General features: G+C 41.3%; 4 protein-coding genes across 9 annotated transcripts; 2 read left to right on the forward strand and 2 right to left on the reverse strand.

Moving 5' to 3' along the window:
- The first annotated feature begins 371 nt into the window (after positions 1–371).
- On the forward strand, positions 372–87,666 carry igf1ra (insulin-like growth factor 1a receptor). The gene is made up of 21 exons (XM_034685051.1): positions 372–1,408; positions 12,808–13,371; positions 62,879–63,179; positions 65,072–65,208; positions 65,649–65,793; positions 66,438–66,646; positions 66,738–66,864; positions 67,517–67,752; positions 68,184–68,351; positions 68,638–68,845; positions 74,586–74,872; positions 74,995–75,137; positions 75,445–75,610; positions 75,805–75,907; positions 76,144–76,214; positions 76,327–76,556; positions 78,105–78,209; positions 78,354–78,513; positions 78,760–78,889; positions 81,657–81,791; positions 86,158–87,666. The coding sequence occupies exons 1-21, from the start codon at positions 1,315–1,317 to the stop codon at positions 86,681–86,683; spliced, it is 4,245 nt and encodes a 1,414-aa protein (XP_034540942.1). The 5' UTR covers positions 372–1,314; the 3' UTR covers positions 86,684–87,666.
- A 3,081-nt stretch (positions 87,667–90,747) lies between these two features.
- Positions 90,748–93,577, reverse strand: pgpep1l (pyroglutamyl-peptidase I like). Its single transcript, XM_034685052.1, has 5 exons — positions 93,462–93,577; positions 93,324–93,376; positions 93,130–93,246; positions 92,480–92,706; positions 90,748–92,407 (listed from the first exon to the last, which is right to left on the reverse strand). Exons 1-5 carry the CDS (start codon positions 93,490–93,492, stop codon positions 92,179–92,181), a joined length of 657 nt encoding a protein of 218 aa, XP_034540943.1. The 5' UTR covers positions 93,493–93,577; the 3' UTR covers positions 90,748–92,178.
- Positions 93,578–95,565: 1,988 nt separating this feature from the next.
- synm (synemin, intermediate filament protein) lies at positions 95,566–105,173 on the forward strand. The gene is made up of 4 exons (XM_034685054.1): positions 95,566–96,564; positions 98,223–98,347; positions 100,409–100,488; positions 100,932–105,173. Exons 1-4 carry the CDS (start codon positions 95,767–95,769, stop codon positions 102,932–102,934), a joined length of 3,006 nt encoding a protein of 1,001 aa, XP_034540945.1. The 5' UTR covers positions 95,566–95,766; the 3' UTR covers positions 102,935–105,173.
- On the reverse strand, positions 104,985–118,058 carry ttc23 (tetratricopeptide repeat domain 23). Of its 6 annotated transcripts, none has more exons than XM_034685056.1 (12): positions 117,611–118,049; positions 117,372–117,475; positions 116,105–116,270; positions 115,733–115,856; positions 115,470–115,626; positions 115,249–115,374; positions 108,469–108,640; positions 108,203–108,305; positions 107,698–107,825; positions 107,450–107,599; positions 105,670–105,752; positions 104,985–105,519 (listed from the first exon to the last, which is right to left on the reverse strand). In XM_034685056.1, the coding sequence occupies exons 2-12, from the start codon at positions 117,428–117,430 to the stop codon at positions 105,384–105,386; spliced, it is 1,404 nt and encodes a 467-aa protein (XP_034540947.1). In that variant the 5' UTR covers positions 117,431–117,475; positions 117,611–118,049; the 3' UTR covers positions 104,985–105,383. The 6 variants fall into 6 exon arrangements, 4 of the variants coding, with proteins under 4 accessions (XP_034540947.1, XP_034540948.1, XP_034540946.1 ...); XM_034685057.1 differs by adding an exon at positions 116,976–117,108 and having other exon boundaries at positions 117,372–118,048; XR_004631498.1 differs by adding an exon at positions 116,976–117,108 and having other exon boundaries at positions 105,670–107,599; positions 117,372–118,058.
- Between the last annotated feature and the right edge of the window lie 26,121 nt (positions 118,059–144,179).

Raw genomic sequence — 144,179 nt, forward strand, 5'->3', positions numbered from 1 at the left:
AAATCCCTTGTGTGTGAAAGCTCACTTGGCAATAAAGCTTTCTTGAATCTTGAATAAAATACTTTAAATCAAATCACTTGCTGTTTTAACAGCTCGAAAAGAAACACATATGGGCCCAAAACGGGACTTGTAAGTATTTCCCAAACGGAATAAATATATTCGATTGAGAGGATTTCACATTATTGAGGATTATTCAACTGGATCAGTTCACAGCATCATAGGCACCCAGAGACATTTCGTTTATGTGCGCCTTCGATTTGGGGTGTTGATTTTGGGAATCCTCATACTATACTCCACTCCAGTTTTTCCTCCCAGCTCCCGGCCACCTTATCCTATCACTATGTGTTTCTGAGTGAGAGAAGCCGACTCTTGTTTACAGCAGAGATTCCACGGAGGAGCGGAGACCCACAGCCTGCTGCTTCCACCGAAGGCGAACCGCTTGGATTTCAGCCTCTGGATATACACGCCACGGGAGTTTTGTTCTCTCTATTTTTATGAGGATAAAAGCAAAACAACAAACACTCGTAAAAAAGGACAACTCCTTGGGTTTATTCTCCCTCCCACCCCGGCCGAGGTCGTCTAGCTGGAGCGAGCTGGAGACCCATTCTCCTGCGTGGCACAAGTCTAGTGTTTTCTTTCAGCTGCAAATCCCGACTGACGGCGGAGATAAGTCCAAGCTGGGGAGCTGGAAAATCGGTTTAAAAACGTCTTCTCAACGCCGGGGATCGAGAGCCTGTGCTGGCTGAATGGCATAAGCAAAAAGAGGGGGTTTCATTCATTTTCAGCCTCCCAGCCACCACCCCTGTGGACCTGGACGTGTTTTCAGCCCCTCTCCTCCCCTCATGCACAGGCGAGCGACACTGGCGTTACTTTAAAATGCTGATACAGGCTTCTATTAACACATTTTAATTCTTACATTTTTCAACACACCGGGCCTGGTCGCACTGAACGCGCACTGCTGTTTTCTAGAGATGGAGACTGAAGATGGGGATTACCATCATTTATCCACTAAAATCACTGGCTTGTGTGCCATACAATCCGACGTCAAAGTATCTTTTGATTGGAAAAAATAGCAGACTGTTTTAGCATTTTTTTTTTGTTCACCAGAGGAATTCCCTTTTCTTACAATCCATACATTAAATTATACGGTTATTTTCTCAGAGCAAATAATCGTATAACGAGAACCAAGCATTTGCAAGTTACCACAGGGTAGCCCTTCGGGCTACACATTTACTTTAACCTGTGTCCATTTCAAGGATTGTTTTTAAAGAGGATATTACAATTTGGATCATAAGGATTTTTAGGAGGCAAATAATGTCGAGGAACATGAGATCTGACACACCGACCTTGTTTTGGGGACTGATGCTGTCTGTCTCCACCATCTGCATCTGGTCCACACATGGAGAGAGTAAGTATCCTATTCTTTCTTTAAATAACAAATAGTGTGTTGTTGTTATATATGTAGCAGGTGCATTAAAATATGGAAATGCTTTACTTGAGAACACAGTGTGCTCTCTGTAACCCAGTTTATCCTCTTGTAAAGCAGTGTTTTCCAGACTTTTGGCATAAAAAAATGTACCAAAATGATTATTCAATTTTATTTCAGTTGGTCAACATTCATAATAGGACTTACATTAGAAAGAGGAAAATCTGGACTTAAATCTCCCCGATAAGAACCTTTTACTTCTACATTAGCCGAGGACCATGTGGTAGCTACAGCTGCCCGTCACTGGCTGAACACAATGACACAAAATCAGCTTTATTCAGCTCAAAAATCCCCACATCCGATGAAGTACTGTAGGTTTTCTGGACACAGCAAGACATACTCGGCACATGTTGCCTTAATCTTAACGTTGGGCATGCAGAGCAGAGGATGAATCCAGGGACCAGAGCTGAAGGTTACTACAACCATGTGGCCATTTTGCATTTCGTGGTGAGGCGTCGCTGCGCATGAACAACCAGAATCAGAGTATTTGTTTCTTAAAAGGACATACGGCCGTTATTATAATGAAAAAATCATCAAAAATGAAAGTACCTCAACTAAAGAAAATCCCCACAAAGAACAAATTACATGCTACACCGCTTTATCCCACAAGACTGCAAATGTATCTCTTGTGAGCCTCAATTTTAGTACACCTACTACTAGTGCTGTCCTTAAAATACCCTTACATTTCCGCCAATTCTCAGTCTATGCATTATGCTTTGTTTATTCTTTATATTAAAATAGTAATAGCTTAAATGTTGAAAATATAATATAGGCATACGATATATGTGTAGTTATTTGTTTTTGATTTCATATTTCCCCCTGTTTGCTTCTTCTTCCCTGTGTTAGCTTATTTAGCTAAAATATGTCATGGAGTTTCTTCAAATGTAAAGACTCTTACAGTAAAAACTGCATCTTTATGTGAAAAATCTGAAGTGTCCAATAACTGTGTTTTCTACAGTAATGTCTTTTATGCTTTTCAATTTCAAGGCTAAAAATGCAACATTTTTAAAGAGTCTCAGGTCCAAAGTAGCCTAACAAATGGAGCTAAAGCTCCCTTTTGCCATTTTTTTTAAACAACTAGGATCTAATGAGGGTAACAAAGGGCTGTTTTTATTTTTGATTGATTGGTCAGTTTATAAAGACGTTTATTCTATCACTGTCTGATCAATGAACAGTAGTAAAAGGCCAATCAAGTATCTCTTACTAACTCAACTGTCAAATATGGAGAATAAAAGTAAAAAGAGTTATAGCAAGGTTTTTAGTCTAAACAGGGACAAAATATAATGAAAACCAATTTTTTAAAATCTCCTGGGTGTATGTAGTCTGAGAATGACACATTGAATGACTCTCTGCTTTGTATGACAAAGATGTGGTCTTTAAAATTATGACATTCTCAATGTGTTCATTTGGACAGTCACACATGCAACGTGTATCATTTTCCCTGCTGGTCAGTGAGTTCTTTCCTGTTGAATCTTCCACACTCAAGCACAGAGGTTGTAATTGTGTACCTGTCTGTATAACTTGGGTGGCACAGCATTATTTGTTTGTGTTTTGTGTGTATTCAAGGTGTTGTGTCACTTCTGTTCAACCTAATTTGCCTGTTTCAGACAGTGTGAAGGTGCAGACAACATGACATGGGAAGGAGACAAACTCACTGACCTCTTTTAGCATTCAAATAGAAGTAAAAAAAAAACACAGTTTTTACTTCTATTGAGCAGTGGTGCAAACACAGCCATGTAGGGGGTGCATTTCTTTACACCCTCCTGAGCCGGTGTGACACCCATGAACGCCACAGGGGGCTGGGAGACAAGTGGCTGTTCCTTAGATCTTGACGCTCTGTGGTGTAAAAAATCACAACAAAGAGCTCAGAGACAAAGATGGTGAAGAGGAAGAAGAAGACAGGGATGGGTGTCATGGGTTTATCACTCAGAAGATAATGTGTACTTCAGTGACCTGTGGAGAGGGTTAGAATTTCCAGCTTTTATCACCACTTAGTGGAAAATCACAAAAATCTAAGAGCTCCATTAGGGGGTGAAAACTTTTTTCTTTCTTTTTTTTTTTTTGCTCTTTTTGTTTTGATAATCCATCCACACATATAAAATGTAATTATGCTCCCTTTTAACTCTCACCACAGTAAACTTTCCGTGCAAAGGCTTCCAAGTATGGTGCACACAAGTCTCAAAAAGTTACAGAGAACGAGAGGGAGATACAGACTCTGTGTTTGGAAATAGATTGAGCAAAAATACACTTTCGAGAGACAGACATGGTTTTGTTGATTGGAAGAGTAGAGAGTTTGTTGACTGTTTTATTGGCTTTTGCTGTCCACACAGAGGAGCACCATCCCTCATGGACTGATGCACTTTTTTACTTCATCACTTGGCATCAATACAATTGGAGTTATAAATAGATTTGTCACAAGCAATGTCGGTTCAGGGGTTGTGTGAGTACAGGCACCCTCTGTCCCGTTCCAGGAGGGCACTCCAGTGTTCCTGCTCAGTTATTTATGAAGGGACGTGTTGCTCCAGGAAACCTGAATGGCAGCTTGAATAATCAAACATCAGTGAGCATTGTGTTTGACAGGCAGCCCCTCCTAACTTCACCCTTTGGGCTCCAGTGAGGTGCAGTTCAGATCTTCTTATCATGATGGGGCAAGTGGCTCATATATGTCTGCTGTCACTCTACACCAAGGTGCACTATTCCCATCTTGTGACTGGGGCTACATGGTTACACACACATACCTCCCTCCACTATGCATCCCCCTCAACACACACACATGGCTGGATGCAGGAATACCTTGCCTTAACCCAAACAACAAAGTGTAGCGAGTGCTCATAGCAGTGTGTATGAGATTGTGTGTGTTTACAGTTGCATTGCAGCTCCATGTGTGTTTTTGCAGCAGAACTCAGCGTGACAGCCTGAGTCAGTGGCATGCCCCTGTGTGAGGATGTGAAAGTGTGTCACTGGGCTAGTTTGTGAGAGTGTATTCGAATGCCGTCCTGCAGCTCTTGCAGGCTGCCAGCTGAGTTTTACAATGCTTAATTAAACACTTTATTTCAAGTGGCCCGTCATTGGATTGGCTTAAATGAAGACTCTGGCCAACCGCACATACATCACTGTGGGCTCCTGGTTTAATGGCCCTTGGAGTATTGAACATTTTGTGGGATGATTGCAAATGTGAGCTCCTTTAATAGAAGATGGTTGATATATTTGAGTGAAAAGCTGGTCATCAGGTAGTGAATGTAAATCTGTCTCAAGTAAAGAGTTCATCATATTATTAAAAAAAAACTTTTGATATTCTTGCACTGAACTTCTCTGTCTTAAATGTCTGTTTTATTCATCATCACTAGTTTTTACTAGTTATTGTAAGACTGCTGTAAACAAAGAGGTGAAACCTTTAAATACATTTATACTGTTATTCAAGGCAGCTGTGTCTAGCTCCTATTAGGTCTGACGATAGCAATACAAATGTGTGCCATTATATTGATAAATATTGCAATAATGAAATGTAGTGTGATAAATAGAAATATTGGATATTGCTTATTGGCTACAACTCATAGTTTGTCAATCTGCTGTTTGTGATGTTTGACACATTACTAGATTAAACTTTTTTTGTCATCATTAAAATAACATTTATAAATTTTTGGGTTGCTGAAAGCTAGTTCTGTCTTTGTCATTGCATTAAATTGGTGTGACTTGTTTAAATTGAACTATATTTACTTATTAATTTTGATTCTGACTTTTGTCATCTGTTTATTGCAAATATTCATATTGTGATAATGATAAAATGCCATTTTATTATGCAACCCTACTTCAGATTCCTGCTGACTTGTCTGCTAGTGTAGTAAATAATAGTATTTTATTACTCTCTTAACTGTATTTAATTCATTAATACATATGTCTAACAGGCTGTGATGTGAAGCTGCTATAACCTTGTGTATTGTACACAAACAGCTGCAACAGGATTTTTTTTCAGGTGACACATTAGAGGTAAAACTAATTGTAAGAAAAAGGATCGATTCAAAATTCCTCACATTTCAAATTGAAACCATTTGTAAAGTTCTGTGTTTACTTCTGCACGTCAATTCAGAGATTTACCCTCTGAAAATACAATCAGCCTTTATTTAAACCTCAAAGAGTTAAAGGGCAAAGTCCTTTTTTTATAAGACGTCATGTGTACAAATACTACAGGGAAAATGCAAACACAACAATTAAATTATAATAATTAGTTATAAGACCAAAAACTAGCAGAGCACAGTTAAAATCAGCTTGATGTAAAAGTGTATGAGTTAAAACACTGTGAGATAAAAAAAACACCTTAAATTAGTGTTTTTGTATGCAGGACCTCAAGCAGTAGCCATCAAAACATGTCTGTCCCATTTTGCTCAGAGAAACACCAACAATCAAGCTTCTTGTAACCCCATTAAACTCTTACCGAACAGTACAGTTTGATATGGTTGTTCCCAGTGATCAGGTTGTCGTGTGCCTGACCCTTTCCCTCTTTCTGGTGAGGGGGAGTCTTTTTGTGTGGCTGTAGTTGTTTTGGTTGGCAGTGTAGTGTTACTGTTTGGGGTTTTACTGATATTTGAGCCACAGTGTTTGAAGTCAGGTCCACTGAGGGGAAGTGGCCCACCAGACCGCTGGTCAGATGACTTCCAGTATGCCACGGATTAGGGCCAGTTGATGTGGCAGGTGTGAGGGGATGTGACCGCTCGGTTACCAACTCCCTCGCTGCTTCGAAACCAAATGGACTTCAGTGGAAAATTTAATGCTGATACTCGCTATTATTGTTTAATATGAATACCACTTGTGTCTGCGGTTACTGTTCTTGATTTCAGGAGTTAATAATCTACTTTATAAAGTGTTTTTTTTATTGTGCACACCTCATCCAAATTTCACACTCATACAAATGATTATTATTATTTTGATTAAGAGCTAAAATATAAGATGTAATAGATGTTTATGTGTTTGAAACACTACACATTTTCAGCCCCCAATGTGTTAATTTATTATTTTATTTTTTGGGCTTTTACACCTTTATTGACAGAAGGAGAGGACAGTGGATAGTGTAGGAAGCTGGGAGAGAGTGGGGGAATGACAGGTGGGAAAGGAGCCAATGGCTGGATTCGAACCCGGGCCACCCGCTATATGGGCGCGCAACTTAACCAGTAGGCCAAGTCTGCGCCCTCAATGTGCTTATTAAGTGTTTGCTACATTTCATAGTATAATGGAGGATAAATTGAAAATACATATTTAAAAGTCATCATTGTGTTAGCGAAAACTTTTCTGGATGTAGCATTATTATTATTATTATTTTGAATCCTGTAAGTTCAATTAATCAGCAGCTATTAGTTGTGGCTTAATTTTCTGATCTAACGTCAGGCCGTGTTTGCGTATATGTGCGTGCCTGCTCAGGTGTGCATGTGTCTTTGCTATGACATTTCCATGGAGGGCCAGGGCAGGGTTTATCAATCATAAACATGAGCCTATGGATCCCATTACGCTATGGAGATATGTGTGTTTACTCAGCAGTGTGAAGAGCAAAGAGAAAGAGAGAGAGAGAGAGGGAGGGGGGAGAGAAGCACACACATGTATGTAGGCGTCCCCTTCAGTGGAGGACCCAGACTCCTAAATATCCACATCATTCTCAGGTCACTGTTGTCAGCACTTACATTTTCTCCCCCTCACCTCTTCCTGTTTATGTAACAATGAATACAGAGGTTTGGTATCTAAATCTTATTCAAGCTTTTTTGTCTTCAAAACAAGTGGATTGCCAGAAAGAATGAGAGAAGCCTGGAGGCTTAGTTTTAGACAACATCCTACTCAATCTTTTTCCAAGGAAATGATTGGAATTCCTGGTACTTAACATGCCTAATGAGAAGAACAAGGGCGTCACAAAGAGGGTTTTTTTCTTTTATTCCTCATTCTTTTCACTCTTTTCTTCTGTCTTCTTTTTCAAGACTTTTTCAAGTGTTAATCAATTTAAAGTAATGAGGTATGCGGCAGAAATGTCTGACATTTATAGCATGCAAGAACACATTGTCAGCATTTCAAGGTTTATGTTTTTCTTGGTATAACACTGGTAGGGTCTTTGGCAGAAACCTTATCTCTCCCTCGACACAGTATCTCTCTTTGCTCCCCCTCTCCATTCACTGGCCAGACGCCCCCGCATTTATTAATGCCCTCATCAGGAAGTGGGGCCTAGAGTTTCTCTTTACTAACAAACAAATTAGTCTTTGTATTGGAGTGGCTCCACCCCTCCTCCCTCCCTCTCCGGCTGCTGGAGAAGCTGGAAGAAAATTCTCAATGAAACAAAGAAGACATGCAGCTCGATGGCTCACAAGTGGAGCCCAGGGGCATTGGTGTTGATTGGAGAAAGCAAATACTATTTTCTAGTGGAGTAATCGTTTCCGTTCTAAATTTGGAGGAGTGAAACAGCCTGACAGGAGCAAATATAGCCCATTCATCCACATAAACAATGCAGCTTCTATTTTTGGCAGAATGGTTTCAACAGAAAAACATCAAACATGGCCTTTTTTGTCTCCACTGAAGTGGAGTTAATTTACTCACATTGACATTTTGAGAGCACACACACATAATATGATCGGATGTAAGCCTTGTAGAACACTTTTACTATTTTACAAACGCATATTTGTTTTCAAAAATGACTTTGAGCCTTGAAACTGTTAATCTCTTTGCTTTTATCCTGGAGCCATGGTTAGTGTGTTGACTGTGATCAAAGGCTGTGATTAAAAACATGCCTGTGTGTCTCGTTGGAAAGGCGTTGTGACAGTGTCGCTCACTGCTACAGCATCTTAAGCCTCTTTAAGAACTTAACAGGTTTAACCAAGGAGCTCATATGTCAAAGCATTTCCTGTGCTGACCTCCTTTTAGATAGTTCACAGTGATGTTCAACCTGTTAGCTGTGGCATTAGTCCGTAATGTAATTATACATTTTATTTGTCATAACAGCTATGACAAATACAGTGTTTTTAATCTTTTATGCTAGCTTAACTTTAAAAAAAAGTGAAATAGGGTGCACAAAAAATATCTGAGAAAGTCCTCTGTAACACAACAGCCAAGTCTATCCAGTTAGCTTATGTTCACAGATACATATTTGAAATAGGAAGTCAAAATTATTGGACTAATGTTACGAGTAATGCAAAGGAGAAACACTTAAATAAGTTAGCTTATGCTAGTGAAAAAGCTTAACTTAGTGTGAATAGGCTAAATGTTTTAGATAGCTTTAGGCAATGGATAAATTGTTAGCAATGTAAGCACCTAGCTAAAATGCTGACATATGTAGCAAGGAGCACTGAATAAATAGATGAAATTAGAGTAATGTAGAAATAGTTTGCTGGATTAGCTTCACTTCAGCTAACACATAGGAGATATGTGGCCACATTAACTGAAAGTTATAGATATTTGATGGCAATGGATTAACAAATAAACTAGGTTAAATTAATGTATGTGGTGAAACAGTTAGCTTAACCCTCCTGTTATGATCGTTTCTTAGAGACAGCAATAATGTTCCTGGGTCAACTTGACCCGAGGCATATTTAATCATTCAAAATTGTCAGAACCCAAAAATATCCTCATAAACGTTTTTTTAAAATCTCATTATAAACCCCACTACTAACCATTTGAATCAATATTTAGTGCATTGGTGTTCTTTAATTCTCACAGATCATAGTTCAAAGAGGATAACTCACTCGTTTTTTATGAAAATTCTTCTTAAAACTTGTTTTATGTACATTGGACAGTGATTGGGATGAAATATGTCACACAGCTGCAAAGAAACATTTAAGTATTTGACACTTCTGACCCCTTATAGCCTCCACTTTGACTGTCGGGTCAAGTTGACCCGCAAACAATACCTATGTAATATAAACACACAGGGGGGGTTGCAAATGTGTGAAATGAACCATTTTCATTTTATAACTTCCTTGTACAAAAGCAAACCTTTTGAAACAACAAGTCAGTTTTATTCAAATTAGATTGTAATAATATCCACTTTGATATCACCAACAGTAGAGAAAACATATGGTTAAAAACAGTTTATATTAAAACATTTTAAGCAAGAGGGTGTTAAAAAAGTATGTCTTGAGTACATTCTGCAGCTAACAAAAAAGCTGAGAACACCAACAACCATTAATTCCTTGGCATAGTGAGTGATAGGCTAGATTAGACGAAGAGTTAAAGTCATCAATACTAGATGCTGTCTTTGCTGCATGTGTGTGTGAGTGTGAGTGAGTGTGTGAGTGAGTGATTGTGTGGTTTCAAGTGTTGTTCTCCAGCACAGTGGAATTTCTCATTAAACACTGGGGTTATCTGAGGTGACAGACATTTAACAGGGAAATGTAGGTTTGTATTTACAATTCCCCCAGTCACCTTTATATTAAAAATATATCCATGATGTCAGACCTTGATGATGAAAAAGTCCCTCTTTAAGGTGAAAAATCCGCCTAAAAGAGAACACTCTGGACAAATATGAAGTTCTTTTATACCCTGCAGTAACATGGTGTTCCCGCACTGCACAGACTGTCTTTTCATATCTTCGTATGAATTGTACTGTATGAATCACATGTTGCCTGCGAAGTATCATCCTGACTAACAGGATTATATGCTTCAAGAAGATTAATGTAATTAAAAGCTTTTGGAAAAGGTAATCTTCATGCTTATCTATATGCTGCTTTGCCGTATTCACCAACAATCACTTCCTGTTACATTTATTTGTTGGGACCAGGGGTGCCGCCAGGGATTTTGGGCCCCATGCAAAAATATCACATAGGGCCCCATCACCAAAGGCCAAAAGAACCCTGTGCAACTGCTGTAACCACATCTCCATGATCCAGTCGACCCAGTCAAAGCTTTACAAAACTTTACCTTTTCAGCTGTCTTGCCTCTTAGAGTCAAATATTTACTGTATGACTGGCAAAAATGAAGGATTAATTGATTTGCCCCTTCTTTTATTATGTTTTAATTGCTTCATCATGGACCCAAATTGAACAAGCACAAAATAAAAACGGAAGTCAGTTAGGCTACATAAAAATTAAAAGGTAGACCAAACCTCACATTGAGAGGACCCTGGCTCTGTACATAATGCACATGATATATGTCTTGTAATATACCATTTGTAATAACATCATAATCAAAGCTACAACAGTCTTTAAAAATGAATGCACAACAGGAACAGCAGCACTGAATCATGCAGAATAATGGAACTATAATGCTGTTCTGTATCAGTAACGCTAGATTTGATATTTTATTGTGTTCAAGTTTATCAGATCAAGTTTATTTATTATAATTATTAAGAGGTTAAAGCTACTTAAACAAATTGCCCATCGTGGGACCACCTAAAATTCAGTCAGCATCAAAATATCTGATTTTAAGGTATTATTTGAGTAATCTCTGTGACATTAAAACAGACTAAATCACTCAATGCTTCAACCTGCCCAGCTTCCAAAACAGACTATAGGCTGTAGCTTATGTAGCTTAGCTATAGCTTTGTTTTTATAGGCTTTTATAATAGTACAGATAGTGAGAGAAAAAAGAGATTCCCACAGACCCCCTTCAATAATGCTACGTTGCTCACCTTCTTGTTCATTGGGTTGGGGGGAGTTGTGGGGAGACAGTGCACCTGCTCACATATCAGCTGCTGAGTCTGGTAGGGAGGGCAGGGAAACCCATTTAGTATAATTAGCTAAAACATAGTTCATCTCATTGTGGACATCAAACTAGCAAACAGGTTGATTTTAACCACTCAAAGACTATACCAACCTTTCCTGGAGAAAAGCTGGGTGACATACTATCGCCTTTTCTTCTCTCTCTCCTCTCTCTCTCCTTTCTTCCCCTCCTTTTCTGGGGCCCTGACCTTTTCATTCAAGATATTGTAGCTGCCGCACTCTGTGTACTGTGCAACTTCTGTCTGACTATAGGTCTGACTGCGGCAGAGCTTTTTAGAGCAACTCAGGCTGGGCTGTACCATTTCATGCCGATACGGAGGGGGGGGGGATTAATATGAATTTGCCCAGATAAAGTAGAGATCTCTGATATACATTTTATTAAGACAACAGGAATGTTTTTTTAATTACCTTATTCTGAATAAAATATTAATTCTGAATTATTATTTTTTTATTATTATTTTCGGGCCCCCTGTCAGTGATGTGCCCTTAGAATCATCCTAACTTTTCCCCCCTACACTTGAGGTCAAAATGATTAGCCCCCCAGGAATTCTGGAACATTTCCCTTAAATTCTGCCCAATGTTTGCATCATTGATAAAACTTGATATAAGCAAACATTCACCAGTGTTCTTTAGTAGCTTTGGTACATTTAAGAATGTAAAATACATTTTTAGGATAGCTTTATAAATATATTGAAAAATGGGGTGGTCAAAAGTATTAGCCCCCATGTGAACTTTTGCTTCAAAACACCTCTGTGCAGTCAGCTGGATTCCAACAAACACCTGTCAGTCAATTGGCTTCCTAACAACACCTGAGCATTCAAACAACATTTAGATTTACTTAAGGAACTCCAAACAGGGCACTTGAACACGTTATTGAGAGAGACTACTCATACTAACCAATGCAAAAGACAAAGGAAATCAGTCTTGAGCTCAGAAAGAAGATAACGGAGGCTCATAATAAGGGGGAGGCTATACTGTCATGTCCAGGCATTTTACAGTGTCTGAAACAGCTGTACGTTGCATCATTGCAAACTTCAAAATTGTTCAAACAGTTCTTAAAGGACACCTAAGCCAAGGTCCTGGAGTGACCCGTGCAGAGCCCAGATCTCAATCCTGTGGTGGGTGCTCAAAGTGAATGTCCATGCTCAGAAACCCCGTACTTTGGACCAGCTGGAACAATTTATATTAGAAGAATGGGCCAAAATCCCTCCAGAGACATGTGCCAACCTTGTAAAGAACTATTTGAAGAGGTTGTTGTCAGGTGTGGCTCAGAAAGGGTACATCATTGACTACTTAGGGCCAGGGCGCTGATAATTTTGGATGTTTCATTTTTACCTTTTTTTGTTTTAATTCATTGCATCAATAAAATATCCAAATCAAACATAGTGAACATTTTGACTTTGTTATTTTGGAAATAAATTAACTCTAAACACTTGTTTTTAATGGTCATTTTCATGGAGAAATCAAGGGTTTTATCTGATTTCACAAGGGGGGCTAATAATTTTTACCTCAAGTGTATACGGCGCCACTGGTTGGGACCGATAGAATTTTAGCTTTCTACTGAGCTCTTTGTTGACATGCATCTTGCTTGAGAGAGTCGGGATGCATCTTTACATTTCATCTCTTTGTGTCTTTCAGTCTGTGGTCCGAGTATCGACATCCGAAATGATATCAGTGAGTTCAAGCGGCTGGAGAACTGCACGGTTGTGGAAGGGTACCTGCAGATCCTCCTCATCAACGACAAGACCAATAACATCCACCAGGAAGTCTTCCGCTCCCTCAGCTTCCCAAAGCTGACCGTCATCACAGATTACCTGCTGCTGTTTCGTGTCTCGGGTCTGGACAGTCTCAGCGTGCTCTTCCCCAACCTGAGTGTCATCCGTGGGCGCAATCTCTTCTACAACTACGCCCTGGTGATCTACGAGATGACGAGCCTGAAGGACATCGGCCTGTACAACCTGAGGAACATCACCCGTGGAGCCATGCGGATTGAGAAGAACCCAGAGCTCTGCTACCTGGACTCAGTGGACTGGTCTCTTATTATGGATGCTGAGTTCAACAATGTTATCAATGGGAATAAGAAGGCGAAGGAATGCGATAATGTCTGCCCCGGCATGATGGAGGATAACCCTCTTTGTAAGAGGACTTCGTTTAATGAGAAGTACGACTACCGCTGCTGGACATCCACCAAGTGCCAGAAAGGTAACTTTCATTTCACTGCTATCTGTTTGAACTCTGTCTTTGAGCTGATGTTTCCGTTATACATTTGAATGTCTGCAGTGTTTTTTTGTGATATAAGTACAGTAAAAGCAGATTTGACTTTGATCTAGGTAGGTGGTTTCCAGTCACATAAACATACTGCATTTTTTCACCAGCGAACAAATCCTGTGAATCTATGCAGTGTTTTCCCTTCATTTCCGCCAGACTGCTGGATTGTCCATGGGCCAGTGCAAGCATTTCCTCTCTGTTCATTACAGAGACCTTGTCTTCAGATCAGGCTATTTGTGGAGTGAAGGATGGCTGCAATATAGAGCACCAGGTATTAGGAGGGCATACTGAGCTGAGGTTAAAGTTGCTCTTCCAAGAAATGAGCTAGTCTACCTGTCTGGTCCATGTCGGTTAAATATTTGCCTTAGGGACTTTTTTTCCCCAATTTATTAAAGGGGTATATTGAAGAATCTGAGGGGAGAGTCATCCTTGTTTGACTTCACCTCAGTGGAAGGGTCATAGAGTTTAAAGGCAGTTCATAGGAGGGTCATATAATTTCTATATATTCTTCTTGATCTAGATTAATTTGGTGGTTGAGTAGTTGTTGCCTGTGCCTCAAGACTGGCGTAGCAGCTTCTAATAACATTTGATATAGTCACAGGTCTTTTTACTCAGATTTCAGGATAAGGGACAGCTTATGCTTTTTGATTTGAAACTAGGACAACCAGATCAACTGTCATGCTTGTCTTCAAAGCCACTATTGAAGGCGTTAAAAGCCTTTTTGAGACACTTCTGTTGCCTTTTAGGCTTTTGTTTGGGACGTTATGTTGCTTTCTAATGCAAGATTGCTACTATTATCATCTGTCTTGCTTGTTTTTTTGCAACCATTTGAGGATATCACGCTCATTCTTCTCTCTATAGGCCATCTAACGCTTTATGTGTATCTCTCCTTCAAGTGCGCAGAGGGCATAACAGAGAATTATTTGTCTCCATTGCAGGCAAGGCCACATACATTATTCTTCACATACAAAAGGGCTTTTGATGTAGTTATCAAAAGTACACATTGCTTTGGAGACTTAGAAACACATATTTTTCTACCTCACATTTTAAACTGAAAGGGTAAACAACAATTTAGAAAACACTCCAACTCAATTAAAAAAAGGTATCCAAGATCATTATGGCTGCTTTCAAATATATCTGTATTAAAACTCTCAATAAAGAGGTCAAGCTAACTTTATTAGGGCATTCAACACATTGATAGAGTATAAAAGAGGCCTTCTAACATTTGTCTCTTGATCTGATAGATACAGATAATGTCTGCTATTCAGAGGATGACATCAATGCCACAGCTTATTTTGTATCGACTGTTAACACACTGGTACTTAAGTGAAGACCTACCTCTCCTCTCCCTATGACCAATAACTCGGGAGCAAATCCGAGATATGGATGTTACTTCTTCTTGATCAAACTTGAGCCTCACTTTGGCACAGAGACCTTGCTGCAGACTTCCCTGCTCTGTCCTCGTCCGTGTTAAATAACGGTGGGAAAACGTCCCTCCGGAGCTCATCTATTGAGGACCTGTGTACAGCTCCCAGGGTCAGTTGGGAGTCTCAAACACAACCCTTGTTCACCCTCGGGGACCCTCAGAACAAACAGTGGAGATCAAGCTTGTGTATTTTCCCTAGTGACCAGGTCTGTCTCTATAGGAAAACTATGGTGTTTATTGTTGTGTGTGTGTGTGTTTATTCTTGGATACAGTGACCCGCTGGCACTCTCTGAATGCTGCTATTGATTTCTTGATCCAAATACTGTTGGTTATGTGAGTTTAGAAGTTTATTTTACTTCTATGGGAATGTCTGTATTAAGAAAACAAAGGCAGTGGGAGAAAAAAAAGAGAAGTTTTGGAAGCTTTAATTAGAGAATGGAGTTATTTCAGGTGTGTGAGGTGTGTTCAAATTTCAGGTTGCATTTCTCTCTTTTCAGTTTTTTTAACTTCAAGGCTTGATGTGTGTACCTCTCCCCTTCCTGCTTCAGACTCATCTCTCCTTCCCCCTCCCTTCTGCATAATTGCCTTGTTTTTCTCCAGTACAGATGTTCCTTCAAGGGCATTCAGCGGTTTTCTAGTCAATACGGCCCGGTCTCCTCTTTAATTACACTACATGAGGAGGGAGAGCTGTCTGCCCTGCACTCTACTTTAGCCTCTGGGCCTTGTAGTGCTCCATGGAGAAACAACAAAAACTCCTCTTTCCACATGTTTGTCCACCTACTAGATACTCTTTCCCACAGCAGTTTGGGCTGATCTAGATAACTCAAGAGGGCCGTATACAACGCTGGACTGAATTAAGCAGGTTAATGTTGTACTAAGAGTGAGTGGGAGTGACTGAGCAGGGCGGTGCAGATTGGAGCAGAGGTTCTGGATGCTTTTTAGTGGCGTGCAGCGATGCGTAGAGAGGCCCTAACTGAGGAGCTGAACGCAGGAGGAGGAGGGGCACTCAGGGGAAATGTCAGACAAATGTCAAGTATACAAGCTCGACGGCAGGCTCGGAGGGTTGAAAAATTCCCGTCACTCCCCTTGTTTTCCTCCCTCCTTCCTCGTAAATCCTCCCTCTCTTCCCTGCTCCTGTTTCTTCCCCGCTAGTTTTTTCCACTTGGCTTAGCCGCAGCCTGGATCTCATCTCTGATTGTCCTTGTCAGGCGGTCTGCTGGTGTTTCCTCCTCTATTTTCACCTCACTCTTTTCTGCAGGGGCTTATCAGGGGCTGTTAACAGCTCTGGCTGTCAGATATCTTTGCTCTGTTTACTTGTTGGATACATTCTCTCATCACTGCAGTGGTCACAGCCAAGCAGCCTGTTTGGCCAAGGCCTTGGATCCTCTGACACTCTGTGCTGTTTGCTTTGAGTTTTAGGGGGGATCTCGTGACTTTAAAAGTGTCTGGCTTCCCTCAAATAGTCGTCTTCAGGTCTCTGTGTTTGCTGCAGACAGGCTTGCCTCCTGCCCCTGGACCTGAGCCAAAGCCAGATAGACAAGAGGCTTTTAAAAATGAGGCAGACGAGCAGTAAAGCATGTCGCTGTGTCCAAGCCCTCTCTCAGGGCAGGTTGGTCTTCATAGCTCCACAGGGAGGCACACACACTCTCACACTTGCTCGTCCTCACGTATCTCACATGTCTCCTTTATGTGATAGGATATTAACTTACAGTATGAGCAGCGCGGATGACACTCTGCTCTAGTTTCTCACCTCTTACCTCCTCATGCTGCTAGATTATAAAGAACATCACGTCCTGAATGTTGAAGTTATATTTCACCATAGAAATGTCAAAAGTTAAGTCTGTCATACCGGACTGCCATTGCTTTTTGAGACAGCAAATTTCAAGTATGTACGGTTTATACTGTCCTAGTGTCACTTTGTATATTAGAGTCCGAGCATCAGTGATGTAAGATGAAATGTGGCGTAAGGGGACCTGCTGTCCTGTTCTGCCGCAGACAGTCTGTGCTCTGTGTGTCCTTGTACTGAACCCAGAAGAGACTAAAGCATTTTGGAGCCCCTGGCAGTTAGGAGAGCTCTCCATTGGCCGGAGAGACTTTTGCATTTGATAACATGTTTACTCTGTCCTTGCCAGAGACCCACTTGATATCTCTGGTCTAAGTGCTCTGACCTGAGCCCACTTCACAACAGGAGAAAACTGTTTCTTTTAGAGGATGCTGCTACTGTAGGGTTAGCAGGTTCAGACGGCCAGACAGAATCTAATACTGCAAATGTTTGCAGTTTTCTACTCCTCCTTGTGTTGTTTTTTTCTGTTTCTGCAATCCTTATGTTTTCATTAAGCCTGAAGGAGAAAGCTTGCAATGCTTTGAAGTTTTTCTGATTGTCAACATTCCCCAAAAACAACAACATGTCTCTCAATGTTGTTTTCACCTTCACTTTTTTCTGGCATTAAACTCATAAGCTCTCTAGTTCCTGCTGAGGATTTGCACCATTCAGAAAATGGGTCACAAATGAATGTTGTAATTTGACAAAGGATAAGATTTTCAGGTTGATTTTTTAAAAATGAGCTCTATTGCAAATTGAACCCGGAAGTTAAACAATCAGAATTTTTTTTTCACCTGCAAATTTTATTTTTATGGCACAAAACAACGTATGTATCGACTGATTATGTGGTGGTTTGAATCTGTTCTCTAACAACTACACATTGCTTGTTTTATGAGTAAGGCATGTAAAGTATGTTCCGCCTGGTGAAATGAGTCTGCCCCTTTAAGTGTATAAGGTAGAAATTCCTGTTGGCTTAGTCATTGCAGTTTTGAGGGGATAACGAGGGGGAAACACACAGCACAGCCTGTATGTGCAGGGTCATACAGAGACTATTTATTGGCTGGGAGAAGGAGCTAAACTGACGGCTGTGATGATACACAAATAGATGAGGTTTATGTGTGTTTGGTATTGTGTGTGAATGTGGTTGTTTCTGTTTAACCAACATCTAACATCAGACTCAAGGAAGCTTTTAAATATTTAATGGCTCTTCTGAAGCTTATCAAAGTCCTGTGGTTATAGGGAGAGGAAGCAGGAAGGGGCTCAGATTCCAGTTCTTGATAGTCCGGTGCTTTCCTTGGGGACACGCTGAGCACCGTGACTCAGTGCCCATGCATCCGATGTTTCCACCTGGCATGAGCTGCTAGCCTGCGCTGCTCCATTTTGTACAAAGTTAGGGCAGCGTTCCAACATTAGAGATGGCACTGTGGTCGATCAGATTCATTCAGTCCTGTCCTCCCACAACCAGCTGACTAAAAATGGAATAATCAGATCCATCATGTTCTCCACTACTGAGCATAGATTTTATTCACCACTGCGTCCTGTCCAACATTTCTTCTAACAGTGTGCACCTTATATTCAACATGTGATACACAGTCGTTGTGCTCAGTTAACTTCGGTCCTGTTGACCCTGTGTGTGCATGTGCGTGTGTATCTATTATACAGTCCATGGTATGCGTGCGTGTGTGCGAGTGCGAGTGGGAGGTCTGGCGGAGTAAAACTGTTTCAGTGCTATGGTGCTATTGCAGTAAATACTTTCCAGAAAACAGACAGCTGTCTTCACGGCAACGCTTTGTTTCATTGTTTGCTCTTAAGTCTTCTTAATCAGTGGTCCAAGGGCAAGAGAAGCAACAACAGGCTGTAAATAGCTGTGTCTCTGTGTGTGTAAGCAAGTGCACACATCAGTCTCTTTTCTCATTCCCTCACGAGTCACTACCATTGCAGTAGATGTAGTATCTCATCTTGAAAACATCTTTAAACATCAATTACTCATCTTTTACATTATTATTTATTTGCTTCAACATTGAATACATATTTAGCTTTCAAGATTTAAGCAAGCTAGTTTATCTGAAGTAAGCATAGAAGCTAAGAAATTGTTTGCTTCTATACAGTTATCTGTAGTTATATAAGCAGAAGGGCTAATGTTGAAAATTTAGCGGATGATAATTGCGTTTTTAGGAGTTGTAATACCTTTAACAGTTTTTTATTTATGAAAACAAGCATATTGTAGCTGCTATTCTTTAGAGGTTTTAGCTGGCAGTTTTGATTGGCTTTGTTTGTATAGAGCTAGCTAGCTGTGTGTTTCAGTTTTTAAGCTAGCCTAAGCTAACTTATTGCCAACTGTATCCATATGGATAGATATTAGGAATGCACAATATTATCGGCACATTATCGGCATCGGCCGATATTGGCTTTAAAATGAACTATCGGATATCAGCCAACACGCCGATATCCGCTGACATGATTAACCAATAAAATAATAGGCTGCCTCACACATGTTGGGCTCATGTTTTGAGTTAAATATGAATTTAAGCAGCAGTCTGTAAGGTACATGTAGCTGACTAATTTAGGCACATTTACTGTCAAAGAGTAAACCATTTTATTTAATTTGGATTTAATTGCTGTACAGTTGCACTTTTCACATGTTCCCTGTGAACTGAGGTTAGGTTTATTTACTATGTCAAATGTGAAATTGGCCAAATTTGCCCTGGTTGTGGGTATTATTACGATTGTCTCAGGGAGAGCATCATCCAAGTTTTAAGTAGGATGTATCTTTTTGTTTTAATTTTGTTTGACAGCAGTTGTCATAAATAAATATGCAGTTCTAAGTATTAAGTATTTTTGTTATTTTGCACAAGAAATTAATATTACATAACAAATGTGATAAGAGTATCACCATAATACTGTACACTAATTCCAAAACAGAAGAAAATTGATGATCTCTGTAATTAGGTGTGCGGGAAAAAATATCGGCATCGGTATCGGTAATCAGCTAAATGAGTCGTAAAATATTGGCATATTGGATATCGACAAAAAATCTGATATTGTGCATCCCTAATAGATATGATAATGATATCAATTTGCATGTAAACTCTGGACAGGAACTTGAATCATTGAATGTGATAAAAATTAATATTATTTTTTTAATATAATATTTATATTAAATAATGAATAAAATCAAATATGTCCAAATTATACATTTTCTATTCATCCATGCATCAAATGTTTAGTATACACAATTTTCTGGTAGTTTCTAACAGCAAGTATTAAACCTATGCACGTGTCACTCAGTTCATTCTATCTTTATCTCCTTTCATCTCTTGGCCTCTGCCACATTTTTTCCCATCTAGGTCATATTAATAAATGTCATTCTCATGAACTGTTAGCAGCCACTGTTAGCACATGCAGCCAAAACAGAAACAGTCTTCAGTGAATTTTCTGAACCTGAGCTCTCTTCAAGCAAAAGGAGAAAAACTCTTTCTGGTCACAAATAGTTTTTCTGCTCAATTGGTTTTATTAGTTGCCTTTGGACTTGTAGGAGGCTTGGAGCATGAGTGATTGGTCAGAAAGGAATTATTTTTGCCCAACACTTTAATTTGTTTTGAGTTCCTCCCAAATGCAAAATTGTAGCATCTAATATTTTCCTGACTGAGCGTGGTAAAACTAAGGAAAAGCCACAGACACGTGTCCATGGCTTTTGCAAACCTTTAACATCAACAACAGTGTCTTTCTTGACATAATTGCTATTTAATTGTGAGTAAGCAAAGTTCATACATGATGACATGGTTGTACAGTATGTTATTGTCCATGTATGAACAGCAGGCCTTATTGTCCACCGATGGCTGCCACTGCTGGAGTTTATCCGACTCCTGTCCACTGTGGCCCACAAAGGACTCTTCTCAAAGCGCTGACAGATTGGCCTCTTTTCCTAGGTTTCCTCGCATAGACTTGATTGACCAAAATAGGACCTCCGTGTCATGCTATGAGCCTCCGAAGGGACTCACTGACACACTTTAACACACATCCAAACAAAACAAAGCACATACACACTCATTCACATTATCGCTTCTCTTGTGCCATCCCTCTTCATTTGCAAATTTTCCCTCAACCCTTGCCCAGTGTGGCTCTCCCTACTTTGTTTGCCTGTTTTTGCATGTGTGCTTGTGTAAGTATCAGCCCAGTGTGTACAGTTTGTTTTCAGCCTTCTCAATGCGTATTTGAGCCACCCAGCTCCTCTGCTGATAGGCTGCTGCCTGCTGCCTTCTGGCTGTGCAGCTTGGAAGCTGTGACTCATCCTTTGCTCTCACCACTCATTCATAAATCTGCATGAACACTACAACTTCCTCTCACAGAGCCGTGGGCCCCCTCAGCTCTTTGGTGGGTTCACCCCGTCCTGCTCTAAATGGCAGGAAGGGATGAAGGGGGGCCATCTCCGCCTCTTAGTGACGCCTCTCAGGGAGGTGAGAGAGACGAGTGCCTGCGTCTGCTGCCTGTGCTTGCCCTTGGCGCCTGAGCCGTGCCTCTGTCTGTCTGTCTGTCTGTCTCCCTGCCTGCCTTCCACGGCTCTATCCCTCCACCGTATACCCATGCAGGCTAGACCAGTCATTTACTCACTGCTGGAGGCGGCTTGGCCTTGCTTCCTGGGAGATAATGTGCCATGCCTTCGAGTAAGCTCTGAGAGCACGGGTTAATTCCACAGTAGAAAAAAAAAAAGAAATCTCCTGCAGACAAATCTCTCCTGCAGAGGTGAGGATGTACACTGACGTGCTGCAGTGGGAGGAGAGTACCCTCCTTTGCCAGAAGAGTTAGTCAGGTTCACTGAGGTCACAGAAACGCTGCACCTCTATCTTCTGTATGTGGTTAGAACATGAGGGGATTAATTGAGGGATCTGATCTGCTCCCTTAGACCTCTTCTTCCACACATGGCTCAAATGTGTGTAACTCTTTGAAAACGGTGCCACTCCCCAAGGGCATGTCCATGTGTGTCTGTCTACGTGGGGATGTGTCTTGTTGAAAGCTTACTGAACAAGTTGCTCCCGTGAATAGAGATGCATCTTATATTCAGTTATAGACACGTTCTTGTACAATAACTAAAGAACAGTTATTGTATCCTGCAGCTTAGCTAAGGATGAGTCACTCCTAGGATCTAAAGGGTGTGTTGTGTGTATGTTTTTGTGCTCTATCTATAAAAGAGATATCAAGCAGGCCTCAGCGTGCCGGTGGTGTCGAGCCGTCTGTTTTCCTCGGGAGCATGTGCACAATGAGGGAGATGAAAGAACATCATAAACTCACAAAAGGAAGTCTCATGAATTACACAGCTAAATGAAATGCCTCCGACAACCACGCACTTCCCCTCGAACCCTTTCTTCACCGTAAGTCAGAGCGAGGATTGATGTTAATAACAGCCCCATACAAAGTTTTGATGATGTCAGCTCTTTACAAATCTTCCCCCTGTAAGCTTTCAGTGTCAACAACCCATAAAGTACCCTGGCTCGTCTGATGTCATTAGTCTGCTTTCTGTCAATGCCTGAGAAATGGCCTTGACCCTCTCCGGTGCCTCCTCTTCCTCCTCTCTCTCCTCGGCTTGTTTGGGTGGGATCTCCAGGGACTGGTGCAGTTGTCAGCACACAGCCTAATGGGCACAGGTGGCTGGGGCTCCTCTGCCTTCTCCAGCTTCTCTTGGCATGGCTCTCTTTGGCATACCGGCAGCTCCTTGGCCGGCCGCCTCTATGGGCCACTCCAACACAGCAATCACCAGTTGGTGCTTTGTCAGCATCAGGGTGGCCCAGGATGAAATATGGCTCTCAACTTTGAAAACATCACTAAGAAATATGGCAGCGTGTGACACCCTGATGAGTTGTGCGGTGACAGAATTGTGTGTGTTTCTTCCTCATGTAGATGCTGATGCATTTTTTTTTAACACCGCGCCTCTCAAAGTGATGACATGTCGCTGGGTCATCCCCTATTTCTCCATAGCAGAGCAGAGAGTCCAGTGGAGGAAGAAGCGTACAGTCGTACTGCAGCATGCAGCAGTCAGACAGAAGCTTGTTACTGTGTCAGATAAATATAGAGGTCTCTGGAGCTCTCCGCTGCAGCTCTATCTCCGCCTGCTGCTGGGAGGGAGGGAAAGGCCGCATCACTTGGGAGCTACCACTATCCTCATTCATCCTTGCTAAATTGGCTTTAGGCTCACAGGACATTAAAGATAATCATGACTGCGTGGCGGCAGACAGGGTACAGTAAGGCTACAGGACAGTTTTGTCTCTGTTACCCTGTAGCCCTGCATGACATCACTGTGCTGACCCATAATGAGGGCATTGGAGAGATTCTGTCATTTAGGCTGGAGCTGGGTGATGTGGTTGTTGAATCAGTGTCAGCATGAGGTTTATGACTTCTTCGGAGGTGTTACAGGAAAATTTTGTTTTTACTTCTGTGAGCTCCTCAAACATAACTCCATTTATTGGAGTGGAGGCAAATACATCAGAGCCTGAAAGAGAAAATATTTGTAAAGCATGAAGGTTATGTTGCGTGCTTTATATTTACCTTTAATGATTACTCAAAGGGTGATGTATTTTATTATAGCAAGCTCTGTTTATATTTTTAACTGATGGCTGGTATTCTGTCAGTCTGTCAGCACCTGTAAGGAGTTTTCAAGTAGTTGTTAAAGAAATTGAAATTAATACTGATGCATTTTTATGACCTACAAAAGCAATTAAGACCACCAGACACCAGATTTACAAAGGAAACAGCCTTTCTTTCATTTTAAACAGTAAAGAATGACAATGAGTGACACTGTTGGCTCAGTTTTCTTTTTTTTGTTGTTAGAAATACTACCTTGGCTTTTGCAGGACGAGATCAGTAAGTTGTTACGATGTACGCTTTTGCCCACAGTGTACATCTTTAAGCCAGGCTTTATTCTTGCTCTTGGAAATAGCAGCTGTATAACTCAGTGTAAAGCCACCTGTTTCTTTATTGTTGAGATACTGAGATCAAGGAACAGGATGCTGCTCGAGTGGTGACTGTTGCAGCAGCTATCTTTTTTATTATTTCTTCTTCTTTCTCCTTATTTTCTTGTTATTTGTCAGCCTGTACTTATTTTGTAAAGTACTTTGTAGTAATAATAACTTCATCACTCTTTTCTTGCATGTGCATTACGCTTTTTCCACTTATTTTCTCAGTTCTGTTCTGTAAAGTTTTTTATATGATGCTACAAGTCTGTGCGAATTTTTCACCATGTCACTGGTTTTGTAAATATTTGTAATTTCACTTATTTAGTTGTGTATATACGTCGTAAGATATGCTTATTTTTACTTCTTTAATTCTAATTGCTAATAACTTCTTAATAATTGCTATATGCTATTGTTTGCCTTATACAGTTTTGCACTGTCTACTTTGCTGCTGTAACACTTAAATTTCCCTGTTGTGGGACGAATAAAGGATTATCTTATCTTATCTTATCTTATTTTAACCCATGCATGCACCCTTGCATGGTCTTCATCAGCTACAAATGAAAAAAAACTCAGTGCACCAGGTGGTTTTGCATTGTTTGCCTTTAGGGGTTTTCATATGCAGGTAATAATGGCACATCGTATGATCATCCTAATAAAGTTGCACCAGATAAATATCACATTAAATATTGTTATTTAGTCATGGTTTAGGCATACTTTGAAATTTGTGCCACCTTCTGCTATTCAATGATCTCTCATACTGACTTCAAGAACTCATTGACCCCTGCTGTGTGTGTGTGCGTGTGTCTGTGTGTGTGTGTGTGTGTGTGTGTGTGTGTGTGTGTGTGTGTGTGTGTGTGTGTGTGTGTGTGTGTGTGTGTGTGTGTGTGTGTGTGTGTGTGTGTGTGTGTGTGTGTGTGTGTGTGTGTGTGTTACTGTGCATCCTCAGCCTGGCTCCTCAGGTCTGCCGCTGATAGAGCAGAACGCATGCTTGACGGGGGCGGAGGTGGAGTTGCATTAGCACTCTTTTCATCTGCTCTGTCCTCTTGTGTCTGATGAGAGCGCAGTTGTTGATAAGCGTCCAGCAGGCCTTTTGAAGTCCCAGTCTGGACTCATCCCTCTTCAGCTCAGTCCTATTCCATCCCCCTACCCCTAACCCACCACAAACCCCCCAGTCACCCACCAACACCACCACTCACACCAATTAGTGCATCAATTACAGAAACAAGGCTTGCGGGGCTTGTTTGCACTTGAGTTTGCGTCTCCCCCCTTCTCTCTTTCTGTTTGCTGTCTGATAAACATGACAGACACTAGCCCACAGCCTGCATGTAAACACCGCCCATTCCCATTCATATTTCATTACTCACACTCATTTACTCAGCTTAGCCTGTCCTAGCACGGCCCACGCTCCGGTACGGTTGTCAGCGTACTCTAGCTTTTGTTCTGCTACACCTCTCTGTTTGACTACGATGTGGTTTGAAATACTGTGACTGGAGTGAGACCCAATCCTTAATCGCCCCTCCATGTCCTGTTCAAGAATACAGAAGTCATGTTGTTCATTTGCTGTGTTGTGGTCTGTGTCTCAGCCCTTCCCAGCAGAAAGGCTCTGCTCCGTCCTACATGTAGTGTTGTTAGAGATTTTCCAGACCAGACATGTGCATGCTTGTAAAAAAGCTTGTTTTTGCATTCCACCTACTTCCCTGCATAATATATGGTATTATATTCCAGCCCTTTTCTTTGCTCTACCTGTGCGTGGGGTAATGACACCAATGCTTCTGTGTAGGAAAACCCCTGGAAAGTAACACTGATGAGACTTTTTTTTTTAGGTTGTTTTCTCTGCAAACTTTTTTGTTTGAGCTATTTACTGTCATAGCTAATGTATATACATACTTAAACTTATTGTATACAAGTTATACATGGTCCATTTGATATATAAATAATATTTTTTGAACATAAAATTGTTATTTAGAGAAGAGAGCTTTGTTTAGTTTTATAAACAAAGATGGAAACATCAGGTGACGTCCAATTTTTCCTCTCTCTCTACTTTGACAAAACTTGGACGTCTGTTCTTTTCTCTAGTTCCAATGAAGACCTTTTAAAGTCTCTGCTATTATGTTTACTCTTTTCTCCTCTTATATCCCCCCTCAATGCAGTAATATGACTTCCTGTTACATGATTATACAAAAGAGGGATTTGAATCTGCAAGGTTGTTTTGAAACATTTTCATCCCAGATATACTTTTAACATTTTTGTGTTTGTAAAGCTTTATCCAAATCGGATTGGAGGTCATAACTCAATTTGGGAGGGTCTGAATATAAACTCAATAAACTCAGCGCATGTGTTTACATTGATATACATTAAATACTCCACTCCAGATGTGTCATCCTGAAAATTGCTGCAGGGGATTGAAGGGGGAGTGTACAAGAAGAGTTGCGTGTCACTGCCTCTTCACATGTGTACAGCATGTTCTCTATGTGCTGCATGTATGTGTCTGCTTGCTGGTGGTGTGCTAGGACACTACGTAGCTTTTGTTGAATGATGTGTAGTACTGAAGTGTGGAGGAGTCATCCTTCCGGATGGCGAAATACAGCTTCCTCACGCTCAGATTCATGCATGTGCAGTGCTTTTTTTTTCCAGTCTTATGCTCCGTAGCATATTTTAAATGAGAGGCTAATTTTGTTTACATCAGAGTCATTGAGGAACGTATGATTAACTTGCCAGCAAGCCAGTGGTCCAAGCCCAGAGACCATCTGCACTGTGCCGTACAAATGCACTATTGTAACAAGTATTTATCACTCTTTTAAACATGAAGCAAACCCCCACTTAAACCCATTTTCTTATCATTTGTCAAGCACATAGTCATTTCAGCTTGTTTCTTTAATAGCTGTCTGCACTTGAGTTTCAACAAAACACATAGGCCTGCTCCTCTTGCATCTATCCACATACCGACACTGCCACTATTTCAAGTAACGCTGCTTTTATGTCAAACACCTGGAGGCATGCAGCAATTAAAAAACTGCATGGAATATTCCTCATTTATTTGTTCAGCAGATCTCTTTTTAGTATCATGTAACAAGATCAATCCACTATTGTCTAATAACTGTGTTCACCTCTAGATATCAAAATTTAGAGGTATCAATAAATTCACCTAAAATCTGTGGGCAGGCAATGGCTAAATATTAAAAGCAACATATATAAAATAACCCATAACATAGCTTACATAATGCTCAAGTGAAATACATGACTTAAAACCATAGACTGTATAAATAATGGACTTAGTATCCGTGACGTCACCCATCTGTTCCTGAGCGCTGTTTTGAAGCCAATCGACGGCGGCAGCCATATTGGAAATGTGGAACTCAACCAGGCATAGTGTGACGTAAAGGGGCGGAGTTTGAGCCTCTTAGCCAACAGCTATGTGTTCCCGTCCATGAGTCAAGTCAGTCATGTCCTTATTTGGGCAAAAACTTGTAACCTTAATATCTTCTGAACAGTTTGTTAAAAAAAAATTCACCCCCGTACAGTGTGTGCCAATAGAGCAATGAGCGACGTAGAGCCAAGCCGTTTTTTGAACCAGGCTGTAAACATGTTTATTAATGCTGCAAACATTGTCCTTTTTGAATTGGTGTCTATGTGGTTTCCGGTGTTTCTGCAGCCAGCCTCAAGCGGATTCTTGATGAATTGCGGTTTATAACACTTCCACATGGGCTTCATCATTTGAGACCGGAAGTTGCTGCTTGCTTAAAACCCAGTTATTCTTCTGTGTTGACTGTTGTGAGCACTGCATCCTTCTGCGTTGCGGTGTTTGCCTCACTCTTCATTTAATATGCCTCATCGCTAGCTAGAAGAGCCATATTAAAATTTTCAGGTTCTGCTATGTTATGTAAAAACGCTCACATGAAACTGAACTCATGTTTACACTGTAGCAACTTACACTAAGTGTCTCTTTTTGGTCTTAATTAGAAGAAGAAAACAGAAGACATTATCAACCTCTGAGGGGAAATTCAATTCCCTCACTCTGTTATTGAATACACTCCACACGTACAGGCCGGAAATACACATATACACAATCAGTATTTTCTGGATGTGTATCGGGTAACATGTTAAAGTGAGGGGGCTGCCCATGGAGGAGCGTAACAGTCCCAACTTCCAAACTTTTAATCTGCTCTGGGACTCAAACTGTGTCGACCCTCTGATTCTCCATCTGAGTCCTTACAAACTTGAGCTACCGCTGCCCCATATGACCTCCGAGTCTTCAGATCAGTGGTCTTGCCAGTTGTTTCACCATCTGAGCCTCAGAAGACACCATTGAGTCACACCATTTTAACTGCAACAACACACCAAATTTGCTCTCAGTTTAGAGAGCCAATACATTTCCAAGTTACTCTATCAGCTGACCCTTGGCTCGCTGTAGCCTGTGTCTGCGACTTTGTGTGTGTGCATGAGAGCATTAAAAAAGGGAGAGAGAGGAAGAGAGTTGGAAGAGGAAGTGTAAGGCAGACTTCATTTTATCACTGAGGTGTGAAAAGGTCCATGAATGGCGGTATTAGCACCGGAGAATCCATAACTCATCTCACAGTGCTGTGATGATAGCGGAGGGTTCAACGCGAGCACTTCTTTTGGATCATTATGGATTATGGGCCAAAATATGAACTCAGGGTGGCAGATTCATGATGATGTCATCAGCAGAGCTCTTAAGGAGAGGCCTGGGTTTACGGTTTACAGTGGACAGGGCACACGGTGGAATGACTGGCACACAGAGGAAGAGTCAGAAACGCTGGACACTGGCCTACTCTGAGCAGCCGTGGTATTATTAGCATTCTGTGCTTCTGGAGGCCTCCTGGTCATAAAAAAAACCCCTGGAGCCCCCCTCAGCCTGGCATGGAGCTGAGGTGCAACACAGAATCACAAACCAGGAATGCTCTTGAAGTTTTTTTACACCTCGTGGTGCACTGGCCTGTGTTTTAATTAGGTGAAAGTTTGAAGTGGCTTGCGTAATTACACAAGCATGATGGCCTAAGTAAATGAAATATTTCATACCACCAGGGATGCCGTGACCATTTTTAGTTAACTGCCTCTGCTGCTACTTGAGTTGAAGGATTAATAACACTCTGTTGGTCTTTGGAATTTGTTTGATTCCAGCAGGAGTTTTTGGAAGCTCTTATCTCAGCATGTTGTAATCAACTAAATGTAGTTCTTCCACAGCGTTTGTTTCTGTTGGAGCCACGTTGGATTGGAGTGTAGGTAAATATCAAACAGGAAGGGGTCTATTTTTTAACATTTAAGAACGTGCTCTGCCCAACATGCTCACTGGCGCTGCCATGGAAACAGACACCTCTGCACCCAGCGCGTCACTTTGTGCCTGCGGGTGTCAGAAAAATGCTGCATACAAGCATGCATTTAAACTTCTTGGCTCAGGGGCAGTGGGAGGAAGCAGCCTCTTGGGGCACAGCGAAGAAAGGCAGCGTCGCGGCCTCTTTTATAAGTGCAATGACGGTGACACGGCTCCTGATTTATGGAGTGAGCATGAGCTGGGCGGGTCATGTTCTGCCAGAGAGGCCAGCTACTGGAGGAAGAGAGGAAGTGGGGAAAGAGCGGAGAGTGAAAGAAGATTGAGACTTACAGAGAAAAAGGCAGAGGGTCACACATCCCTTCTGAGCGAGGGTCACATCAATTCTGACATCTGTGTGAGACAAAGTTGAGATCAAACTGTCACCCACAGGAATACTACCACAGGTTTGTTCTCGCACCAGGCCAAAAAGAAAAAGCATCAACGACAGCCAGAAAATAGAAAAACCTGTCCCTTAGTTGGCTGAAATTTTGAGTGTGTGGGTTTTTGTGAGTGTTTGTGTTGGACTGTCTGACTTTGGGAATGGGGCTGTTGTGTGAGAGCGACACATGGAGACGCCAATGAAAAGCACCTCTGTCTCTTGTCGTGCGTCTGTAATTGCAAACCGAGGCATTGTGCTGGGGTAGTGTGTTTGTCTGTGACATTATTTCTTTTCGCTCTCTTTCATTCTCTCTGTCTACTCGCTGACACACCCATTCCAGGAATCTCTGGTGGACTGATTGACTTCGGCTCTCTCATGTGTAAGCTCTTACCCTCCAACGGCCCGAACCGGGGTTATCATTCCGCAGATTGATTCAAGATATTGGCCACACGCCACTGTGGGGATGGTGTGGCATTTTTCTGACATAGCTCAATGGAGGAGGCCTTGCATGTGTGTCTTTGTGGTGGGGAGGGCTGTGTTTATCGTGTGTGTGTGTGTGTGTGTGTGTGTGTGTGTGTGTGTGTGTGTGTGTGTGTGTGTGTGTGTGTGTGTGTGTGTGTGTGTGTGTGTGTGTGTGTGTGTGTGTGTGTTAGTTGGGAGGTGGAGTACAGGATGGGGGGGGAGGTCGGGCCTAAAGAAACAACGGGGACTGCTTTTGGGTCTGTCGCCTGTTCCCTGCCTTCTTGGCAGTAAACTTGATCAGTGAAGAAAAATACACGCTCTGTCTCTACAATGCAGGCCTTTGTCTTTTGTCGGCATCAGAACCGACAACCATTTTGGAAATAGTTTCCAGCCTATTAAAACGCTTCCAGACCGTGACTGTTGGACCAGTGAGTTTTCCAGTTAATTGCTTGGCATCCTTCCCGATCTTAGGTTCATCATAGGCATCCTCCGAGAGTGAAAGACTTTCTGATTGTAATTTCAAAGCAGCGGCTGGTGTCGTAATCTCTTCACATGAAGAAAAGGGGGCCACTCTGATCTCAGTCAAGAGGAACACATGTGCTTTATTCCTCCAAGTTTCTCTACTCATCAGTTTTAATCCATCCTCATTGCTCTATCTCCTGGCCCGTTGGACTTTAATGAACTGTCAGGGTCATAACTTAGTATAAGTGTGGCCTCAGACCCTCATCAGCGCCCAGAATCATTGTTCTAACTGAGCCGTGCCATTTAACAGAAATGAATTGGCCTTTTTGTGCCAATGGCCTCTTTCAAATGGCCATTTATAATCTGTTAGTTTAGTTTGGACTCTTTATCTAAGTCTGTTAAATCACAGACTTTATTAGGCGGCTCCAGAGTCTACTTGCCTGTAATACTGGACAGTCGGCATCTGAATGTGGCCACTCTAATTAAGACCATTGCTCATTTGTGGTCTGCATTGACACTAGTGTTTGGATAACCTAAAAAAAAGAGATTACATTTCTGTGTGAGAACATTGGTAGTGTTTATTTAATCTGATTATTGGTTATCACTGCCCAGAGGTAGTAGGTACGTGGCCTCTGTGATATTGGATCCATTGCTTTTCATTTTTCATCTGGGCAGTTTTTACTCGCTGTTAACTGCTCTCCTCTCTCTTCTCTTGTCATATTGTGTGCCTGTGATTACGGGCTGAAGCACCATCAATCTGCTAATTGAGTTTCCTAAAGTGTGCCACTCCATTAAATCCAATGGGGGAAAAAATGTGTGGACCAAGAAAAAACAAGAATGTGGATATTATAATGGCTGATTTTTTTCTGTCCAGAGACATTTTCTGGAGCCTCGACAGTTTGCCTTACTAAGGTATGTCTGATGACCTTAGACCATAGGCTGTTTAAAATATGAACGTAGTATCCGTGACATCACCCATCTGTTTCTGAAGCGCTGTTTTGAGGCCAATCGTCGACAGCAGCAATTTGGCTGCTGTCGAGTGATTGTGACGTATAGAGGCGGGCTTTGAGCCTCCTAGCCAACAGCTACAGTTTTCCCGCCTGTCAATCGAGTCAGCTGTGCCTCTCATTGGAAGACTCGTAATCTTGCATTAGAAAAAAATTCACCTCCCCTACAGTGTGTGCCGATCGAGAAATGAGCTATCCAGACTACACTCGTCTTTTGTACCAGGCTGTAAACATGTTTATTTCTGCTGTAAAGATCGGCTTTTTTGAATTTGTGTGTATGTGGTTTCCAGTACTTCCAGAGCCAGCCTCAAGCGGATCCTCGATGAACTGCAGTTTTTAACACTTCCACATTGTCCTCATATTTTTAGACCAGAGGTTGCTGCTTGCTTTAGACACTTTAAGGATCATGATCTGTATCAATCAAATATCAACATTTAGCTTGAGGACTGTAGAGCTTCACCAAATCCATATTGTCTTCCATGCAGTAACCTTTCAACCCCCTCAGCGAGGGTCACTTCAGTTCAGTCTCATGGCCCGCTCTCCTTGCTGGCATTCTTGTTGCATACTAAAGATGCCTCTGTCTACAAGTGAGATAAGGAGAGGAGATACGACCACAATGAGGCGCAGTGGGAGCCAAAGAGGGCCAGTGAATGCACAAATTCTGTAAAACAAGACAATTGGTGCCGAGTCAGGCTAACTGTGCCTTACGTATTTTCACAGAGTTGGTATTATTTCCTCAGTGATGTCATGTCTGCCTCATGAAATTGTCTGTTGTTCATAGTGGCCGGTATACGCCTTAGTTACTGACAGTGCTTTGCTTTAAATGCTTTTGTAGGGCACAGCATGTGGGGGGTTGTTCCTTTCACTGTCTGACCCCAACTGGGAGAGCTGGAAGAATGCCCATTGTTTCCTCATCGCTTGCTTTGTCTGATAAACTCCAGACCAACTCTACGCTGTCGACACTCCATCACCACCAACTCCTCTCCCCGTTTTCTCTCCAAATTCCCATCCTGTTCGCTTTCTTCCACTGGCTTCTTCTTCCTCCTCATCCTCCTGTTGATCTTTACCCCCCTGACAGCTGCTGAGCTGGAAGAGCTCACCCTGTGGGCGCTGTTGGCCCGCTTACTCAGGTTAAAATGCCTCAGTCTGGACAGGGATTACATAAAGACTACAGTCTTTGCTGTTAGTACAGTTCATCCCCACTGTTCCAAAAGGATAACCCCGTTGCATTATGTAATGTCACAGACCGAAAGAGGACACAACCTCTGTCATTTAAAAACTTTATTTCTCAATCCTTTACCTCTCAGCTTTTTCAGAATGGCAGCTCAGCGTCTTTGTAAGCCCTGCTCACTGGATCAGTACGGTGAAACAATGTAGGCCAGCACACTGGGTGACTCATTACTTTTTCCTTGGGCCATTTCTCTCTAGTATACCATCAAGAGGAAAAAAAGGGCTAACTCCTCAAAGGCTATCATGTTGAGTTTTCCTTAAAGACACCAGAGCTTTGTGAGGGTTTGTGAAAGTGGAGGTTTGGCATCGAACACCACACCAACAAAAAAGTCCAAAGTAATACATTTGTTGGAGTTCTCATTATGGAGACCTGTTTCCACTTCAGCTTAGTGCTCCTCAGTGTGCATTTGTGAGGTTACCTAGGAGCAATCAAAAGGGGAACAGCTTCAATAAAGAATGCATGATGGTAAGTGATCCGCTGAAACGTCACTCGCACTCAGCTCAGCTCCTCCAGAATGCTGTGTTTAGCCTTTAAGACCCTAACAAATCAGGGTATTTTTAGAAAATTCCACTCCGTCTTATTCCTCTTAGCAGTGATTAGCCGCTGACGACACATCTATTATTTTTCTCTGCTTAGGTGGCATTATGGAGCTGTATTGTCAAAGGTCATGTTAGGTGGGAACATTAGGCATACTGTCCACTGCTTTCACTTTTCATCTCCCTATGTCTTATTCCTCCAAGACTGGATCGCAGATGAGGTCACTTTAGTGTGTGTGGGCTTGTTTTAGACAGCGCTATGGAGTGTTAATGGTTTCTATATGTTGTCGTGTAGTGGGAACGGCCCAGCTGTGTTGCTGTTGTTGCTCTTGGCTTGGTCGGCAACATGCTTCCCTAACACCAGAGATGTGTGATCATGTTCTGTGGATGTCATGCCACCACAGCCTACTGCAAGGCTACAGACTGTCTTGTAATTATCACAAAGGGCTTCCATCCTCAGTGTAAATGAAAATCAATAAACGTGGATTATTTTATCCCACACATGCCGGAGACTCCAGGTTATAATGCTGCGTCTTTTTTCATCACAGCATTTGATTAATGGGCCGGATGGAATTCAGGTCTATTTGGAGGTCAGGTGCAATTAAGTCAACATTGAATTCCACAAATTTCTACAAATGTTTGGACTGTTGAACCCTTTGAAGTCCCTGCAGGGTTGACGACAAGCCATTCTGTTCTCCTTGTGATCCGAGGATAAGTGGGATGGATGCCTTGGAACCATTTCCCTTGTTTAAATCTGTAATTGGATTAGAGGTACCCTCTGGAGAAAGGTGCCATAACGATACACCACTTCTGCACAACAACAACACTTGCAGGCAGACCCTGCTCTCCTCTGCCCGTGTAGCTCTCCCACACAGTCTGAATGTAGAGCTCTGGGCGACAGAGCATCCTAAGATCTCACAGATGTGTGGGTGAGACTTTATATCACACCGCTGGACACCTGTGGTTGCTTTGACACAGGTGTTCACTGCAATGCTGTCCTGCTGTGGGCATGTCTCTTATGTAGTCTGACCCACCTCCCACCCAGAGGCGAAGATGGAGGGAGAAACGGATGTGAAAGCGAGTGAGAAAGACTGATCAGGGTGTCTCTTCGGTGAGCTCAGGAAACAAGCCAGAGTCCTTTGGGCCCCCCCCAGACAGCTGCATCAGCCTCAGGTAGAGTTGTGGTTGCTTAACAGGGGGGCTCACCTCTGCAGAGAGGGAAAAGCACGAGACCAGAGGCAGCCATGTGTATATCTGACAAAGTGGGGTTAAGAGCCTGTTGCCATGTTCCATTACGAGCTTCATTTAGAGCAGGAGACAGTGGGAGCACAGGGACGAATCGCACATCAAGCTCGGTCCAAGCTTAGCACTTTCTAGTTGTTTCTGTAAACGGGCACACACGGGCGCAAACACCTGCACAGTCGAAACAAGATGACCCTGTCCGGCACACACTGTTCCCTCCTGGGAACAAGCCAGATCCCTGAGCTATCAGAGACAATTAATGTAGTCATTCATCTCGCAGCGCTATCTGGTTAACGACAGAGGAAATGTAGGCTGTGGGAAGTGGGGGAGAGCAGAGGGGAGAGATAGTACAGTGACGAGGGTTGGCTGTGAGTGAACCTGCTCCAACCTCAAACGACAAGAGTGTGGAGAAAGAAACATGCACACCTGCAGGATGCACTTTTACACATTGTTTGCTATATACTCTTGTCTGTCACACCTCAGAGTTGTTTGAGAAACTCTATGTAGCTGCACTGAAGGTATAGCTTCCCATTCTGAATGACTAAATCTTCAACTGATTGTTCTTAAAAACTTTACAGGCGTCTCACATGCACTCCTGAATATAGCCAAACATTTCCAGGAGCTCTGCCTGAAAATGTTTTCAAAAGTTGCTTGTTCACATGTGGACCTCACAGCACTGAATCTGACCTGTTAGACAAAGGAGCCTTGGGACACAGGGGAATTACCATCAGATTTTTTTTCTGTTCTGATCTTAAAATAATTCTTCTGACTCAAACGTCATCAACCCTGCCAGCTTGCCAACACTGACCTCAACCTCTTCTATGGGTTTTTCACATCTGCTCACCACAAGTCCGTACGGGGATTTTACAAGGGGACTGGCGGGAAAAAGTCTAGATAAGTCAGAGTGGAACATTTTGGCGGCTTGTGTTTACACATGAAGCCCAATCTTAAAAATTTCAGTTAGTTTTCAGGAGTTTTTTGTGTGAATACCGCTATAGGCAGTAGCTCCTTTAACATGCAATAATAGTACTAACTTTATTTGTAGAGCACTTTTCAAAAAACAGGTTACAAAGTGCTTTACATGGGCAGCAAAATAAAACAGGCAGACTATAAAAAACCACACAAGTCAAGATAAAGAAAAAAAACATATTTTAAAATTCCCCTAAAAGAACTCTAAAGGAATACAATTCTTCTAAAATATATTTCTTAAGACGGTTAAAATAAAATAAAGTCAAATAAAATTCAGATAAAAACCGGGAAGGCTCTGCGATAAAAGTATGTTTTAAGAAGGGATTTAAAAGAGCTCACTGACTCAGCAGACCTGATCTCCTCGGGCGATGAGCACAGGGAACACACCGTAAGAACAAAAATATATATACACAAAAGATGGAAAATTATCCTCCTCTAATATCCAAACCATAAATATATTGCTGTTCAATCATGACTTCAGCATGACAATGGTTGTCTGAAATCACAGATTCATTCCCTACCCCCTCCTCCCTTCATAGTGAGTTGAATATAGTGGACTACTTGGTAAGTTCATGAGTGAGAATAAAAATAAAAGACATTTTGGACACTACTTTTCATCTCGTGACTGATGATGTCACTGCTGTTGCACATTTAAAATGTGTAGCTCAACCCTGCTGGAGATAAATAATAGAACTGCATAAATCCTTATAGTTCATACACAGACTCTTCCTTAAACAAAGCAGAACTACTAAAGGAGGTTACAAATTCACTTATGTTATTCCACATAAGAAAAGTAACATTAGTAAACCTTGTACACTCTTCAGCCAGGTCTTTAAAGAAAAAATAATTATTTGCCATTGCTTTGGAAAACAAACCTGATATTTTGGCTTGTCACTCTTTTTCTCCTACTGGTATTACCCTTTCAAAATAAAAGCACTGCTCTCATAATGTCATTTACAGAAACATATTCATGAAGTCTTGAGAAATTAACTTTTAAGATGTATGGAAACAGAAAACTTCTTTATGATTTTTTTTTCCTATGATTTGACATTTATTTGTTTTTACACACATTCAAATAAAGACACACAGATAATGACAATACCATAGAATAAAAAATATATAAATATATAAAAAACAAAATAAACGACAGAGCAGAACAAACAAACAACTAAAACCAACAGCAACAACAAACAACAACACACAAAACAAATTCAGCCAAAAAACATACATTTGACGGGTTATTTACAGCAAAAAAACATTGAACATAACAACTCATCTAATGAGAGAAAAGTACCATACACAAATTCATAATTATGCACATAGGTACATGTATATGTACACATTAAAGAAAATTAAAATAAACACATAAATTAAATAATTCTTTATGATTTTTGATTGTTTAGATCACTTACAGAATGGATACCATTTAAAAACAGACACCTCTGTGGTATTAAATAAATCATTGTAACTGAGCAAAAGAAAGAAAATAAGCTTAAGTGAATTCAGTTGAAACATATCCAAATGTACATCAAACATAAATAAGAAGGCAAAAACAAATGACTGGGTTTTTTCTCCTCAGGTATGCCAGCCACATAGATGTGTGATGAGGATAAATGTCTGTGTTGTGATCCTGCTGAGGTTTAACAGAGGGACGCCACATTCTGTTTGTGTGTGTGTGTGTGTGTGTGTGTGTGTGTGTGTGTGTGTGTGTGTGTGTGTGTGTGTGTGTGTGTGTGTGTGTGTGTGTGTGTGTGTGTGTGTGTGTGTGTGTGTGTGTGTGTGTGTGTGTGTGTGTGTGTGTGTGTGTGTGTGTGTGTTTTCTCCCCTGTTATTGTGATTTGAATTTGGCGGTTGGTGCAGCAGATGGGAGGTGTGACTGGAGGTTGGAGTGCATGCGGTGCTCCCTCCCTCGTGTTTGGGTGAGTGTGAGTGTGTGTCCGAGGCGCGCTCTGGTCTTGTCTTTAGGCAGACAGACAGCTGGTCAAACAGGCTTAGCAGAGCAGTGGGCAGTCTGGACTATGACTTAAGCCCATTACGCCCTCTTTACTCATCATTGGTCAACAACCCAAGTTCAAAAACTATTTTGACGGTCAGGCAGCCATGTGGAGCTTCATGTTGTCCCTACTGTGCTCTGCGTCTTTGTTTTTACACTTGAAGGCCACACTTCCTCAGAAGGAAACAGAAAAAAAAATGTCATGTTCTGCCCCTCTGCTAAAGCGCTTTCAGGTTTGTGTGTTTGATGTTGTGACGGAGTGTGACGGGGTGTGCTGTGAGGGTTAGGGGGCCCCCTCACTCTGCCCCTGTGTGTGTGTGTGTGCTGAAGGTTGTGTCGTGCAGCACGTAGGCTTGTGGAATGCCGGACCATTCTCCCACTTCCCTCGTGGCGGGTGGCCTGGGCGAGTGAAGCCAGCAGAATGGGTACCAGGAGGGTGTATCGAGCGGCAACAGAGGGATCAATGGAATCAGAGCCTGTATTTGTGCATGTGTGATTTAATTTAGAAGGGAAACCTTTATTTTTGACCTTTGGAGGCATTCCTCTTAGCACTTTGAGTCCAGCTGAATGAATAAATTAGCTCAGCGTCCATATTTCAGGTATTAGCTCATGTAATTCTTTGTTACCATGAACAGAAAACAGCTCTGTGTTGCTCAAAAGAAGCACAAGAACAGAGGAGAATACTGAGTCGCGCAAAGGTTTGACTGGATGAAAGTAACCTGTTGCTGATGTACCTCTGACTCTCCTCTTGTTGCTGCCTCCTTTGCCATCTGTATCACTTCTCTTTAAATACGAGCCAGCAGCCTCTGGTCTACCAGACAGTGCTATTTTATTTGAACACTGGCCCTACTGTGGCCACCAGGAATGCCTCAGAGTTATTTGAGAGCAGACACATAATTATACCATTACGCTGACAGTGATGCTCGCTGTGAAATACTGCTGTTTTATTTTGCTTCTCTAATCAAAGCTGATCTCAATTTCTGTCCCTCCCTCCTTCCCCTCTCCACCTCCTCCTCCTCCTCTATGTGAAACCGACACATTCAAGCGCCCGGTCAAAGCACACATGTGGTGACGTCACATGGGCTGCCTCTGGGCTGACGTCGGTGTTCATATCAGAGGGGCGACGGGCCCCAGTCTGTCAGTGTGGCTGCCTGCGAGTGCCGTCCACAGTGGCTCCTGTTCAGACCTCATGTCCCACAACCGCAAACAGCACTTTGTGTGTGTGTGCGTCTACGCTTGCATCAACTATCTCATGCCAGACATATCTGATGCAACAACGGATCAAGGGATCAGTATGTCATTTCTGAGAATACTCTTCCCGCACCGTATCCATTCACTGTGGAAGAGGAGGCATAAGTGAGGGGTGAGAGAGCCAGATGTGACGAGATTAGCAGCTGTCCAAAGCTTCTATTGTCTGTAGCGTCATTTCCAATGGCTGTAAGAGCTGGACTTGAGATAGAAGGGACAGCGAGTGGTCACAGGGAGGGAGAAAGGGGCTGCAGAGTGAAGTTTTTCTGTCATTTGAACTTATTCTACGGGAAAATATCAAGAGCCTTCTTCCTTATTATCCCTCGCCTGGCCTCCACTTCGACATCTGCAGGAGCTCGGGCCCAGGGATTGATGATGTGTCATTGGATCCTCCAGTGGATCTATGGGCATGTAGCCCACCAGGGGCCAGCTACTGGCAATCCATCATCAGGGGTCACAACACATTTAGCCCTGTCTCACAAGCACTCATTGTCATTCAAGTATCGCAGTCAGACAGGGGTGGGAGAGGAGCAGTGTGAAGTTATGTTAGTTGGCTGGCTGAGAGCGTTGTGTTATACTTTCAAGCCTCTGATGGGGCTGCGACCTCAGCTTGTCAGGAGAACGCTTTCTACCTTAACCACTTCATCCCTTGACTCGCCCAAGCTGCTTGATCTGGGTCAGATGAAATATTCATGCCTGGAATAGTTCCACATTCAGCCAGCACAGGTCTTTTATTTTTAGAAAGTGTGCCATTGTGTGTGGACGAACATTCGTAAACATGTGGTTGCTGTTTATTTTTAAGACCAAAAAGACAACTGCATGATTAACTTTTTTTTTTTTTACTTCAAATAAAATCCCCTTTTGTTCCACTTTGAAGATGAATGTCATCTCGTCTTTGTCCTTCTTAAAGTGGACGTCGGCCTCCTGAATGACAGCACAGTAGCAGCAGAACCTCTGCCGGGTCCAGGCTGCCACCTTTCAATCTGTCCTTCCTCTAACATCTGGATCCAATAGGAGCGGCTTCCTCCTCTGAAGGAGGGAGACATATAAATAGCCGTGCAGCCATAACCACACTATGCAGTACAGCCTGGATGTTGGTTCTTTCGTTTACTGCTTGTCCCTCTCTCTTTCCTGCTGCCAGCTCAGATATGGCGTATGATGTTGCACGTACCTCATCCACTCTCTCTCTGTCCCTCGACTCCACCTCTGATCCTGTGATCCCTGAGCTGTGGTGTGACTGACGCACGTACGCTGCATGCAGAATGCACGTCCACACTGCTCTGTGCTCATCTGTGGAAACTCTGAGAAGAGTGGGTCCAGGACTAGAACACAGGCTGGGAGAGGGTGGTGGGTGGGTGGGTGGGCGGGCTGGAGGTGGCCTGCGTGGGCTAAAGCCTGTGGGCTGAGGAGGGGAAATGCAATATCCTGGTTATAGCTGAACAACTAAATATGCTGCTTCTATGGGAGGCATATAGTAACAGTTGCAGTTCTCGTACGGAGATTATATAACCGCTTCTTTAAAGAGATATGTATAGTTGCATCTTTTTAACGACTGGGACCGTTTGGACGAGGCTGTATACAGCGAAAAAACTGACCTCTTCTCTTTTAGGCTGACCCTTGTCACTTTGTCATATGTGTGTGTGCTTACCATTGACTAAATACATGCCCCTTTTGTGTGGCACATGTGCTTGCCTACCGCAGAACCCCTGCCCCACCCTCACTCCCATCAGCACATAAAAACTCATTCCAGCAAGAGGTGGGTCTGTTCACTTCACTGCGGCCCCTCCATCATTCCCTCCTTCCTTGTCCCCTCATCTGAGGTTGCAGCAGCAGAAGCATTGGGGGGAGAAGGGGAGGGTATAGTGGAGGGATGGATATGTTTGTATGTGTGTGTTGGGTGGGGGAGCGTTGGGGGGGCAGCAGCCAAACCTCTTGCTTGAGTGAGTTTTAATTTGTGTGCTTACAGCAGAAGACGCTGCAGAGCGCTGTAGTGAGGGGGGGGAACAGATGCATTAGTGCTCGTGCACTCATTCACCTCAGACCAGACACACACATCCCGTCCAAACACACACAAAGACACACACAGTGACACTTATTATTACGCCCTGTGGTGTTGTCTAAATGGTTCTGGCACTGTAGTCTTTGTTTTCTCTCCTGAGCCGAAGCCTGGTGTGCAGACACCGTCTGATTGATCAGTTTATAAAACTCTGTGGCAGGCTGGAATGAGCTGCTCAGGGACACAATCTATTGGCTTTGCCTCATTTTGTCACTTCTCTAACATAGATCCTCCGCCCTGCACCAATACCACCTTGCAAAATGTTTGGGTACAAAAAAAACAAAAAAAAGTCTCTCCTATTTCTGGACTACAAAAAGCAGAGGGGAAAAAAAGCAAACATTATAGCAACCCTGTTGCTTTGAAAGCATGCCTGGACAGCCTGCATGTGTGTGTGTGTGATGTGGTAAAACTGCAGAAACATGGAGGATGTGTTCCAGGGATGGAACTTGAGAATGTCCCCGTTCCCCTCTTGCTGGCCTCTGAGGAGGAGCCACCAGCGCTTTGCTCCTGCCCCCGCTCTGCGCTACGCCTGCCTTCTCATGCCAGACACATAGCTTCAGTTTCCCTCCCAGGCCAGAAGGGTATCAGGTTTGTTTTGGAGGGAAGGGGGAGGAGGAGGAGAAGGAGAAGGAGGAAGGGGACGGGGATGAGGATAAGGAAGGCTGGCATATGCAAGGAGGAGAATAAGGCGGACAAATCTCAATGCTGGTGCGGGATTGAAACGGTTAGACAGACATGAGGAGATGTGAGGGAGGGGGGAGAAATAGAACAAACAAGCCCCTCCTGGCCCGTTGCTGCCCCTGACCCCTCATCCTAAAATTCCGTGCCAGCAGCTGGAGTTGTGAAGCAGCCATTTTATGAATGAGGGTGGGAAGGAGGGGAGCGAGAGATGGAGAGGAGTAAGAAAGGAAGGAGAGCGCAAGAAGGGGAGGCGGGTCAGGTTGTGTGTTGTGTATGTATGTGGGTGGGTGAGACGCGGCTCCGAGGCGCTTGTGGTGGAGCTGGTTACGTGTGTATGTGTATGTGTGTGTGTGAGTGAGGCTGAGGAGGAGCCTGGGGTAGGCCCACACACATACACTCCTGCCTCTTCACAGGCTTTGTGTGTTTGTGTTTTGTTCATGCCTCTGTTGAGACACTGTGCAGTCTGCAACAAAAGGCCCAATTTGGGGCTGTGCTTCCGCCCCGGGGGCTGCTCGTTTAGCAGCCGCAGCAGATCAGTCCCGACGAAGAGGAGTAACAGGGAACACTTTCCTAAGAGTCCTTACCGGCTCCTCTGAAGAGACACTTCCCGCTTTTTGTGTTGCAATTGTTTATCTACAAGTTGTGTGTCATCACTAAACATACGTTTTATCTGACCTTGTTGTCTCAGTCAAGCATGAGAACATCCTGCTCACTTTTAAATGTGGAGTCCTGGTGGGGGAAGTGACATTTACACAACACTTGATGTGCACTATTATTTTGTTGAAGCTTCCTAATACATGAAAATAACACTTTTATATTCCTTACTAGAATAAACAAGTAGTGTTCTTTCTTTAGAGAGTAACTTACACAGAATCACATTTATTCACATAGAAAACTTGAATGTATCACTTGTATTTGGGGTCACTGAGAGTGTCGTTTCATTGATGCTAATGACAGCAGACCATCAGATTTGTAAGCTTCCTGAGATCTATTGATCCCTCACTCCCCTCTTGCATCCACCTTTTACATCCCTGAAACAATGCTGGCGTGGCTGTCCTCGTGTCTCTGCGGGGAAGTTGAATCTTCAAGCCTGCTCCACCCTTTCATTTGTATTTTCTTCTGGTGCTGAAGTGCTATTTACCATCCTGTTATGTTTGTTTTTAGAGACAGCAATAATGTTCCTGGGTCAACTTGACCCGGGGCAGTTTTAATGATTCAAAAGTGTCCGAACCCCAAAAAATCTCGGTAAAATGTTTTTTAAATGTAATTATTAACTCCATTACTAACCATTTAAATTAATATTTAGTGCAATGGTGTTCTTTAATCCTCACAGATCATTGTTCAATGATGATAAACCACTTGTTTTTTCAGTAAAATGCACGTTAAAACTTTTTTTAATGTACATTGAAAAGCCCTAAATATAAATACGATAGTTTTACATGACTTAGATTTTTGTTTATTTTATTTTACATTTAGAATTATTTTTTTTATGTAGTGATGTTGATAAATTAACTGCTGCCCAGATTTTTATGATGCTGTATTTATCTGGTTTGGAAGGCATATATTACCTAAGATGGAAGGAACCACTGAATACCACTAGCCTTCCATCCACTGTGACATTAGAAATGTGAAATAACACTTTTAACAATTTTTTAAAGGTTTTTGAACTTTAAAATGGGTCAGTTTGACCCGCAACATAACAGGAGGGTTAAAATAAGTTACCTCTGTTGCTGAATGAGCTGAAAAGATCTTTGTGAGAGATACAGAGGAGGACGGAGAGAGAGCAGCTCTCATATGTTTGCAATTGTTTTCTTTAAATATTTTGCTTGGTGGCAATTAATAGCGTATTCCCTCAGTTCTGCTCTAAAGGCTATACATTATAAGTGTTAAACACACCAAGAGACATCCCTTCAAAATGGTTCCTTGTGTATTATGAATTAATTATCAACTCATAAATGCCCTTAAGAGCCAGTAAGCTTTCACGAGACAGGGTCAGTGCAGCTTTTCTGTAGTCATGCTCATTCTGTCCATACAGCAGTAGGTAGCAGGTGCCATTAGCCGGTCAGTCACTCAGTCATTCAGCGGCAGTCATGTAGTACTGCAGGTAATGAGAGCTGACACGGAGTGACAGTGCAGACAGGAGGACATGCTGTCACTATAGCTCAGGGACACAAGGACGTCCTCTGGTGTTGTTTACTCCTCACTGTGTACATTAATCCATCCGATACTGCAGGTGAGTGTGGCTGCCTTTTCCTGCTCCTCCCCCCACCAGCACAACTTGAATTCACACAGTGTGTAAGAAAGAGAGCCTGGTGTAAGGTCTCATATTCTCAGGACAACTTGGTGAACCCGATGTTTTTCCTCCTCTTGAGGACAGGCCATGGAGCAATAACATGCTTCAGGTGTGCCTGGACGACCGTCATGCAGCAGGAATGTGCTCCTGCAGGCGAAGTGGTGGTACGCTCCTTTGATCCGAACAGGCCCTCTCAACACTGACTCTGAAACAACAGGTTAATGACTGGATTAAATGCTAATCATCAAAAGCTTTGATCATCAGTTGTTGAATCATGAAGAAATTTGTTGAGTTAGTCATTCAAAATGTAGGAATAACCCTTCTTAAATTCAACTATCAAGCTGTTGTAAAATTCTGGCCATGTCAAACACAGAGTTATTAAAAAATCTGTGGATTTTTATTTTTTAATTAAAGGTTGCATGTTGATTTTGGTGTAGTGTGCTCATTTTCTCACACTCCAAATTCCCCCTTCCTCGCCTGCCTTTCCCGCAGACACTTGCTGTCTAAAAGCTCAGCAGAGAACAGCGAGACCCTGCAGCAGTGGGCTAGTTAGGCAGATATCCATTGTGGTGCAGCAGATTGTACAGGACACACACACACACACACACACACACACACACACACACACACACACACACACACACACACACACACACACACACACACACACACACACACACACACATCTCCTGTGAGAGGGGTCAGGGCAGAGTAATAGTAGCTCTAATCAAACCACCACAAGACAAAGCAGTGCTTGGGAATTTGGCCTGGAAAACAGCCTGGAGCCAGAGCCAGCACTTTGATGGCTCTCTTTGAGTGGTAGCTAAGGATATGGTCTCCTGTTTCCTGTGTTTGCTATGTGTCTCACTGTGTGTGTGTGTGCAATGTGCATGTGTGTGTGTGTGATTGATGGCTCATTGATTGAGCAGCGTGCTCCCGTTCCCTTTCTCAGCCAGTTATCTGTTCCCTGGCTGTCTGTAGCCAGCCGCCCCCCCGGCACCGGCTGTTTGAAAGTATGCAAGTGTGTGCACATTCATGTTTGTCTAAGTGCATTCTGGAGGAAATCACTCATCTAGCAGGTGTGGATCCTCCTCTCTCGCTCTGGCCACTTGTCTCATTGTTCAAATGTAAGGACTGGATAATGTGTAGCACAGAGTACACTTGAGCTGAGACAATATTAAACGTTTAATTAAGATTATAATGTATTAAAAATCTCTTACAAAAGGCTCTTTGTATGAGCACCTGCATGGCTTTTTGTGCAGGTAAACACTAGAATCACATCTATCCTCTATTACCAGGCGTAGGGATTTCTTTTTTTCTGAACCAGTTCCAGAGCCGCAGCAGTGCTACCGTGGAACAGTAAATATAGCCTCAGGCCTTCCATTTGTTACAGTTTATGATGTGCAATTTGGCGGCTTTCAGACCAATAATAGTTAACAAGACATTTATGAAATAACTGCAACAAATTACTGCATCTGGGAACAGCTTGGATACCCTGCTTCTGGAAGTAAATTTAGAAGCAGCTCCTCCTGCCCATGCAATTGGTGCAGTGTCCTCTTTCTGCAGGTTCCCGCGCATATGTCCCTGGAACAGAGGGATCTCTTAGGAATGATATAAAACTGAAGTGAAGTTATCTATTTGGACGACAAGACAATTATACCATCAGTTGATTATTGACCATGTAGGCGATTAAAGTCCATATAAAGAGAAATAAACCTCTTCAGACTTATGTTTACATTCTACAGTGCTCTCATACTGCTGCAGCCTGGTCCGTTGAGTTGTGTGAGATCCATAACGACAGGAAGACAAAGGCATATTTTCTGAGCATGGGGGCTCCAAAGTGGGCAGCCGTGTCCCCAAACTGAAGGGGAAAGTTTTTCTGTGGCCTTGAGAGCAGTGAAAGAGAGGAGGGGGATTGTAGCCCACTGTTTTCAAACTGTGTCTTTATTTCCCCCCCCGACTGTGAGTGTGCCACAGCACTCCACAATAGAGGCCATTGTTTGTTTGGGGAAGAAAGCGTGGGTATTTTGTTTCAATCATTTCTCAAAGTCTTGTGTTTGACACGGTGGGGGCTCAGCACTTCCTGTGGTCGGAGGCAGGCTTGTTCTCTGTGCCCATTTCCCTGCCTCTCTGCTGGCATCTGTCCCCTCTGCCCTCTGTGTCATTCTGTGAATGGTCACATTTACAGTATATTCACACCAGAGGGGTTTGAAGTAATGAGGCTGCAGCTTTTATCCGTCCACAACAAACAAGATGGAAGCAGTTTGGAGCGTTTGTGCTCAGGGGGGCGGGCAGTGGTTCGGCCCGCCGAGTTGGTCGTCTCTCAATCAGAAGGTTGGCATTTCGATCCCTGCTCCTGTAGTCACAAGCCGAAGTGTCCTTTAGCAAAACACTGAGCCCTAAATTTTTCCTGGTGACATAATTAGCGGTGTGGGAAAGCCTATGAATGAGGTTAACCCATACTGATGCCCCCCTACTAAAGCAGCCTCTGCCTTCAGTGTATAAACGTTACCTTTGAGCATTTACCGTCTGGCATGCTTGTCCCATTGTAGTTGGAGGTCTTTGAAGTCCACACAGAGCAGAGAAGATTCTTCTCTATCCACCTCTACTCCATCAATACTTCCCACTACAGCCCCCCCCCTTCACCTCCTCCTGTGGCACTCCAGTGACATTTCACCTTTCCTGCGTGTGCTGACTCCTCCTTAATCCGCCTAAGAGCTAATCTCTCATGAAGGGATGTGATCCTGGACTGAACGCTGCATCAACACTGACTGTGGCATTTGCAGACTAGCAGGCCAGCGGATAGCTAACTCTGTCATAGGGTTGCAACTTGCAAAGGGGTGGAAATTGTCTGGTAAATTTCAATGGGAAGTTAAACTGGGGAGTTTTGGAAATATTCCAAATTGGAAACTCTCCATGGGAATTTATGGGAATTAACTGGGAATTGAGGGTAATTTAATGGAAAGGTATCATATCAATGCACAAATATTTTTTTTCTTATAAGCAGACATCCATCCAAAATAAAAATCATCTGTGCATGTGAGTGAGGAATGCACAGTGCATGTAGGGGGCGTCGTCTCAATAGCCCTGCAGTAAGCAGTGTGGTATGTACATGTGATTGAGCAATAGCATAGATATTCAACTGCACTTGCATGAAATCTGGTTGTTTTAGTCAGGATTATGCTAAAATATATTTTCCCCAATTATATTTAAGTTCCCTATTAAGAGCCAACGTTCAATTTAATAAATTCCTGGTTTATTCATATTTATTCCCATGGAAAGTTTCCAACTTTGAAACTTCCCGGAATTTTGCAACCCTACTCTGTCACACTTTTGTCCCCTCCACCCCTCTCATCGTGAGACACAGAGAAACACCTGTCCGGCACATGGATCGATCCCTCATGGTGAAGACCTCCACAAACTTCCACGTCTGTTTTGATATACTCTACAAGTAAATGGCCTGATTTGTCTTCTTTTTTTTCTCAGCACATCTTTAATATATTAAGCACATATTTCTCAATGTGTGTCCTCCTCCAGTCTTTTACACTTTTGCTTCATTGCTGGAGACATATCATAATGCAGCCGAGCTGGTAATTTCATGAGCTGTCTGCTAGTGAAAATGTCAAACGTAGTCTTTCACCAGAAAATACTACGAGGCCTGATGTACCAATCAAAAGTCCTCACATGACATGTGTTGATTAAGAGAGGCTAGGTTGAAGCTGGAAAAAATCACTGCATGTGTGAGAAGTTACAACATTTCTGTGTGTGTGTGTGTGTGTGTGTGTGTGGCTGCTATATCGCTCTTCTTTTGTTTTTCTGCTCTTTTCTTCCTCCCCTCTCTCTCTCACTCTTTCTGTCTCTCTCTCTCTTTCTCTACTCTTCTTCGGAGCAAGAGTGGCCATGCAAGCTGAGGTTCCTAAAAGGGGCAAATGAAGCTGACTCTCTGTGTGTGTATGTGTGTGTGTGTGTGTGTGTGTGTGTGTGTGTGTGTGTGTGTGTGTGTGTGTGTGTGTGTGATGGAGAGAGGGAGGAGGAAGAAATGAACTCTCCGCCCACCCTGAAAAGAGGAGGTGAAAAATGGGGATAGAGGCATGATGTCACTGGCAGCCAATAGGAAGTGAGGGCTGGGGACTGTTAAGCTGTCCGGCTCCATCCACATCAGCTGCCCTCTTCTGCTGTTGGGGGGGGGGCTTTATCCACAATCTGGCCTATCTAATCTGATCTATCTCTGTATCCCACCTCTGACCTTTGACCTTTCACCAAAGTGCATGTCTGGGGCACGTATAGCCAGGTCCTCTGCTCTCAGTCTGCAAGTCTTGTAGGGATTTTCCAAGCTTAATAAAGTCGTGTCAAGATTAGATTGGGTTCTATCAGTTCAGTGGTCCCCTCTATCACGACTCTACAGCATGTGTTTGAGACCAGAAGTGAATGGTAGACTTGCGTCATGGTAAAATCTGATTAACACCCAAACTTAGGTGGAAACTGAGGAGCTGTGTCCGCGCTGAGCCTGTGAGAGAAACTTACTGAAAGTGACGTAACCGCCAATTTGAGACTTGTAAACAGTGACGATTTTTTTTACACTCCACTGTGTGGGCTTTGTAAGACTGCCATATTTGGGGCTGTTGTTACCCAAATACTAATGAGGGCATGCTTTTATGAGCTCCCCCCCTTGCACTATTTACTGTAATCGCTGCCTTTACATTTATATGGTAACTCACTCCTGCTGTTTGGATTGTCAGCTGCATGTGCTCAGATTAAAAGGGATGTTTAAGGTAACGGCGCCCTTACTTCTGGTATTCAGGCAAACTCTTTGAAACAAAAGGATCAAGTGGAAATCAGCACATTGTTAAACGTTGCCAAACATCCCCCACGACTGCTCCTCTTTGTTGTTATCAGTGTGCAAACATGACACAAAGTCAGCAGTAAGTGACTTTATTTTTTCAGTTCCTGCAAGCTGGAAGCTTTTAACTCCCTGAACAGATAGGGAATAGGTAAACATATTTGAGGTTTGTGTTTTTCTGAAGGGGAAGGTAAACTCCTGACAAGCCATCCTCATGTGAAATGAAGCTTTGTATACTATGATGACAAGATCAGCTCCTATTCCAGTGATACAATCTGGGAACATGGTATCATATTAAACCATTACACTTGAAAGGAGTCGCTTAAAGTGTCCGTGCAGGCTCTCCATGTAAGCAGAACAGACATACTGCCCTATTATAACAGATGTTAACTCTGGGCACAAATGCTCCCGCAGCTTTTCCTTTTTTTAAGAGCAAGCGAGTGCAGCCTCACAAAAAGGATCCTCTGTGTACTCTGAAGAAACTCACTGTAAAAATGAAATTAAGTGGAGGAAAAAGGAAACCCTAAATCCAGATGTCATATTTGAAGTGGCTAATGGGACTGTGCAGAATGTCAGGCTCCACTGAGGTGGCAGACACCACGGCGTAAATATCCTAAAGAGGGACAAGGGAGATGTACTGGAGAAATGGGATTTCACTGTAGTCTGTGTGTGTGTGTGTGTGTGTGTGTGTGTGTGTGTGTGTGTGTGTGTGTGTGTGTGTGTGTGTGTGTGTGTGTGTGTGTGTGTGTGTGTGTGTGTGTGTGTGTGTGTGTGTGTGTGTGTGTGTGTGTGTGTGTGTGTGTGTGTGTGTGTGTGTGTGTGTGTGTGTGTGTGTGTGTGTGTTTGTGTGTGGAGAAAACTGCAGTCTGACGCACACAGCAATGAGTATAATTTACAGTAAATGGTCCCCTGTGTGAGCTCAAACATGCAAACAATAATACACACTCATAAACTCCAGGATCTACAGTCCACCAGCTATCAGCTCAGCAGTCCACAGATAACCTTTTCCGTGTTTGTGAAGCACTCTGTTCTAACCTGCTATGAATGCCTGCAATGAACACAAACTTATCCAGTCAGCTCAAGGCAAATGTCTCGATGCTTAATCAGGATTAGAGCCTCCTTGAAGTCAAAGTGAAATGAAGATGTGTCGTTTTGAATCCAGACGTCATGCCAGGAGCAGGAATGTATGCCGGACGGCGTGCCAGGTCGAAGTCTGGGCACAGCATGCTGCAGATGGTCATCTACAGAAATAAACCCTGGCGTCCAGAGCCGCTACTATTCTGATGCTCTGATGATGACAGGCTGAACCAAGTTGGGGCTGTGAAGTGCTTTCATGGTTAAGGTGATATAGACACGCATGATGAACACATTGCAGCAGAATGCCTGAACGCATTGAATAGGGGGAAAAATGATTTCCTTTTACAGTTTTTGTCATGAGGGTGGAACCATCTGTTCTATCAGACAGGTCCTGGATATATGAGCCATGTTTGAACATGGTTTCATAAATCAGATGTAGCTGCAGATTTTTCCTTAGATTAGTCTACATCAATTTGATGCCAAACAGCAGAAAGATACCAGAACTGTACGTTGCAGCTAATATGCACACTTCTATCTAAACTAATTCATTGCACGTTTTATCTTCATCACAACAATGGCTATGGTTACATGTGCGAGTTCACTGTTTGCATGGATGTTAAACAGAATGATCTGGGTAGGATGTGTGTGTTCATGCATCAAGCCTTTAACCATTCTGACATGCGAGTTGTTCTGCCGGTCTAATGCCAAGGAAGAAACAGTTTCTCCTGCCTGTGTCTGTTGGTAATAACACGGTTATCGCTGCGTCATTGTACATAATGTGTTACAAATGGTGCTGCTGCAGCACGCCTACATATTGCTCCTCCGCTCACCCTGTGCTGTGCACAAGACATTTTGTTCTCCTCATGTCTTGCATCTGTGACTTTGGATGTCTGTTTTAATTATTATTATAAGTATGAGTATTTTTTTTTTACCATTGAGATGTTGAAGAAGACTGTGTAGAACTACTTTTTTTCCCCTCAAAAAAATACTCATTAGGAAACGTTAGGAGAATTGATAAGGAATTGGATCGATAAGCAAAATCGACAATGGCATTGACATTGATAAAATCGGATCAATTCCCACCCCTAGTTGTCACAAGACATCGCACATATGGTGCAGTCATAGCACTGAATGTAAACACTTCTTATATTTCATGTATATGGTAACTTTATTAAAAAACAAAGTTTTTATTGGAGTGGGCTTGATTGAGTTGATCCATATGTCTGGAGGTGCTCTCCCGGTAGCTGCCTGCTAGAGGCCAGGTGGGTACACATCCCGGTGTTAGACTGTACCTGCAACCATCCAGCACCTGAGCCAAACAGAGCAGGAAATGTTTATTATTACGTGTCCAGTTTGTCATGTTTCCCACTAGGTTGCGTAATTAACCCTATTATGATGATACCATGCACTGTTTATAAAAGTAGCCAAGCGTTATACTGTAGCAATTGTCTTCCTGGGTGTCTCCTCCACATTCACAGAGGGGATCAGACTGCAGTGTGTAGGAGGCTGAAGAGACGTGAGGCTTGACATGCTCTCACTAACCCTCAGCCAGTCACCCAGCTAGCAAAACAGCACTGCCAGGAAACACTGCATTTAATGATGCAGATCTGGGAAGTCAGGTATTTTTAGAAGCCACTTTCAGTGAGAGGAAACACCTCTGAATCTGTGAAGAAGGGGAAAAAAAGCTTGAGTTTTCCCAGCATTGCTTTTCTCAAACTGATGCTTATCTTAGCATCTTAGCTGTGCAGTTTGTCACCTGCTCTTCACTGAGACTGACACAATTTCTGACAAGAGTTGCAGAGAAATCATATTAACAATATCATTTTGGAGATGATGTTCAACCTGTTTGTTAGCTTAGTGAGTTCTTATTAAAAAACAGATCAAGTCATGACTGAGTCCTTAGAGTACGCTGAAGAATTGTCCACTCTAATGAAGACAATAGCTGCAATGGCCTGTCTCTATATGACCGTTGAGGGCCAAACAGGGACTCTGGGATGTTGCACTCACCAGAAGTCTGGCCTACAGGGACTCAAGGGTTCATCTTGGGCCGGGGCTAAGTCATGAGGTTAGACCCCTCTGGTGTTTTCTACACATACACATTTGGATTCCCTGTGATGTGGCCTGTTTTAATAAGAGGCTGTTTGTTTACACTTATTTTGATTCTTCTAGAACCCCCTTTTTCTCATTAGGATTCTGCTGCGGCACCAAAACCAAGCTCTGCTGTTGATTTGCCTTTGTACTTTTACATTTAACCAAAACACAGCGCAATTCTGGCGTTTCTGTGCATGATTTTACGTGAGCACGAGAGGTGCGACATGTAAACAGAGTGCATAAGCTTCATATGCACACACACACACACACACACTTACATACATACAGTGTTGTTACCTCATACAATCTCGGATGCTGACTCAGTATGAAACAACTTCTGTATCGTATACGTCGATGATGTGGTGTTGGTGTTTAACAGTCATGTAAATGGACTTGTACTTATATAGCGCTTTTCTCGTCTGTCTGACATGTCAAAGCTCATCGCATTCACCCATTCATACCCATTCACTCACTGATGGTAGAGGCTGCTAATGTAAGGAACCATCAGTATTAGCTGATCTCTCATTCGTACACATTCAGACGCTGAACAACAGCGGGAGCAATTTGGGGTTCAGTGTCTTGCTCAAGGACACTTCGTCATGTGACTGCCAGAGCTGTGATTGAACCGCCAACCTTCCGATTGTAAGACGACCGACTCTACCCACTGAGCCACAGCCACCCTCAATAAGCATTATGAAAGAGCCACAGAGGCTATGTTCCTGATGCTGCTTGTCTGATTTTTGACCTTTGACCTGATTTTTGACCAGAGAAAAACTGCTGACTCAGTTTTCATGAAACTCGATAACAAGTAGTAGAGACTTATGAACTCCATAAGATGGATACAGGGCCGCGAAAACAATTAACTAAGAATGTGTGACACATGTTCCAAAAAATTATATTAGACATAAATTCTTCCAGACATAATCAGCTGTTGTACTTCCAATTCCACGGTCAGTATAGCTGCCATGGGAATAGATTCTTATCAGCCTCCTTGCGGTAAGAATTAACATTAATTTGAACATTCCAGTTGACAGTGAAAGTTAAAACCTGCTTATTTCTTGTAATGCACAGTAAACTGAACATTTCCATTGAAGGTGATATTAGAAAAGTTGAACAGAACTTCTGCAGGACTATTCATGTTGACGTTTCTGTCCTCATTCAGCTCCTCTTCTTCTCGAGGGTTTGCTTTTTGACACACCTTTAAACATATAAAGGTAAATGTCACAGCTTTAACATTGTGGCTGCCTTCACTACTGCTTATGGTTTAACTGATGGGTAACTTATAGCTGCACTCACCAGCTCTGCTGCTGTTGTTGCCTGGATTGCAGGACAGGATCTTACTCCACCTCCCCAGGAGCTGCTCTCACATCTGTGCCCACTAACTGTCATTATTTCCCAGCTTTGAAGACTTGCATGAGGTGGAAACAAATGTTTCTGCCACAGTGTCAACAGGCTGAAGTGGAAATATGTCAGGCTCCTTTCCACCGGTTAATTTGATATGACTCGAGTGATCATATCATCCCTGGTGTTGCTTTTGCTGTTGCAAGTTACTCACCCTTGTTGTTGCGTTTTGACCAATCAGAATTGAGTATTTAACATAGCCAGGTAATCATGTTTGTTTCATTCTTATAATAAGTTCCAAATTGCATCAGAGTATTCGTGTAGATTCTATTTTTCATTCTTTAGGGAAGACAATCTTGATCTTCTCTTACTCACTTTTTCCACTGTTTAAACTCTAATAGCTTTCAGACCATCTTCTTCCTCTTTAGTGATAAACGACAAAGTGTTCTCACATGCGATGCTGCTGCATACCTGTGTCCTGTTAGTAAGTGCAGTACACAACAAAGCAACAACAAAAACAGCAGCAGCTGCAGGATGGGCTGAAGCCCGAGGGCAGAAGGAAGGTCTGTTTTTGTGCGTCGGTAAATGTGTGTGTGTGTGTGTGTGTGTGTGTTGTTGTGACTGAATGCGATTGAGGGGGAAATGCCACGCATGCCTGAACACACAGACCAGCACATAGTTGTGTGAAAATCACATTGCTGGTCTTTAGTGGGCATGGGAGTGGAAGAGACCCAGAAACAGTGGGATGGGGAGGAGCGGGCTCACACACACCTTTGTGCTCAGGACTGAACAGAGATTTAAAACAAGCTTTCCTGAGCCAGCTGTCTGCATGAGAAAATCACATCATGACTCTGTGCACTGTTCCCTCGCAGTAAAAAAACCCACTCAGATCAGCAGAACATGCATGGCTGAAAAGGTGAAAAACACTTTAGATCAGATCAGTCCATCAAGTCTCTTGAGTCTCTAACTCCGTGGAATCTGTGATGCGGTTTGACTTTGGCTGTGAGTGGAGGAAGCATCCTCTCTCTGGCCGTCTGGGCTGATGTGGTTTAAACAAGTGTCTGGAGTGATCCACTGAGGGCTCCCAGGGAGGATCGGGTTGCCGGATGAGGATGTGGCCTGATGGAGCTTGGGGAGTTTGGGGGGGTCAACCCACGATCCACGCTGCAGCGGCCCCTGGTAGGCCTGCTGTCTGCTACTGTACTCCTGTTTAACTTCCTCACTGTCTGCTCCTGTTCTCAGTTGTGGTAACCTGAGTCTGCTCAGAGTGGGAGGCAGTGCAGTAGATTACTGTAGTGTGCAGCAGAGTGAATACTTCAGTAAATGGAGGTGATGTGGAGATAAATGTAATCACGTCCTAATGGAGCTTTGCTCCCGTTCATATTGTGGAGCAAGAACAGGTGGTGTTATTGACACTTTAACTGTGCAGCATCTTCAGTATCGCTTTTTACACCATGCAATCAGCATAATCACACATCATGTCCAATAAAAGACAAATATTTTTATAAAGTTGGCTCATCCCATTTGGTTTGTGATATTTTCTACGTCTTTTGTCTGGGTTTTATTATTATTATTTGTTCATTATCTACTTTGTAAGATAAGATAAGATAAGATATCCTTTATTCGTCCCACAACGGGGAAAATTTAAGTGTTACAGTAGTAGGGCTGCCACAAACGATTGTATTGATAACTGACTAGTCACCGATTATTTTTGTGATTAGTCGACTAATTGGATCATACGTAAATTGCAGCTTATCGCACCAGCATGCAGCTGCTCTTATATAACCATCATTCATTTCCAGCTTGAAGGGTTTAAGGTGTGTGCTAACTAAAAATAAAGACAATTAAGATGATAGATCATTCAACTTTTAATGAACTTTGCAGCTTGTAGCAGCATTTCTGACATCTTTTAATGTGATCGTGCAAAATAAAATGAATAACAAATGGTAACAAAGTTGTCCATTGAAGAGGAACGTATATTTTTTTTAGCACTGTAACGTAGGGTTATAAAATATTAGTGTCATCACATTTCCTATTCAAACATGACATCACTGTTAAGTAATTAGCTCACTGTTGACGTTAATGTTAGCAGCTAACTAGCCCATTAGCTTACCTAGACGACTGTCCCTCTTCGTCAGAAATTGAATCAGCCACGACGTGCTTCCTTTTCAGATGCTCGTGTATCGCTGTTGTACTGCCATGGCAAGTTCTTTGCATTGCACATTCTTCTCTTTTATTTTGGAAAAATGCTCCAAAACTTTCGAGCTCCTTAGCCGGCTAGCCATGATACTGTTATGGCATAACTTTTCCGGTGACATCACGGCTGACCCCGATTACCACTACTGCGCATGTGCGTCAAGGACAGAAAGGCAGACAAGACAGCGGAAGGTACAGCGGCAGTTTTGAGAGAAAAACAAAGCTTCAAGAAGTAAACGGTGACGGCGATTATTAAATAAGTAGCAGCAAAGGAGACAGTGCAAAACAGTGTAAAGTAAACAAGAGCATATAAAATAGCAATTATTAAAAAGTTATTAGCAATTAAAATTAAAGAAGTAAAAATAAGCATAACCTACAACATATATATACAACGTATATACACAAATAAATAAATACATTTACAAATATTTCCAAAACCAGTGACGTGGTGAAAAATGTGCACAGACTTGTAGCCTAGGTATAAACAATGTACAGAACAGAACTGAGAAGATGGGTAGAAAGACGTATTGCACATGTAAGTTGAGAAGGATGAACTGAGATGAAGTAATTATTGCACGTTAAAAATAGATCAGTGTAAGTCTGATCCTCTGCTTTGTATCCTCTCTTTTTTGTGACGTCTCTTTTTATCATAAGTCGATTTTTGCTGATGTTTTCTGAGCAACAAGAAGGAAAAAAACAAATCTGCTCATACACATCCTGTCTGTCTTTAATTCACCCTTGCTTCCATCACGCCCAGTCATGTTTTGTTTTTCAGCTGGCATTCCACATAAGGGTCAGCAGTATTTACTGGGGTAAAGTGACTGGGGCTTGTGGTTGAGTAAGCTACGTCTGTTCAGAATCAGGTCCTCCTTTAAGTTATGGTTTCTCCGAATCAGTGGAAAAGCCGTGCTTAATCACTATGGTTACCGACTCCCCCCCCTCCTCCTCTACCCTCCCACCCTACGCCTGCTCAAGAGAGGACTTGTTTACCAGCTCTGCTCCAGACTCAATAACATGTCAGTCATCGTGATTAGAACCTCCCCTTCCCACCTGCCATTGGTCGAACTCATGGCTCCCAGTTTAACCCCCACCCTTCTCTTTCCCGACACCCTCCTCCCCTCGGCTCCTCCCCTTGAGCCCCACTGTGAATAATGAATGATTTCCCAACTGTCTGTCACGCTTCCTACTTATCTTTAATGACACAGGGAAAAACATACCGTGCTTTGATATCTTCTTCTTCTTCTTCTTCTTCTTCTTCTTCTTCTTCTTCTTCTTCTCTTCTTCTTCTTCTTCTTCTTCTTCATCTTCTACTCCTTCTACCTCGTCTACTTCTTCTCTTCTTCTTCTTCTTCTTATTCTTCTTCATCTTCTCATTCTTATTCTACTTCTTCTTCTTCTTCCTCTTCTTCTTCTTCCTCTTCTTCTTGTTCCTCTTCTTCTTGTTCCTCTTCTTCTTCTTCTTCTTCCTCTTCCTCTTCCTCTTCTTCTTCTTCTTCTTCTTCTTCTTCTTCTTCTTCTTCTTCCTCTTCTTCTTGTTCCTCTTCTTCTTCTTCTTCTTCTTCTTCCTCTTCCTCTTCTTCTGAGGTGGCTGTGGGCTGCTGGCAGTAAATGCATCACCAGCCTTCTAATGTAAACAGTGTAGTAGTCGACTAACACAGCGTGCTCTCCAGCAAACAGAACATGACTCGCATTTAGATGAGGAGAATGCTGCACTGCAACCCTCTTCCTCTCATGCACCGGCTTTTTTTATTCAATAAAAAGTGATGCGTTCGTTTGAGAGTCTTACTTTGAACCCTATGACCCATCCTCCTACCTACACACACACACACACACACACACACACACACACACACACACACCACACACACACACACACACACACACACACACACACACTCACACACGCATATATAAACACATACACACATTGCCAGGCAAACAGTGCTGAAATCTAGCCATCTTTTATCAGATTGAAGCTGCTTTTTTGTCAACACAGACTGTGGGGGAAAGAGGAGGGGTTCACACTTGGTGGAAGGTTCTCTGGGTCACATGACCCCGACCCCCCTATCAAGCCCAGTTAGACAGAGGAACACATTTGATGATAACCACATTTTTTACTCTGCTGCAGCCACATTTAACATGTTTTTATTTGGATCTGAAAATGATATTTACATCCTGGCATGTTTTCCGTTCTTTACTGTCACTCATTTGTTCCTCTTCCTACTTTGCAACACACCTCAATGATCATGTTTGCAGCCTCAGTAACCATTCCATTTCACATTTCTGCAGCATTTCCTGAAGTTATTGTGCTGTTGCTGCAAGGAACAAGGAACTAATGGTCCCCCCCCTTGAATCCTCTGCAGCCTAAAACATTCTGCAGATTCTTTGCATAGCCCTGCGACGGATGGATGCCTTTAGAATAAAAAATAAACACATAGCACTTGTCTTTTACTCAGGCTGTTAGGGATGCCTCTTCCAGCTCTTGTGGCTGCATACAAGGCTGGTGGTTGGCAATGGTGAGCGACCCGACTGTGTTTGTTCAAAGAGGGAGGGGGGTGTTGTGTAACTACTGTAAGAGGGAAACATCAACATAAACCTCCCCACCCTCACTCCCAGCAGTTTGACTTCTTAAACTCTGCAGCGTCAGATCATTATCAAAGTTTTGCTTCTTCAGTTTCTTCTCCGTAACAGTCGCTTGATGTAACACAGCGTGCACTAAAATGGGGTCAAATGCCAACCAGCTGATGCCTCCAGTTTATTCCTGCCCGTTAAACTACTACGAGGATACTGACGTCTAATCTGCAGAGGAGCCCCTTGTTAGGTAGTCCCTTTCCTTTGAAGTAGTGGAAACCCACAATGCCCTGCATAGCTATGTAGAGAGAGCAGCAGCGTGGAAATAGGGCCGCAATTGGAGCATCTATAAATAGTGGATTGTATCCTTGATACGGTGGGTTGTTTGGTCACACTGTGAAACCGGGTCGACTTATATGGATTTAAGTCAGCAAACGCCCCCTCCTCTTTGGGCTTTCTTCTGGAGGAAGGTATGCATGTTTGGAATTTCACTTCATTGAGGAATCTGTTAAAATGTTGCAGAAGGAAAGTAGGAACTCATCCAATACGGCTCATTAGAGTTTGCCTTGGCTGCCCCCTTTTGGTCAGAATCCAAGAAAATTAAGCCTCACTCCTGTGACTTTCTCCCCCCCCCACTCACTATGCACATGTACATCACTGGTCGGCTTTCTTTAAACACTCTGACGCAGGGGTCATATTGCAATCAGATCACTGCTGTCATGTGAGGGCCTGTGCGTGTTGGCATTTTTAGTTTTAAATAAAGTCTTTGCCAGTTATTTTGGATCGGATCCTGACTAAGTTAAACAGACTGTTCATGGAGTACTACAGTGCAGGTCCTCTTCTGGTGTGGCAGAACATGTACGTAATGTGGATCTATGCTTAACACAGGGGAGGCTAGATTGCTTAAGACTCTCAGGCCATGCAGGAATGAGTCAAGGTCTGTCTTATCAGGAGGCGATATTAGAAATTCCTGCAGTGAATAAAATGCCAAAGATTTCGTATCAGGTCTACTGAATGAGAGTCTCTCATTTTGGTTTGTCCTTTGTTATTGAACCCTGAAGGAGTCGACCTTTGTTTTTCTTCTGTATGGTTAGATTTGACTTCATGTGAGACAGATTTACGTGGACTCCAGAAACTGTCAGGAGTGGGACTGATCCGTTCATTCACTTCCCCCATGTGAAGCTAAACTGGAATAGCACTGTGGGAGTGTGTGTTTGCTCTGCAGCACTGCTGTAGTGCTCCGTCATTTTCTTAACCTACACAGATGTTTTGTAAAGGCAACATGAAATATTCATGCAGAGATTAGCTCAGCAGCCGGCTTCATTCTCTCTTGCTGACTGGTTCACAAAAGAGAGCCACCAATGCTCCGACACCCGCCTTTAATTTAAAAGCAAATAAACAAGCAGAGCTCCTTTTCCTCTTTTTGCCTGGCACACACACTTATTCAAATACCAACATGCATGTGCACACGTCACACACATGCACACACACATGCATACTTAATAATGCATGTTAAATGAAGTCAAACTAGCAGAGTCACTGTCTTGCAGATTGTAATAACACACATGAAAGAGACTGGTGAAATGTGTGCTTTAGAGTACTTTCTTTTTTCCTCATTATGTGCGACTATATGTGTGTGTGTGTGTGTGTGTGTGTGTGTGTGTGTGTGTGTGTGTGTGTGTGTGTGTGTGTGTGTGTGTGTGTGTGTGTGTGTGTGTGTGTGTGTGTCTGTGTGTCTGTGTGTCTGTGTGTCTGTGCACATTTCCTTCCAGCTCGGGCTTTGCACCAGGAGGCGGTTGCTTAGGAACCAGGAGTGGTGTGCTTTTTTTTTTTTTCAGCTCCGTTCAGTGTAGTTCAGTTCAGCTTTATTGCCCCTGTGGGGGAATTTGTTAAGCAGTAAGAAAGAGCAAAACAATAAAAAGTAAGGACTTAAGGCCCTAATATGCAAACAACACAAGGGCATGGAGGAGAAGTGGGAGGGGTGTGAGGTTTACCTGCCTGTGTCATTTCTAATAAAACGGCAGTTTTTTTTAATCAAACAATCAATCAATAGTTCTTATGATTTTCAGAATTATTAAAGAAACTTTAACCCTTGACTCTGTCTTTCCAAGAGCAGCCTTGTATCCTCAAATAAGGGAACAATGATCATTGTCACCTGTGCTTTCACAATCATTCACCAAGTTACACACGCACTCACACAAGTGCACATATCACACTCACACACACACACACACACACACACACACACACACACACACACACACACACACACACACACACACACACACACACACACACACACACACACACACACACACACACTCTCTCTCCAGGTGCCTTTTTCAATGGAGTGGACTCATTTGAAAGTAGGACAGCCCTGCCTGCAGTGTCTCCACATTAGTTAACAGTGGGAATCATCTGCTTTCCCTCTCTTTACATCTGCTTTTTCCAAATTGTTTCTCTATAAATAGGCTACTGTGAAAAAAAGCTTTTGAACATTAAAAACAGATGCTTTCCATCTGCCATTTGTGACTCTGTTGAGTTAAGTGTAAAGCCTATTATCAGGAGAGGTTGGAACGGGAACTGATCGAACTGCTCTCATTTCATAAATGAGAGATTCAGTTAAACTTTGCTCTCTTCTGGGTCAAAGTTTTGAATTGTCAGGACTTTCTTTTTCCGAGGTTGATTTATTAAGTGGTCCTTTTCTTGGCTCAGTTAAATAAATCTGACAAACTGTCAGGGTGCACAATCTGTCATATGTCTTATTGGTCCACCCTAAACTATGAGGCTTATTGATAACATATTGTTATGAGTTTTGGTCTCTCAGTAAACAGTGAGGAGCTTCTATTATTCATGTTGCTCAGACTTAATTTGAAACACCCCACATCATCATTTTACTGCTGCTTTTTTTTTTTCCCTCACAGCCTGGGAGGATGAGCATTAGTTCACTTTGAAAAACTTCAGTTCAAGTGGGAATAAGAGTTGAGCTGAAGCTGAAGTGTCCTTTATAACATTAAAGAAAAATATTAATGAAATACGTGAATATGTTGTGTTCTTAATACTAATCCACTTCTTAATTCAAATTGACAAAAATGTTAAATCTTTCTTTGTTAATATTTGGTTGCAGATTTGGTAATCAAACATGAGGCAAGCACCACATTTGTAAATTGTGATTAATCATTAGATTTCAAAAGTTGACCGTGATTTATTACACTTTTGATCACATTTAAAAGTCAATTACTTTGCATGTTTTATTCATATTAATAATGTAAAGCAATTCTTACCAGTATCTTGATTTGGAAATCAAATTAAACCAATAAAAGGAACTTTACGATCTTGACTTTTAGATTTATTGCTCAAATAAATGCTGCACTTCTACACCAGTGTGGTCTGAGTCTTCCTCAGTGCTGCTGACCGGCCTGCAGTCAGCTGCCACCCATTTAGCAAGTGCTGTAGTTGTTCTGCTGGCTTTGGTGATGCGGTCGCATGCCGACATCAGTCTGATTTGCTGCACCTGTGTGCTTAGCTTGTTGTTGGTGGTAGCTCAAACTCAAAGTACTTTGGTGATATTTTTATTCCGTTTAACAAAAAGTGCATATTACTTTTCACTTGTATTACTTCAAGTGTCTGGGAGTTTTTTTAAATGGAAATATGCCTTTCAAAAGCATGGTGATGTTATTATCTTCCATAACAGAGGCAGCAGGAAGATGCTGCGGCAGCTAAACTACAGTGTCCTTTAAGGGAGAAAATAGAACACAATAGAAAAAAACTCCGGCATCTGCCTTTTAAAAAAATCCGACGGCCGATAAGAGATCAATTTTAAATTGATCTTTTATCGGCCGTCGGATTTTTTAAAAAGGCAGATGCCTGGGTTATTTTGGCTTAAAATTCACTAAATCACGTGTCAGAAATCGTAGCCTAGCTTGCGTTCCATTTCTCTCTGCAGTTTCTCGTCACAGGGGCCGAGCTGAGCAGCATCCGTTGTGGCCCCCACACTTACTAGTGATTTAAAACTCATACAAGCCCACTTCAAAAAAACTGAAATACCCCCATAAAACAAAGATAAGTGAAAGATTAACATTTCAGTTATATTGAAATTTTGTAAAACTTTATTTACTGTAGAAAACTTTAGGGAGCTATTTATTTGTTTAAGTTTTCATTTAACTTTATAAGACATGCTGCTGAGCCTGGGAGCTCCCTGCACTTTTTGTTATAATTTTAAAACAAAGATGTCTATTGTATAAGGTTAAAAAAAACAAAACTTTAACATGTTGCAAATCTGAAAAGCTGTTCAATAAACATATGTTTAAAGGCATTTAAACTAAGTTAATTGTTGGAGTTTGTATTATTCAAAATTTTGAAGCCAATATTTCCCCTTTTACTGCAAATGAATATCAACTCCAAATATTGGTTATCGGCCTTCTTGACTACTTATAATCAGTATCAGCCCTGAAAAAAACATATCAGTCTATCTCTAAAAAAAACAAATACTTTAAATTTACATCATGATTGACACATGAACACTGCCAGCTTTATTCTTCTCTTATCATCAAATATCATTACCATTAAAGTCTAAACCCATCTGTTGTAATCAGTCCTGTCTTGTTCATGCATATTTACAGAAGCATAGATACAATATGGACACTCAGTTGCCAGTTTAGGAGATTTGCCTACACTAAACAATACGTTCCACCCTTATTAAAGAACTGTGAGGAGTTTTTTTGCTGGTTATGAAACAGACTGAAATTATTACTGACATCCCTTTGTGACCTACAAAAGCAAACAAACCCATCAGCATTCAGGCTGACTATTTCTGTATGTGTAATTTTAGTGTCTGAAACTGTGCAGGGGGCAGGGGGTGGGGGGGTAGTCTGACAAAACAGCCTCCTTTTTTTTATGACATCCTTCGTGAGTCATACGTTTGACTCTTACAATAAAACAGGGAGAAATTGCTGCTAGTGGTGCTGTTGAATTGTATTGTGTTATATCGACAGGTGTTTCTGTTACTTATCAACCCCGTGAATAAGGGCAGGCTCAATGACAGGGACACATCTGTTACTCCTTTACTGAGATATGGAGCTATTTCATATTTGGACATAATATTTCAAACACAATCTTGGCTTGATAAGTTTAACTTTCGTAACTTTTCACCCATATTGTCATAAAAAAAATGTCTAGCAATGCAGACGTCTGCCACTCGTCCTAAACTGACCTCTGCTCCTATTTTTTCTGTCTCCTCCAGTTTGCCCTGATCACTGCAAGCTCGCCTGCACAGACAGAGGGGAGTGTTGCCACAGCCAGTGCCTGGGCAGCTGCACTGAACCCAACAATGACCTGGCCTGCTCCGCCTGCCTCCACTACCACCACGAAGGTCGCTGCGTGCAGGACTGTCCCACTGACACCTACAAGTTCGAGGGCTGGCAGTGCATCACCATGGACTTTTGTTCCCAAGTGCACCTGCCCGGCGACAATCACTTTGTCATCCACGGGGGAGAGTGTATGCCTGACTGCCCGCCTGGCTTTACACGCAACGAGACCAATCGGTAAAGACGTGTTCCTCACTTCTACTTTAGGTCCTGGTGATGAGAGTGCCACAATGAGTGTACATCTTTTCTTGAATAGCTTCCTAAAATTAATAAGTTGACATTATGTCCAAGGTCAAGGCTTTCTCAATCAATCAATCAATCAACCTTTATTTGTATAGCGCCAAATCACAACAAACGTTATCTCAAGACACTTTTCCAAACATAGGAGGTCTAGACCACTCTATGCCAAATTATGAACAGAGACCCAACTTCAAGACAGGGTCAGACTCAGTCTGACCCCACCTTAATCCATCATGAGCATTGCACATTGCAGTATTTAGCTAGTTTCAGTGGCGAGGAAAAACTTCCTTTTAACAGGCAGAAACCTCAGGCAGAACCAGACTCATGTTAGACAGCCATCATGCCTCGACCGAGTTGGGTCTTGAAAGAGGGATAGAGGGGAGTAAGAGAGAGAGGTGATATTGATGAGACGAGTAGTAGAAGCTGTTGCCGCTGGAGTCCAGCACATCCGTATCAGCTGGAGTCCAGAACGTCCACAGCAGGAGGATGCCTACAGCAGCTCAGAGGGACCTACGAGACAATGGAGCTCAGGGACTCCAGAAAGGTCTATGGTTAGTAACTTTAATGGGACAGGCAGAGGTAAAGTAAGTGATGAGGGGGTTGGGGGGAAGGGGGTGAGCTAGGATCGCAGTATGTCAGTGTGCCAGTTCCCCAGGCAGTCTAGGTCTATAGCAGCAAAACTAAGAGCTGGTCCAGGCCTGAGCCAGCTCTAACTATAAGCTTTATCAAAAAGGAAAGTTTTAAGCCTACTCTTAAAAGTGGAGAGGGTGTCTGTCTCCCGGACCCTGACCGGTAGATGATTTCAAAGGAGAGGGGCCTGATAACAGGCTGGGAAAGGCTCCTTTTGGTTACTGTATTTGAATTTGTACTTTCTACCAATCAGAGGCTCTGTTACATGTCAGTGCTGATCTCAGACTCTATCGCTTTCATAGTTGTGAATCCATTGGGCTAAAAGTAGATCAGTGTATATTAATGGGAAATACATGCACATGACTTTGTGTGGATTGACGGTATTGAAATGTTTTTTTTTTTCATAGTAAATTAGTATTTAGAAATTAGTTTATCGTGGTTATTTACTCACAACTTCCACATATTTAAATCTGCATCTTGACACATAAATTAACTGGAAGGGACGTCTGAAGTCTTTGTCCCTGTTGCTGACAGTTGATGTGCAATGCGTTACACAAAAAACCTTCAAAGCATTACAACTTGTGTGCCAACATTTCATGTTCCTGCTATATGCTGTACTTAAGGTTGCAATAATCACAGTAAAGGCCGGTGAAATCCTTAAGGGGATTTGCTATGAGCATGTGGCAGTATAAAAGATTCAAGGTTAGACTTTTCAGACTGCCAAGAAGAACAAGTGTGAAAGGTGCCACGAGACTCACCCCCTTAAGTCCACCTGACATTTCCTTTGTTAACTTGGATAAGAAAAACGCCTTTGTCTGCAACATTCCTCCCTGTTTTGTCTCCACTATTTCCAAACTTTCCCCTTTCGTGTCTCAGCAGCTGTATATTTTTTGGCCTTAGCACTGCTGTTTTGTCTCTGAGGTCAACACAGTGAGTCACTCTCTCACGAAACCGAGTTCAGACAAGGGCCCATAAAAGATTAAACTCTCAGCTTGAGTGGTGACCTTGTATCATTCACTGAATTTATTTGCTTGAATCTTTTGGACTGTTTGGGAGGTGAGGGAGTGGATGGATGGATTCGAGTGAGGTTGATAAGTTCACTTTCGGTGTTATTGCTCAGTCCTGGACAAATTCTACCCCTTTTTTGTCATCCCTTTGCCTCACGTGAACTCCTTTCACTCTTGTTTTGCTGTGCACAGAATGTTTTGCAGCGCCTGTAACGGCCCTTGTGATAAGCCCTGCACAACCTCTGTCATCGACTCTGTGGATGCTGCTCAGCTCCTCAAGGAGTGCACCGTCATCGAAGGCAACCTGGACATCAACATCCGCCGTGGAAGTGAGTACATCTTTGCAGAGATAATAAGCCTTTAGATGTGAGGATAACATTACTGCATCACACTCCAGGAAGTGTGAGCAGGCTCAACTTTCCTATGCTGTGTTGCACCTGACAGATAAAGACAGATAAAGGGAAGATCCTGATTGCATTACCTCCTGTGAGGCCCATAAAATCAACATTACATCTGCTTCCTGCACTCTAACCCAATTATCAAATTATGCTATAGTGCTGTTTATTTGCACTGTCGACAGGGTGGCTCACACGCTCATCTCCACATATGATAAAGCTTCTGCAATGTAGCACTCATTGGGATATGTTTGTATTTATAGATCGCCCGGGTGTTATAGAAGCAGTGGACGTTCCTGTGTCAATGAAATGTGCCTTTAATATGCTGTTTCTGTGTGTGTCTGTGTGTGTTTGTGTTTATCCCCTGTCCCCAGATAACATAGCGTCTGAGCTGGAGAGCTTCATGGGATTGATCCAGACAGTGACGGGCTATGTGAAGATCCGACACTCCCACGCACTTGGCTCGCTGTCCTTCCTCAAGAGCCTGCGTTACATCAATGGGCAGGAACTCATCGACAAGTACGGCTCGTCTGCTCCCTCTGTCTGGCTTTAATGTGTGCATGTGTGTGAGGGAATTAGAGAATATGAGCAAACCGCAGCAGAAGAGGTTTTTGCTACCGACATTTTATTAAAGTTACAGCCTGGATGGAAGAATTCTGTTCCAATTATAACAGTGTCTCAGGACTGACAGCAGGTCTGTCAGCCTTGACTTCACCCTGATATCAGCAGCAGTCTTAGATATGACAGGAGAGATTTTTATGGGAATGGCCACGGGGGTCATGGGAAATCCTCTCGCCCTCCTTGTAGTCCTTTCTCCCAGGATAAAGTTTCACTCAGAGGAATGCTGAGAATGGCAGGCATTTGCTTCCCTCTTGAGGTGTTCTGCTGTGTGACTGTGGCAGCTTGAGCTCAAAGTATTTGCATGGCACGGTTTCTGTCTCATGTCTTTCTCAGTACAAACCCAGCTCACTTTCAGATTGACACACAAACCTGATGTCCACCTGAGCTAGGGCTTAACACTGCCACCAGGTGGCAAAACTTTTTAACAACATTCCTGTCAACTGCAGCTATCTTTAGACATCTTCAGGCATCATGAAATAGCAGTTTCTCAACCTTTACGACTTGATTGTAACCTCCTCTTTTGTAATTTCCTCTGTCTTCAGTATGTATGCATTCTCTGCTATCAACAACCAGAACCTGCAGTATCTGTGGGACTGGAATCAGCACAATCTGACTATCCTAACTGGACGATTGTTCTTCCGCTTGAACCCCAAACTCTGCATGTCTGAGATCCACAAAATGTGGGATAAGACGGGCATCACTGTGAAACCAGAGGAAGGAGATTTCCGGAACAATGGTGAAAGAGCAAGCTGTGAGTATCTTCCCATTAGATCTCTTTTTTCTTTACCATGCTGTCAACTTTGTAGATGTGTCTCATTGATGGTCCTGCTTTCTCACAACAGGTGAAAGTCATATCCTCAAATTTAAGTCTAACTTCACAACAAGCCATACAATCAGGATGATGTGGGAGCGTTACCAGCCGCCAGACTACGGAGACCTCATCAGCTTCATCATCTACTACAAGGAATCGTGAGTTATTCTGAGGACAAACATCTTATTATGCTCATATCATGTGATTAGATAAACGGAGGCAGAGTGAGTAGGAGTAATGGGGTCTTGGCGTTGGAAATGTTTTATGAAAGTCTGAACTCCATTTTTCAAACTGCAACGGTCTTCTGTGGAAAATATGATCTTTGTCCGGTTCTGTATATTTTACCCCAATCAATAGTAACCAGGTGCACTTATTGTTTTGAGCTTTTTGCATTGATTTCCTGCCTTAGAGGCATTCAGATTTCTGATGACCAATGGAACAATTGTTCTAATGCAAAACAAACCACCGAGATTACGTCATATTCACAACATCCACGTCTGCTTATTTTTTGAGGTCTGTGTTTGATTACCTGTCAGATTTTCTTATTGAGCGGCTCCAGAGTGAACAAATGACTGCCTTGAAGGAAGTGAATCAATCAAAAAGTTTTGTGTTATGGTTTGGAAAAGGGTTTGCAGTTAGGCAAACACAAAGCATTTGTAAATACAGGCCAAGAGTATACAAAACCAATGGCAGCATTTGAAGACAGATCCATCTGAGCTAGAATGTGTTTGACTCTCAGAACTGAAATGTGAAGGGAATAGATTTGAATGAAGTGTTAATTCAACCTCTTTTGTGTCTTTTTCTTTTTAGCCCTTTCCAGAACATCACAGAGTTTGACGGCCAGGACGGCTGCGGCTCCAACAGCTGGCACATGGTGGATGTGGATCTCCCTCAGGAAAAAAACTCTGACCCAAAAGTCACTCTCCCACACCTCAAGCCCTGGACTCAGTACGCTATCTTTGTGAAGGCCATCACCCTGCAGGTGGAGGACAAACACATTGCTGGGGCGAAGAGTGAGATAGTCTACATCCGCACACGCCCATCACGTAAGTCTGGCTGTCACATGGGACTCCCACCAGATCCGTGTCCGGTCCGTCTCCGATCCGCTGCAGTCCGGCTCCGTGCTCTCTCATCCGTCAACACCCACCGGTTGCGTTCTCGGAATCTAACAATGACAGTTTTTTATTCTGAAAATTAACCAGGTTTTTATTTTGTTTTGGTGCCTGGTGCCTTGCGTAACTGATCCGTTGCGTTCCGACCTGCCGGATCGAAGAAACCCGGAACGCAACGGAGTGGATCCAGTGAGGGTTAACAGATTGACTAGAATAGAAACCTATCAGATCCGGTGCCATGACGGATTGGAGATGGACCGGACATGGATCTGGTGGAATTTGGCCTTCAGTGTGTCACCCTAAATTCTGCAGTCGTTTCTGTTGTTGCTAAATGTAACATGAACTTGACTTCTACCTCTTTGCAGTGCCTTCCATGCCCAAAGACCCACGTGCATTTGCCAACTCCTCGACCAAGCTGCTGGTGAAGTGGTCACCTCCAGCCTTTCCCAACGGCAATTTGACGTACTATAGGATCCTCTGGCAGCGTCAGGCTGAAGACAGAGAACTTTACCAACACAACTACTGCTCAAAAGGTAGAAGACACTCATCCTATAAATAAAAAAATACTGTTTACCGTCTGAGCTTTACTTAATTTGAACCCTTTCTTGTCATTAAAAAAAAGGGTTGATAATAATTATGAAGCTCAGGAACCAGAGTAGCATCAATGTGCCCCTCTTATTGTGGAAAAGAAAGTAAATAAGTCTAACACCCAAACTGTTTAGTGCTCCGTGAAAGATTTGACACATCTTTGTGCATTAAATATGTTACAGAGTATTCTATCTGGTCCTTCGTAAACACTCTTGGTTTTTCCATTAACAGAGCTAAAGATCCCAATCCGTATCCCGGCCACGGGTCTCACAGACATGGAGGACAGCACCAAGCCCACCAAGTCGGACCTAGCAGGAGCAGATAAGGGTCCGTGCTGTGCTTGCCAGAAGACGCCCGAGGAGAAAGACAGAGAGAAGGATGACCGCGTCTTCTTTAAAGTTTTTGAGAACTTCCTGCACAATGCCATCTTTCTGCCAAGGTAAAAACACAGATGAACATGTTACTACGATACCAGTCACTCGTTATATCCTCCTACTATCGCCCCTGCTCTTGTGTGCCTTGATGGGTCAAAATGAGGAATGAGGTGGCAGCCCGGGTGTAATAGCTCCTCTTTGGACCTGACAGGATCCTGCCATGGGGGTGTAGGTGGACAGTGCGGGAGTTTGGCTTTGCCTTCTTTGTCAGGCGGCGCAGATGAGGAGACATGCTGAGTCTGATTCAAAGCCTTCTTAGTGCGCTTGTGGCTTTCTGTTGCCATGGCAACTGTGGCACGGGGGGGGGGCATGTTAGGGACCTAGCGGGCAGCAATTTAAGCAACACAAACAAACCCAGGAGAGAGATGTGATTAAGGAGTCTGAGGGCCAGGTTTGGCTGCACAGTCGTCGCTGTTTAGACCTTTGCTCTGCACAATAGAGACTGACATCTGTGTTGTGTTATCAATGAATGTGCTCGTGGCCCACTCTGTTCCTCAGCCACAATCCTTTTATTCTCATGTAGACGGTCAAACAATCTATACATCTCCAACATCAATCACATTAAAGTATGGAGACCTTTTATATACTCTTTTCTCCGTTCAAACAGCATTCAGTGTTCTTCTCTGCTCCTTGTAATGCTCGTGTGGAATTGGATCGATATGTCTCTGGAGGAAGAATAATAAAAAACGGCTTTCTCTTGTAATTAAACACATATCTGCCCCTCCTCAGCACTCCTGCTGCTCTCTCAGGCTATGTTGATTTGTTATAGTATAGCTGTCAAGGAAACAGGCGGGTGGCAGGTCCCTGGGCCTGCAGCACAGAGGGTTCAGCCTGTGTATGCACAGACTCTCCACTGTAACAGAGCCAGCATTATTACAAACCACTCCAGGGAAAGATCTCTAAAATCGGGGAGGTTTTTTCAAAAGTTCAGGGTTTAGACCCAGGGTGAGGGGAGGGAGGGCGGGCGAAAACAGAAACAGAAAGAAGAGGAAATGTTTTTCATTCTGTCCCGCACCACTCGGCACTCTACTCGCCTCCTCCTCTTGCATGCTCTCTTTGTCCAGGACCCTCTTTTTTTTTTTTCTGGAGTGAGACAGCTGCCAGGAAATGTACAGTGGATCCATCTGGAATTTAAATGAATGAGGGAAGAGCCTCATCAGAGTTCGGAGACGGGCAGAAAGTAAGGGAGGCAGGCAGACAGACTGATTTACTAGCGGAGAGGAGGTCTGCTGCCAGTATCTGTTTAGGAGACAATTTGGTGTGATCCAAAACCTGTCATCAGCTCACAGGAGTTTTATTCACTGAAATCATCTGATGTTAAAACCCATGATGAATATATACAAGATGAATTGATAATAACTCCCTAGATTTACCTTTCCATCTGTCAGATTCAGACATCCTTCATTCTTCTTGTGTGCTGCAGACAGAATGCACAGTCCTTGCTTTCCTCTTTGGACACGAACGGTAGTAACTGGCTAGTTATAAGGTCATGTTTCAGTCAGCTGAGGAGCCTCTTGTTGAACACCCAAATAACTTCTCTCCAGTTTTCTCTCGTCTGGCCTTTCAGTGTGGTCTCTTAATTTGTCTTTCATTTGTTTTTCTCTCAAAATAAACATGATAGATCTAGATTTACACGCTACTCCCCTGTCAGTTTGCATAATTTTGATGTACTGTTAGTAGAGGCAGGATCACACTACAGCAGCTATAACTGTCAGACAGGAATGTTGACATGTAAGTGCGACTGGACTCTCCCACGGATCTGTCTGTGTTTGTGGGTGAATGTCTGCACAGACACAAAATACGATAGGCCCCAGTTTTGCACAGAGAAACGTATTAGTTTGAAACTACAATGATAGTGTTTCAGATCACATGGTCAGTGGACTAAGAGGCTGCTTTTTCAAGAACTGTTGTGATATTATATTAAGCAGAAAGAGAAAAATTATTAGACTCAAGACTTTGAATTGTAAGAGAATCACGTTTTTCAGTCATACATTTGATGGTAAGCAGAGACGCTCAGCTGGCGGCTGCGGCTGTGCGTCAGGTCTCCACGTGCGCTTTTTAAAAGAGGATCAATACAAAACTGCTGCCAACAACAACACGAACACAAAGGTTGACAGCTTTAAACAGGATATTTCCCACCTTTGGATACAAAGGCAACAGAAAGGTGGGAAATTCTGGTACGCTACGTTTACAGACCAGCAACATCAGAGCCGTCTGGGCTTTTCTCCAGCTGGACTGATTATGACCTGGTTGTGCTCCTGGCTGACACCTGACCGAATACACATGTTTATAAGATTATGTCCGCGGAGAATATTTTAATGAGCCTGATCGTTGATATTCTGCCTGTCAAACATGTGCCCGTATTCAATACCGTCAGTTATATGCATTTTGTTGAAAATAAAATTTAGGGGGAAAACAACCTATTTGGCATTATTTTTGACGTAAGAATAATAATGTTTTTTTTTTTTTATCAATTAATCGATAATTGATCGTTAACATTTCCAAAAATCGATCACGGAAAATAATTAAAATGTACATCCCTAGATACGACCAAGCGGCAACCTCCGGTCCCAAACAGCCCATGCGGAAGTGTTATAAACTGCAATACATCGAGAATCCGCTTGAGGCTGGCTGCAGAAACACCGGAAACCACATAGACACCAATTTAAAAAAGACGATCTTTGCAGCATAAATAAACATGTTTACAGCCTGGTTCAAAAACCGTCTTGGCTCTTCGTCGCTGATTTCTCTATCGGCACACACTGTACGGGGGTGATTTTTTTCGGCCGAACCGGAAGTAGTTACTGACGCGCCATTTTAACTTGCATCCCAAAGCTCAACGCTGCTGGAGGAGAGAAGAGCGAGGAGCAAGGAGGCTGATCGGAGGAGGGATAATCGAGGAAACAAGAGAACAGACTTTGCGGAAGTCTTTTCTTTGACAGACACGCCCCCTTATTGAATATCACTCACTGATTGGACGCTGCAGCGGCTCAGACTTAACCGAAACTTAACATCAGCTGAGTTTAATAACAAAGTCTGACCTTAAAACAGTCACTAAGGGTGCCCTGAAACAGATCATAAACATACGTCGGTTTCTAAACAGTCTGTATGTGATAAACTGAGATTGAAAAGTGTTTGATGTGAGTTTTTACAAAATACTGAACGCAAAATCATAAATTCAATATAACAGAGGATGGATTATGTTATATCTGATTGTTTTTGTCAGATTTACTGTCTAACAAAATAGAGTAATAGAGTCTAATATCCGATAGAATATTTATTCATGATCAGTTATTTCTCCTGTTAATGTCCCCCGTTTGTTCTCTTTTTCTTCATTAAGAGAATAAACGTCTGACAGTAAAGTTTGTCTCTTAGTAAAAACACTTGTTATATTTCCTGTCAGGTTAATACAGGGTTCCCACGCGTCCTGGAAAACCTGGAAAACCTGGAAAATAGTTGACCAGTTTTCCAGTACTGGAAAACACCTGGAAAATGGGAGAAAAAGTCAAATGTCCTGGAAAATTATTCCAACATGACTGCGTGTGACCTGACAAGGTTAAAAAAACACATCCCCATTCAACATTTGTGGACATTTTTGTCATTCAGTTCTATTTAAATCAATCAATGCACTGATCCTCTGATTATTATTATTATTTACTTATTTCAGTAAGGCAGCTTCCAGATTCCTTTGCTGGCTCTTTTGTTTTTTACTTAGCTAATTTTATATTTTTTGAGAAAAGAGAAAGCTGAGATGAGAGTTGGCCATCATTGTTACTTGGTTGCACTAATAAAGTGCTGTACATCTGTGGTTGCATTATTCTATAATCAATTTGCCATAATTTTTAAGCATGTAAGTGATGATTTCATGGATAGCCATAGACTTTCAATGAAGACTTTCACTAAGAGGAACATATTAGACTATTGAGGAACTAAATTAGGAACAAAATTTAGACTGTCATACCAGCTTGATCATCCCTGAAAGTGTCCTTGAAATGTCCTGGAAAATGATCTCTGGAAAAGAGTGGGAACCCTGTAATAAAGTTTCATATAAGGCTGATCATTAATGAGCACGGGGTTTGAAAAGAGTTGCATGGTTTCTATTTTCCCTTAAAGAAATAAATAGTTGAATAATGAGGCATTTTACAGGTGAATCGATCCGTGATGCTTCAGGACAAAATAAACAGAGAGCAGATTCTCTTCATGTGCAGGTGTGTGTTAAACAGGTAAACGCAGAGACAGAGCTCTGTTACTGTTTATATTTATCAGAGTTATTACAGTGAACATGTGTGTTATCAGAGTTATTACAGTGAACATGTGTACAGACACAAACAGCTGTTTAAGCCGTCATCACAAACCAACGTCGCTTCACGTGACGCTCCGGAGGAGAGGACGTCTCATTTCTCTAAATACAAATCTCCTCTTTCCTCTCTCCTCTGGTTTCATTTCCTCGCATCTCTGGTGGGTTGGACTAAGGCACAAGGAAGAGACGTAAGGATAGACGTTTAGAGCTTTGAGATGCATCCATAGCTGTTGGCTAGGAGGCTCAAACTCCGCCCCTTTACGTCACACTCTCCCTGGTTGAGTTCCGCATTTCCAATATGGCTGCCGCTGTCGATTGGCTTCCAAACAGCTCTCAGGAACAGATGGGTGACGTCACGGATACTACGTCCATATTTTATACAGTCTATGGATACAACACGATATGGTACGATGCAATAGGATAGGATAGGATAGGAGAGGATACGATACGATATAATACGATACGATATAATACGATGCGATATGATATGATTCATTGCAATATAATATGATATGATACTATACATTATGATACTACACGATACGGTATGATGCAATAGGATAGGATAGGGGAGGATAGGATACGATATGATACGATAGGATTCATTACAATACGATACGATACAATATGATTCATTAAGGAAGGCTACGATACATTGTGGTACGATATGATACATTAAAATATAAGATATATTATTAATATAATCACCTCTCAACTTTTTTATACACTGTGATAAAAACCTGGCCACCTGTTCATGCTTTCCTCATCACATTTCTCAATAACTCCAAGACATTTATCACCTTGCAAGCTCTCTGTAAATGTCTCTATTTACTGAATATGACCTGTTGTCACCTGCTGTCAATACAGCTTTATTTTTCCAGCTCAGTCAGAGCCAGGAAAAATCTGTCTGGCTCAAACAATTACTAGCTTCAGTTTTTTGCAGGTAACAGTCAAAGGTAACTGTAGGCGAGGTGCCTCCGGGGCGTCTACTGTGTCTGCACTGCTCCAGACAGCTCCATCACCAGCACTGTAAGACTACATCACTAATGGCAGAACAGCACCCAGTCTGGCTGATCAAAATTTGTCAGACTTTAATTTTTTTTTTCCACCGTGAAAAAAATCTCTGTCTGGTTCTTTTTTTCTTTCTCTGTGTCTGTGCTCCTTGCTCTAATCTGTCTGACCTCATCCTACCTAACAGCTCCACAGGGAGTAGTGTGCAGCATCTGGACACATGTGACACACACACACACAAACACACACACAAACAAAACACACACTCACTCCACCCACCTTTTGGAGAATGCGTCAGTTCTGTGTTAAATACCTCTGGGAGCTTTTAACCTACAATTATTTGTTACAGTAGAATTCCAAGGGTTGTTTTATCTCATAACAGACTGCACCACCTCCTTACATTTTTCTGCATGGTTTGTCCCTCTGTATTTCAGACCTCCTGATCGCAAGCGTAGAGATGTTTTTGGCGCGGCTAACAACACACTGTTGAATGAGCTCGGTGGCAGAGGGAACACCACCTTTGGCCCGATTGAAAACAGCACAGATGGAATTCCTCCAATAAGGGAGTATGCATTCTTAGAAGACAAAATCACCTCTGAATATTTAGAGATTTCCAACCTACGACCCTTCACTGTGTACCGTATCGACCTCCATGCCTGTAATGAAGAAGTGGGCCGATGCAGCGCTGGATCCTTCGTCTTCTCCAGGACCAAACCTGCAGGTCCGAAATTACGAAACAATCCGTGATAAAAATAGGGGGGCAGCATGCAGTCACCTCATCTCTCACTCATTTGCAAACACATTCCTGTAGTAAGGTTATGTGTGTGTATATTTTTTCTCCAGCCAGAGCAGATGACATCCCAGGAAAGGTGATCTATGAGAGGAGCGACAAGGTGGAGGGTTGTGTGTTGCTGCACTGGCCGGAGCCCGTCATGCCCAACGGAGTCATCCTGATGTATGAGATCAAGTTCCGTCTGGGGAGCGAGGTGAGCCAGGATGTTTGTAATTAAAGTACTCCTCAGGCATGTTTTAGGACGTATCAAAACATGCAAAGATACACAGATACTGCCAAGAATAATGTTTGACTAATAGGTATTTTCCACAACAAAGTTCAAAGCAGTCTTCTACTTTTTTTCCATCAGTGGGAAAGCCAGAAACTATGACTACATTGTATCAAACTCTGTAGATACATCATTCTGCACTGTTTATCTTTTGGAAAACAGACTTCCACTGTTGCGAGTGACTGCTTGTGGTTTTCCCAGCTGTAACTGATATGTTTTTGTTTCCATCCAGTCTGAGAAACACGAGTGTGTGTCGCGGCAGCATTATCGCGAGCACAGAGGAGCAAGGCTGACCAACCTGGGCTCTGGGAATTACTCTGCTCGTGTGCGTGCCACCTCTCTCGCAGGAAATGGCTCCTGGACGGAGAGCGTGTTCTTCTATGTGCCACCACCGAAACGTAATGCAACAGTTCTCCCACAAATACACACACACACACACACACACACACACACACACACACACACACACACACACACACACACACACACACACACACACACACACACACAGAATACTGCTGGACAATTTAAGATTTACAGATAAGAAGTAAAGTGGTGCTAATCTCTCTTATCGTTCTCTTCCTTCTGACAGGAGACGACGGTGTTACGTTTTACCTGGTCATCATAATTCCCATCATCGTGACACTTTTCATCGCCAGCCTCACCACCATTCTTTTCTTTGTGAACAAAAAGAGGCAAGTACCTTTTATGAGCCGGGTCTACGTAGTGAGACAAGGTCTCACGATGATGTTCTGCATCACTATGCTCATGAAACTTAATGGCCGGTGTAATGCTAATTAGAATTAATGGGTGTTGTTATTTTCATTAACATTCCCCTGTCATAAAAAAATAAGACTTCCTGTAAGAATTACACACGGGGTCCACAATCAGACCAGCCTACTGACTGACTCTAATGTGTTTGTGTTAACAGGAACAGTGACAGACTGGGGAATGGAGTCCTTTATGCATCTGTGAACCCAGAATACTTCAGTGCTGCTGAAAGTAAGAATATCAGATTTTTACTCTTTTTTTGTTACATAAACTCAACATATATATTAAAATTATACTGCTTTGGTATTCCATGATGTTTTTACCTGCTGTCCTTTATTTTCAGTGTATGTCCCCGATGAATGGGAGGTGGCCAGAGAGAAGATCACCATGCACAAAGAGCTGGGTCAGGGCTCCTTTGGCATGGTGTACGAAGGCATCGCCAAGGGGGTCGTCAAGGATGAACCCGACACACGAGTAGCCATCAAGACAGTCAATGAGTCTGCAAGCATGAGAGAGCGCATTGAGTTTTTGAACGAAGCCTCAGTCATGAAGGAGTTTAACTGTCACCATGTGGTAAGAGGAAATGACCCTACACTGGTTACCATAAAAGCACTTTAAAGAGAAAGTCACAGAATAAATGCACGTTCAAAAACATTGATAGAAACAAACGATCACATCGGATACGAAACAAAGAGGCAGCTCTCCTGTGATTGTGGCAGCTTCCTTATTAATCTACGTATGTGTAAGAGGTGTCAGGTCATGTGTGCAGATCTCTGTGGTTGTCTTCACTCAGGCAGCTGCAGCCCGAGGCAGAGCTGAACCTCCTGCAGATTGTGTACATGTCCTCATCAGCACGATCCCAGCCTCATTAACTACTTTAAACGGATGTGTTAGAGGTTTTCCCTCTTGTGGAGCGGATGTTACAACCATTTGAACAAGTCTGCTAGAAAGCCAAAATTTAATTATTAAAATCCATTTGAATAATTCAAAAGTAGATGTTTTTTTTTAACAATCTTCAAAGCAATTTAAAGAAAATTATTGTTGCTTTTTATACAATTGTGAAAATAGAACACTAGAGTGCTTTAGAGGTAAGGAAGACCAGGCTGGCTAAACAACTTACAAACTATGAATAATACACATTTTGTGTTGACTTTGCAGTGTGTCATATTTGCAGTAAGTATGAATTTAGATAAATATGCTTGCGCTGCTGTCAGACAGAAAACTTGTATCTCCATATTTCATTTATGTTTTCAAGAAATGTATGTCTTTGGTCACCCTTAATGCCTGGCAGTGGGAATTACAAACTTTCAGCCAATGAAAAGTATTAAAAAGAGCTTGTGACTGAATCCCATTCAGCGTTTTGTTATTTGAAAAACTTTAATTTCCTGAATAGCTGTAGCTATACTGTATAGCCAATTCAAACAACCAGTGAATTGTTCATCACCATGCCTTTAGACTTCAAGCAGACTTTCTCCTGCAACCTTGAATTTTTAAGAATTGAATTTTTTACATCATATATTCCCTTTAACCCTCCTATTATGTTCATTTCTCTGGAACAGCAATAATGCTCCTGGGTCAGTTTGAGCAGGGATATATTCAATTATCCAAAAGTCTCAGAACCCCAAATAATCCCATACACATTTTTTAGAAAAATATAATTTCTAACTCCATTACTAAGCATTTAAATCAAGATTTGGTCCATTGGTGTTCTTTAATTCTCACAGATCATGGTTCAATGAGGATAACTTTTTTTTTAATGTACATTGGAAAGCCCTGAATATAAATACAATAGTTTTACATGAAAGATTTTAGTTAATTTTATTTAAAAAAATATATTTTTTTATTTTTATGAAGTGATGTTGATAAATGGACATCTGTTACATGCTGCCCTGATTTTATTTGCTGCATTTAACTGGTTTGGAAGGCATATATTGCCTAAAATAGACTTTAAAAGGGTCAATTTGACCCGCAACGTAAAAGGAGGCTTAAGCAATAAGAAATTGTATACATGATCTACAAAAGTTTGAAACATTCTAACTTACTATATGTAACATGCACAGTATTGTGGATGCAGCCTTTGACTCCTCTCACCTGACCTCTGCTTTTTTCTGCGTGGTGCAGGTGCGGCTGCTGGGCGTGGTCTCTCAGGGACAGCCAACATTGGTGATTATGGAGCTGATGACCCGTGGAGATCTAAAGAGCTATCTTCGATCCTTGCGCAAAGAAGTAAGCCTTACCAATGCCCTTTCTTCCCTGCAAAATTCCATCCCTCACTTTGTGTTTCTGAACTGTACCCAGCACCTTGGAACGCAGTAAAAGATGACTGACTGCAGAGTTAACACATTTTTCTTGTGCTTTACCCTCTCCCAGAACTCCACCAGCCAGGTCCTACCCCCGCTCAAAAAGATGATCCAGATGGCAGGGGAAATAGCCGACGGCATGTCGTACCTAAATGCCAACAAATTTGTCCACAGAGATCTGGCTGCCAGGAACTGCATGGTAGCAGAGGACTTCACTGTGAAGATTGGAGGTAAGTCAAGTTAATACGGTTCCATCAGCCTCCCCTGGATGCTCGATGCTAAACCCACTCCACCAGCCTTGAAAAATAAGTGTTTGGATTCCAGTGAGTGCCTGGGGCAGTGGAGTCTTAATGTAGATGAACGGGGCGAGGGGAGAAGGTGCAAGGATGGATGAGCTCTCAGGAGCTTCCTCTCCCACACAGAATGAGTGATTTCCAGTGGCTACCCCAACCTCTGATTTCATTCTCTCTCCCCAGATTTTGGCATGACGAGAGATATTTATGAGACGGATTACTACAGAAAAGGAGGAAAGGGCCTGCTGCCCGTTCGCTGGATGTCTCCAGAGTCACTGAAAGATGGCGTGTTCACCACCATGTCTGATGTCTGGTATGAGAACACATCACTAATAGGCCTGCAATATACAAGTATAAACCTGCTCTAATCCAGGGGGCATGGAAACTATTCCAGAAATGTCTACATACTGTGTGTTTGTGTGTGTGGATATGCAGAGGAATCAATCCTATAAAAACATGCACATCACTTCTCAGCCCGTATTCTTAGCTGCATTTTTTACTTTACTGTGTGAACATGCATTTCCTACCCTCAATCCTCATTATGCTCAAAAAGCCTCAGAAACCATCAGAATCTTTCTGTCTCCAGCTGGCTGTTTGGAAATTTCTCTCTCTGTGACAGGAGCGCATAAAACAAGATACATCTTTTTTTACAGACACCTTTTTTTGTATACCAGCTTGCGGTGAAATTTCAGCTTACAGTTCTGCCACATTTCTCTTTCTGGAGCGATATTGTTGTAGAGAAATACAAGTGTTTACTAGCTCCCTTGCAAGTTTTTGTTTCCCAACTCAAAATGTCCCACGGGTCAGTCCCTTAGAGTGGGCTTAAACTGCTCCAGATGTTCTCAAATGATGGGTTGCAGTTCCAGCAAAAACCCACCTCCACATTTGCGTACTATATCTTCCCCTTTGAAGTCGTACAGATGAAGTTCAGTGTAAGATGAACCCACTTTGGTCTCCTGAGGAATCCACAAGTTGGTGGCTTTTATTTTGTTGATCAAGAAAAGCTGTGTGAATGTGGCTTTGTCTGTTTCAGACAGACAGTTGCAGTGTCGTAATGAAACCGTCAAGTTTATAGTCAGAACTGAAAATAGTACTTAAAATATTACTATCAGGAGTAAACAAATATTGTGGTCTTTGTGAGTCATATGAAGGTTTTTTTTTTCATGAATAGTTTCATAGTAATCTCATTGCATCGTAACTCGAGGTTAAACTGAGGTGAATTTACTGTAAACACTCACACTGAGGTTTTTTCTATTCAGTAATGAAATTACTGTGACCCCTGACTGATACATTGGTACAAAGCCTTCATTGTTCTTGATAGTTAGGCTGCCCAGTTTTTGGTTTAACATGATACAGATAACATCAGCAGAAGTATTATCCTGTCGCTGTAAGTGTTTGAAGTGAGCGGCAAACTTGTACTCAAGATAAAGCAGGTATTTATCTACAGCAGCATTTGCCATTTTTTTGGCCAATATAAGGTAGAAATCCAAAACGAGATGACCATGACATGTGTTTTTTAGTAATACAATTTTTCAAATATCAAGAATGCTACTTAAAAAGTGTCTTGAAACCAGATTCTTGATTTTTTTTTACATTTTAGGACAGGAGAGACATCCTTTTATTTTTTTTCAACATAGTTTTTATTCATTTTTCTCATCAACAGTACAATGTGAAAAATATTTCGTTTTTTTCTTTTTCCAGCTGTATAGTTACATTCAGACATTATGACAGCAGAAATAGATAACAAAAATAAAATAAAACCAAAATGTTCACTCCAGAGAATATACATTCAAACAATAATACACATTGACAAACAAGTATAAAAATAATTGTTCATAAAAGTAAAGGAGTAATGAACATCATAATTAAGTATTGTAATCATAAAGAAATAAATTATAATCCACTCAGATATATCACGTGTCAAAGTACAGGTGCGAAGTCAAACCCAGGAAAAAATAATACATGATCTTGGTCTGCGCCTAAATTAAACATCACTCTCTATTACATTAGTAGAGCCAGTACAGGTCTCCATCTTGTTGTGAAAGTTTCTCTTTGGAGTCTTAATTGGTATGTAATTTGTTCCATTTGATAAATGTCCCAAACCTTCTGGATCCATATACTGTAAGTGGGAGGGTCTGGTTTCAACAAGTGTATGGTGATGCACTTCAAGGCCGCTGTAAGACCCAACTCGGTCAAGGCATGATGGCTGTCTAACATGAGTCAGGTTCTGCCTGAGGTTTCTGCCTGTTAAAATTAAGTTTTTCCTCGCCACTGTAACTAGCTAAATACTGCGATGTGCAATGCTCATGATGGATTAAGGTGGGGTCAGACTGGGTCTTACCCTGTCTTGAAGTTGGGTCTCTGTTCATAATTTGACATAGAGTGGTCTAGACCTCCTATGTTTTTAAAAGCATCTTGAGATAACGTTTGTTGTGATTTGGCGCTATACAAATAAAGATTCATTGATTGATTGTAAATAAGATATTAAAGAAGTACTTTTTGGCCCTCCCATTCAGGCCAACGGGCGTCAGGAGAGATATCACATTTAAAAGTCAAGTCACAAATCTTTTCAGTTTCCAAAAAGATGTCCACATTTTTTTGAATGCAATGTTGGTAAGAAACTTCAAGACTGCAAATTCCATCTTCACATTAAGTAGCAGTACCACACAAATACTGCATTAACATTTTCTTTCTCACTTATTTCACCATGTTTTGGTCCTTGGACCTTCATCAAGAACAATTCAATGAATCAAAGTGAAACATTTTACCTGAAAGAGGTCTGAGGAACAGGATGTCCTTGATAAAGTAGGCATGGGGGAAGGTGCATGATTGCTTAACTCTCCACAGTGAAGAGTTTTGATCAGGAAAAAGTGTTGTATAAAACTTGTTTTGTGAAATTAACATTTAAAAAAGAAGTTGGCTCCCTGAATGTTAAGTAAAGCACTGCTATGCTTGCTTGCCTTACCTACAGCACCCATACATGTATTTTCTGCACTCAGAGTAAGTTTTATCAAATTAAAATGACATAAGAGGCAACATTTAACGTGTTCAATAACTTTTTGTCCTGTTTCTTTCTGCAGGTCATTTGGTGTGGTGCTGTGGGAAATCGCCACCTTAGCAGAACAGCCGTACCAGGGCATGACAAATGAGCAAGTGCTGCGCTTTGTCATGGAGGGAGGGCTCTTGGACAAACCTGATAACTGCCCTGACATGCTGTAAGTCTGCTCGTACCTCGCACTGAGGACTGTTTCACAATTCACACTTATTTAATAAGGTTTCCAAGCTAATGTTACTTAACCCTCAAAGTATGTATTGTTTTATCTCTGACTTACACCGCCTCACATGTCTTCGGTCGCATTAATATTTTGCCCAGAGTCTATTTAGAGTTGTGGTTTTGCGTGTGTAGGATATCATGTGATGTGTCGCTAAGGTAGTGCCAGGACCTGAGGCCTGACATTAACGTCATAGGTTAAATGTGGTCCGTTGACGACATTGCCCTGAGCGGTCAGCTGGCAGGGAGAAGCCTCCTCACCCGGCAGCCTCGGCCCATAGAAGGGATGCCACGAGCTGCGTGTGTGAAAGATGCCCCTCATTCCATCTGCCAGGAACTGACTTGAGGAGGGACACAGTGTTTCTTTCAGCAGATAGAAAAAAGAGTGGAAAAGATGTGGAAGGAATTCATTTAATCTATTTATGATTTATTAATGAACCATTATGGCTGTTAAAGGAGAGAAAACACAGCCTGCTCGTCAGTGTGCAGTGTTACATATATGCATCCCTACTCTCCCCCTCTCTGACCTCAATAAGAAGGCATTCTGCTCTCTCCCCTCCCACTCTCCACGGCTGACCTCACCTTAGAAAGAGAGTGCAAGCTGAAAAAAAAGAGGGCTCAGTGTTGTGCAGACACAAACCTCTGGTTTCTATGGCAGCCTGACTGTTTTGTCCTGATTACAGGAGTGTGTGGATTGTGTTACAGAGGTGGTGGTGTAGGGCGGGTGGGTTATTCTCCTGCTCGACACACAGGGAAGTCAAGGTTTCGCCACTTGTCCCCTCTGCTGCTGCTGTGACTTAATGGAGATTTCCAGAGGATTGCTGAAGTGTGTAGAATCAAGAAGTCCATACAAAGAAAGAACAGAAAGATACAAGAGCAAAAAAGATAACAGGCAGGATAAATGAGTCATATTTGGAGAGCTTTGAACATCTCCTCCTTGTTCTTGTTTTTCCCATGGTCAGGTAGCCGTGGGTCACTGATTGGATTCCCCATGCTTCTGTCTAAAGTTTCCTATCCACAAAGAGTGCGTTATCTCCCTTGCAGGCTTGGGCAGAAATCAAATGCAGATTTTCTGTGATCATGTTAAACGTCTTGATTTATAGAAGAGCGTTGCAGTATCACTTACAGCACGATTATACTTCAAGGTTTCAGCAGGCTAAGGATGTTGCATTTGGGAAGTTTTTGCAGTTCTATTGCACAAGATTCCTTCTCAGGTTAATTTAACATTTAGCATAGATGATTGGAAACAGCTCTGTACGCACACTTAGCCTGAAAATGTGTCTGTTTCTTATTTTGATCTTACTGATTCAAGGTCTTTTTGTCCATCTTCCTGTCTGGTGAAAATTTAGCGGGACTAGTGCAGTGTTTTCTTCTGATTATAACAAAAGCCAGCCTGCCTCCAAGCTTTTATTTTGAGAACACCTCTTGAACAAGTATCACACCAGATATTTGCCTTTTTTGCTCGGGATAAATTGATAATACAATTGGTTCACCGTATGTTTAAAAACAATGCGGGGAGATCACAGGATGATATCATACACTGTATAAAATATGGATGTAGTATCCCCGAGACGTCACCCATCTGTTTCTGAGGAGCTGTTTTGAGGCCAATCGTCGGCGGCAGCCATATTGCTGCTGTCGAGCGATTGTGACGTAAAGAGGCGGGCTTTGAGCCTCCTAGCCAACAGCTACAGTGTTCCCGCCTGTCAATCAAGTCAGTTGTGCCTCTCATTGGAAGACTCGTAATCTCAATATCTTCGAAATTGCTGTGTTAGAAAAAAATCACCCTCCTCACAGTGTGAGCCGATCGAGAAATGAGCTATCCAGACTACACTCGTCTTTTGTACCAGGCTGTAAACATGTTTATTTCTGCTGTAAAGATCGTCTTTTTGAATTGGTGTGTATGTGGTTTCCGGTACTTCCGGAGCCAGCCTCAAGCGGATCCTTGCTGATCTGCAGTTTTTAGCACTTCAGCATTGGACTCATATTTTTAGACCAGAGGTTGCTGCTTGGATGATATGGATAAATGGGGAAACAAGGATATCTAGCTGAAAAGAAATGCGGTTTGATGATGTCATCAACATGTTACTGTAGCATAAGAGTTCAAGTGAAGCAAGTGAAACCAACTTTATTCAGATCTTTTGGTTTGTGGACCCTCTCGCTAAAAGTAAAAACAAAAACTAGCAGCCAAACTAAAATAGGATACAAGTTTATGACCATAAGCGGCTGTTTTTATGCCACCTATAAAACTATGAAGCTGTTTTTTTAACTGAACGTCAAGAGCTCTCTTACATGCTGCTTGTGTAAAAGCTGACAGGTCAATATGAGTTAAATTAACGGCCATAGCATGATTGATAAGACGCTGACAAGAAGTCAGAATTTACTGCAGTGTTTGTTGTCCGAATTTGCATCAACAAGCCTGGTGAGCAGCAACAGATGGTGTGAGGGGAGTTTTCAGCAGACAGGTTACCCTGAAGTTCCAGCCAGCTCCATGCACATGCACATTTCATGGGAGGTCCTTTGCTCCTGGGTTTTGGATATCTGAACCTCAACTTTAAGACACTTGCTGCAGGGCTGGTAAACAAGCTAGAGCCGCCCCCCCTGCTGCTTCAGAGTACCAAGTGAGCCGCATGCTTAGGAAGGCTTTAACCATAAGGAGAGAGGCTGGCAACCGGGCTGCAGGGGCTTCTGTAGACTGCAGAGACCGCTGAGAGAGAGAGAGAGAGGGAGAGAGGGAGAAAACAAGAGTGAGGCAGCAGCATGAGTGAAAGAGAGATGACAGAGGTGTTTATGTCAGTGGGTCTTTGCAAAGTATTCTTAGCTTGTTTGTGTATAATTGAAGTTGCGGTGTGGTGTAGCACCACACAAAACTGTAATATTTCTCACTTTTATGATTTTGTTTTGACATTCCCAAAGCTCGGCTGCTGGCCTGGCAGAGTAACCTGAAGCGTGATTTACTATGCTGTAAAGTTCATTCAGCCTATCTGAACATCAGTACAAGTGTTAATACAACGATTAAATCAGAACAATTTTAAATGTCTCTTTGAACCGTCGTAATAAAACATTTTTTAATCTACCGTTAAATAAATCACTGATTTTAACAGCACACCTCTATGAAATAATGAAGTCCATGGCAGGTACTTCTGTGGGATTTCATACTTTCTTTTGAGGAGCTCTGGCCGGTACACTGAATGTACACGTTATCACATTCAAGCACATAAATATTGAAGCACAGGGAAAGAGGAAAGCTTAGAATGTTTATGTAAAAAAAAAAAAAATCGTCTACCTATCAGATTATGAATCTTCTTCAAAGCACTTTCTCATTTATCTATTTTTCAAGCTTAACAGAATGAACTGAGTTTAAGTGCCACTCTACTGACTTAGGCTTAAACCTCAATGTGTACTGCCACCTGCTGGAGAGAAAAATGAACTCTTACCACATCCAGAGTTTTTGAGGGTAGTCTCATATTTTTTGTGTCTGTCTTGAAACAATACAGTTGTGGTGCGTTGAAGATCAAAAGGCCTTGGAATTACTCGTGTATGTTCACTTGAAGAGGAAAAAACTCCCACAGAACTCCGAAGTAAAACTGATAAAACAAATTCCTTTAATCCATAGTTTTATTAAACAATCTTACTGGATGATTCAATGTTAAGTTTTCCTAAACAAAGAATTATACTACGGTAAAGAAACCATGTGGCTCGGTCCTTGATTGATCCTCAACTGTCTGCCTCAGTCTCACCCTATGGCCACACGAAAGAGCGCTCTCTCTCTCTTCAAGGGACAGTAACATAACACACTGCTGACAACAATACCATACTGCTTTTAACTTTACAAAATATCCACATGAATTAAATCAAATTACTTTAAGCTGACTCAACATATTTTATAACTTAACTTACACAATGAAATCACAAATATGAAGGTTAACTTTCAACTCAAAATTGTTGATTATTTATTTATTTACCTTTAACATGTCTGAACGTAACTTGGCCCTTACAACCGTCCAGATGAGAAGGAATACTATTTGCTGCTCTAATCATCCCCCAAGTCAATACTGACAACTGTCAAGCTCTGAGAGATTAAAATAAAAAGTGGATCCTTTTTTTTCAGCCAAAATAAGGTGTGGCTAAAATGAGACATCAGTAGTCTTACTAAATAAAATGAAGCTGGTATTTCCTATAGCTTTGGTCTATAAGTGCAGTTCTCACTACAGAATCCATTTGTGTTTGTGTAATGTGTTACACCTGCTAAAGAGGTTAAAGATTCACCCACTGACCCCAATCCTTTTTCTATCAACCATCACTTGCAGGTTTGAGCTGATGAGGATGTGCTGGCAGTATAACCCCAAAATGCGTCCGTCCTTCCTTGAAATCATCAACAGCATCAAAGAGGATCTGGATCCTCCCTTCAGGGAAGTGAGCTTCTTCTACAGCGAGGAAAACAAGCCGCCGGACACCGAGGAACTGGATATGGAGGTCGAAAATATGGAGAACATTCCACTGGACCCTGCATCCACCAGGCAGCCCTGTTCAGCTGCCACCCCATTATCGGGGTGTACGGGAGGCACGCCGCCTCCGTCTACGCAGCAGTTATCCCCCATGCAAGGCCAGAGTACTCCATTACTGGGACCTGTATCTCCCTCCTCCCCGGGCCCGATGGCCTCAGGCTTGGTGTCTCCAGGCCAATCATTGGACAAGCACTCAGGACATGTTTCGGCCAACGGGCCTGTGGTGGTGCTACGGCCCAACTTTGATGAGATACAACCCTATGCACACATGAACGGGGGCAGAAAAAATGAACGTGCGTTACCACTGCCCCAGTCGTCAGCCTGCTGATACCAGACCATCCCCTCCTCCTCCTCTTCCTCTTACACAGGGTAACACAAACCTCCCCTTCATCTCACAATGAGGGATGGGTGAGGTAAGCAAAGATTTTCTCTGCTGTGTGCCAGTAGATTGTCTCTCCACTCCTTAAAGGTCAAAAACAATCTCTAAAAACTGAAAAATAGCACAGAAACCTGCTAGAGCATTTGGAGTTTGGTGGCTCAGACTCAACACTGGGGAACTCCTTCCTGTGCAGCCTGTACTCCAGACTTTGTTACAAGTCATTAAAGAAGGACAACAACACAGGCATGTACCCTGACTTACAGATTCAGACAGAAAAATCTTTTTTTAGCATATCTGCCAGCAAATCCAACAGAAGAGCACTTTTTTCCTCAAGATTTCAGAGAGGATGTCGTGGATATCTGAGTGTGTATTTATACAAACACGTGATTCTCTTTATAATACGGTATAGTTCCATTTCTGAATGACTTTCCATCAAAAGACTTTGTTTGCATGACCAGACTGGCTCATGTCATGTGAGGATGCCTCAATTATAATGCTTGGACGAGAAAGATGTTTTCATTTTCCTGTTGATATTTCTATGGGTGTAGATCCCGACAGGAGCAGGTCAAAAGCTGAAGAGTAGGGCCTATTGTGTATCTGCCAAACTATTGCCAAATCAAGCTTTTACTCAAATTTCAAATAGGTTGCCCTTCTTGTTTAAGGCTGTGATTCAGAGTTCAGACACATCTGTTGGTTGAATAATACCAAAACTGTTTGGAGGTTTTCTGACTTCATGCTTATCTCTTGTGCTAATTGCTTCTGGTGCAGCTGTTTGTGGTTGGTGCATGACAGTGTTATTGTAGAGATGGGCTGCAGTCATAGTGTTCTCACAATATGCAGCGTCTGCAAAGAGGATGTAGTACATCAACAGTCAGTCTCTATGAAGTGAAACGCACAGGCAAGACTGTTTAATGCTTCCTTTGAATCAGTTGACACAGTATATGTGTCAATTAACATTAAAATGATTATATATATATATATATATATATATATATATATATATATATATATATATATATATATATATATATACAGTTGTTCTCATAAGTTTACATACCCTGGCAGAATTTATGATTTCTTGGGTAGTTTCATTACAATATAAAAAAGAGTAAAACACAGTTGTTTGACAATGAATGGCTTTACCCAACCACTAACCATTAGAAAAAAAAGGTTTTCTCTTATCATTCATATGCACAACTGTTCATATATAATCATTTTAACAGCAGGTTCTTAATATATAAGTTATTAGCCAGCAGTTATTTTTACATCACATCATGTAGTCAATTAACCATTTGCCCGTTTGTTCAATTAAAATGTGTTGTTTTTTTAAAGACATCATTTTTCAAATTCTTTGCTTCTTTCTGAAAATTGATTTGACCAAATATCAAATGAGAAAATACATGTCAGATTAATTGATAAAGACAAGAATCAGTCATCTATATTCTCATAAATTGGCATTGTTAAATCTAGCAGGTGCGTTGGTGGGCTTATCAAATTTCAATTGCACCACCAAAGTCCATTCAGATCAAAGCAAAACTTAAACTTTCTCCTTTCATCTTCTAAGCATCAAAGAGACAACTCTGAATCACAGCCTCAGTCTGCTTTAGTTAAAAAAAAAAGTCACCATAAACAATATTAATTTACAATATAAACATGACTTTGATGTTTTCTTTATAGTACGATATAAACAAAACATCAAGGTCATCAGAATCACTTAGTCATCATCAAAGGATACTGTTTATCTGTTGTTGGAGATGTTTAAAGTGTACATTTCATAAATATTACTGTTCAGATGGATTACTGTTCAATGGAACCAAACACACCATAGCAACAACAACAACAACAACAACAACAATAACAGCAACAACAACGACGACAACAAAGAGAGTCTAAAGACCTAAGACAGAAAACAAGAAAGTGTTGGATCCGACTTAAGTTGCCTAGAGACGACTTTTAAATCTCAGCAGGTCTCTTTTGGAATAGGCGCTAGTTTCTCTGCATTTCAAACACATATTAAGGTCTTACAGTTGTATTTTAGACTGCAGGATCGTTTTTATACACATCATTGGTTTTTGTCACTTTTTTAAACCTTTCTACGGTTCAAAATGTTTGCCTCTATGTCTGTACAGAACAAAGCTGCTATTTTATTCTTTTTCTCTTTTTGGATGTTATATATAAAGAAATCCTTCAGGTTTGGTATTTTGTGGTCTCCACTACAGTCCATTTCTTATATCTTCAAACTCTGTTTTAAAAATGATAAAACAACAAAAATATGACGATTTAGATATAAGACAACTTTTTTTCTGTTACCCCAAAAGGTTTTCTGTAAGACTATTCTTTGCTCATTGCCTTTTATTTTTATGAAATCTTTCCTACTGTATTTGTTTTGTGGATGTCTATATTATTATTATTATTATTATTATTATTATTGTTATTATTAATATTATTATTTGGAATGGACACCTTAGCTCGATGTGTGAGTGTGTACTTTCTGCACCCTTTTTGTACTTGTTATCTAGCACTGCGCCTAGCACTGCCCTCTAGGTGCGACTCAATCTCAGGTCAAAGTAAAGGCTTTGCTTTCTCCACACATTCTCATGATTGTCCTCTACTTGTCTCAGCTTGGACCTCCCTCCACATTCAGTAGTGCCCAATTTTTCCTGCTGGCCCCTCAAAAACAAAAACTGTACCTGCCCCCATGTGCCTCCTTCTGAAGTCAGGATTAGTTCCAGTATACAAGACACTTACTTCACACCAGATCTGGTCTTTTAACCCATCCATTTCCTGCCTCTTCTTGACTCAACAGGGCTAATTGGGTTGTCTTATTTGCCTTAATCACACCAACCATCACTTAACCGTTCCAAATCACATTTTCCCTCCTGATATTTTTTATTATAATCTCCCAAGCGCAGTCCATTGCCCCTTCTGCTGTGTTACTTCTTCAAAGTAAACAGGTCTTATCGTTGTCTTCATCACTGCTTCTGAGAACCAAATAAAGGATGGGTTTAAGTCCAGGGAAGGGAACACATTTCAATGTCATGTATGGAAAAAGGTCTTAAAATGGAGGCTGAACAGTGAAAGTGTTTTGAAGGATTTCTCCTCATCTTTTGGAAATGTTGCCTGGTGATTAATATTTCTTCTCTCTTTTTCTCTGTAGGAGTGTTATTTATTTATTTTTTAAATTTTCCTTTTGTGATATAAGTTTAAATCACTGTATAAATGCCCCATGATTCAGTATAAAGTTGGATTTTTGTATGTATTTCCTTTGGTGTCATGACTGGGGGACTTCAAAACGTTTTTTTTTTCATTCAAGTATATATCTACCTCACTCTTTTTAAATATATATATATATACACACACACACACACACACACACATATATATATATATATATATATATATATATATACATATATATATATATATATATAAATAAGTACATCTCACTAATCTGTTTTTATAGCAACCTCATCATCTGGATCAAACCCACAGGGAGCTACAGAAACCTCACAAAACAGACCAGGACACCACACATCTGTGTGGTGGACTTGAGAGTTGTCAGCTCAGCCCGTCAAGTTCCTGGAAAGTTTAGAGTGCTACGATTACTACAGCTGGTGCTGTACAGTAAATAGTCAGACAACTTCCACATCAGATATCCCGTCTCCATTCACTCCAAACTTATAGTCACAACCTCAAATCCTCAAGACAGAAACCTGAGCTAACTCATCTAAAACACATTTATATACAAGTCTAGACAGTTATCATGTGGAATATTTAAAAAGGGAATTTTTTATTTAAACACCAAGAAAAATGTAACCTGCAGGGTTAGAGCAGAAACTTACATTTCACTTCAGTTTATTCCAAACATCCAGATACCATCACGCTCAAAACACCTACATTTTGTTCTGTATATATCAGTACTGTGAATGTAACAAGGACATTTATGTACTATCTACACAAACCGTTATAGAGATATCAGCGACTTCAGCTCTAAACTGACAACTTTGGACGTGTACATTTCAGCGTCTTTTATTGAACCCGTAAACCTCTCATGTGCATTTGAATGCCATCACGGCGTTGTAGCTATTTACAGCTTATTTCTTCTGTCATCAGGGTACATTTATTGGTGACCATTTTCTGGCTGTTGTGGTCATGTGGAAGTAAACACAACACGCCTTCTCTGGCCTGTTTGTACTCAAACTAATGCTGCTTCCTCAAACAGTCACCTCAGTGAACCTTATGTTGTCATCTAAATTTAAAAAATGAGCACCAAGGTGGCAACACAGCTTTTACATTTCAAAGCATCTCATAAAACTTAAAGAGAGCTGCCTCAGTTTAAGGGTACTGGGCTGGAGGCCAAAAGTATATCGAGAATTTTTTGTTAAAATGAAACCCAGAAGCAATAAAAAATGGAGTATGACTTTTAATGTTAAATCTGGGTGCTGAATCGGTGGCATTTTATCAGTGCATGATTTAAGAGAATATCAATCAAAAATAGTCAGAAACAGTCTGATTGCTGCTAAACATCACACCAGTACACAAATCACCACTGACAAGCATCAGCTTGGGTAGTTACTTAACATATCTGTTCAGTTGTTGTTGTTTTTTCAGTTTGGATGAATCTTATGATCAAATACAGACATGAGTGATATATTTTAACTTCTGTTAGTTCTGGCAGTGGACAATACATTGAGCTGTAGTGAGGAGAATTACTGATGAATTACTAGTTACTATTAGATCTCAAACCTGCATTTCAATAAACATGTGGGCATATACAGGACAGGGATTTTGCTTAGATTACGGGTAGTCATGGAAAAGAGTAAACATGATTAGAAAAAGGTCATAGGTTAAGTTTATAGCTCCACAGTAGTGGCAAAGTATTGCTTATTGCAATCACCAAATTTCAGCATAAAGGTACTATAGCTACTCAAAAAAAAAAAAAAGAGAACTCATCATTTAATTCTTCTGAATGTTCTTCATGCAGACCTCAGGTTCATGGAGGATGCGTCTGTGCATTCAAACTGCAATAATAAGTTGAGGTTTACCATCGTCACACCTCTGTTTTTATGATTTGCATTCCTACACCTTTCTAAGGGCCTTGCTCTTCTGCTATTACTTTATTATTAAACGTTCACAAATCTATCTGTATTCTTTACCTGATTGGGGACAGAAATAATGAAAAAAAAATGAACAAAAAAAAACCTTCACAAGACTGTCTTTTTCAAGCTCTGTATCTGAGGCCTCGAAGTTTTTTCACATCTATTAGCTGAGATGGTGTATTTTTCACATGCCATCTCTGAAATGTGTATCTGAGGATTTCTTGTATTTTCTTTTTTTCTGAAATTTTGAATAAATAAATGAATGAGAACTATGACTGTGGCTGCAGTTTCTCATCCATTTTACATTCTGATATACTGTCATGCTTCTGCAGTGTTTAAATGTATTTAAGATCCACCTTGGTTTGGGTGCTGGTTTGAAGAAGTTTGTATGTTTTCTGTTTGTGCCATTTCTGAATGATCTTCTAGCTGATCGAGCATGCTCGTGATGAGGGTCTGCAGCAGAGGCACCAGTCTGTCTGCTGAGCTCAAGCTGCCATTTTCGGGTACATGTATTAGGGCTGCTCTCCTCTGACCATGATACAGGGAGCAGTAATACACAAAATCACAAAGGTACCTGAGGGGAGAAAGGGAAACATTATCTCATATTCCCCTGTGTCCATAAACACCACCCACTACTAATACCTACCTGCCAGCATCTCTTGAATAAATGACATCTATCCCTGCTTGTCTACACTTTTTGGAAATAGCTCTCATGTTAATGATGGAGTCCAGTTTCTCTGGTCCTCCTTCCACACAGCAGTGACTCTCGGGACAGAAACCACACACGTCTTTGTCTCTGTATCCACAGTTTTTCCCTGTTTGCTCCAGAATGACAGCACTGCAACCTCTGGCTACGCCCAGATGGACGGCAATCTGGGACACACAAACACAGAGGTTACATACTTATCCTCCCATGAAACAATCAAGAGTGTAATTATTTCATTTTAATATTTAGTATCTCAACCAGGGCTGTGTTCACCAAGGTTACACTCTATCAATGTACACAAGACTGCATATTTATGAGTTTTGGGAAAAAAATAAACAAGTAGCTTCATTTCAAGTATGTAAATAAATTAATATATATATAAATATATATATATATTTTTTTTTTTTATTATTATTATTTTTTTTATTAAGTCAGTGTTTTGGGAAACACATTAAGACATGCTATTGAATATAAAATTCAATAAAATGTGAGAAGTTGAACAAAAAAGTTTTTATGCATTTGAATAAACAGTGTATATTCTGGTTCCCTTCAATATTCCTGACGGGGAGGGACTAACTTTTCCTTTTTACCTTTGGGTTTAGAGTTTTCCAAATATCAGCAATGATTTGCTCAGTCTTCATATAACTCACTGGCACCTCCTTGATGTAAACACCCGTCTCCTCTCCCAGTCCGACAAGCTTCAACCCCTTATCACATAAAATAGAAGACATATTCAGTCTCTGTGCCTCACGTGAACACAAAACAGCTGTCTATCAAACATTACCTGTGCTGCCTTCCAACTGGGGTTCACTAAAAACTGTCTGAAAGGTCCGAAGCCTGATTAAAGATTAAAAATAACTGTGAGAAATTGACGTCTTTTTTAAAAGTCTGCGTTTAAATGACCGAGTATGAATTAATTTACCTGTAACCACCACGATTTCCCCATCACTCATGACGCAGCAAAGTTTAGTTAGTGAAAAGTGCGTAGTACATGTCACGTCGACTTAGAGGAAAACATATTTATTAAGGTCCTGCAGCTCAAATAGTGTCCGCTTGAGGGAGCTCCTCTCCGGTATAAAACGAGAATGAAAACCTCCATGTGGGAATGGTGCATTCAGTAGCCTATTGGTAGGTTTTGATATCACATAAACAGATCTAAAGTTACACTTTAAAACAGGGCTTCCCAAAGAGTGGGGCAAAAATGGGGGGTCAGGAGATGTCTACCAGAATTTTTTTTTTGTTTAAGTTATCTAAAAATAGCACAATTTACCCATTTATAGTAAAATATATGGACAAAAATAGTAGCTAAAATTGAAATAAAACCTTGAAAATTGAAAATGTTATGGGTTTTCTGCCTTTCTTTTTGCCAGATGACTCCTAAGTTTAGGGTTAGTGAACAGTTAATTATCAAAAGCATCAGTAGCAGTAGGTTAATTGATAATGGCACAGGAAACACAGCCACACGCTCATATAGATAGACTTATTTTCTACAGACCAGCAAAATGAAGCCACATTAAACCACTTTGAGGGACAGTGGGGGTCGCAGGCTGAGAAATTTGGGAACCCCTGCTTTAAAAGGTCTAATAGCAAGACTTCCTGCCTTTTTTACTTTTACTTATTTTATTCTCTTAACTTGCAGTTACATTATGTTTAATGTTAACCCATCTTCTTACTTCAGAATTTTAATTCTTTATTCCATGGCTAAACCAGTCTCTCTTTTTTGATGTCACAAAAAGACAACAAACGCTTCCCCTTCATGTACTGGACACAAACTGTAATCTGCAGGCAGCTCTTGCAAAGATAGGCTATTCAAATCCTTTATATTTTCAAACATTTGGCCTGACTTTGTAAAAAAACTCTGTGTTATTTAATACTATTGTTTTAGGCTATTACCACAGCTGCTACAAAACTAGATGAGCATACTATAACATTTGAAAAGTCACCCATACGTGTTGCAGGCTTACCAATGCTCGAGTATGCGAGATTACATTTTTATTTTATCCACACTTTCTGCACCTTTCAAAAAAAATTCTGTTGCTGCAGCTCACATTTTCTGTATCTGGATTCATTTTTTAAAATTAAAATCTACTGCAGTTAGTTGATATTTACTTACAGTATTTCTCTATTTCTAAAACACTAAACCCTATTGTCTGAACCAAATTCCTTAGCAGCCTGAACCCATGTAGGCTATTGAATCAGTCACTCTTTTGGTTAAACCATAAGCACTTTTCACCTGTTAGACACAACTTGCAAACACATTCTCACTCACTAAAACACATGTTTCACTGTGATGCACTTGTGTTGCATAATGGTAAGCACAGGTAGCAAAAGTTCAACACCTTTGAAGCGCAGGTGTCACAGCTTAAACACAAGGACTCAAAACTGATCACACTTGTGGCTAATGATGTGAGGAAACCAATATGATCCAGTTTAGAGAGTACTGGTTGTTGAAGGTTGTACAATGAACAGAAATAATCTGAGAGGCAGAGGAAGATTGTGTAAGAGGTGGTCGAGGAGGAAGAGGAGGGGAGCGAAATCAAGAAAGACAAAGAACAGTAACTTCTGATGTAATCTGAGCGACTGTGATAGACTATGTTCTTCTCATTTATATTTGTGTTTACTTTATTGTTACTGTATACAGGCACTAAATTCAAAGATTATTTATTTATATATTTATTTATTTTTGCAAAATTAATTTAATCTACTGTGAACAATAAACATTATTTCTACAGCTTCATGTCCTGAGCATTGTGTTTTCAGTTTTTGTATGTAGTGTGTAATGACTGCTCAGTATTGTTTTAATTTTGATTGACTTGGGGTATGATCTGACAACATTGTTTGGTTTTGCAGGAAGAGTCAGAGGTTTGGTGAATGTAGTTTGAAAATTAAGTTTTTTGCTTAAGGTGTTGAGAAAAGCATGGTGGATGTCAAGAAATGTGTTTTAGCAATTGAGAAATACTGTAAAGAGCAGAACGTTTATGTTTCCGACAGCCCTTGAATGCAGCACAACATCTGCCAGGGCGGTGGACGCGCTTGGGACGATCCTGTGAGGCAGGACACGCCCTCCTCCTCCTCCTCCTCCTCCTCCTGCACTTGTCAAAGGGCACTGATTGCAAATTACATCACAGTCGTACCCAAAGAGGCAAATAGACGCAGGACAAAGTGTCTTCTGAGCTAACATACCAACAGGTTCATTTTTAAAACTCACTTTTTCGTTTGATGCCACGATGTTACCTTTCAAGAGAACTTTTGACGGCGAGAGACAGCAGCTGCAGCAGCTCAACAGCAGACTTGCTCAGTATCTCTCCAGGACGAAGCAACTGGAGCAGGAAAATGGGCATCTCATCTCTGAAATTAATAAACTCCGTCAGGTGAGGACGGCGGAACGGGAGCCGAAGTACAAAGAGGAGACGCGAGAACTGAGGAGAATGGTGGAGCAGCTGTCGTTTGAGAAGTCCCAGGCGGAGATGGAGAAGGAGAAGCTATGGCGCGAGTTGCATATGGTCCAGTCTCTTTGTAGCGAGCAGACGGATGTGTGCAGGGACATCAGTGGCGAACTACAAGGCCGTGGAGTGGAGCTACGCCAGGCTCACAAGACCAACAGTGAACTCCAGCAGCGTTTAGTCCAACTAGAGAATGAGTATAAGCGACTGGATGACGCGCACAGGCAAGAGAAGATCCGTCTGCAGCGTCAGGTGGATTCCCGTGTGGTGCCCATCATCACACAGACTTACCAGGGGCCTCCGGCGGCCTCTGTGGAGGAGGTACAAGAGTATGCTCGAGGACTGTCTGAGGGATGGATGGAGACTTTTGAGATGTATCAGCAGAAGGTGGATGACATGGAGCAATCGATAAAAGCAGACCAGGCGAAGCTGAGTGACATGCAGAGGGAGAAGATGCTGTATGTGTCAGAGATGGACAAATTACGCAGAGAGGCGGAAAAACAGGGCCAGGTTCAAATGCGCCTTGAGGAACAACTGATGGACATGCAGGAGAAATGCCGAGTCGACTTCAGTGAATATCAGGTGAGGAAAAGTGTAATGATACAGAGTGGAAATAAAAACGATCTATACATATTTAAATAAAAGATGTTTTGGTGTTTGTTCAATTATATTTTAGGAACTTTAAAATTACATGTCATAGGATATTGAACCTGTTAAGTGTGTACTGACAGAAAATCCACTGTATCACATTAAGCCATGAGAGAGGGGAGAGGCTGCCCCCTCCTGTACCAGCCACACCCACTGTGCTTAAAGGGGCTGATGCAGCTGCTGCTCGTCTTCATGATATCTGGCAGATTTTAAAGCCTTAAGAATGTTGAAATAGGTACATTTTCCCAATGTAGTGGACAGATTAATCGGAATAAACATGAGGGAATTCTGCACCGATTTAAAAGCACACACATCTATAATGTAATGTAAATTAATGGACACTATAACAATATTAACTAACAGCCCCAGCATGGGTTCTTGCGTGCAACATTTGACCTCAGTGTAAAAGGATTGATTTGCTTGAAAGGCCAAAAGACACTTGGCCTCCCCCGGACTTTATAGCTGCTAGATTACACCAGCCACTTAAACCAATTAGCTGTCAGACTGACAAATCCCTATTAGCCTCCTAAAGATGGAGCCCTAAGCAGGTCAGTCAGTAACAGTACTATACTAGTCATAGGCTGCAGGCAACACACATTACTCACAGTTTAACCGAGCAGATTTACAACTGAGAATTAGTTGCAGGGGGGTAATGTTATTGGAAAAATAAAAATATATGAGGAAGTCATCAGATTAAGTGGTCTAACTCAGGGGTTCCCAAACTTCAAAACCCATCTGTTCAAATCCGCATTCTCTGTTTAACTTCACTGCCTCATTTTAACTTGGTGTTACTTTGCTTGTTGTTTTTATTTATTTTATCGTGTTGTTTTTATTGTGTTTTATCCTCTCTGTAAAGTGTCCTTGAGCGTTCGGAAAGGCGCTTTAAATAAAATGTATTATTATTATTGTTTATTATTATTTTCAGCCCGTGACCCACAAAATATAGGGGCCAAAGACTTGCGACCCCCACTGTCCCTCAAAGTGATTACATGTGGCTTCATTTGGCTGGTCTGCAGAAAATGAGCCTACCTATATAAGCATGTGGCTTTGTTTCCTGTGCCATTATGAATTAACCTACTGCTACTGATGCTTTTGATGATTAACTATTCATTAACCCTAAACTCAGGAGTCATCTGGCAAAAAGAAAGGCAGAAAACTCATTACATTTTCAATTTTCAAGGTTTTATTTCAAGTTTCGCTACTATTTTTGTCCGTATTTTTTTTTTACTATAATGGGTTAAATATACTATTTTTAGATAACTTGAAGAAAAAAACATTCTGCAAGACATCTCACAACCCTTCATTTGTGTCTCACGACCCCCCAGGGTGTCCCGACCCACACTTTGGGAACCCCTGGTCTAAATGATCAATGCAGTCTGTTGGTATTGAGCTAGTTTTGACATCTTTCTGGATTTCAAGTCACCAAAGTCAGCACAACATCAGTGTGAGCTGCAGTGTCATTACATAGAGTCACACACTTTAAAGTATTTTGAGCTTTGCAATGTCTCTCGTACCAAATGATCAGAACACAGACTTGACAAATTCAAGTATGTGCAAAGTGGATGTCTAATGTCCTTTTTCTCCCCCTCTAGATGATAATTGAGCAGCTGGAGCATGACAGGAACCTGATGGGCAACACAATTGAAGAAAAGATGAAAGAACATCAGCATCTTCTGCAGGTTAAGATGGATCTGGGCTTGGAGGTGGCTGCCTATAGGTGATGAGCTTGTCTGTTTGTGAAGTCAAACCACATCTTTACATGATCAATTTGACTGGAACAGATTTTTTTTTTTTTGTGCTGAAAAGACATAATTCATGACTCAGTTCTGTTCAAATGTTCCTGCAAGCCAAATCAGTGATACAGAGAGCTAGCATGCTTTATACAGGTTCCTCAAACTGGAGCAGCTAAATATAATTCATAGCATATATTTTATTTATATCACCTGTGCCTCTCTTACTCTGACATGTTAAAATGCCCTCAGTGAAAAGCCATAAGGAGAATGTTACTGTGTTAGGAAGTATGGTTTTGTTCCATTAAAAGCTGCTACCTGACAGATCTTTTAAAGCAGATTCAGTAGTTGAATCACCAAGTGACAAGGACTGAGACTACAATGTCTTTCTAATGGCAATGAAAAAAAAAACTACACAGCATTAGCACATGTAGAGTTAGCCAGATTACTGGTTAAACCACCCCCCTCTGAGTAAAGTTACTCTTAGCTTAATGAGTCTTAATAAGTAATTTCCTCAAACACAGCTGTTTGCTTCCTGCTGTCATGACAACAAGTGCTCTTTAATTACTCACAGAAACCAACTGAAAAGTAAATTAACCATCTAACACACTACGCATATTACACATGCATTAATTAAAGTTGTTTTAACCTTATCTCTGGTTTGTTTTAACGGTTTATGAAGCAGGACAAATTAAATCTGGCTTTTCATATCCAGTAAAAGAATGGTATGTCCATTTCTCATGTTCCTAACATAGCAAGATTCACTAAAGGTCACATACTAAGACTATTTTTACCAAAAGGGAAAGTTATTCTTAAAGCGTTAATAAGCGTAGTGTATTTATTCTGTTGAAGGTATAATACCCAAGGGATTCTTTTCAGTTGTCTTTTATGGCATCATAACCTTCAAGCTAATGTCTCAGGATATTATAAGTAAGGGATAATGTATGGTTAGCAGGTTGTTATGGGAAAAAGAATCCCTTCAGGGTGGTCAAGACCCCTCCGCTTCGCGTCGGTGTCTAGTCTCATCCTGTCGGGATTCTTTTTCCCTGCTAAACATACATAATCCTACTTAGTACCCGGCCACTTACTTAAAATACAAACACGTTTCAAAAACATTGATTCAAATATTATTTTATTGATCTAAAATTATTTAGTTTTACAGTTTTAAAAAAATAATCCAGGTGATTCCATGTCAGTTAGCGTTCCATGGTGACAGATTCTTACCTGTTAAATGTGAAGGAACTCTTTTCAGTGGATTGTTTTGACATGAAAGCATGTGATCAGTTTGACTCTGGTGTTGCTCATGTTAGTGAATGTTAATAACCGCTGTCGAGGGGTTTTGACCAATCAGAATCAAGCTTCTTACACAACCGTAAGATCAGTAAGAAAGCCGGGTAATAATAGCTTTTAACAACTGTAGCTGTAAAAGTTGTGGAGGGAACTCAAAGTTATTCACTACTAAGGCGATTCTTAGGAAGTTCATCACAGCATGATTAGTATTTGTCTCTATAAGGCGTATTGGCCACGAGCACATCATGTTTGTTTTGAATTTTTAGAATAGACTCAATGTTTACACAGAGACGTAGCTGTGGTATGCGTTTTGTATGTGTCACGAGTCAGCTTTTGCTTTGGGATTGAAAGGGAGGCCTGCATTGTAGCAGTTATTTTTAGGCCAGTCTTTGGGAAGTCACCCTCCGGAGAGGTTGTTCCCTTTGAGACACTTTGGTTTGCTGTTGTTTGCTTGTAGAAGCATGACTGAGAGAAGGTGAGCAGTTTGAGCTATTACTACAAGGTCTTTGTAACATCACATTGGCACGTTGTTGTTTTTTTAATAATTATCACCTTATATGGACAGGTCCTGAGCTCATACTTTCCTGTAAGCCTGTTGCGTTTAGCTTGAAAGGGTTGAAATGGCTGAGCTGAATGAAGTACATCAGTTTGTGAGGTATTTCTTTGCTTGAACATTTTTCTATTTCTGGGCAAATGATAATTACTGATTAGCTCTTGCATTCAAATGTGTATCTTTTTCTTATTTCCTGTTTATTTAGGGCTCTCCTGGAAGGTGAGAGGGTGAGTTTCCAAGATCCTCAGAGGAGGGGTACACACCATCAAAGAGAAAGAATAATAGGTAAAGTATAACATAATTGGTGTGGTTGTAACATGTTGTTAATAAGAGAACATTTAAGACCATTTTTGAGGAATAGTTTTAAATATTTGGTAGATCATTTGCCTTCTTGTTGATATTAGGAAGAGAAGACCAAAGCTATATTGCTATGTTTGTTTCAAAACACAAACTGGGGGTTTATCAGGGTGACATGTTTGACAATTTTTGCTAAGGCACTGACTTTCTGGGGTCTCTGCTAAAGTCTCTGTTTCACGTCACAAGACTTTTAATCACACAACATCCTCTTAAGAAAATGTGTCAAGTTTTAGCAAGTTTTTTTGTACAAATGTACTCACTGTTACCCAGCGAGCTTAAAGGGTGTTGTTGACAGCTAGCAAGAAAGCAAATAAGAGCATTTCCTTTCAGTGTCAGTCTACTTATTCAATCTTATTAAATCTATGCCTCAGATATCAAGGTGCCTGCCCAGCCATACACTGCGAGAGCTTCAACTTTGACCTCCAGACAACAGACCAGGTACACACCACCAGCTGCCAACCTGAGAAGATCTCCTATGCGTCCCTCTGGATCCATAAGTCCCTCAAGGGTCATCCCTATTTCAGTTGCAGCTAGAGATCGGCATCAGAGTCCTGCATCCAGAAGGGATATGATCTCATTCAACAAAGCCCGCGCTTCCTCTTCTGCCCCTGCTTCCGCCACCGTCACCTCATATGCTGCCAAAGATACATACTCAGGTCAGCGTGAAAGCCTCCCCAGCCGAAATCTACAGAAATCAAGAGTTGATGAGAAAATTGTGACGATCAAACAGGTCTCTCAGGGAGAGGACCAACGCAGTCCAATCAAGTCCTCCATTACTGAGACCAAATCAAAGGGAGCGCTGTCTCCGCCAATGATGAGCATCAGCAAGAAAACAGAGGAAGAGAACAAGAGGAAAGTGTCTAATGGAAAAGAAAAAGAGTATGTTGATGGAAGAGAGCTGAGAGATAAGGGGAAAACAGAGTCTACGATAGGCCCAAGTGAGAAAAGGGTGTTAGACTCAGTGACTGTGGAGGAGATTATAGAGAAGGTGATGAAACCTGCAGGTTTGGATGCAAAGGTTTGCTCTTCAGGAGATTCCAAGGTGAAGTATCATGTGGAGAAATCTGAGCAAGAAGATGGAACGACTAAGACACAGATCGTGCTGGAGTCCAAAGTGGAAGAAGAGCTTGACCTTTCAGAAGAATCAACCTTGAACGAACTACTGAGCCAAGGGGTGAAGACAGTGTCCCTGGAGGACATTAAGGACACAGCTACCGGCAGCATGATCAAGAACCTACTAAGTGGCCTGCAAGGAAGCGGGGACATGCGAAATAAGTCTGTAAATGTAGAAATCATTGAGGAACCCGTGGAGACTTACAGTGATGAAGAGCTTGAGGTTGAAAAGAAGTCCAGACCTACTTTCCAAGAGCCCTCCTCAACGTATTTCCAAATTGAGGAGTTAGAAAATGTCTCTCAAGATACTCATTTTCCCATGAGTGATGACGATGCCAAGAAAACCTCCAAGACGGATACAGAGGGTTGGAAAGTTGGATCAGTCCAAGTTCAAGATGTTTCTAGAGAGAGTGAATACTTCTCCCATGACCGGGAGCCTCATGAGTACTTTGTCTCCACACCTGATGAAAATCTCTCTGAGTCTGAGGAGGGTATTCGCATCACCTCATATGGCCATTACGGTATGGTAGATGACCTCTCAGATGAAAGGTATTATCACGATGAAGTTCTTCCCTCGAAAAGAGTGATTGTAGAAGAAAGTGACAAACGCATGTCGAAGTCGGGTGATGACTCGTTTATCAAGGAGAGTTTCCCAGAGTGCATAATTGAAGAAGAGGTTCGTGTCTCACCAGTGGTCCAGGAATCGATGCTCGAGTTCCTGAGAGAAGACTCTTTGGAGCCCAAAGAGCAGCTGAAGGGAGCTCTTGAGAAGCTACAAAGTTCTGTATCAGGTCCACTGAGGGAAGAGTTGGCCTTCCTCACAAAAGTCAGCAGCGAGAGTCCCGAGAACGTGGCTGTCAAAAAAGTGCAACAGTCAAGTGACAACGGCACCATGACTATAGTCGCAGAGCTGAATGTCTCTCAATCCCTGGAAGACTCTGGGCTGCTGGAGGCTGAAGATGATCTCTCTGATGAGCAAATCTTGGCAACTCTCAGATCCTCTAACCTAGGGCTTGAGAAAGTCCTGCAAGGTGGGGCTGGAGGAGGATACAGCATCAGAATATCCAAAGAAGAGGGTGTCAAGTATGAGGAAGAGTTCGATGAAGGTTCTGATTCTCAAGTCGTTGAGAAACATATTCAGCTGGGGCCATCAGAGCAGTCCTTCACCTTCCAGATGGACGGTCAAGGCGGCCACCCTGAGATGATTTCTCAGGAGAAAAGAGTTGCAACACTTTACCTTGACAGTCCAACAGATGATTAGGCAAGAATGTAGTCAATACTCATCAGTATAACTTGATGATATGCACAGGTTGTTGCTCAGACAAAGAAGTCACACATTTGACTTTAATGCTGTTTGGAGACACTGAACTAATACTTTAGCTTTTGCAGTAAGCATCTTGTATCTTTAACTGTACCTGCTGCTAGGAGTATGTCACTTACAACATTGTGCAGCTGAAGATTGAAGCAGAATTTAACTACTAAGCAGAAATGATAAGAGTCAAAGAATATATCTGGTATTATTGTGGCTGTACTACAAGAACATACAAGCTCTAATAAAAAAAGGCTCGGGCTGTAACATCTGAGCAATGTGGCAACGCTTGTGTTGGTCAAAACTGATTGAGTGCTGCACATTTTAAAGCTTGCAGTTGATCTTCAAAGAGGGTTCATGTCTCTCTAGATTTCTCTATTTTTGTACTAACCTGTGCTGTGCAGCTTAAACATTCTGCAGTTTACTGCTACGCAAGACAGTGTAGAGTTCTGAGATGCTGTGCTGCTCTTTGCAGATGCACTTTTTTGAAGCACTAGTTCATGAAGTGTACAGAATGTATTGTAGCTTGTAAGTGAAGACAGTAAAGTGGGGGATGAGGATAAAGAGGGTTATTGATCATGGGGGATTTAAGAAGTTGTAATTTCTGAAAACAAAAGTAATGCAAGTCAATGAGGCACTTATTGGAGTGAGGTGTTTCCAGCTCTTTAGACTTTATGCATAAGTAGTCTCAATTACACATAAAAAAAAACAACTGCTTTGATATAACCAACGCTGGGTAACAATGTCAGTGTCAAAAATGGTAAGCATGTTGGTTAAATGTGTGTCTTTAATTAGTGTTTCAATTCCATACATGTCCACCTTCCTAACAGTGGACATTCTGATGTAAACGTGTTATTATGAGAGCTCTAAAACATTAACAAAGCTACCAATTTGTAAAGCAAAGTGTAAGACGAAAGATGGAAACAAGTAGAAGAATCTCAATGAATTGAAATGATTCACAGATAGTTCTGAAAAGACAAGAAGAAAAGATGTTCCATCTGGTGTTGCTGTACAGTATGTGTTGTGTGATCACCTATTGCTTGTAGACATGTGCTTTCTGATCCGGTGTTGGCTTGATGGATTCACCTTTGCTTTAACATCCATTAGTTTGTAACGGGCTGTGTCTATTTTGGTGTTATCAGCTTACTGTAGTGGCACTGACTGTTCACTCTGGTTTGTTGTGTTGTGTATTAGTTACAGAGGAAGGAACTACCCACTACCACAACAGCCTAGTTACATTTTATGCACATTTTCTCTCCAAGTGGCAACAAAACTTAAACTCTGCAACAATTTAGCAATATCCTTAAATGTTAGATTTTTTGGCACAGTTTTTTTTAAGATGACTGTGCAGAAATTCAAAGCTTATAGTGAAAGGCATGCTGTTACAAATGTTTGATCCTAGAATTAGCCCTCCTGTTATGTGGCGGGTCAATTTGACCCATTTTAAAGTTAAAAAATCTAAAGAAAAATGTTAAAATATTTTTTCAGTATGAAACTTCTTCTGCTTGGCTTAATTAGCGTAATCAACATGTAGAATAATTGAATGAATTTTCATAAAAAAAACGAGTGAATTATCCTCATTGAACCATGATCTGTAAGAATTAAAAAACACTAAATATTGATTTAAATGGTCAGAAATTGAGTTAATAATGAGATTTAAAAACTGTTTATTGGGATTTTTGGGGGGTTCTGACACTTTTGAATCATTAAATATGACCGGGTCTAATTGACCAAGGAACATTATTGCTGTCCCTAAGAAACGAACATAACAGGAGGGTTAAAGAAATGTAACCTCAGTTTAAAAAAATCTTACATAAAGCATATGTCTGTATATGATCTCCCCTGAAAATTGCATTAATTCAAACAAAAACATCAAGAAATCATTGCTCTTTTTTTTAGCTCATGAGGAATCTTTAATAGGTTACTGTATGTGTATGTGCACTGTACTCTGGATACCAGAGTGCCAAGCATTAAAATGATCACCATCAGCATACAGTAAAGCTATTGATGTATAAAGAATGTTTAATAAGTCAAGCGTTCAGTAAGTGTGTGTCATCATGGTTAACCCAACAGTTTTACTAACATCATGATTTCTACTGACCAAATGACATGATTTCTTTGGTTACAGAAATACCAGCTCATATTTGGAAACTGATTCACATCGTACCTTAATTAAAACCTGTGGTGGGTATATTTTCTGAGTGTGAGTTTTTCTTCAACGTTGATCATTTCATCTAAAATAACACAAAGTCACATAATGCTAGTGGACATTACAAGAATAGCTATAGCTCTTTTCATCAGTGGAAACTTGCTTGTATTATCTAACAGATACAAAAGTCTTTGAAAAAGGATGTCAGTTGTTCATGGTAAGCAACCTGCAGGATATTTTAGAGACATAACTTTAAGAAAAGGAAGAAGCAGTGTAGGAATCTGACATCGAGTTTCCATCATCGCCGCTGGATGGTACAACTGAAAACATACGAGGTTTTGTTTTCCTTCTACCTTGCCTCTGATGTCTCTCAGCAACCTCTGGAGCCCTGCAAAACAGTATATAATTACACCATTAAAACAGCCCATCCTCTCATCTTAATGACACTTTCTTAATGTTAAGTTTATCTCAAGTTAAAGTCAATCTATTAGTACAGTTTAGTTGGAGACAAATGTAACTGGACTATATTTAGATTTACCGAGCCAGCATATCCACAGCTTTTTGTGTAGCTTTTGTCTTCTTGTGCTGAGGACCGTACAACAAACTCTGAATCTCCAGGCACTGTAATAAAACAAAAATAATGACGGCAGAAAGATGATAGGTGCAACTCATACTCAGAGATGAAAAACACTTCCTAGCAACATGGGAAACCACTAAACATCCCAAAATAACTACTGTTGCACTCCAAGGTTTATATAACACCTGTGCTGACCACTCGGAGTGTCAGGTCAACAAGGGGGATATGCTGGATTTATTACAAGGACTCCAAACCAACAACCCAGGGTCTGTGGTAGTAAAGCCAACAAATTTAAGACGCAGTCTGAGTCATTTTCCACTCTACATTTAGTCCGGTCCAATCAAATGAGAGGAAAGGGCACAGACTGCTTAGATTGTGGGCGAAAACACTGCAGAAAAATCTAAACGTTTGACTAAAAACAGGTAAAAAAACCAGACATGATAAAAGCCTGTTTTTGGGCAAACATTATAACACAATGTGAAGACAGCTTTGTTGAGGTCAGGAAAAAAGGCTGAATAAGTTCTCCTCTACATCAGGGAAAATAAAACATTCAGTAATCTGGAGCAGATCCATCTGGCCTGTTGGATGTTTTCCCTGTTGCTAAGGTTGATGTAATGGAAGTCCTTTTTTTCAGCAACACTACAGAGGAAGGGGGAATGTCAAGTGTGTGTATGTATGTGTGTGTGTGCCATTGTTCTCTGTTTTTTCTCCTGTACTGTATCTATGAGTCCATGAGCCCATGTTTCCATCGGAAAAACAAAAGTTACTCAATCAGGGAGAAGATGGTGTAATGATGACATGGGAAAAAAAACAACATCCTGACATATCTTGTGTGTGTCGGGGAACTTCCGAAAGGTTACCAGTCAAAAGTGGTGCTGAAAGAGGGAGTCTTAATGTACCCCGACAGTGTCAGGGGGAACTTGGACCCCTCTGCACTTGAATGCCAAAACAAACCAACATAGCAACGGTGCTCCTTTTCTTACAGTCATGTCAACACTAGTATGAAGAAATCCCCATACTGGTATATTTTAGTGTGCTTGATGTGCGGCAGAACTGAGGTCATAGATGAACATCTAACAAAAACACTTGTTATGTAAGAGCAAAGTGAAAACAGCTCTAAAGGAGGAGCTTTATTAAATTAAGTAAAAAGCTGATTTTTAATTCAAAGCATGTGTGCTGAAAGGCAGGAACGGCACTTTTGGAGTGAGGACATAATGGCATGCCTCACTAATCAGGGTCAGTGTCCCTTTAATTGACAGCATTTAGCAAACAGCCATCTCTTTCTAGAGTTGTGTTGCCCATCTGCCAGGCTCCACACAGGCTGAGGAAACACAAAGTCACTCTGTGTGATATTTTACACCAGGGATCACGCCTGTGCACACTGCAACCTTCCAAGATTAGCCTGCGATTCTGATAGCACCGAGCTTTAGGGAGGATGGTGGAAATAGCTCATCTCAAAATGACAGGGGCTCTTTGTGTGTGTGTATGTGTATGTGTGTGTGTGTGTATGTGTGTGTGTGTGTGTGTATTCTGAACAAGCCTCCCACTGGTGGAGATGGACACACCCACCGACCGCTGGCCTTTCATTAAAGCCCTTCAAATACTTTGGCAGGTTCAAAGTGTCATGTGGGATGACTTTAACTTCTACTCTGTCCAGCATTTCTAATATGCTTTTAAAGGTTGTCACCAAGATAAACATTAGCCGTGCTGTTTGTTTTGTGATCTGTAACATGTGACCAACCTTTGTCATATTCCTGTGGGCCTGCTTCATCCTTCCCTTGGTCATCTCCACACTCCCGATGAGCTGAAAGGTGTCCGCTACCTCAGCACTCAGGTCACCAAATGTAGATCTTTTTGAAGAAAGAGAAGCCTTCTGTATCTCGAAACATCTCTGCAATGGAACATGGAAAAAAGGTAAACAAATATTGTGTGGGGCATTATATCACTCATCATACAGATGTTTCAGGTGTGTGTGTGTGTGTGTCTAACCTCTTGCTGGTCACTGAAGAGGAGGAATCGACAGTAATCATCCTGCACTGCAAGAAATGCTGGATCCAGTGAACCTGCAGAGTTTTTGTATGCACTAAGACTCTCTTCAAAGTAACGCTCAGCTGAGTCTTCACCAGCATGGGGAGAAACAAACAAATGATGCGTGTTAAATTAAATTACAGCTGTGACTGACAGGATATCTGACATGTAGTGCTCTAAAACCAGTGCAGCAGCATTCTTCTAGATGTGCCCCTCAGTCTACAGATGTTTTGTTTACATACTGAGTTACTATGCAGCATACATGTGCCATGAGAAAGCTGACAAGGAAGACTCATGCTGGACAGGACAGTACTTGCCTGTTTTCAATAAGGCTATTATGTGGTCTTGTTTCCATGACACCATCTTAAAGATGCCCACATATAGGAAGACAATGGTCGATTCACATCCTATTTAAACCCTCTACCCGTGATGCTCAAGCCTAGCCTATGTCTGTGAATAAACTCACCATTGTGATGGGGCTCTGCCGCAGATAGGATGAGGGCCAGGCTGTGGGAGGTATGAGCCCCTTGTAGCCCCTCTGGGCTCTGACTCACAGCAATGGCATGAGCCTAGCAGAAACACCCACGTGAAGTAAGACAGATCACATATCGCAAAATAAGAGGTGCAGTAACTTTACCCCACAATGAAGTCTAGCACTATCTAAAAAAAAATCTCTGATATGTTTATATATTGTGAGCTTGAGAGTTGTGCTTGGTGTTAAAGGCTCCTTGCCTTGGTAAGATGCTCTATGGCTTGATCCAGATGACCACTGTCCTGTTCAATGGCGGCCATGTCCCTGTAGATGGAGCACATCTTTTCTGGTTTTCCGCAGTCCCTCAGCAACTGCAGAGACCTCTCACACTGGCTTAAGGCCTCTTCTGATCTGCTCTGTCTCTTATAGACCCTATGGAGCAGCAAGAAAACAAATGAACAGGCTTTTAGAAGTTCTATCCCAAAGTGTACTTAAAAAATACAATAAAGTCTTAACATCGGAATTACAAATGATATAAAAACACTCCTTATTTAGTTTTTATTAGAGTACAGTATGTTACTTTTATTACAGTGAGTCTGTTTAACATCACTTAAGGAGCAGCTCAGTCTCAAGCCAAACACAGATCCAGCAGAGGGGTACAGGGCTTTGACTGATTGCTGCAGCAGAAGCCTGCTGTAGTGCAGACTATAATAGGAAAAGCTTTCACATTGGCCTTAAACTGTTTTTTTGGTTGCATTCTTTCACAAATCTCTTAACTGCCTCCTCTTGTACTGAAATATATCCTGCTCTTAAACTTCTGTGTTTAAACACAACATCCCTTACTCTGACAGATAGCTCCTACATTGTGCTAACTCTTAATCTAAGTTGTTTGAAAATAGGGGGGCCGGAGGGTCTCTTGCAGTAACCACAGAAGCACAACTGACGATTTGGGCTTAGTCCTTTTTGAGACGAGGGCAGCTCAGTCTGATCTCTATCTGTGCATGTGCAGTTGTGACCAAGTTGTAGCTAAAATAAAGTCATTTTCTAGCATTCTTGGGCTTTTACAGAGCAATAGAAGGAGAGTGCATAAGAAAGTAGCAGCATTAACCACTGCAAGGACACTGAATCCATCAGCCTACTGTGCTAACAGCTTCCAACCATCTAATGGACTCTAAATTTAATTTCCCTCTCCAGTCAAACAGGTGGCCTTTCGCAGAGGACACAACACTCACTTATATTCAGACTCTAGCTACATTGCCGTGTCACAGCAGTAAGAAGGAAACCGTTTTCACACACCAGTCTTCCCAAATCCACACCATGCAAGTCTTATGTCTGATCTAAGGTTGTATTAACCTTCCTGTTATGTTGTGGGTCAAATTGACCCTTTTAAACATTAAAAATAAAAACGTTAAAAGTATTTTTTCGGTATGAAACGTCTTTGCTTGGCTTAATAGATGAAATCAACATATAAAATCAAAATGGTTAATTTCACATTTTAGGCAATATATGCCTTCTCGACCAGCTAAAAACAGCCTGAAAATCTGGGCACCATGTGACAGAAGGTGTCTCGTGTTAATTTATCAACATCACTTCATAAAAAAAAGTAATAATTCAAGATTCAAAATAAAATGAAACAAAATCTATGTCATGTAAAACTATTGTATTTATATTTAGGTCTTTCCAATGTACATTTAAAACAGTTTTAACAAGAAAGTTTATTAAAAACAATGAGTTATCCTCATTGAACTATGATCTGTGAGGATTAAAGAACACCACTGCACTAAATATTGATTTAAATGGTTAGTAATGGAGTTAATAATGAGGTTAAAACCATGTTTAATGGGATTTTTTGGGGGTTCTGATACTTTTGGATAATTAAATACACAGGAACATTATTGCTCTTCCTGAGAAATGAACATAACAGGAGGGTTAAGCGTGTGTTTCAGTATCATGAGCATATAGAGTGTGTTCTGTGGGAACCTGCAGTGTAAGCTTGACAGCATCATGTCAAGCTCACATCCCTGGACCACATGAAACAGGGTAGTCAGTGGTGACATTCCATCAACACAGGTTACAAAAACATTGTGGTGGTTCATTTTTCCGTATTTTCCCATGAATCCAACATTATCCCAACAAGATGGATAGGGGGAGTGACTGCCCCACCCATTAGTCTTCTTTGGGCAGGCACTTCCAGTCCTTTTAGGGCAGCAGCAATAGTTGAAGCAGAGCTACATTCCAACATTACACGAGTCCTGCCAGCCTGCCCGCATGGACACACAGATACAATACCCCTCTATCCTCTCATTCACTCCACATCCTTACGCACATCCTGCCCAGAACTGTAATATGCATAAACCCACTGCAATCTGCTTAGAGTCCAAAGGGAAGCGTATTTATATAATTAAGGATTTGTAGATGTGTTGCCAAGCAAGCCACACAGCCCTCTATTGTAAATGTTTCCAGAACATGGTTGACGTAGTCTTTCTCTGGACTTTCACTCAGAAAATGACACAGATGAAGTAAAAACAGACGGACAAAAACAAAGGCAGTCTCCAACATCTGTAGGGTGCTTCAAACTGTCATGTATACCATGGGATTTTAACTGATGAAGCTTGTTATTGTATTCTCAGTAAATGTGGGTACAAACTGAGGATATATTTGGTTTGCAATACACATCTGTGAATAAGGACTGGGAAACAGGGCCACTGATCACTACTATTAGCACAAAGTTATGAAGAGAGTAAATTTATATTAATGTGCTTCATGATAGTTAAATTAAGGGTTGAGAAATATGGACTCATTTCAGAGAATTTCTTATTAAACAAAAGATAATTTACTATACACAAGATGAAAATTCAATAAATCTATCCACTTACTTTCAGATTTATGACTGCAGTTATAGAGAAGTGAAGAAAATAAGTCATCTGAGCACCCTTGGCCAGGGCTAAGAATGAGATCACACACCCATAAAATAACTGTAAAACTACCAAAAATGCTGAATTTCCCACCTGGCTGTTCAAAGCACACACCTTGAGTGTGAATCTAGAACCCAGCAGAATGTTTGGACCAGGATCTATATGAGAGCAGAGCTTACTTTTTTGTTCCAGGCTTTGGTGGGAACATTCCCCCTCATCACAACAGTGTTGACTGACAGGGCTTTAGAGGCACGCCAAATTCTTAGTCACCACCTAACAAAAGAGATTTAGCAAGCTTACACACCAGCCAGACTCTGCACATTTTTTCAATTACACACATCATGTCAACAAACTCTGACTCTTTGAAATAGACCAATATGGCATCATTTTCAGATTCCTCTGAGTGTGGCTCACCCCTGCTGCTGATATGGCTTGTTTACTTTAAATTATGCTGGAGTTTTGCTCCTCTTTACCTAGCAACAGGATCCTCAAAACATGGGGTCTTCTATACAAAGCATGAGATTCGTACTCTTAAGCTTGCCTTAAGGATATAGGGGAACATGTTGAAACACTGTCACTGCCCACAGTATCTGCTTATATATTTACTGTATATACAACCCCAATGCAAAAACAGTACGTGTGCTGCACAAATGTTAATAAACAAGAAATTGATGGTTTGCAAATAATTTAAAAGCGAAATATGACTGAAAATAGTGGAAAGACATTACACTCATGTTAAAACTGAAAAATGTTATTGTTTGATGAAAAATATATGCTCATTTTAAATCTGACGCCTTTGTTTTTTTTCCATTCCCTTCTTCTTCTGCTGTCTTGTTTTGTTTTGTTTTGTTTTGTTTTGTCTTGTCTAAAATACATATGTTGTTGTTCTCTATTTTCTTTTTTACGTTTGTTAGTCTTGGATTTCCTTGTTAAGTTGTTTTTGCTGTTTGTTAATGTCTTTTCTTTTTGGTTGATACATGTTGTGATGTGTGAATGAATGTATAAAAAAAAAAGGAAAAAAGGAAAAAGTTCCAATAAAAATATTTCAAAATTAAATTAAATCTGACGCCAGCAACACATTACTACAAAGTTGGGACAGGGAATATTTCCTTTTAACTGTAAATATTAGGGAACCAAGGAGACCCATTTTTGGAGGTTTTAAATTTGAAATGTTGTCCCATTTCTGCCTGATATAAGATTCAAGCTGCTCAACAGTTCAAGGTCTCCCCTAACGTATTTTTCGTGTCATGATGCGCCAAGTGCTTTCAATGGGTGACAAGTCGGGATTGCAAGCAGGCAGGTTTAGCACCCGCTCTCTTTTACTACACAGCCATACTGTTGTAATAAGTACAGGAAGTGGTTTGGCATCGTCTTGCTAAAATATGCCAGGTCTTTCCTGGAAATGCTGTTGTGCCATCCCAGATGTGTAAGCTACCAATGCCATGGGCACATATCACAAATGAGGGCTTTTGAACTGAGGCCTAGAAAAGTCGCCAGGATTTCTGGATCATGTTTATATTTGGTCTCCACATTGCATGGTACAGTTTTAACTGGATGCAGCTACAAATTGCATTCACAGACAATAGTTTTATGAAGTGACTTCGAGCCCATACAGTGATTTCCACTACAGAGTCATGTCTACTTTTAATGTACCACCTGAGGGCCAGAAGATCACGTCAATCAATCCTGTATTGGTTTTTGGCCTTGTCCCATTTAAACAGCGGTTTCTCCAGGTTCTCTGAATCTCTTAATGATTTTATGTACAGTAGTTTATTAAATCCCAGAATTATTTCAATTTTACACTGAGGAACATTATTGTGGAGTTGTTGAACTATTTGCTGATGCAGTCTCTAACATACTGGTAAACTTCTACCTATCTTTACTTCTGGGTTTAAACGATTGTCAAACCATCTTCAGTCTTTATCAACATTTCACACAGTATCTCAATTATTTTGGAATTGGAGTTGTAAGACTGCACGTTAAGGATAAGGACAAGGATAAACTTAATTGTCCCCATAAGGAGATGTGTCTTGGACCACAGTGCCACACAAAGCTACAATCACAATCTGTTTTACTCCTTACTAACAGATTACTTGATTGGTCCAGCACTGTGTAAATACAATAATAGGTTAGCTTAAATTCAAAACTGAAGTTGTTGAAACTAACAGCTATTTTTAGTTTACCTTTCAGTTCATTACAAAAGTTAGTTACACCACAACTACTTGGGGCATAACCCAACTACTTTGGATTTGAACCCATAATTAAGGCAGTTGGTCAATCTCTAATGGGAGATATGATTCAACTGTTTTATGACTTACACATTTCATGGCTTTCTGGCTGGCAATAAAAAAGGTTTTGATTAGAATACTGTGTTTCCCAATTGCATGCAGTTAATTTTAATGGGAAAAATGGTGTGTGGCAGACAAACTTTAGTTTAGTGAGAATAACTAGCATTTTATGATTTACACCCACCTTTGGGCATGAGCCACTATTTTATTGTTCTTGGTAGGTATGCCGTAACTTATCTTAGTGGTGCAACTGCTTTATTCAAGTGTTTGCAGGGATTTTTTGGTAAATTAAGTGGAAAGTGTATAAAACCACAAACACTGCCATTGAAATCATCCGCCTCCCCACACCCAACCTGTCTGACCTCAACAACAGAGCCATCATACGCAGAACATGCACCATAACACTGGACCCCCAACACCCCCTCTACTCAGTCTTCACGCTACTCCCATCTGGTCGCAGATACAGATCCCTTTACTGTAGGCGTGCCCGGTTTGGCTGGGGTATGTTTATTTTTTATTTGTGTTTTATACATGTATTGTTTGTACAGACGGTGACAACAAATCTCCTGATTAATGACAAATAAAGATCTATCTATCTATCTATCTATCTATCTATCTATCTATCTATCTATCTATCTATCTATCTATCTATCTATCTATCTATCTATCTATCATAAACACCAACATCATCAGAATTTATATTAAAATATGAGTGGTAATCTAGGTTTACTTTTATTTCCTGGCTGTGCTTCTAATTTCAACCACTGATCTATGACCAATTACTAATATGTTTTATGCAGCCAGGTCACGCAGTTCCCTCAACCTGCTCAATACACATTCTCTCCTACACTTTGTGTCTGAGACTGAAGTGTCAACCATGATTCATTATGTCCCTAATAATGTCCTTAGCATGGAGCAATGCCCCAGGGATGTCTTCTGTCAATACCACCATCAGGTTACAAATGCTCACCATTAAACTGAAGACACAAATCAATAACATTGCAAGATGACTTAGTGTGAAGTAAACAGTTAATAGAGAAATAAGTGGTTTTACAATACATGAAATAGTCTATCAGACAATGAAGGCAATGTGTTTGTGTGGTTTCGGTAAAGGGTTTATAACTAAAGGGGGTCAAAGAGCTAGATAGCATAAAAGAGAGAAAGAAAGTTATGCTTTTCTTCACCCTGTGCCTCAGCTTGATCTGTGACTAGATGAGTGGGCATGCAGAGACTCCACCCTGTAGGACTGCAAGCATATTTACAAAAAAAAACAACACTGACTGCTGAGCACAGGAAACCCCTGATTTGTCAAGTTAGTGTTTGCAAGAGCACATGAAATAACTTTGTTTGTTTGGATGCATCAATAAGCCAGCAAACCCCCTCCACTCTAAACTGTTGGTAAGGGTTGATGTTGTGCAAATTTGCAGTGATATATCGCCATCTTGTGGCCAAAAAAAAGAGTAAAGTACTGTACTCTACACTTTGAGTGTCAAAGAAAATAAATGATGTAGTTATAATGACAACAACTGAAAATGTACAATTATCCAGGCTTTACTCTGAATATCCCCTAGAAAGACCAAACATGTTTCAATATCATTTGGAAAGGCACCGAGATATGTGGCTCAGCTTGAACATGCTCTGCGAGAGTCACAGTAAACTAATAGAACAAATCATCTGACAACCAGATGACATTGCTAAAAGTGAGTAGCAGCTGCCTTTACATTTTGGAGGGTGTAAATTCTGCACAAAAGCCTCACATTTTTTTAATTTACCAATTTAATATTTTGACAACATTTCTGCTGTAAAACTAATTAAAAAAATTGTCTCATTACTAAACCTGGTTAGACCATTGCAGATTTCCAACTCAGTCTGTATCTTCTCCTCCTGGTTGATGCCTTCAAGTTGATGAAGCTCCCCAAGAACCTGCTCTGCCTCCAGAAAAGAGCATTCTGCCTCCTCAAGAGTTGATAAGAGTCAAGGACTATTGCAGGTTATTTAAGTTGGTATATCTGTTCAATTCAATGCAGTATTGTTAAACACATTTAATGGCAAGGATATTTGTCTGTTAGCAGGGAAGTACCTCCCTGTGTGAGATGTGCACTTAGGAGGCACAGGAGAACTTCAAGCTTTTCTCCCGTGCAGGATGAGATGGAGGAGCAGAACAGAAGCTGTTCTCTGGCCATTGCCAAGTGCTCCTGGGCCTGCAGACCCCAGCCTGAGGGAAAAAGCCATGTAAATTGTCCTAATTTTACAACATGTCATTTTCAATGCAAAATAAGACCCCTTATTCCTAATAGAAAATATAGTTGATAAACAATTACCTTTAAATTGGAAATATGCTTTAGCCAGTCTGACATGGGTCTGGGCTAATTTAAGATGTCCATCTTCATACACCAACCTTGTCAGGGCCACACAACGCACTAGGTCCTGGATGCAAGCATCAAACTGTGGATGTACAGTAATTGATTGTTAGCATCATCTCTCTTGACACCCAGCCATTTAGAAAGTTGGAAAAACGGTGTACTATCTTGGGTGCAGAACACCTCATCCATCATCCACCAATAATGTAGAGGGGTCTTTATTAGCTGAGATGTTGAAAAATCAAGACACATATGCATAATCAGGACACGTGCAAAAAGATGACGGTGTCCTTGCAGCAGTTTTAGAAAGAGATAACAGCCCTGTCTACTCACTTCCTGGTGGTCTTTGTGGTTCTGAGCTCGTCTCTCAAAGTGTTCAACTTTTTCTTCAGGTGACATCATAAAAAACTCCCTCCTAGCATGTGCAGCTTGTGAAGCACTCAACATATCTGGGTCAGATGGAGGAGATGCATCCACGCTCCTGTTTGAGCCTTCAGTGCTGTCAAACAAGGTATTTTATCACATGTATTGTCAAGGTGAACATGAATTATATGTTAATGTAATGTCATATGTTTGAAGAAGCTTTTCAATTTTGAAACAGTGGGCTTAAGAAATCTAAACAAAGCAGAAAGTACACTTTAATAGGCGCAAATACAATTAGATCACAATTAATACGATAGATGATACAGATTCACTTTCATCTGTCTTTCTGCCTTCAGTTCCTTTGTCAACAATTTCCATCAAGATTAGAGTTGCAAAGGGGTGTAAAGTTTCTGGTAAATTTCCATGGGAAGTTAAGCTGGGGAATTTTGGAAACTTTCCATGGGAATTATGGGAATTAACTTGGAATTGAGGGTAAGTTAATGGAAAGGTATCATATCCAAGCATAAATATGTTTTGTTATAAGCAGACATCCATCCAAAATAAAACAATTAAAACTGATTTATTTGTAAGTAGAATTTTACCAAGTGTTAAACATTGTATTGAACAATCAATTATTTCATTGAAGAACAAAAACATGAATGTTGAGTTAAATATTACTCATCTCTCTGACACAACCCATTCAAAAATTTACAAAAATGCAATCCCAACAAAGTTCCATTCAAAATGTTAAATGAAAAGAGCCCCTCTGCTTCCAAAAAAGTCCCATTCAACATGCAAATACAAAAAGGATCTTCCTTCAAGCCTCTGTATTTTTACTAACCCTTTCAGGCAATAAGCTCCTCCTGGGTGTCATCAACATCCTCCATGTCCACTTCCTCAACATCCAACTCTGAATCTTCCTCATCAGTGTCACTGTCCAGCCTTGTTAAGGATGGCTCTGCATAGATATTTAACTGTACTGGCATGAAATCTGGTTGTTTTAGTCAGGATTATGCTAATATATTTTCCCCAACTATATTTAAGTTCCCTATTAAGAGCCAACTTTCAATCTGTTAAATTCCTTGTTTATTCCCGTTTATTCCCATAAATTCCCGTTAATTCTCATGGAAAGTATCCATCTTTGAAAGTTCCCGGAATTGTGCAACCCTAATCAACATGCCCTTAACATCAGTTGATGTTGCTTAACACAAAACCTTAGTAAGAGGAAATCACTTACCAAGTCTGAGACTTAGAAGAATTTGGGCTCGTTCTAGTCATTTTTTCATCATCAGCCATGTTTATTCTGACAGTGCGTCAGTAAAAAGGATGGATTCTATCCGTCTGTGGATGCACCATCAGTTTGTGTTTGTTTCCGTGGTTACACCGTAGCACGCACTACACCAGCTAGCATGATTAGCTCTTATTTCCTGAGTGGAGAATTCACAATCGGGCTTTGAATAACCAAAAAACACTCACAGCAAAGTTTGTCGCTGATGTGCATTGGATCCAAATGTATGAGCTACTTGAGTTCGCCCCAGTAAGTCAAACTCTGTTTTGTAACACTACCGAAGGTAATGAGAACATACGGGCACTGTGCAGGAAACAGCAGCAGGGTTCATTCAAGAACTGCGCAGTTTTAAAGGAACCTAACACCGGTAGGGAGCAAGGCTACTGTATGATTATTGTAGTGGCCATTTGTTATAAAAAAAAAAGTCAAAAAGAAAAATCAAAATATCAAACTTTAACTAAACTTAATCAAAGGGTCACTGATGCACCGTGGGGATTTGATGCACGCAGGCATGTCCATGAAAAAGTTCAACGGTTTCCAATGGTTTATTTTGATGGCAAGCAAGCAAACAAACATAAGGAACAAAGAATATGTCGCCTCCCGCTGCCTCTCTTGCGCTGGTAAAAAACCATAGGCCCACCCAGGTGCATGCTAGCCTTCTGCCAGCTAAATAACCTCAGGTGCCCACAGTTCCTGATTACCAAACAAACAAAAACAAAGAAAAGAAATACTAAATAAACAAAAAAATCTAAATATACCAAACAAATGACTAGCCAAAAATATAACCCCAAAATCTAACTTAAATTAGTTATAAAAAGAAAAGTTTAGATACATCTATCAACTAATACTACTTAATAATTCTAAACTAAATAGACAACTGAATACAAAAAATAAACAAATAGCTCCAACAAATATCATTATTATTCATTCGCATAGTTTGGCTACATTGAGTTATTCCTTGCGCAACAAAATAGCTTAAGTTGGACTTACTGGAGTAATTGGAAACACTGTGAAGGTACTGGATTCTTATAGACACTTTTTGAGGTGAACAATGAGAAATTAATGATATGATTAATAGATGTTGAGGCAGGCCTGTGCTGCCTGATCAAAAGTCCCCTTTTCGAAGAGGCTTTTGTGTTGAGATCAATTCTAGTTTGAGGGTCCCCTTTCTTAGATTATATAGGCCCTAGACTAGCAGCCATTGTGATGAAAGGTTTGGTAGATCACAGTTGGGAATATATTTTATACCTTGGTATGAGTGTTTGATGATGTACTGTGCAGGATTGCTATACTTGGATGCTGTCTCTGATTTATTTGTTTTCCAAAATTACTTAAGTTGTAACTTTCTATTTTTGATGTGAGCTGTGGCCCCCCCATGCTTTCGTTTTTCCCCTCCCTTTTCCTTGTTCTTTTGTGTGTGTTTTGTTAGGTTGTCTTTGTATTGTTTGTATTGCTCTGTGTAGTTTAAGGTTTAAATGCTGTCACTATAAGGAAGTGTAAAACGGACACTGTCCACTAGAGATATGATCTCTTTTATATGTGCATAAGCTTCCCTTTTGACAATTTCTGATTGTTTGCATTATTATGTGTCTATATTGGAAAGTTCAATAAAAACATACATATATATATATATATAAAAAAAAAATTCTAGTTTGAGACATATTTTTTTCCCTTTTCTTGTCATTATGCAAATATCCTTCCTTTGAGATATATATATATATATATATATATATATTAAATGGTTTTTACATGGGGTTATTGAGGCAATGTGCATGATATTGTATCTAGTTGATTACAATAGTTCAAAATGTACATAGGGGATATGATTGGCCATTTATAGGGGTGCATCATTAAATTTTTTGTCCTAAAGTTCCTTAGCACCTGATTTAGTCATGTGATAAGCTGCATTTATAATTAGATGTTTAAAAATCAATCAATCAATCAATCTATCAATCAATCAATAAACATTGTAATTGGGGCACTTGTTGGTTTAAATTGACCTTATTATGTCAGAAAAAGTAGTTGTATTATCAGTCCCAACTATCATTCCACTTAAGGCACAAGTAGCCCATCTGTTGTTTATTCTAAATTCTTCAACCAAAAGTTTGGACATATGAAAATAATATTGTGTGAATTTGAATCCCTTGATTCTGATTTTTGTACAACTGATATGAGACTATTTGACATGTTTTGAAAAGATACATTGTAGTACCCTAAAATATCCACAAGATGTCTGTACAGGAACGTAAGAATCATGAGCCCACATACACTGTGTACTGTTTGCATTACAGTTGTGCTCAAGGGATTATTATAATATTGTTGTGTTCTTTAAGAAGTGACGGACGGGAGTTTGGCCTCACCTGAGGGGCTGCTGACTTCAAAGTGTTGAACTGGGGACGTGTAAACCCAGGGGCCATCCGTCTATTTTAGCAATTTCCAAAACTGCATCCTCAGCTCTCATTTCACCATTTGTGTCACGTTTTCTCAGACCTTACACGATGTTGATCATTTTTAGTTAATCATCTTTTTGATTCTTGCAAAGGCAACAGTCTGAAAAATGGTGAAACAGTTCCAGGAATTTAAGCCATCATACACAGGAACATACATTCTTTGTATCCTAATCTGTTAACATAATGTTTGGAGGAAGCAACATTGACCCAAAAGCGGTGCCATTTTAGCTGCTAACAGCTCATTAGTCTAAATGGGTGTGTGCTAAATGAACTGAATTGTGAGCAGGTGGGAGGTGCCACTCCATGAAAAGGTGAAGAATGAACCAGAAAATGTCTTCTGTGGTTTTGTAACCTTTTGCACAAACACATTATACAACAGCATTTTCAATTTGTCTGCAGTTCTCTGAAAATCACTGCCAGAAATGAAATGTTTTGACTTAATGTGATTTGCTCCGACTATCAGTCTTTCGGTCCAAATCTCCTTTTGGGTACATCTTTTATATGACAACACTTAGTGATTTATTTAAAACGCTGTTTTATCAGAGTTTGTTTCACTTATGTTTTAAAATGTCAATTTTAATTCTGAATCAATTTTAAGTCAAGTCTCTTCTTTATATTAAGCCCCAGATCACAGCAAAAGTTATCTCAGGACTCCTATCTTTGTCTTTATGGGTAAAGAACTTAAAATACATCATTTTAATTGTACAGATGAGGACCAGGCTACCTGTGTTCCACATCTTTTTGTACCTATAGAGACATAAATGTTATATGTCAACAGTGTGGAAAGGAAATGTACATTTCCCTGAGAAAATATCCTATCTCACATCAGGGCCAGAACCCATGCCAAACAAACTAATAGTAATGTCTCAGTGGCTGCTTTGAGAAATTGGTCTCTGGAGACAGCTTTCTAGGTTAATTTATTCTGTATGAGGCTGCCGTTATGTGTACTGTCACCACTTTTAAACCTGGGGCAGGGCACATTTTGTGTGCAAGACTGCCTAAGATAACTTCTTATGGCTCCTTGGGACGGCTGCTGCCGGTTGATTCTGGCAGGCCATGAGACAACCCGTTTATTTGTTTGTTTGTCCCGTGAGTTTTTGGCTGGCTGTTGAGGGCTCTGTTTGGCCTCGGTCCCCGTTGGGCTTCTATTTCTGAAACCCAAGTGGCTCTTAATGAAGCCGGTAGGGTTGGCATAGGCCCTCAGCAAACCCAAGCCTGATCAGACCCTTCTTCTTCTGCCTTGGCAGCCACACTCCATTTGCTCCCTCTGGCTTCCTAATTTAGTAACGGTGGGTAAAAATATGTGCTAACGAACAAGGTCTGGTATGTCAGGCTGGCGTCCAGAGAAGAGGGAGAGCGGGGAGGGGGGTGAGGAGAGGAGAGGAGAGGAGGGGGAGGAGCTGTTTTCACAGCAGGCACTCAGTGACAGGGCTAGAGTCACTCAGACCTCTCTGACATCTGTGTGTTTGTGTGTATGTGTCGACATTCAGGGAGTGTGTGGGGGTGGCTGATGAGAGGTGGAGGGTGAGCACTTAAAATTTCTCACCCTTGCCAAACTCCATTCAAACACTTCTAATCATTTCACTGTTTTATTCCAGCACTCTGAGGCAGCAGAGTAAACCTGTAGTATAGGCTGCAAGTTGTTAAATGATTGAAAGTGTTGCATGTTGATATTAGAGTCCATGCAGCATGTTACAGTCTTTGTTCTGCAGCGCTAAACAGTGTTTGAGTCCTCAAAGAAAAAAACACAGAGGAGGAAGTAGAAGCCCTGCTGTCTGCTTGTTTTGAATGATCTGCAACATAATGTTTCGTTTTTCATGTCATATTTATAGTTAGCATACACATGCAGAATTAGCAGAGTTCTTATTGGTCCAAAGCTATGAATGCAATGCTACACCATGTCTGCATAGCATAGCTGTATTTGTATGCTACTAAACTTCCAGTGCATAATGGTCTCTCTAAACAACAGCTGCTTGAACCATCAAGGTGTTATCACACACAGTGAGCCGCAGCCTTCTGGAGCTGCTGTTTTCAGATGTCTCTCTACGTTGAGTCTCCATAAGATTGATATCACATTTAGACAGAACATTTTAAACACATAGAGGCGGTTTTCAGTTGTTGTTTTTTCAAAGTGTGTGGCTTCAGAGTGTGACTAAGCTAGAGCACCGCTAGTCTCGAAGGCTGTGGCTGCTGAAACATAAAGACACTGCGACACTACACGCAATGGTCAGGTGTGCAGTGTGACCCAGGCTTAAAGCAGAATCAGTTGTGAGATTATTTTCAAACATTTTTTGTGATAAATATCTAATTTCAACTAACCCAAGTCAAACTTAATATCAGATAGGCTTACAGAAACCAGAACTTTTTGACCGGAGTAGCCCTACTGAGGCTCTCACATAGGCAGGGGTGGCCAGTGCATTTACAAATAAATAACATTTACCCTTTCTGTCTTCACAACCAACTTTCATTAAAGTATTAAACAGTTGTTATATTCCCTTTGAATTTAAAAAAAAAATGACAAAGTGGCATAAATCTTCTAGGCTGAATTCTTTAAGGACTTACAAAAGATGTTTTTTCAAAGTCACATTTGAGGGCACTAATAAAGAAATCTACTGTCAGCCTTTTAACTCATCCCCAATTATAGATTTTAACAGAAACCCCACCTCTGACAAGGCAAACAGCCAATCATAGTTAAGGATTTTGGGGTGGCCCAGAGGGTGACCCCCTCTGGACACGCCACTGAATAGAAGTCCTTTTGCTGGGTAGTGATACATTTATACATTTAAACATGGTGTAGTGTGGGAAGTTATGGAGAAAGTCATAACACATTAAAATCAATCTTTGTTTCTGAATTCTTTTTGTGTTTTCTTCCTCAACTGTAACCTACTTCACTTATTTTTCTTTCATATTAAGAAATCAGAAAGGCCCCTTCGATTTATGTCCTCTTCTAACTAAGTCTCTCAAAAAGATTCAAGGGATGGAGACCATACCACATTAAAAAAACAAGTAAAGATTTAGGATTTGATTCATGTGGGGATAAGTGTGGACATTTGCTCACTACAAATCATTTCAGTTCCATGTATGATCTATAAGTGCTCACTGGATGTGTATCATGCGGCTTTCATATGTGAGCCACTAAGCTTCCTGGTGCAGCTCTCAGCGTGCTGTAAGTTTAGTTACACACAGGCAGCGGAAGAAAAACATATTTATGGTGTATGTTTACACCTTAGACTTTCAAAGTTCTCCATTTTCCATGGCCTCATTCCAAAAAAACGCTAACAGTGAGGAACTTTACAGAAGACGTCTCAGTGAAAGACACAGGAGGGGTGGTGCCAGAAGTTGTTTGGGTTGTAAAAACTGAATGGCTCTCATTTTTTAAAACTGAAAATTATACCAAAGTAGCTCTCAAATGAATAAAAATTATATTAACAGGGGAAACTAATCCATATCATTTTGTAGCTTAGGAAGTCTAATCCCCAAATCTTGGTCCTGTACATGTGATTACTTTATTTTCTTCCAATAAGGCTCTAGACTGTGGAAACTTGCCCTTTAGAATATTAGCACTTACCCCTCCTGTTCATAGTTTCAGGTGCTTATAGAAACTTTGACAGCATCCTATGTGAACCGCAATTCTGAAGTTACAAGCAAAGAAACGACTAATTCATGTTTTAATGATGTGGATTTTTATTTAAAGCTGCTGTGAGAAACGTTTGGTTTGTATTGATTCTAGCGCCCCCTTGTGGACAAAGTGATACCTATTATCTCTTGTCCTATATATGTAAAATTAGTGTCTTCAGACAATAACCTCATCCTGTCGTCTTTTAATATTTACATTCATCACACAATGTGATTATTTGCCATGAAAACAGCCAAAAAAGGGTGATTCTAAAGCGAGATGTCAATCATCTGTTCTGACACCTACCCCCTCAGAGTGGTGTCAGGCATTAAAAATGACAACAGAGAAGGTATTAGTGTTGTTGTGGATGGTCTTGTTTGCTTTTGAGGGTCATAAAGAGGCATCAGTATCAGTTTCAGTCTGTTTTTCAGCCAGTTCAAAACTCCTCATAGTGCCTTTAAAAGTATGATAAAAGGTGTTTAAATAAACAAATGATAACTCATTAAACCCCATTCACGAAATCATTTGAATTACTCAAACCGTTAAGGGGAATTTCCTCAAACTGTGTGCTGAACTTTAGCCACACAACTGTGCACACACAGACCTGCTATTAGCACCCTGAGCCCAGGTTGCACAGGAACTTATATTGATGTGAAGCATGATTCACATAAATGGTTGCAGTATCTCCTCTCAGAGCTGAACCAGGGTGAAAAGAACAGTGCAAAAAATGAATGTTTTTGTTCTTTTGTCTGATTGTTATGCATCAGGAAGTGTGTTTCACATGTTTTTTTAATGAGTGTTTCTGTTATTGCAACAAAAAAGAAGATATCTTCGCTTAATTATCTTCTTGGAACTATTAAGGCAGTTTCAGAAGAGATCATTTGTGTTCTGTGTATCTAGTGGGTTTAAAAGCCAACTGAGACTAGATATTAATATACAACTTTACCAAACTAAGTGCTTTACCTGCTTACACAGGAGTGTACCAGTCACGCAGAAAAATAACACCATTTATCCAATCATCACATTAATAACAAACTCTGTTTTATCAAACTTTGTTTTTTCTATCACACAGAATCATCAGTCGCGTTCAGACGCTGAAACTTGTCAGATGTGCCACGGTTATTTGTTAAAACCGCACACTAGCACCTAACTTTTAAACAGCTGTCCCCACTTCCTGTGTTAGTTTACCCACAAACACCCACCCCTCTGAAAGGATGAGCATTAGACCCTGTAACAACAAACAGAGTTTAAAGAGAAACTTTTAGATGTTCATAGTGGCATATTTGTAACTCTGGGCCGATTAACAGTGTCTATCCCAGCATTTGTTGCAGCTCTGGTTTAATAACATTCAGCACACCACTACCCATATGTGACTCCTTGATAGACCTGGTATGTTTCATAACAGCATTGCGTAATTATGTTAAACGTAGTGGCAGAAAAAGGCAACACACTTTAGCTTTTAAACTACATAAGTGCTTCACTACTTTTGCATAGTTATCCCATTCTAACTAAAACACCAAACATTCGTGTGGGTAATGCAGCTGCTCAGAGGTAGAAACAAAGGCAGGCACTTAAGCCAGGCACCCTTCTCCTTTCAACAGACTGAAGCTGTCCACAGCAAAGACCCCATAGTCGCAGTACGATAAGATAAGCTCTCTTGCATCCAGCAGCATCGTTCCATGCCAGTGCTTTGTTTAACAATAGTTTTGTATTCAAATGTGAATTGTTCCCTGCTATGGCAAAGACTTAGAATGGCTTAAACTTGTGTTTATCCTTACCCAAACCTTGGCCTAATTTGAAGCATATGCAGCAAACAAATCTACCATTGTCTCACCACTAAAGCTTCTTCTCGCCTTTCTATTCTATGTCAGAATCAAAGATTACGTTGTGCTTTGGAGGTGATATTGCCATTCTTTGTTTAGACAATGGTTCACTAAACCAATAACTGTGTTTTGTGTGCTGACAGCGTGTATATTCCTTTATAATTGCAGTTTTAGCTGCACTGTGACAGGGAGATATGTGTATGGGGGAGTTTCATCTTTATCCAATGGCCCTGCAAAAAAGCTTTAGCTGCTAAAACATGGATCAGCAACTATTCCCCCAGACTTAACAACATCATGTAGAGGGGTTTGTCTGTATCTCTGCACTCTCAAAACCAACACAAACATAACCAGACAATTGCACAAAGATGGCACTGCCAAGGACACCCCTACAAAATGAAAAGAGGAAGGTGCAGCTTCTTGTCCTTGGGACACTCTTGTCAAGCCTGGCACCCTTTGTCAGGTTGTTGGTAACCAGGGGGAAATCTGCAAGTTTCTTCTTTCTCACTCAGAGTTTTGCAGTTTAATGTTCATTTTGCAAATGTTACAGAATTTAACCCCTGACATATGTTTCACTACATGGGGAAAACGTGCATCATCTGTGCAGAAAAAAAGTCCAACAAAGAACAGAACTCAAAAAGAATGTCAGTTTTACAGTAAAATAAACATTACATTTTTGTGCCCACTTCAGGCAATATAAAATCTGAACTCTATATTTAAATGTGTACTAAATGTCTGTGAAATTTGCACTTTTGCACTCTCAGGGCTACAGCTATTGATTATTTCAGTTACAAGTACTCTACCAGTTATTCCAGCACAGGCTGATTAAAACGATGAGACTTACAGTTCCATTTTTAAAGAGCTCAGTTAATATGAAATGTTTTTACTTCTAGGCCGCATTATTAATCTGAGTTCATTGTATTAGCCATTGTATATTAATTCAATATACAGTATTTATGGGATGCCTTACACCCACTGACTCTCACTGCTGTCAAATTTATCAGAATGTATTATCTGAATGTGCTAAATATTTGATTCTGATGGGTCAAAACGCATAATAACAGTGATTATTTCTCAACAATGAAGGTGATGACAGGAATAACCTGATCACCCACATCATAACAAATCAATCCACATACAGGAATCCAGCACATTTAAAATCTGCCAGTTTACACTTTGGCAGAAACATTAGTTATCAGGAAAGTTACCCAGCACAGATGTGAGAGCAGCCTGAGTAACTACTGGGACCCAAACATCTCTGATAACGGAATGTGGAGCAGAAGCAGAGCTGGTGAGTGCATCTCTAAGTTGCTTGGTCTCTACAAACTAACTTAAACCGTAAGCTAAGGTGGTAATAGCTACAATTTAAAAAGTTTTGGCATTTTCTCTATTTGTGTTCAAGGGTGCGTCAACTGCAAAGCTCATAGAAATCACCCTTCCACAGACAGACCACCTGCTCACTATTCATTAACCCTTTATATTCCTGCTGTAATGCAGTTTTGCCTTTTAGCCCTCAATTGCAACTCACATCCCCAAATATTTTCCTTTATACGTTATTTTTAATGTGTGTGTGAAAAGCTGAATGTTTCTCACACTAATTTTATTTTGTTGTTTTCTTTCCAAAAGTGAGCTGATTTGAACCAAAGGTAATATATTGATTCAGCCCATAAGGCCAACAGTGTGTTGTAATATGAGGCAAGAGAGACGTTTTGCATCATGCATGTTTACCTCACATTCTGCGGCTTAAACAAGCCATTACACATGGTCATAATGAAGTAAATTATTCAGTAGCCTTCATTTTAAAATGGAGCTATGTTTGTTGCTTACACTGGTGTGAGCTTGTGTAAGGTTTCTTTCAAAAACTGGTTGCAATGACTAAACGCTTTGACTAGAACACTGAAGTGTTTGACAAGGACATACCGATGTGGAACATTAGATCAGTTTGTATGAAAGAGTTCAGAGTCTTCTTTTTATTTCAGCTTAAAATGATCATTAACTTTCTGTTTTTTCTTTTCCCAATGTTAGTTCTCTCTTCCTCTACTATGCAAACCACACCAATCTCAGCTCCTTGCATCATACACCAACAGTAATATTTTGGTGTTTTGTGCAAAACAGGGTGAAGTATAAATTTATGTGTCAAGCAAGCCTTTGATGTAAATTTATGAATCGTAGTAATTGACTAATTGTGGCAGAATGCTGGCTGAAAATGACAGTGGTGTCTTGTTCAATCTGAAATTAACCATGCCTCAAGGGATAGCTTGTTTTTTAAGGGGTTGTATGAGGTACTTGACAGTAGTAAGCATATTACCCAGAGGGGACGGGTCCCCATCAGACATGGAAGCTAGGCTATCAACCTCTACGGACCAGGGCAACTCTACCTTATAATTTAGCTTATTTTAAGAAAGTCCAACCCAACCACAAATGTTAGTGTAAGTGTGTGCTCTATTTAGAAATATTTCATTGCTTCACTTTGCTGTTAGAAAGCCCATTTGTTTTGCTCTGCTTGTAGATCAACACATGTTCCTCAACCTGAAATGCATGGACCAGCTGTTTGGGTCCATGGGTTTTGAAAAGAGACAATAATAAAACCAAATTAAAAAAAGGAAAAGAGTAATTCTGACAGCATCAATAACATGATGTTTACTGTAGACACAAGATCACCTTAATGAACTACAGAGAAAAAGAACAACGCTCAATGCAAAGAAAACGAGACACATTTCTTAGGTAGATGAATAGAAGAAAGATTTCAAGTTACCTGATAGTGCAGGTGTGTAAACTTTGATCCTTTGCCCACAAATCAAGAGAGCTACTGCTGGCACAAGTAGGACTTGGTAACAACAGTTTTTCAGGACCTTGAATCAGAGTATACCAGCAGTTTACGTACGGCTGCAGTCTGCATCGCTCACCAATCAGAGTTCCCTCCCTTACTGCTGTTTTACAGACGGTCTTCAATTTTCAAAGGTTAAATCAGAAAACCTGAAAACAGCATTCACTCCAAAGCTGATCCCTGCCCACTTCAGTCAATCCTCGTGTTTCTGTAGAGTGCCATTTTGTGTATCCGATCTGGTCCTGAAGTAGCACTCAGTGTTGTGCCACTAAAGATATGCACAGGTTGTATTTTCAAATGAGCCTGCGCCCAGCATGTATCAAGTTGAACAGTGTAGATTAACCTGGAAAGGAAATGAGACCTTATATATACAGTCTATGAGTCAGACATAGGTATGGCATAGAGCATCTGGTCAGTTATAAAAAATAATAAATCATTTAATTAGAAATAATTGCTCATGATACTACAAAACAGCAACGTTAGACCTGTTCTGAGAAAAAAAACGTTTCAATTATAGAGGTGCAAAAATCCCAGAATAATATCAGTAAATCAAAACAGAAGGTGTTCCCTTTTGTTGGCATGTTGTTGTTATCGCGCGATCACAGTATTCCTCCATCAACTTGTGGAGCTGAAAAAGTGGATCCAGTGTGGTATGGCACATGCAGACAGAACACAGCGCACTCGCTTGCTGTGAGCTTTTTTTGCTTAATGTCATACTGAGATGCAGAAATATTAATATTCACAATATATCGCTGAACTGGGCAAAATGTACTGTATGCATGTGCTGCATCCACGAATGGTGTGAAAAGAAATAAGTTTTCTGACAACAAATTGAAGTAAGGAAAATGATCTAAATATAGCATACTCGTACACCAACATTAGTGTTTGTGTCAGACTTTCTTAAAAAAGCTTAAATAAGTGGATAGAGTTGTCCTTGTCTGCATCAGTTGGTAGCCTATAGTTGGTTCAATGGCTGGTTTCTCAACAAAGAGGTTGGGCTATTATTGACAAGCACCTCATAGAGCTCCCCTTACAAAAAAGCCCCAATTTTAATTTAGATTTCACAGACTAATATGTTTAACTCTTTGTTATTGAGCATTAGGAAAAGCAAAAGGTGAACTAAAAGGATTTGGGGGGTGGGGCTGTGCCTTTATCTATGAATGTGAACGAAAGGCTAAATGTCTGCCTCTGGTTCTCTGACCTTTGTGGCTCCTCTGCTGACTCGGTCCAGGTAAGTGCAGGTGGTGTGATGCAGTAGTATCAATAATGAAAGAAAGGAAGCAGCCTCTCTTTGGCTGCTATGTGGGTCAGAGGAGGCTCTCTGTGGATGGGAGAGATTGATGAAGAGCACCAGGGAGAGCGTCAGTGTGCCTACATCACAGCGGTGCAACCCAAAGCGCTCCCCTGCACTGGTTGAGACGCCCCCCTCCTGAGCTGCACCGCCTGGCGCTCTTTAAATGACCTTCAAATTAGCCTTATTTTCCAGGGCCCCAAACCCTTCAGGGTCCTCTCTAGAAGCATGGTGGGCCTCATTCTCACTCTCTTTCTCTGCTTTTTTCTTTTGTTGTTGTCCACATATGGAGCAGGAAACAACAGAGGAGCACAGCTTGTGTAGCAAAGGTGACTGATTTTCACTCCTGTTGTGTCTCTGATGCAACCAGAAAAGATAACTGTTATGTGTGCCTGATTATGCAATAACACTTGTTTTTAACCTTTCATTACACCTTATCTGTTCAAAAAAAGCCTCTTGTTCAACATCCTCATTTACACATCTGCAGAAAATGACACATGGTGTTTTGAGAGGTTTGTGAGTGTGATGGTGGATGGGAGTCACCGTGGGAGCCTTCTCCCACTACATCATACAACAACAGTATGTCAGGGCAGCCATCCATCACTACAGCTGAGGTTTATGTACACACAGCAGGTCATGCTGGTCCCTTAGCCGGGCTTGATGCACAGCCCTTGATTGTCTATTTGCATCAAGAGGAACATTTCTCTGTGATGGCGCCAAATGACTCACCTGACTGCAGTTTGTAACATTGATTTTTTCATTTAACAAAGCTGGTACCTGCAAGGTTTAATAATGAACTTTCTCATACATTTTCAGGATAATGTGCTCCTATGTTAGGTTCATTAAGGTAATACAAAACTTTAATCTGATCTCTCAATAACCCTTTGGTAAAGCATGGAGGATGAAGCGGCTTCCTAAAATCACCTCATCAATCAACAGAAATCCACTACAGAAACTTTCCCCTTGGTTCTGAAAGTGTTATTGAAACTCAGTTGTACCTTTACATGCTCCTCTGTGTCAACAGTTTTACAAAGCAGCCTGAAAGGGCCCTTTTACTGTACAGGCATAAGTTGCGACCATCTAGGAAAGGCTCTGACTTCTGTTTAATTTTCATAAACACCTGGGTCAAGCCCATAGACTGTATAAATAATGGATGTAGTATCCGTGATGTCACCCATCTGTTCCTGAGCGCTGTTTTGAAGCCAACGGACGGCGGCAGACATATTGGAAATGCAAAACTACACCAGGCATAGTGTGACGTAAAGAGGCGGGGTTTGAGCCTCCTAGCCAACAGCTATGTGTTCCCGTCCGGGAGTCAAGTCAGTCATGTCCTTATTTGGGCAAGAACTCATAATCTTAATATCTTCTGAGCCGTCGCATTAGAAAAAAAAATCATCCACCAATAGAGAAATTAGCAACGTAGAGCCAAGCCATTTTTTGAACCAGGCTGTAAACATGTCTATTAATGCTGCAAAGATCGTCTTTTTCCCATTCATGTCTATGTGGTTTCCGGTGTTTCTGCAGCCAGCCTCAAGTGGATTCTTGATGAATTACAGTTTATAACACTTCTGCATAGGCTTCATAGTTTGAGACCGGAGGTTGCCGCTTGGTCAAGCCTTATTACCAAGAAGACAATACTTCTCAAAACAGTACAGGCCTTATTTATTGCACTAGCAGTAATTTGTCATTGAAAACTTCCTAAAAAAACCTGTCCTTTTTAACTGAGCTTGTGGAGCATAGTGTGAAGAAAGTGAAACTTGAGGATTGAAGATAATGTCATTACTGCACCAGAGGTGTTCAAAAGCATCTCGGGTTGTACCGAGAGCGTGTGTGGGGCCTCCATAAAATGATGAAATGTCATTGTATTGTAATGAATTTGAGTTATGCCTTCTTTGAAGTGATTATAGAAAAAGTATATTCATTAAGTTATGGGGAATTATGTTGTACATTAACAGCCTTTTGTTGACAGCTCGAAGCAAGTGAGCTCAATCACCCACACTGAAGCTCAACACTGGGACAATGGAAATAACCAGGGAAGAGGGGATGAATCAAAGTCTTCATAGAGGTCATAGATGGAGTAACCACAGCTTCACGCTTGCCACAATTTCTTGGTCTTTGCATGTCCCCACAGGCTCTTTGGTAAGCAGGACCTCATTTATGTTGAAATGTAGATATTATTGATGAGAAAATTGACAGAAAACTGAGGTAAAACAGCAAAAGTGTATTTTTTTTAAATCCCAGGTTCCCCCTGCTTGTTTTTGTCAGTGTGCCAAACACTTGGAGCTAATTCTGCAGCTATCTTGACGGAAAAATCGACAGACGGGATTGTAACTCACAGGCAGCAAGAGAGTTGGAGAGCAAACATCAACGGGAATCAAGTTGGAAAACATAATAAGTCATGGTGTTAGCTGTGCAGTGAAAGAAATGGTTTGAAAATAGGAAAGAGGACAAGCAGAGGTGGGGCATGACTGATGGAGGAGTACGACGGGGCTTGTTGCACCAGAAGGGCAAACCTGCTCTGATTGATTGGATGTATTTCAGGGAGGCCCTCATGTCCATTTGCTTATGATGCCAGAATGCTTTGGTAGCGGTTTGTATGAGGAGTAAAGACAAATGATGAAAAGCAGCCAATGGTGGATGAAAAAAATTGAGAGGGGATTAGGAAAAGGTTTGAGTTGGGCCATGGGAGGAGGATCATGATGCTATTCCTATTATTTAAGCCGAGTGCTTTCTAACTCCTAAATGCTGCCTCATTATGTTGGTCTTTCATATTAGGGGGAAAAGCTGAATATGCTTTAGGCGTAAATGAAAGTTTCTGTCGCAGTATTGGAACGTAGTCACTGTTCATTCTAAAATAATGTATCTATGAAATGGACTACAAGACTATAAATTTACAGCACAACTAGCAGCTCAGTGAGGCCGCACCAAAGACTCAACCAAGCGGCAACCTCCGGTCTAAAAATATGAGTCCAATGCAGAAGTGCTAAAAACTGCAGTTCATCGAGGATCCACTTGAGGCTGGATCCAGAAGTACAGGAAACCACATACACACCAATTCAAAAATGACAATCTTTACAGCAGAAATAAACATGTATACAGCCTGGTACAAAAGATGAGTTTAGTCTGGATAGCTCATTTCTCGATTGGCTCACACTGTAGGGGGCGGGGGGAATTTTTTTCTAACGCATCAATTTCAAAGATATTGAGATTACGAGTCTTCCAATGAGAGGCACAGCTGACTTGATTGACAGGTGGGAACACTGTCGCATTTCAGTTCCGCTTGTGTGGACTACAGTATGCTGGCTACGAAGGCCAGATCCTTCCAAGGCTGGGTCCTTTGAAGGATCCTACCCTTAAACAACAATAATGGCCCTTTTCCACTACACAGTTCCAGCCCTACTCGACTCGACTCTACTCAGTTTTGGTACCTTTTCCACCAGCCCGAGTACCGACTCACGGTGGGCAGGGTCGTCATAACACAGCTGCGTGAAACTGCGTCCACATCATTTTGAACGCGACACAAACACAACAATCTCAAACAATGGAGGCAATGGTGTACTTGCTGCTCGGTCTGCGGCTTTTTGTCGCAGGCCGAGCATACAGTAACAACGTTACAGTACTGATGTCGTTTTTTAAAAATGTCGGGTTTGATTCCTGTGTTGGGCACGCTCATGACTCTTCGGTGACGACATTCTCTGACCAATCAGTGGCGACGTCACATTTTAGTATCGGCTCAGCTCGCTTGGAACCAGAGCAGAGCAGGTACGAAAAACTGGTATCTGACACGAGGTACCGCGCCCGTGGAAACACAACACAAACCGAGTAGAGTCAAGTCAAGTCGAGTAGAGTAGGGCTAAGACGGGCCGGGGGAAAAGGGCCATAATACACCCCAATACAAAAGTACAAGGCATTTTGACGGAGGACTTACGTTATGGCTGTTTTGCAGACTCACAATTTGAAAAGGGTCAAACGGAGTACACTGTTTGAGTTCAGTCTGTTGAAAATGATGGGCTACTACTCACTGCCATGGTTAAAACATTGACATTTGATTGATTAAGCTTTAAGTTTTCTCGTCTGCTTAGTTTTCTCTTGCGGCGCTCCTTCATTACGATACAATTATGAGAGGCTCATGTACTTCGAGGGTTTTACGACATTAAACTTCATATCTAATCTCCTCCAGTCTCTCCTGAATAGTGTATGGCTCTGTTCCATGAACTACACCAGAAAGAAACACTTACTTTTGGAATGTGCTTCACTGAAGAGCTTTTCTCCATCTGGATAGCGGGGTTGCTGTTTCCTGACTGTCTAATATCTATCCTGAGAGGTTATTACAGAGAGAGGGATATCATACAGCATTATCCTCAGCCATAGTATAAAAACAATCATGGAAATGTACTGAGCACTTTGTAGGAACACGACCAGCTGTTTGGCTGTTTTAGAGGAGGAAAGAGGATAACATGCTGCTTCCACGTTGCACTTTTCCTCTTTGAACTTACTTCAAACATTAGTCAGTGTGTGTTTAGTGTCATGCCAACCATGTGGATGGCATATGCTAACATTGCACTGGGCCAGGCTGGTTAGAGGTGTGTGTGGTGACCAGTAGCTCTTGGTTTTGTCCCTGAGCTGTAACTTTGATGTGAGGTGGGTGGAAAGGTGATGACTGAGGTAAACGTGTGTATGGAAATAATTCAGATGAAAACAGTGTACAACAGAAGCCACATGAAAGGCCCCTTTATGGGCCCCTGCTACTACCTTACAGATGGTCAGCTTCCCTCGTCCATTAAATAATAACAGTGCTCCGATCTCTCCCAGGGCCAGATGTGCTGAAACTTCTATGATCCTAAACGGAAACAAATCAGCCCGGCTTTCCTCTTTAATTGAGCGCTTGGGTGTTTATTTTCTTGAGACTGTCATAATCGACTCCAAAAAAAACTCATCTGTGAGGGCAGATTAGCCCATTTAGCACCTCTAGACAGTATTTTCCACATGGGATGAGTCTTAAGTGCAGTTCTGCTTGTGGCAAGACTTCCACACGGGACCGGCCACATCTTTAGTCACTCCTTATTTCTGCTCTGTGATCTTGCACTCAGAGGCACCCCTTTGTAAAAGCAGCAGTAGCGCGGAGGTCGCCCTGACATCTTTATCATAATTGCCCTAAATACCCCCATTAGAGAAGCTAGCCAGTATCCTCAATAACACTAGTCATCCCTGGTAGCACTGGTGCATCTAATTGCCTGGACCCTTTTTTGAAAGATTGCCTGACATCAGCACAATTCCCTGTGGGCCGGCCCTCTTCATTCTGTGCCCAGCAAAGCATATCGTTATCGCAGCCAGCAAAGAGACCCGGCCTCCCTGCTCCTGGATAATTAACTGTCTGGCTTAACTGCATAATGGAGAAAGGGAACATTGGAGGTATGGTAGTTATTCAAGCAGGCCTTGGAGAGGAGAGGTATAAGACAATACTGGGGTCATCCATGCTCACCATTTTTCAGAGGGCTGGGTGATAATGTAAAAGGATAGGAAGTCATATCATGCACAGAGGCTGGTTATGGAGGATTGGTTTCATATGATAATTAGGCCCATATGCTAATTGCTCAGAAAGCTTGATGAATTCCTCCACTTCAGTGCTAGCTCTCCTATCAGCTGTCCCCAACGTCCCCCACTTCAAAGGCTCAAACCATCTTAACAGAGCACTTCATTCACTCGGTGTCTTTTTGCAGCAAAACAACAAAAACTATCAGCGTGCATGCCCTCTTGAAAAATATATTAAAAAAACACTACAACAGCAATAACAACAGCAGTAGGGAGAAGTAAAGGGGGCGTCTGTCTATGTTTGACATTTACAAGTCTCTTAGTGAAATGCACAATGCACATCCTTGCGAGTGTGTGCGTGCGAGTGTAATTAGAACACGGGCAGGCATGTGTTTGTCTTTGTGTTGTTGTATGCTGGAGGTATCAAGGACAAGTGCATTAATGAGCACCTGGAGAGGAACAGCTTGTGTCTCCTGGTTAGTGTGACCGCGAGCAGGGCGCAGACTCCTTCACTGACTCAGATGACGTGACTGATGGAGGGGGAGGCTTCTGTCAGATCTGGGGCGCTCTCAGGAGCAGCAGTTTGTCTCGACTGACAAAAGCTTTTCACCAGAGGGGCCCCTGTCCCACACATCAGCTGGAAAAGGTGAGAGAAGGTGTCGTCCTTATCTCTTTGGCTTCTTCTTTACAAATTAATGTGTATTTTCTTTGTCATTATAGTCCTTGGAATTTTGATATTACAACCAAAGTACAGCCTAATCTAGACTTGATTGGCTTGACTTGGATTAATTTATCTGAAAAGGGAGCTCCTCTATCACACACATGCACATAAAAAGTACTGTGTTCTAAGTCATCAGCATTACAAAGACAGTTTTCCTCAGTCCCCAGCAGTTAAAGTCAGACCATATCACTATTACAACTGTGGTCAAATAAGGATTAAATGTAATTTTGATATTTTGTGAACGTCTGAAGAACAAAGAGTTGGAGTGATATCCTCAGATACATATGGATTAAACAGAATACATATGGGAGCAGAGATATGAAACAGCAGCTGGTTTGGCACTGCTTAAAAGTAATGGGAAATGAATAATGGGATAACAAAACTCATTCAGTTAGAGCCACCCATGCCTCTCTACAATCATAACACAGTGTTGTGCCATGGCACTGATAATAAATGTCTTATTAGATTTGCTCTGTGGTATTACATTGCACTACTAATAGATTTACATTTGTACTGCTAATAGCATTACATTCACTGAAGCATCTCACAGTACCATCAACAATGTCCCAGCTTACTCCCTGCAGCAAGACTACATAACATGAAAACATGTACGAACATCTGGAGCAGTGTGTTTGTAATTAAACTAATGTATGCTGAATTGAAAGTGAATTTTCAGAATGGACATACTGCTTGTGTAAAGTCCTCATTAGGGCTACAGAAGTCACTCATTTAAGAAAGGCCTTTCATACAAATTAAATGTTCATTACTGGAAACAACAGTTTACAATATACAGTCAATGTTTTGGAGCAGGGCTGGGTAGCATTGTTGCCTCACAGCTGGAAGGTTCCTGGTTCGAATCCCTCCGGCTTCCTCCCACAGTCCAAAAACATGCTCTCCGGGTTAATTGATTACTCTAAATTGTAGGTGTGAGTGTGTGCATGAATGGTTGTCTGTCTGTCTGTGTTAGCCCTGTGATTGGCTGGCGACCTGTCCAGGGTGTACCCTGCCTTCTGCCCAAAGTCAGCTGGGATAGGCTCCAGCCCCCCGTGACTCCTAACGGGATATGCGGTCAAGATATTGGATGGATGGATTGATGTTTTGGAGCATTTAAACTTGTTGCATGATCTACAACAGCAGATTGAGGCTTTGTGTTTGCCATTTCTGTATTGTCAAACAGTTGTTGTTTTTGTTCTTTCCTTTGTAACGTGTTGTTGTTATGATACGTTTTGGCTTAATGTTTCTGTTGTTGTTATGTGGTTTTGTTGGGGCTGTTGTTACTTCTAACATGTTTTTACATGTGGTTGGTACTGTTGTTGTTATGGTTGTGTTACCTGGTGTTCAAGTTGTTATTACAGTTGTTGTTGTTGTTGTTGTTATATAATTGTTGTGATTGTTGCAGTTATTATTGGTGATGCTGTGAATGCTAGGTTTTGAAGAACAACAGAGGGGTATACTACGAAGCGAGTTCAACATAACCCAGATATCTACTCCTGATCCGGCTTCACTGAACCTGACAAAGGAGATTGCGCTAAACTGTTACACGAAGCTGGTTATCAACATGTTGAGTCAATCCAGAATTACCCTGAGCACGTTCACATGAACGGGCGGAGAAGGCAATTTATGACCAATCACAGACACGGACAGGCTGCCGTCAGGACATTGGCATATTATGAAGAAATTAAACACATAATCCAGATTAACTTCAACACAGCTGTGTTTGAAACATGAAACAAGAAGGAAGAACTGAGGGATAAGACAAAAACTGTTTGAATGCGCAAATCACGTCTTATTTCTCATCATTAGTGCAAAGTAACTGATTATAATGAAAGTCTGTTCCCAGACAGTGATCTCTCTCTGATTTAATCTTGTGTGTGACAGTTTTGGACGTAATATTTCAGCTGCAGCCCTGACGGTATCTAACTGAGCGCTGTGGTTAGCCTATAGGACAAATAAAAATGAAAACATGATTCAAAGTAATAAGCACACGCAGTTATATATTTAATGCAGGACAAAAACTTCACCTGACTGACCTGTTTTAGACTCTGTTTAAGTATGATGTCAGGAACGATAATCAATAACTGTCGTCAGTATTTTAGATATAAAATCATACAGGTAGACAAAGTGTCCTGACCGCCTCTTCCCCCTCCCCTCGCGATCAGCTCACAGAGCTCCGTGATCGAGCGAGCTGATTGGTCAGTGGACAGAGTTTTCTCCAAACTGATCTCTGATCCTGAACATAGGAGTTCAGCATGAGTAACCATGGTGATCTACCCAGGTACAGTCAGGTACCAACTTCGTAGTACTGAAAATCCAGAGTTAACCCTGAAGTTACCTCGATAACCGCAAATCCGGCTTCATAGTATACCCCTCAGGTAAAAAAGCCATAACAAAACTGTCTTACAATGGTGACAACATGTGACAACGACAGCAAAAACAACACATGCCAACAAGTGACAACAAAAACAACAATCTACAAAAACTTGAACAATAACAGGCTTATTAAAGAAAGTCATGTGTTGAACTTACTTTGTGGGACTCTCGTTCGTTGTTGTTTCTTAATATTGTAACCTGTTGTTGATTTTGACATTGTTGTTGTAGCATATTGTTATTAATGTTGTTGCATTTTGTTGTTGTTTCTGATGTAGTTTTTGTTGTTATTATTCTTTTTGTTGTTGTAACTTATAACTGCTGTTTTTTTTTAATTATTTGTATTATTTAACTGTCTCCCACATATACTTTTTTTTTTATGTAAAACTACCTCTGCACTATTATCATATTATTTTAGCCTGTACATATTATGGCTACTTTTTTTTTTGTGTGTGTGTTTACAGTTGAAATTATTATTATTATTGTTGTTGTTATTATTACTATATTTTCATTTTTAATTGTATTCTTGTACAAAGAAAGGACACAGCTTACCAAGTCAAATTCCTTGTGTGTTCAAGCATACCTGGCCAATAAAGCTGATTCTGATTCTTCTAATTTTGCTGTTTTTTCTTGTTGTTACAGTTGTCACTGTTGTTGTAATTTCCACCGTCGTTCTTATTTATAGTTGTTGTAGTTAATGTTGTTGGTAATGTTGTTGTTACTGGTGTCATTGAAGATATTGCTGTTTATATTTTTCATTGTTGTTATTTTTGTCATTGTTATATAACTTGTTGAACTCCATCTGCTAACATATGACTAACAGGTTAACCTCTGCCAAATAGTTCTTCACATGTAGTGAGTGCACCTTCTAAAATAAGATGTGCACTCTTCTTATATACTTGGAAGAGAACACTGAGAGACGTGACAAAAGTACTCCTCTGTTCTTGAATTAAAGTTTTACAAGTTGCAGTCATTGACGGGCTCCCAGGATTCCAGTCTTCAGATTGTTTCAGTTGTTTTCTTTTTTCATACAATGGCTCTTGAACAGCTTGAAACGCATCTCTTTCCAGCAGAGTATCTCTTCAATTGAAGCTTGGAACATTGGAGCACACACCACACAGTCCCTCTCCACTCAGTCTTTGTGTCTTCTTATTGCCTGCTTGTATTTAACACACTTCACTTTGTTGAACTAAACACACAGCAGGAAGAAAAGGCTTAATGTGTAGTTTGTTTAAACCTGAGACAGGCCTTTAAAGTGAGTTCTCCGTCCAGTCAGACTTACTCATGGGGCTGTTAAAAGTAAGGTGCTTGAAATTGATTTACCTAACTCTGCAAGGTTTTTGGGGGGTTTTATCTTCCAAATGCTGGCTCCTCCACAGGTTTGATAAGCTTATTGATACAGTTCTCCTCCTCCCCAGACAAGTCAATGGGGACATTTGTGCTTGTGTTACAGCTGTCCATGTTTACCATCCTCCACCTCAGGCTCTCTCTTCTGAGACAAAGATGCTGGCAAAGGTACAGCTCTTCAAATCCCACCTGGATGTGGCATTTGTAATAAACAACCTAGGGGCATGGTTGCCACCCTTTCTCTTCTCCCTCCCAGGACTCCTCCTTGAGCCCCTCAACACTGCTCATAAGCTCCCTGTACAGTCTCTCATTTGTGTCACGATTCGTGCCATATAAACTGTGGTGTGTTATTTCACAGGTTACATTTGACATGGCTGCTTCACTGCTTGCTCTCTTTTACTTTCTCTTGTACACTCTCTCTTCATTACTGTGATAGCACATGAGGGGGAAGATATAGTCATTCAGGGAATTATCTGCCTCATTGGTGCCATATCTCATCCCATGCTTTTCTGCCAAATGGCCGTGTTTCCATGGAGCCTGCCCGTGTTTACTGTGACGTGCCATGGCAGAGCCCTTTCTGGTACGGAGGGACTTAGCACACAGCAGTGGAGGGTATTTCAGTCCCCGTTTGGAGTTTTGGAGCTTACTTCTGCAGCTCTCCCCTCTCCGCCCACCTGCTCTCCTTGCTGTTCCGTCACTGGGTGCCCTTGTGGCTCCATGCAGGCGCTCCTGGCCCCGTTCTTAGACAGACATGGCTAATTGAAAGGGAAGGCTGCTCTCTGCTGATCAGCTCTGACAGCAGTGTCTTGCCAGAGGTGGGTGTGCCACCCCATGCTGAGAGTTTTCACAGCAAAATAACAGCGCTGTCGTGAAAAACACAGACCGTGCCACGATTACCCGGGCAGCCCGCCAAAGGAGCCAGTTGAATTTTTACAGACAGAAGAAAGAGGGGAAACCCACTTTGTCTGCTTTATGACTTTAGGGAGGAGAGCTGTGCCAGCATTTAGTGAAAATCTAACAGGCGTTCTCCTGTTTCATTTGGGGTTAAGATGAAATAAAGACACATCTTTTTTTAAAGAAAGCAACAATCAATGACAGTATTTGATCACAGATGTACAGTCTGACAGTTTTTTTGCTTTCCAACTGTACAGAATTAAAAGGGATTGTTCAAATAAATTTTAATATTCGGTGGTTAACAACTTGCATCCTTGTCACTAAACTATTGTGAGGTTACAACAAACAAAGACAGAAGGACTTTTGTGAGATCTGGAGATTATCTGGAATAACATTTGAAAAAGAGCAGCAGCCAAAATACTTTTATACCCTTAAATAATAAGTATTTATTGGCACAGTGTGTGCAGAACTTTGATTAAGCTTCAATGGAAAGTAGTAGTGATACATCATAACTAAAAACTTGTTTCCATGGGATCTGTTCTTTTAAATCCTTGTTCTTCCCTTTCTTCTAACAGATCATTCACATTTGCTTCAGGTTCTTGGACAAACAGCACCTCTTCTAAACTTTTCCATCGTCTCTTTGCCTGCTCGCAGGTCCTGCCCTCTGCCCGTATCAGAGGTGCCGTGATCCAGTTTGACATGATGCACCCGGACAGACTAGGACCCCTGAGCTGGCTCGCAGTAGACAGCTGTGATTACCGCTGACAATAATTTATGGTCCCCTCTGATTGAAAACATGAGAGCTGGAGATAGAAAGGCAGCACCTTAAGATATAAAACTGAGGCCGCAGCTGCTGTCAGAAGCAGGACTCCTGCCAAGCTCTGCAGGCCTTCTGCCCATCCAGACTAACACCAGCTCTTATTTTGTTCTCTTTTCTCTTCCTTTACATGTTCCTTCCTCTACATCTTGTCTCCCATCTGACTGTTCAGTCAGATGGGAAACCCTTTTATTTTCCATTTTGCTGACACTTCTCTTATGTTTCATTCTCAATTTTAAACTTCAAGCTAGATCAACCTGAATGCCCATTACAATACAGATGAACCCTGTTGTAGTAATTGTCTCTCTAAAACAACCACATTTATCCACTTTGGCTGATCAGGTGTCTCCACAGTGAGCTTTTCCAGCCCTGAGATTACCATGCTAATCCTAACAATAGCAATGAGCAGCTGGTTTGAACAACTATCTGCACCATTGTTTGTGTTGTCATCCCTGTTGGATTGGGCTCATGAGGAGGAACCTTTTTACTGGATTTGCATTTACTCTCCCAGTGCCATATCCAGGGATGAAGAGCTCTTTCTCCAAAATGATGTTTGTTCTGGGTATTATGTTCTATTTCTAAAAGAGGCCTTCAACTAAAGAGAAAGGGGTTGTGAAGCTCTTGTGGATATGAAAACTGAAATTAAACAATCCCTAAATGGAATTGAAGAAGATTGAAATTGAATCAGATGAAATGAAAGCTCAAATACACTTGAATAAAAAGATTAGGTTTTGGACAAGCTTATCTCTAACAGTCCCTTTTACCTCCTGTGTGATTATTGCTCATGATCAACAAAAAAAATTAACCATGTTTATTACATTTTTACATGTATTTATTACTGACTTTACTTTATATTTGAATAATGCTTTGAAACAAAATTCAGTTCTTGTTATACCGCAATTAATTATTATCGTTGACTTTTTAAAACACATTTATAAGCCCACAATTTGCGATTTTGAATTTGAATTATGTGCTAAATGTGCTTCTTTAACTTAACTCTCTAAAAATAACTGAATTCCTCTTAGAAGGGTGCTGCCTATCAGTAAAAATAGCACCTCAATCTCTTTAATCAGAGCCAAGGTTGGGTAACATTACTTATAAAAGTAACTCTTACGTTACAAAATATTGCCATTTAAAGCTGGGGTTGGCAGTCACAGAAAACTAGCATGAATTTGAATGTAGCATTTCCTCAATACTCTGTCTATCCCCTCCCCCCTAGCCGCTCGGAGCCCCTCCAAAACGACGCCCCTGCTCACATGCACGAGCGCAGCTGATTCACGACCATATGATCGTTACTGATTCAAAACCAGTCCTCCTGAAAGTTAAAAACACAAACAAACATGGCTAATGTTAGTACTCACAACTCACAGCGAGCGAGAGAGAGGAGAGACAGGCAGGGGATGTTCTTCATACATTCAAACATTGATTGTTGCTTTGTTGGTTGGCATGGTCACGACCGACAGCGGCTCGTCATCCCTACTGCGTCCGGACGGACACTACAATACATATACATTTTCTGTAGGACTTATTAAATGTCATTATTTTTTTTTGCCTGTCAGAGCCCCCGTGGTGAGAGCTTTTTAGACTCTGATCCGGACTACAGTCCTGAGCAAAGCGCCTCATTGGGTCAGAGGGGACAGGCCTGATGTCAAGCGAGGGGGCAGTCAGTAGAGGCATGGGAAGCAGAGGCATGGGATGGGGAGTGCACACCGGGGAAATGTACACGCAGGAGGTGGGCAGAACGGCAGGACAGGATTTGATTGGTTTAAAATTTTAGACCACTGAAACGGTGGTTGGTGTTTTCCCAGGTTTACTCCGGCTGTAGATAGCAGCTTTTTTTCACTCTTTCTTAAGAACACATTATGTATTTATTGCCATCGGGACATAAAGATCATTTTAACCAGTATAACAAAAAGTGTATCTAAATCTGACTACCAACCCCAGCTTTAATGGTAAAACTCTACATTCCTGTGCTACTTTCAAATAAAAGTAACATGTTAGTGTTCTTGCGTTCACAGAAATAAAAAACCTCCTGAACCCCCGACTCTTTACACACAACCAACCGCACATTGTTCAGATGCTGTGTTTGTACGTCTAAAGTTAAGTGAGCATCGGCTTAACAGCTATTGCATAACATAGTTTACGGTCTATAATCTTTACAGCTCTTTATTATGCCGAAAATCTAATAGTGAACTGCAGAAGGAAGAATGTTTAGCACAGCTGTTTCAATGAAAACATAGCAAAACAGGCTCTTAATAGCCTCCAATCGTGTCAGCATGCAACTGGGACAGCGACAAGTAGAGAAGTAGGGAGGCGGAAATGGAGTCAGAGCAGGAGTCGGAGTGCGAGATTGAAATTGGAGACCCCAGAGGATACATGAGTAAACATAAAAGGAAAAAGAATGATTCTTCCAGTGACAGTAGTCAAAAGAAGGACATGGAGGAAAAGTTTGTTGTGGGAACAGTTGCCGTGACCAGGGACAATGCTATTTTCAAGGATCCTCACAAGATTGGTAAGTTTGTGGAAGGAAAACTTGGCAAAGTGAGGTCTGTCCGGATCACAAGGGTCTTGGTGATCATCGAGTGTATGTCTAAACGGCAGAGTAATAAGGCCCTGAAAGTTGAATTGAATGAACGCAACTCTATTTTGTGTTTCCCACTTGGAACGGAGGCAAGGAAAAAAGAAGTGGTGGGTGGCGTGCCACTTTCAGTGCAGGTGGAGTCGTTTTGGACGTAGATGGTGTGTGTGGAGTGAGACGAATGACAAGAAGAGGAAGGTACAGTACATCGGTGTGTCTAATATTTAAAAAAGATTTGCCTGACAGAGTGTATTTGGATCATGTGCGCTATCGAGTGAGACCGTTTCGAGAAGGCCCCTCTCTGGTGCTAATGCTGCCAGGAGTATGGACATGATACTGCTGTGTGTAGAGGGGTGAGAAGATGTGGGAAAAGTGGTGAGAGTGAGTGTTATGGAGATTGTGAAATTGGTAAAGAAACACTTTGCAGGTTCTGCCCAGTGTCCGAAAAGGATTCACGAATGGAAAGGTGAATGAAGTCAGAGCTGAGAGGGGAATGT

Source organism: Notolabrus celidotus, chromosome 6, assembly GCF_009762535.1.
Source record: "Notolabrus celidotus isolate fNotCel1 chromosome 6, fNotCel1.pri, whole genome shotgun sequence".
NCBI lineage: Eukaryota > Metazoa > Chordata > Actinopteri > Labriformes > Labridae > Notolabrus > Notolabrus celidotus.

What these genes read in the sequence shown, in the direction of transcription:
- ttc23 (XM_034685056.1), bottom strand. Translation starts at nt 117,430, where the DNA reads ATGGCTGATGATGAAAAAATGACTAGAACGAGCCCAAATTCTTCTAAG. An exon ending in TCTTCTAAGTCTCAGACTTG is followed by an intron (nt 116,271 to 117,371) that starts GTAAGTGATTTC and finishes CTTGTTTGACAG; the next exon opens with CACTGAAGGCTCAAACAGGA. An exon ending in TCTTCAGTGACCAGCAAGAG is followed by an intron (nt 107,600 to 107,697) that starts GTTAGACACACA and finishes GTTCCATTGCAG; the next exon opens with AGATGTTTCGAGATACAGAA.
- synm (XM_034685054.1), top strand. Translation starts at nt 95,767, where the DNA reads ATGTTACCTTTCAAGAGAACTTTTGACGGCGAGAGACAGCAGCTGCAG. An exon ending in TCGACTTCAGTGAATATCAG is followed by an intron (nt 96,565 to 98,222) that starts GTGAGGAAAAGT and finishes CTCCCCCTCTAG; the next exon opens with ATGATAATTGAGCAGCTGGA. An exon ending in TTGGAGGTGGCTGCCTATAG is followed by an intron (nt 98,348 to 100,408) that starts GTGATGAGCTTG and finishes CTGTTTATTTAG; the next exon opens with GGCTCTCCTGGAAGGTGAGA.
- pgpep1l (XM_034685052.1), bottom strand. Translation starts at nt 93,492, where the DNA reads ATGAGTGATGGGGAAATCGTGGTGGTTACAG. An exon ending in CCAGTTGGAAGGCAGCACAG is followed by an intron (nt 93,247 to 93,323) that starts GTAATGTTTGAT and finishes TTATGTGATAAG; the next exon opens with GGGTTGAAGCTTGTCGGACT. An exon ending in TATTCAAGAGATGCTGGCAG is followed by an intron (nt 92,408 to 92,479) that starts GTAGGTATTAGT and finishes TTCTCCCCTCAG; the next exon opens with GTACCTTTGTGATTTTGTGT.
- igf1ra (XM_034685051.1), top strand. Translation starts at nt 1,315, where the DNA reads ATGTCGAGGAACATGAGATCTGACACACCGACCTTGTTTTGGGGACTG. An exon ending in CAATGGTGAAAGAGCAAGCT is followed by an intron (nt 66,647 to 66,737) that starts GTGAGTATCTTC and finishes TTCTCACAACAG; the next exon opens with GTGAAAGTCATATCCTCAAA. An exon ending in GATAACTGCCCTGACATGCT is followed by an intron (nt 81,792 to 86,157) that starts GTAAGTCTGCTC and finishes CATCACTTGCAG; the next exon opens with GTTTGAGCTGATGAGGATGT.